Below are 144,179 nucleotides of genomic sequence, written 5' to 3' on the forward strand. Positions count from 1 at the left end.
GAGTCTCAGAGGGATCTGGACAGGCTGGATCGATGGGCTGAGGCCAACTGTATGAAGCTCAACAAAGCCAAGTGCCAGGTCCTGCACTTTGCTCACAACCCCATGTCCCTAATAGTTATAACCTGATAGTTGTAGAGAGCGATAATGCCAGCTCCCTCAGCTGCTCCTCATAAGGTCTGTGCTCCAGCCCCTTCGCCAGCTTCGTTGCCCTTCTTTGGACACGCTCTAGCGCCTCCATGTCTTTCTTGTAGTGCAGAGCCCAAAACTGAACACAGTATTCAAGGTGCAGCCTCACCAGTGCTGAGTACAGGAGAAGATAGTACAGGGTATATTGTAATTAGTTCTAGGAAATAGAATGAATATGTATGATCATTCCAGGAATTTAACGTATATGTAGATCATAGAGAAATAAAAGCTTTGGTAAATGCAACTTAGGTTATGCACTATAGGTGGCGCTATCCTCCATGCATCCAGGGCTGCAGTAAAGTGAATGACTGCTTCATAATACTACATTGATGTTAAGAGGTTTATTCCCATTTTCAGTGACATGTGGAGGATATGTGTGGAAATGTGTGTGTGAGTGTGGTAGAGGTGGTGAGGGGTGGGTGTGTGTCTATGGGAGGGGGTGTGGAGATGTGTGTGCATGTGTAAATGTGTGTGTGGTGTGGGGTGTGTGCTGGGTGGTATCTGGGGTTTGTGTGTATAAGGAGTGGCTGAGGGAGCTGGGGTTATTTAGGCTGGAGAAGAGGAGGATCAGGGGAGACCTTATTGCTCTCTACAACTACCTGAAAGGAGGTTGTAGTGAGGCAGAGGTCGATCTCTTCTCCAGAATAACTACTGATAGGACAGGAGGAAATGGTCTCAAGTTGCGCCAGGAGAGGTTCAGGTTAGACATTAGGAAGAATTTCTACACGGAAAGAGTAGTGAAGCATTGGAACAGGCTGCCCAGGGAAGTGGTGGAGTCACCGTCCCTGGCAGTGTTCAAGAAACATGTAGATAAGGCGCTTATGGACATGGTTTAGCAGATGTAGTGTTGAACGGTTTACGGTTGGACTTGATGATCTTGAAGGTCTTTTCCAACCATAATGATTCTATACCCCACCTTTGCATGCATGCGCCCTCTGTCCCTTTGAAGATACAGTGGTTCTTATCTTCGTCTTCAACCTGTGTTTGCTGTTTTGTCCGTACTCTCTCATGATGTACCAGCAACAGCAATGAAAATTATGTCCTTGGGTGCAATTCTTGTCTGGAGCTTCTCATAACGCACACACCCTCACACATTCCCCCACCACCACCACAGCCACACACAGGCCCATACACATTCCCCCCCCCCCATACACTCCCCCAAAACACACACCACACCCCAACAAACATATAATACACATGTGCACACACATATACCAGACACCACCACCCACACATACGACACCCCCCCACATACATATACAGCCATCCACACTCCCCCACATCCCCACCCCACACCCCCTCTCACACACAAGCCACCCCCTTCCACACATATCCCATACCCCACACACACCATGTTTGCTAATTATTGTGAATGAAAATTATGAGTGTCCTACTTGCTTTCAGTTGTTCTATTGATATAAGGCATGCAAGTCTAGGTCTTAATGACTAACAAAATATCCGCTCCCTTGTTTAATAAGGACAAATAACCTGTTTAGCTCTTAGAGGTAAACTATAAGTACAGGTGAGCTATACATTTGCTAACTGGAAAATTGTTATATTAACCTCAAGTTTATTAGCTTAAATTCATCTCCTCTTAAAGGTAATTCATCAGCTATGTTCGGTGCCCTATGAAGTCAAATATACTTTCAATAAGCAACTGTTATCACAGGAGGCTGCCCTATGCAGCCCTGCCACTGATGCATACCAGCAGTGCAACCTAATCCCCAATACGAAGTTCAGAAATAAAACCCCCAGAGTTGCTAAACTGGATTCAACCTGAAACAGGGAAGAAAGAAAAAAAATCAGTCTCCTTACCCAGGCTTTAAAATATGATAGAAATATTATTCTGGGTTCCCTAAATGAAACACTGGAAGCTCTCCCTCTTTTCAGAGTTGAAATCCAGGCTGCTACGTGCTCACAACTCCTTTAAGCAAGTTATAGGAAAACAGTTAAGGCAGATGCACCCTTCTCCAGTGCAGCCTTGCCTTGCATGAAGGCTGAGCAGGTACAGCTGCCATGGCCACATCAACACTAGTAACTTGTCTATGGAGTTACAGCTGTTAAAACAGGGATGGAGGTGTTCCTGCAAAAAGCTGTTGTAGGGTAGTAAGCTGAGTTTGCTGAACTGCATAAATCTGCAGTTCAGATGCAAGACTGATGTTTCAAGTTGGATTTTGGCTCAGCTTTGGCTGTAAAAGCGCAAATGGACATGTGATCCAATAACTATTTGACAACAGTACGTAGCAGACGATGATAATACAGAGCGGGCTCTGAGGGATGATTGTGACTCCCTCCCTAGAAATCAATATAATTGTATGATTGCATGTGCATAGTTGACCACTACATCAAAAAGGCATTCTAGAAACAACCAAATCCATAACTAATAAGTTATAATATTCTTTATTCATGTTAGAATTCCTATCAGTGTTTGAACATTAATATTTAGAGAGTTTGTACAATTTTCATTCAGGGTTTAAAATGAGAACCACACTAAATCACAAAGGGTAACTAAAACATAGACCAAAATTGGATGAATATTCACACTCTCTTTCTCTTTTAACACTGTTAAACACTTTATTTTCTGCCGGGGGTTTACAAGGAAACATGTGCACTGTAATCACATCTCAGCAGTGTTCCAAAGCATAATGGTGTCATCATTACATATAAACTCTTTAAAAATAAACTTCTGTCAAAAGACTTGATGACTACTATGTATACTACAAAAATAAATTTTCATATAAATAAATTATATGACATAATTTTATCTTTGTAACTGAAATGACACAAACTCACTCCTAGCAAAATAGGCAGGCAATGAGACCCAGTTTGAATATGTTTTTTCCTTTTAACTCCTTATGCTAAAAGCTATGACGAGTAATGCAAATGTTATATACTCTTTCCTATTTAACATTAGTAAACACTCTATACAAATAAAAATTCATCAAAAAGTAAAAACATAGATGTAATAGTGTTTCTAATAGAAATTAAATCCCTGCATTTTGTTTGTTATAAACTGGCATGACAAATACTGTAAGAAAACATTCTTATGATACAAAGATAAATATCACCCATGATTAAAAATAATAACAACAATAATAAAGAAAAGTTGCCAGCCACTGAGTTCTCCCTTTGCCAATGTGACTATTGCAGAAGGTCTACATGGTGTACAAAGCAGCAGGCAGCTCAGACACACACAGACACACAGAGCAAGGGAGGGGGCTAGAGCAGCCAGGGGGCCTCATGGCTCTTCTTTTCCCATGCTGCCAGCTGCTGTCTCTGAGGAAGAGGAGGGAGTGAGCACAGTGCTGGCGGTGTTGGTGGGAGCCCTGCCATCCCCTGACTCAAGAGCACACATACTTGGCAGTTGAAGGTAGCTTCTAATTAGGATCATACAGTTTTGTTGCAGAGCTTTTCTGATCTGAGGTCAGTGCTAAATTGGGGTCCCTCATCATTAAGAAATGTCATGTTAAGACAGTGAACTGGACCAGTAGGCAGTCGCAACATTAACCCTTAGTGTGCTTTGAAACAATAGCTTATGTATCACAGGAACAATGTCAGGCTCTTACCTGCTTTGTGAGTGTTCACGCTGGAGATCTTTAAACAAGTGCCTTGTATCAAAGTGTTTTCAAGTGAGGGAAAAAAAAAGCACAAGAATTTGTGAATTCTAGTTATTCACTGTGCTGGGAAGGTCTGTGGACAGAGAGACTCCCTGCAGTCACTGGAGAAAAATGCTTTACCTTTAAAAAAAAAAAAAATCATCTGCTGCTGTTCAGATGTCATATTTAAAGAAAAATTCCACCAGTGTTGTGCTTAGAAACTGAGTATTGGTTGTTTTTGTTTGGCTCTGAATACATACTTGAACATTCACACGCTCTGAAAAACATCTTGGAGAAGGGCAGAAAAAAGATGGAGAGAGATATAATGAGAACTTTTGTTCTAGGTATTTTCAATTAAGGTATTCTTATGATCTGATTCCAACTGGAACATAGAGATTGTATTTTTTTCAGGCCCTTTACCTGCAACAATCCATCTTTAGTTTAATAATAATATTAATAATTTAGTTTCTCAAAGGGATCCCAGTTTAGCTGTTTTATTTAAAAGTGCCAATGCAGCATTGCAAGAAAAAAAAAAGAGGGTTAAAAAAACCCACTCCAGGCCTTATGTGTCATTCATTACAGTTCTGGAACCAACAGAAATTCATTTATATTTAATCAGTGAAAAATGGAAGATTTTTACATATTTTTCATCCTTTCATTTGATTTTTATCACTTACTATTAACTTCCTTCCTGCCATGAAAATAAGGTGACAGAGGATACTATTTTGAATGATATAGGGACACAGATGAGCTGTGGTTCACCATGAAACAAGTGGATTATTCAGCTTGTAATGCCACTCATAATTAACAGAATAAACATCAAAATAAGGCATATGCTCACTGAATTTCTATAACCACCAGCACCTCTCAATATCCAGCACCTTTTGAAGGGGAAAAAAAGAATGGTTATAGTGTTTGCACTTACCTGGCACCTTTTACAGAAAATATCAAAGCACTTCACAAACGATAATTAAGCCTCACAACTCTTCTGGGAGGTAGATATTATATCAATTTTACAGATTGAGAAACTGAGGCACAGGGCAGTTAAGTGACTTGACCAAAGTCAATGTATACCAAGTTATTAATAGAACAGGAAACTGAACCACAACCCCTATCTTGTCTTAGCCCTGTGATGATGGCAGTCTATGGTATGTATTGACAGTCACCAATGCAGTTTTCACTAGTGCCTACTAACAGGGAAAGCCAGACTTGCACCAACATCAGCAGGTTTCTAAGCCCGCTAAGAGTTACCATACAGTAAAAGAGATAAACTACAGTACAGCGGGAACATACGCACACAAACATGCACACTTCCAGATACACACATGGATACACACAGCAAAACAAAACCTACACATAGCTAAACTTATTTAAGCCTCCAAGATTAATGTGCTTTTCTTCATATCTGCTTATTTAAAAAAAAAATTATCACGCATAGTGTGTTCGAAAGTTAACAGTAACATTTCATACTATCACAGGGTTGTGATATGCAAATTTAAAATATTTTAAACAGACATGTACCTTTACAAAACCAAAAATTCTATTATATAAGCAATATTTGCATAGAATTATACAAGTAAATTATACAACATTTAAGCAGCGGCAATTTATGCTGAAATTTAGAACTAGATTAAGCTTAGCTGTGGCACAGATCATTGTACAATAAGTACAGAGCACAAAAAATATTGTCCCCACTCTAACTGGAGGCAAATGACTCCAGATTATACTACTTTACATTGTTTTTTTGTATATTACATGTGTGTACATCTTTTAAATATGTATAGAAATATTTAACAAAATAATACAATAGGTTACAGTAACAATGAACTGTTGTCCTGATGCACCATGTCCTTTTCCACAACTTCAAGCAGTTTTGGAAATAGAGTTTTCCATCTTTGGCCTCTTATTTACTTCAGTTATTACCCTTTATAAATTAAAATAAAAACAATCATTCATTGAAGTTCAAGAAAAACAAATCAAACTAATTCAAAACTCTTTTCATGATTATTATGGTTACAGTTAGCAGTCAGGAAATGTGGGCTCTTTTTCCATCTCAGTCATGGACTTCCTGATAAAGAGATCTTGTCACCAATTAAAAAAAAAAAAGCATAGAAGCCTTGATTTCTAAATGCCCAGCTTTAGATACTTGCCACAAAATTAATCAAATCCAATGGGCCCTTCAAAGAGAAAGAAGCTGCATGGCACAGTTAAGAGCCTGCTGTTCAGTTTGGAAATTCTGAGTCTGAATATTTCCTTATTCTGAGGATATTATTACTTACCATATTCCTAGACTGAAAGAATAAATGCATTCATATGTATTTGCACTTTGAGATATTTGCAGAGAAGTTTTATAAATCAGAAGGTGATTTTTATCAGGAGTTATTAAAAAAGTTTCCATCAAAAATCTGTGCATGTGTGTGTGCATATGTATAATACAAAATATTTCTACAACCAAAATAAAATGGTTTTCTTTGGTCAAACTAGTGTCTGTCACTGAAAAGCAAAGTAAAGTAAAGAAAGAAAACAGGGACCAAGAGCTCAAGTAAGGATTTAATACTTTTTTTTTCTTTAAAACATTGTTTTTACTTTTTTTCTTCCCCCAAATGAGGAAGAAAAAAAAAAAAGAGCTAAACTGGTGAGAAGTTGTTTTCCAACTACAACCCTCCAAAAGTTTTGGGGGTAAAACCTCAGTTTGTTCCTCCCCTTCAAAGTAATCCCTATAAACTTAATAGAAATGTTGAAGAAAATAAAGAGCTTTATTGATCCCCAAACATCTTCTAAAGTATCCTGTCTGTTCTGAACAATGCTACTTCCTGCAACTCTCTCTTGCTAGCCCAAGGATAGATCATGATTTACGTTTCAAGTCACACAAATTCTTGGGTGAACCAGCAGAATATTATTTCACAGGAACAGATCAGGTGTCCTGCTAGACCAGCTCAGACCCAGACAAATCTGTGGTGGCCACTGCAGCTTCTCCTGACAAAACAGAGGGCTTGGCCCAAGGATCCCTCCACCCTGGGAGCTCCCTGGGTGGGTTGCTGGGGCGGTGCCACACCGCCAAAGTTCATGTTTGTACAGTAGTACAGTAGGAAGATATTGTGGGTCAAGTACTATCTTATCCAATCTAATTTCTAATGCAAACTGCCAGCAGATTTCAGATGATCAGGGACTGAAAAGTAAGCCGACCTGAAGAAAAGGCACTTCAGAGAGTTCTCATTTTTCCTCTTTCTTTTGATCACACCACAAACATCCTGTGATTCTGTGATACCATTGCCTGAGATGGCCAAAGCTACTGACTGCAGGAGACAGACCTACCTTACTCTGAGCTGTTGCCAGGTATCCTTTCTTCACATTCAACATCTTGCAGTTCTATAACTTCTATTTTAGAATTTCTTCTTTCATACCACACCTTAAAAGGCATGTGGGGGTCCTCAAATGGCCCATGGTCAGCTTCATGGTACCTTTCGTAGGATAGGAAGCTCCCTCCCTGAGAGCTGTGGCTGTGCATGGCAGGGCAGACAGAAACAGTCACTGAAGCTGAGGCAGTCACAGTAGTGATAAGCTGACTGCTTGCCAGTTCTGAGGCATCCACAGCACCTAACACTGGGTTTCTCACATTGTGAGAACAAGCCCAGTGGCCCAAGTGATCCCTATTGTTAGGTCCTGAATGCCCTTCAGTGGAAATTTCAAAATCATCCTTTTGAGGGCCATATGGAGGTGGTCGATGTACTTCCCTGGATTCCTGTTTGGGGTGTCTGCCCTGAAGCCAGGCCTGATGGGTGCCACCCTCTGGATTTGATTGCAGTCTAGAACTCAACTGGTGCCTTGTCTCTCTCTCAACCATCTGAAAGGGAGATGCAGGGTCATGCCTCTGACAAAGCAGAGCAAATAATATTATGCTCTTCTATATTTTATGCCAAGAATAACATTTATAGTGGTACTGTCATGGTTCTAATGCTATAAAGCTAGTGTTCTGGAGTCTTAAACCTGTTCTTTTTCCAGACAGTTTCTGTCTTAGGTTGTTATAACCTAGAAAGCATAACTTCAGATAAACACAGGACTATAGCTGAAAATATTATATATGCTTCCTGCAGAGTGCTCCATCTTGAAAGAGATGGAAAGCAAGCAGTTGATCTTAACTGGTTCAACAAGCAGAAATGCAGGCATTTGCAAAGCCTCTACTCCATACAGGATGTTAGCAGGGTAGTTCATGTAGACTGTAGGAATGTTTTCTGTATTTCTATAAAAAGCATGAAACACAGCAGGCACATCAGTCAATAAACTGTGACCAACTTCAAATGTGGCTGTGTTTGTACCTATTTTTAGGCCTCTGCTGAACAAAAACAGATCTGCATTGCAGCTTAGCATGTAGCATCACAGAAGGTAGGGGAGGCTTTTTCACTTTCCTTTGAAATCACAGTTACACCAACCCAGTAGCAAGATGCAACAGACCCCAAAATAGGTACAACCCTGAAATTCTAACCCTGAATCTTCTTTTTGTCTGGGCTCTATCAATCTTTCTCCCCAACAATGTGCTGCCAGAGAAGAGATACAGGGAGGAGGTGACCCACAGGTGCTGCATGGAAGAGGATGGAACTTTTAATCTCTCCCTCCTCTCTTTCCACCAGGTTTCCCAGAATAGTAATGAAGCAGACTGAGAGCTCTCTCTTGTGGCTGGTGCCAATATGATAAAATAGCAATTACACATGCTAAAGACCTCTGCTTTGGTACCATCTTTTTATCCACAACTTGATTCCAGAGGAGACAGTGATGAAAGCCTTTGTGCTTTATGAGTACTTGAAATTTTAGCTACTTGTATTAGAGAGTTATAAAACATAATCAGACAGAAACATAAAAGAAATATTACAGCTTTCCCACAGAAATAGATGTAAATAGAAATCCCCACTTTTCTCACCCTCTCTCCAGACAATATGTGAGCTACTTACAGTGGATCTTGGAAAGACAGGATTCTCAGTGGCTTCCACTATTACTTGATGGACTGGTGCCCCAGGACCTTGGGTGGCCTCATACTGATGGAGCTCTTCACTGATGCCTGACACTGTGGTTTGAGAGCTGTATTCTGAATCAGAGGAATCTGACCCGTTGTTTGTATGCCTAGGTGGAAGTACAAACCTGATGATGTCTGGGGGCAGCTCAGGAGATGGCATGAGTAATCTGTTTTGTCCACTAGCTCGAGAAATCTGATAAGAGCAAATACAATTAGAAGTATTAGCATTCAACAGCATTCAGTTAGTATTACCCTTATAATTATTAGCACTTGATACAAGTATTCTTCTGTCAAATACACCTTTCTGAGCCATGGGAGCTTTAGCACTGGTTTTCTGATCAAGATTAGTATTACACTGAAAAATGTATGAAAGAAAAAGAGATATTATCTCCATCTGTGGAGGTATGTGTAAATACAGCTTCCTCTATGTATCATTGTCTCAGCAAGCACATGTATGTGTGTGCATATGTGCAATTGTGCTTATAAATATACAGATAATTCCTGGGTTTGCCTCTCCCTATGCAAAGAGAGATGGATATGCACATAATGGAAACATACATAATAATTAAATAGGAACATATATATTGTTCAAATAAGCAACAACCATGTACACTGTTAGAAACATGACAGTTAATGCACTGTTGTCAAAACTGCTTTACTAATGCTATAAAAACAAAATAATACATCTCAAATATTAATAGCACTGTAGACATACCCTGTGTTTTATTTTTTATATATATATGCACATATAGACAGATGCAGCATACCATTACTGCATTACTGCCTTCTCATAAAGCAGAATAAAGATATCCCTACATAAGAATAATCATATTAACTATAGGGCAGATAATGAACAATCAAATACAAATTTGATTGATAGTTATGAATCCTTTTTTTACTGGACTTGGGCTTTGTAATGACATGTCCTCAACATCCAAGTGGAGCCCTCTTCCCACTAAGATCTTTACTTGAGCCAAAAGGGTGTTGCAGGGAGGGGTGCCAGGACCAAGAACCCTCGGGCAGACCCATGGTCCTGGTTATCCAGGTGTGGTCCATGGACCACCACTGGTGTATGTTGGTCCACACAGGCCTCCCTGGCAGTCTGCTGAGTTAAATATTTTAAGGAAAGCAATAGAGGCAGTGGGGTGGGAGACGAGAAGGTGTGTGTGTGTCTGTGTCTGTATACAAAAGAAACCGTCTTTTGCAAAATGTCAGGGAAAAGCCTGATTTTACAGACTAGTATGTATATCACGTTTTTCTTTTAAAAGCTTACCTAATCCTACATTTGTATCTAGCTTGCTGATTGCAAATTTTAAAACAGTTTTAAAACATGTTTTAAGTAAGTACTACTAAAAACATATTTTCAGTTGTTAAAAAATCTGAATAAAGAGCATCACATTATGTAATAAAGTTTTAAAATAAAAACAGAGCAAGAAGCTTAAAAAATAAAAAAATACAGAGAGAATTTAAAAAACATTTCTAGAAAAAGGGCTGTAGGGAGAGAATATTATTTCCTCTGTTCACCATTAGTTTTACTGACCTCAGGGTATGGTCCAAAGAGTGAAAGAAGAACAGGAAGCAGTACCAGGCCATTGAGAACTCCCAAAATGGTTAAAATTGCCAAAACAGCAAAGAAATACCTGAAGTAGGGTTTAAGGGTAGGGGAGAAAGAAGAGCAGCCACAAATATTGTTAGAAATAAGGGATTACCTACTGTTGCTAAATATGTTAATATTAAAATAGTACATACACTAAATTAAATCTCAAATATTACTAATATTGTACTAAACAATATCACTTTCTATATATAGATATAGCTTTTTACCTTTTGGATTAGAGAAACTACATTCCACAACCCAAAATGTTAAGTTGATAAAGGAAAGAAAAAAAATGTTTGTTAATCTACCTTAATCTGGCAGCATGTAATGTTATTTATGAATGTATTAAACAGAAAAAATATGGAATATGCAGTGAATGGATGAATGGATTGAAAGCACAAATACAATGAACAAGGGCCCCCATTAATGAAAACCCATCAGACAAAAAACAAATGAAGGGTGTAGAATTTGAACAATTTAGCCTAGAAGGAAAGAAGCTGACTTCTCCCAGCAGCTAATCCACTGTGAAATGCTTCTGCATCTTACAGCATAATCTCTAATTAAATCTCTAGTGTATCAGGAAGGCTTTCCCTTGCTGAATCACAACTTTGTGCCTAGAATTCTGAGAGCTCCAGTTTTACCAAAGAGCTCCAATTGTGATCTTTTTACAACACAGGAACCAGCTTTCCACAAAGAAAATGCTGTCCATTCTATAGCAAGTTTCAGCTTTGTACTGGGTAAGCGTGCTCCACAATGGCAGAGCTACCTTGCAGGCTAACCTTTTGTTGAACAATTTAGCATCTCTGAATACTCTTGTTTTGCATCAGCTAATTCAAACATAAAGGCTGAAGGACTATGGAAGAAGAGGAAAGTGCATAAGTGGGTATCCTTTCCCACCATATAGGGCTAAGGTCTGGGATCCTTCATGAATAACAAGGTAAACCCGTCAATAAAGGAAAGCCTTGGACTTGGTCTTGGGTAAATTCCTAGCAGAGAAGGGGCAGGAGAACTGAGGGCAAGTTTGCTGATAATGGCTCTACTGATTACATTGTCTATCTGGCAGCAAAATTTACTGCCTCTGTGGTTCCCCATCTGATCAAATATGTCAGCCTCCTGTAAAACTACAAATATCCTACTAGTGTAAACATTTTGGGATTTCTGATCTGCAGCAGCAAAAATCAGGTAACCAATCTACTCGACTAACATAAACCTGCAGAACTTTATACTGTGACAGAGAACAACAGGTATTAAAAACATTTTCATCTCATCCATCTAACACCGGGATAAATAGGAGGATTATAGCTCTGACTACTTGGTGCATACAATGCGTGCTAATTTACTTAATCTTCCACATTGTTGGACTAATCTATTCCTTTCTGGAAGTTTGGGGTCTCTTCACCCACTTGGGCTCTGAAAGTTTGTTTTATTTGATTTTATAAACAAAGCAAACTAAAGTCACCTTGTGCTAGAAAACCAAGAAAAGAAAGTAAAATAACAGAAGTTGAAAGGCTCATTTTATATAATATGTGAACATCCAATTCAAATTTGCAAAGGACTTCTACAGACTTCCATTTGCTATGACACAAAAATATGATTGCCAAAAATCTCATCTGTTAAATAGGAAAGTACCACAGCAAATATATCCCTTTAAATTTGTGTTAAATCTACAGCTAATCTATCGAGAACCTACACATCACCTAAAAGAATAATTCCAGCTCGCTTCTTTACCACCAATAAAATAAGATATACTGACCTTAAAAAGAAATACAAATTCTATTTCAGGGCACACAAAGCATTGTAAAGTATAGTAATAATCCTCATGCAGGTTTAATGTATTTAGGCCTAACTGCAAATGTTTCTACTCCCTGCCTTCTGCAAGTCTCAGACAGAAACAAAAAAATCCTGATGAGATTTAGCAGCCATTCTCTCAGTTCCTGCCTCTGACATTTTATTGTTTTTATCAAATGGATGTCATCTAAGCCTGGTCATCTACCCAGCTTATGTCTATTTAAGTACTTAATTTACTTAAGTAATCACTTCTGAAATTCCTCTCAAAATAAAAACTTGCTCTCCTCTCACACTTGACATTTACATTCTTAATTAAATTCATTTTGCTTTACAAAATTTTAATACAAAATTCTGTGTTCATACTTATGGCTCCCTATCCCCAAAAAGTGTTTTTTTCCTCGCCCACTTATAAATTGCTCATTAAAAAAGCCTCATATAGATAGCAGAAGGAGGCCCAGAGGGTGTCAGTTGTAGCATATTTGTAGCTCCCTGTGTTCTTTCCTTGCAAAATGTTGTGCATATAAGAAAGAAAGACCTTAAAGTTAAAGGTCAATCCAGCCAATATTGGACAATGCCAGCTGCTTCAAGCTGACTTAAATCCAGAATTAGTAAACCTCTCTAAATAGACCTGCTTTTGTTTCCTTCCATGCTAGGGGCGAAATTTTCCTGGAACAGATTTTAAGGCCAGCAATGGAAACACTAATAAGTCTATCACGTAACAAGTAGTCAATAAAAAAGATGGAAAGCAGGACCATGATGTAAGCATGCTTGACATACCATACATAGTAATAAAATGACAGATACACTGAAATTACTAAATATTAAAAGTATAGTTATTTTTATTCTAAAAAAGAAAGTCAAGACACTCAAATGCTTTACCTGACAATAAAATCAAACTCCGATCCTGCAAGCATGAGCACTCCAAGCAGAGTTGACACAGCTCCATCCAACACTGGTGCAAACATATGCTCCAGTGCAAGGATAGCCCTTAGGTTCTTGTCTCCTACGGCAGTTAAAAATGCCTATAAAACAATGAAAAACATGTAATTAGATACACACAGCCTTTCAAACAGAATCTCTCATAACATAAACATTTTTAATTAGTTAATTACTCCAATTTACATTTTATTAAAGTATCCATACAGCTAGCTAGATTTAAACACAAGACAATCATAGAATCATTATGGTTGGAAAAGACCTTTAAGAGCATCAAGTCCAACTGTAAACCAATCACCACCATGCCTACTAAATCATGTCCATAAGCGCCTCATCTACACGTTTCTTGAACACTGCCAGGGATGGTGACTCCACCACTTCCTTGGGCAACCTGTTCCAATGCTTCACTACTCTTTCCATGTAGAAATTCTTCCTAATGTCTAACGTGAACATCCCCTGGTGCAACTTGAGGCCATTTCCTCTTGTCCTATCTGTAGATATTCTGGAGAAGAGATCAACCCCTGCCTCACTACAACCTTCTTCCAGGTAGTTGTAGAGAGTAATAAGGTCTCCCCTGAGCCTCCTCTTCTCCAGCCTAAATAACCCCAGCTCCCTCAGCTGCTCCTCATAAGGTCTGTGCTTCAGCCCCTTCACCAGCTTCGTTGCCCTTCTTCGGACACGCTCCAGCACCTCCATGTCCTTCTTGTAGTGAGGGGCCCAAAACTGAACACAAGTATTCGAGGTGCGGCCTCACCAGGGCCGAGTACAGGGGGATGATCACTTCCCTGGTCCTGCTGGCTACACTGTTCCTGATACAAGCCAGGAGGCCATTGGCCTTCTTGGCCACCTGGGCACACTGCTGGCTCATGTTCGGCCGGCTGTTAACCAACATTCCCAGATCCTTCTCTGCCGTGCAGCTCTCCAGCCACGCTGCCCCAAGCCTGTAGCATTGCACAGGGTTGTTTTTCGAGGATGCACTCAATGTACTCATGCAGATTATTGATGAAGATATTAGAGTACTGGCCCCAACACTAACCCCTGGGGAACACAGCTTCTGATCGGTCGCCAGCTGGATTTACCTCCATTCACCACCACTCTCCAGGCCAAGCCATCCAGTCAGTTCTTCACCCAGTGAAGAGTACACCTGTCTAAGCCATAAGCTGCCAGCTTCTCCAAGAGAACGCAGTGGGAGACTGTCAAAGGCCTTACTGAAGTCCAAGTAGACCACGTCTGCAGCCTTTCCCGCATCCACTAGGCGGGTCACCTGGTCATAGAAGGAGATCAGTTTGGTCAGGCAAGACCTGCCTTTCATGATCCCATGTTGACTGTGCCTGGTCCCCTGGTTGTCACGCACATGCTGTGTGATCGCCCTCAAGATGATCTGCTCCATAGCTTTCCCCGATACAGAGGTCAGACTGACAGGCCTGTAGTTCCCCGGATCCTCCATTTAACCCTTCTTGTACATGGGCGTCACATTGGCTGGTCTCCAGTCATATGGGACCTCCCCTGTTGACCAGGACCGCTGATAGATGATGGAACATGGCTTGGTGAGCACTTCCGCCAGCTCCCTCACAACCCTCGGGGGATCCCATCTGGCCCCATAGACTTGTGGGTGTCCAAGTGGAGTAGCAGGTCACTGACTGTTTCCTCCTGGATTTAGGGGGAGGTTATTCTGCATTCTATAAGTGTCTTCCATCTGTGGGGGCCAAGTACCTTGAGGATAACTGTTCTGGGTGTTCAAGACTGAGGCAAAGGAGGCATTAAGTACCTCAGCCTTAACCTCATCCTTGGTGGCAATATTCACTGTTGCATCCAATAAAGGATGGAGATTCTCCTTGGCCCTCTTCTTCTTGTTAATGTATTTGTAGAAACATTTTTTGTTGTCTTTTACAGCGGCAGCCAGATTGAGTTCCATCCAAACTCATACAGTTGGCTTCAGCCCATCGATCCAGCCTGTCCAGATCCCTTTGAGACTCTCTTTTTATCCCGGAGTCTCAGTGATAGTTCCCTATTCAGCCAGGCCGGTCTTCTTCCCCTCCAGTTCGTCTTTTGGCACACGGGCACGGCCTGCTCCTGTGCCTTTGAGATTTCCTTCTTGAGAAAAGTCCCACCTTCCTGGACCTCTTTGCCCTTCAGGTATTGTACCTAGTAAGCACCCAGTTGATGGAAAGTTGCAGTGAATTCAACAGGATCAGTATAAAGTAACACTACCAGATTGTGCTGCGTTTTTTTTAATGTTTCTATTTCAGTCAACATGCATTTTTTTGTAACTTTTCGTACTTAAAAGCTAGCAGCCCTATATATAAAATTGCCTTAGGTATAGTGCTGAACACAATACTGCCTGAGCATCAATACAATTTGTGAAATGTCTGTCTCTCCCCATAACTCCTTAGTCAACAAACTGTATCAACACTCAAAGTGCTGATTCTTATGAATTTGTCTTCTCCTTGTCCAACTATATGAAAGAATATGAAAGATCGGCATGACCATTGTCAAATGTGAACACAGAAAAATAGCCCTTTATTCCATTTTTGCCATCAAATAAAGCAGAATGAGCTGTGCATGTCTTGAGAACCTCCTTGCAAGAGAAGTGCCATTGCTCCACACTTCTGTACATCAGGTTGACTAAGCTGGGTGATTTGGTGCACACTAGATTTGGATATCTAACTCTGACAAGGTTGAAAACTTTTACATAGAACATTCAAAGATATTCCCCACCCCAAACGCTCCTCTCAAGATTTATGACCAATTCTCTTCTGAGAATCCTGTCACTGACTTAGGAATTTAAGTGAGGATTCACGATCATACCTTTAGTCTTCATTTTATTTTAAAATACTTTTGAAATACTTTGGAAATGCTTCCTAGTTTTACATACCAAAGCAACATGAACAGTGAATTCAACACCAATGCCGACAGAAGCAATCAGGATAACCACAGGCACTGCACTCAGCTTTATTCCAATTAGACCCATCATGCCAAACAGCTCCACAGTCATCAGAGCCAGCACCACCACCTAGATGATTTTAAACAGCTGTTAGTAACTTCGCATACTCTAGATAAATGAAGAGGAAAGATATTTCAAAACAACATGGGGCTATAAAACATATCCTTCAAATTAGTCACTCTCATATCTCCAAAGACAAACCTTTTTTCCTTAATCCATTGTGCCCAACAGAAATGACCCTCTAAAGAGCCAGTTTAAGTTATTCTCCCAATAACCAGTTAAGAGATTAAACATCAATTTTTCTGTTGGTTACAATTTATCAATGTAATCTAAAAAATAATTTATTCCTCCTTCTTCTGGATATCCACTGGAACATAAATTTCCTCTTTTTCACCAGTTTTTCTGACAATCCTTCTAGAAAAACTAACTTTCAAATAATATATAGAAATTCATTTTTTGGTACTCAAAATTAAGCAAGGATGACTCCAGAGCAGGATTAAAACCCAGAAGAAAGTTAATGCTATAATCAGATGATGAGTCTTAGGTTACAGAGGGCTTTTTAGTTTTAAAGAGACTTGGAGGAATTGACATGGACAAAGAACAGTTAAATCTAAGGGAAAGGTTTTATTTTGCTTTCATCTACTCTGCAAAAAAAAAAAAAAAAAAAAAGAGGAAAGAGGAAAGAGGAAAGAGGAGGGAAAGTCGTCTGTGGAATCAAGTTAACTTAACTTAAAAGTTAAAGTTTCTAAAGCCAAGCAGGAAAATGATAGACATACTTGTAAAAGTGATGGCAGACCCTGAAAATAAATCCCTTTTCCAAATGAAAAAAATATGCACTACAATAAATGATTTTATAAATTAATGAACCAAGAATGATAACATAAATTGTTTAGTCTAAAATATTTTTCATAGCACTTAAGCATTTTACCTTTTAACAAACCTGTCATAAATGTACATTACAAAAACTATCAACTGTTTCACTCTTTTCGACTTCTGGCATATGATAGTTTATGGAATTTAAACATAGAAACACCATCATTCAATTTAACTTGAATGTTTACTGTGAGGCTTATGGTGCCTTGCAGAAAGCACAGAGAAGTATTCTCTTCAATTTATATTTTTATTACTCTCTCCTCAATAGCCCAGTTAGTTAGTCTTCACAGTGTGTAATGTGCAAACACTTCAATCTTTTCAAAAAGCTCACATTCAGAATCAGTGGGCAAATTTACGTTAGTCACAAGCAATTGCCTTTGAAAAAGGCATTCGTGTACCATTACAAGAAACTTTCAAAGCTACAAAAAGGTGGCCAAAGGATTAAGGTTATTAAGGTTTGTACCTTTATCATGAACCCTACCCCCTTAAGTTGAATAAATATATAATGAATAATGCAATATACATACTCCACCAGAGGCCCAGACATTAACAAAACCTTCCCAATTGCAGCAAAAGCTATGCTGAAAGGAATTTGACTTCAACAAAGACCCTTATAATAAACTTACAATGATCCCAGCCGTCCAGGGGTTCAGGAGGAAGAGGGCACACACTAGAAACGTACAAGCCAAAACCACACTAATGGATAAGAGGAGCCAGTGACGAAGTCCAATATACTGCTCCCAAAATAGAAATGGGTAACCGTTTGGGTAGCTGGCAATCCCCAAGCTGGTGTAGTTATTACAGATAGCTCTCACTTTCTCAATAGCTTCCACGAAGTCAGAAGTTTCACGCAATCCATTGAGGTAGAAAGGAAACTGAGCGTATTCTATGGGCTCAGCTGCTGGAACTAGGAAAAGGCAGCAACGTTTAAATGTGTGTTTGGAAAGAAGGAGATCCACAAAGAGTGCAATTAACAGGACACTTTGTTCTCCATAGCAAAAATGCTTAAAGGCAGTGAATTTAAATTTTACATATTTGGAACAACTAACATGCTAAAAACTTTCAGTACAGGACATGACTATATTTTATCATGCAGTGCAATGAGATGAACACACTCTATATGAAGTCCCCAAACAATTTTATGTAATTTAACAACTAGATATATTCCAATAACTAGATTTATTCCAATGTGTAGAAAATCTTCATCTGTGCTGTAAGTGCTTTTTATTAAATATCTGGTTGAAAGTTCCTATCTGCAATATAAAAGAGAAATCTTCTTAAACGTTTTATCCAAATAAATGGCAATGAACAATTATCCAATTGTCTTTGGTTTATGCAAGTGTAGTTACTTTGAAATCAAAGGTCATTTCCCTGAGATCAATCATGTTTCACTGATATAAAACTAGAGAAAAATTATGTTGAATTGGGACTGTTGGTTAAAATTTCTACTAAATATTTTTAAAGCTAGATTCACAAATGCATGTTCTATTATTCAAGCAAAAAGAGGGGAAAATATAAAAGTAATGGTTTACTAAGAAAATACATAACTTTTATCCTTTAATAATGTAAATTCTTCATGCTTCTTTTTGAGTGTAATGCTAAGTCTACTGTACCATGAGAGAGAAACAAGAGAGAGAGAGAAACAAGAGAGAGAGAGAAACAAGAGAGAGAGAGAAACAAGAGAGAGAGAGAGAAAAAAGCTTTCACAACAAGCATTTTGTTACTGCCACTGTGTATTCCAGACCCTGCAGGGTCATTCAGTTGACTTGCTAAACATGATTTGCCCTATTTTGATCTCAGCTATAAATTTTCATTAGACTGCCACACAGCTCTAGGGTTTGGATACACTGAAACACAACTAGCTTTTTATCCAATTACACTTCCAAGAGCACAAGTCCTCCCTCACATCCCCTCTCCCCTTCCTCACCAATGTCCAACTAGCAATCCTCCCAATAAATCCAGAGCCAAAGCAGAGCACAGCAACTGGCATTACTGCTCAGGATGCAAAACAGTGAATGGCACAGAGTAGGAGGGACAGAGGGAGAATACCCACTTACACAGGCTGCTCCCCTACCTAAATAGCTCTTGCCACCATATCAGAAGTGGTGCATATATGTATAAGATAACTTTATTAAACTTCCTTGCATATTACAAATTGAGGATAAACATGATATAGTCTCAGTGATGAAGTTCCAAAATGACATAGGCAAGAATTCATGCAATCTCCAGGTTTCTCTCACATACAGAACCAACAGGTGATATAAAAAAACCCAATGTCTAGTACAAATTTTTATAGTTTTGCTAGAAACAGTTACAAAACTCATTTTTCAACATGAGAAAAGCCTGCAATGGTGACACATTACACTGTATTCCACAAAAACATCTTATCTCCTGAGTTTACAGAGTAACACAATATATTGTTCTGTTTATGCTTCAGAGCCCTGTGCAGCATCAACCAACTATAGAGTTACTGGGTCTTGAAGAAAGGAGTGAGGGCACTTATATAAATTGTAAAACATTAAGATGAAATGTTACTTACTTCTCAGCCTTGTTTCTAGCATATATTCTGCTTTGTCATGGACCCATTCGGGGCAGTGAGGCCGGATGCTGGCTTGTGAGGCAGCATAAGCCACAGGATCATTGCTAACCCAGGCTGTCAGGTAGATGTAGAAAGCATTTGGGTTAATGATTCCATCTGCATCCACCAGACGCTGTTTAGTCACCTGCAAAATCAAAAGATTAGAAGCCTTTCAGTATGAGCTTTGCTTTCAGGGCCCTTGCTGCAAAGCTTACAACAAAAAGCCTTGTTGCAGCTTGGAGCGGGTCAGGAATGCCAGACATCACTTCATAGAAGCTGGAACTGACTTCGTTTTCTAGCTTTTCATGCAGTACATTTATATGATTCTTAACAATTAGTGATGTAATTACACAGGCTCCTAATTGGTAGACAATGATCTAACTCAGACCCTTACAGCCCCCCTTACTTGTTTAGCTCATCTTTTAGTTCAACAGCTCTTTTATTCCTCTGACCTTGGTCTACTTTCTTATCTCCTAGTTAGCACTCCCTTTGTTCTTTCACTGAAACCTGAAGGCTGGAATTGAGCAGGCCTGCTGGGCAGCCATGTACGCGGCTCTCTAGCCATCCCTCTACAATTCCCCCTTTTTCTTTTGTACCCAGCAAGGCCTGCTTAGTAGTACAGGACACTTCTTCCTCTCATGATGTTCTGCAGGCTCACACTTCCCACCGCTAGGGTACCAGCTGTTTGCCTGCTACATCTGATGTATGCAAGTTTGCTTCCAGCCAGGGTTTCACCCATTTTGCTGGCACCCACCTGGTTCCAGCATCTGTAATGATACAAGCATACCCTTTTCCCCAGGTTATCAAGTCCAAAGGTCCCGTCCATTTTCCTGTGTTCCAGTCTCTCAGCATCGCCTTACACGGACCCAACTTTACTTCTGTCAGGGCTCCCTTTAGCCCAGCCCTGTGTTTGACCATCAGAGGGACTAGGCTGTCCTGGGGTAATCTCAAAATTTTAAAACATATTCTGCTCTTGCCAATTTTTCTGCAGGCATAATTCCCAATTCTCCTCTCTTTTTTTTTTTTTCTTTTTTTTCCCTTTTTTTCCCTTTTTTCTTTTCTTTCTTTTTTTTCTTTTTTTTTCTTTTTTTTTCTTTTTCTTTTTTTTTTCTCTTTTTCTTTTCCTTTTTTTTTTCTCTTTCTTTTTTTTTTTCTTTTTTTTTTTTTTTTTTTTTTTCTTATAGCTGGCATTTCAGCGTTTGGTTCATACGTTCCACTATGTCATGGTCCTCAGGATGCAATAGTATGGTGAAAAAACAATCTTTCAAATCGATTATTAAGATGTCCCAATCATTTTGAAAGGTTCACGATTTCCATTTCTATTTATGTTTGCATAGCTTCAATTTGGTTTCCTCCCCAGAAATTGCTTGGGATTTCTATATATTAAGAAGGCCCCCGCTCCAGTAGCATTGAGGCTTTTACAATTTGTAAGGACTGTTGCAGGTCCTTCCGTGCCAAGTTGCACTGGAGCTTGGCCGTCGCTTTCATTCTTGTTTCCCATGCTGAAGTACTTCCCTAGTCTCTTTCCAAGGATACAAGTCAGAGTACGGCTCCCAGTCCTCCACTGGTTGGGGGGGTGGGACGCCGTAGTCTGAGTTATTCCTGGCTTTCCCGCTTTCAAATTCTGCACTTTCTTGTTGTGCTTATTCAGCCCTCTCTGCTGATATATATTACACAATAAAGATCTAAAGACCACGCACACAAACAGCACAAACACAATTTCTATCCAGTGGCACGACCTCACGTAGCTGTGCACTCCACTAGTGAGTTCCACTGTCTCAATTGCCTAATCCCATCCTCGTTGCCAATTAGGTTGCGAATGGGTTTGGGATTCGGCAATAATCACACAGAACAAAGTGGCTACAGCTATTCAGGTGAAAGCACGTTAAAAAAGCAAAGTATGCCTAATTACTCGTGAGGTAATACTTGTCGGCAGGACACTGAGACTGAACATTCTCTCAAGGTGGCAGATTAGAGGGTTGCTGACAGGCTCCTAACTCGGCGGGCGTCCCCGCAGAGACAACGTGGGCCTCAGTGTTAGGAGTCTCACCCCCCCTCTTTCTGCACTGTCTGTTTATGCCCGGTGCATCCTGCCATGTAGGGCCAGTACGTGCCAGCAGGCAGACCAGGGGAGCGGACAAACTCCACCTTCAGTCACATAACCTTCCCTCCTGGTCGTGCAGGTGCGCATACCAGTAAGTGGTCCCAGCCGTCAGTCTGAGGCTCCTGCCTTTCTCATCTCCCTCCCTCTCGGGTGTTTTACCCTCAAATTAATTTAGAGGATGTTTGCCATTAAGTTGGCTACAAGCCTGGTCGAGCAGCCGCCTTCAACTGCTTTCGGAGGAGTCAGCTATGAGCCTGGCTGAGCAGCCGCCTCCATGCTCCTTATCACTCAGCCTGGGCAGGCAAACATCTTCTTTCTCAAGGTCTTGGATTCTACTTCGCACAACAATTTTATGACTCTACAGATCATACAAATTTCCACCTTTCAACCATACCTCGTTTCAGCATCAATATACAAAGGATACAACACATAATAGGGATGAACATAGCAAACAGAAATAATAGCCCTAATAACGGTTTCTGTCCTCACTTAAAGCATTACAGTTCTTCAACCCCCACTTTAAAAGACGGATCAAATCCCCCTGCACCTCCCTCCTGGCTGTTGTCAAGCCCTCAGCAACATAAGTCTCCTTGATCTCATTCACCTTTTCTTCCCTGGCCCCCCTTCTCCTTTTTTCAAGGTGATCTAACAAGTCCTGGACCCAGCCGGGCCGTTCTTAGGCACGACGGGGCGGTCCGGGAGTGGGGGCACAGACAGTGCAGGCACCACAGGCACAGATGAGGACGCATGTGGGGGGGGGGGGGTTGGCAATGGATCTCCAGACACCAGCGGTTTTCGGTGGCGTGGCGGTCCTGGTCCTGAAGTGCTTGCAAAGGCCCTTACAGGTACACTGCTCGCAGCTTCGGGAGGCTCAGGATCCAGCGGTGGCCCTGTGATGTCCTTTGGGCGACGGTGGGGCTCAGAACCCCCTCGCTTCAGCTTGGGTCTTTGCAAGTGTCCCTTGTCTCTAGCCCATTTATACAGCTCATACAGCTTCTTCATGCTCACTGCTGCCTCCCTCTTTGCTAATAAGTCCAGCAGCAATTGTACAGCAGCTTCTTGCTCCATTTTCGTACTCACTGCTGCTTCTCTTTTCGCCTGCAGCAGCTGTACCACAGCTTCTCGCTCTATTCTTGCACGTGCAACCTGGGTCCCGGCTTCTCGCCCCGCAACGCTGACTTTTCGTCCCGGGTCCCGGCTTCTCGCCCCCCAACGTCGCCTTTTCCGTGTGCGCAATCACGGCCGGCTTACCCGCTCCGGTCCACCTTCTTGGTCGGATCACTCGGCTGCACCCGTATGTCGTCCTCCGGAATCCCGCACCGTTGTGCCAGGTCCCTGTTCGGAATCTTGTCCCTGTTCGGAATCTTGTCCCTTTTGGAATCTTGTCCCTGTTCGGAATCTGGTCCCTGTTCGGGGCGCCACTTGTTGCAGCTTGGAGCGGGTCAGGAATGCCAGACATCAACTTCATAGAAGCTGGAACTGACTTCGTTTTCTAGCTTTTCATGCAGTACATTTATATGATTCTTAACAATTAGTGATGTAATTACACAGGCTCCTAATTGGTAGACAATGATCTAACTCAGACCCTTACAGCCCCCCTTACTTGTTTAGCTCATCCTTTTAGTTCAACAGCTCTTTTATTCCCTCTGACCTTGGTCTACTTTCTTATCTCCTAGTTAGCACTCCCTTTGTTCTTTCACTGAAACCTGAAGGCTGGAATTGAGCAGGCCTGCTGGGCAGCCATGTACGCGGCTCTCTAGCCATCCCTCTACAAAGCCTGTGACACATATAGGAGGAAAAAAAAATAGTATGAACTTCCACTTGAAATGACTTATCAGAAAACTATTTTTTGACAATGAAGAAAAATCTAAACTACAGTGACAGTGGAAAATGTTTATTTATAAATAAATATTAATAAATAAAACAACTAAATCAGCAGATGGTTCCAGAATAGACTGAACCAATTAAATGTGAATTCTGAAAGACTGTCTGCAGGCAAGAGTGAACAACAATCAAGGTGGAGAAACATATTTAAAGAAAGGGGAAAAAACACTGGCAAGACTCCCTATACATACTTGTGTGCAGTTAACCTCTCATTAACACTGAAGAAAATGCCACACAGTAAATGGAGGAGCTATAAAAACAAAATAACATCTATAAATTTTGCTAATGCTTGCCTCCTATAACCTATGTATTCTGAAAATGTCCAGTGCCAAGAAAGAAGATGAATGTACTCTGTTCCTTGGGTCACCATGGGCAAACACATCTGTGAGGTAAACAACAATGATGCACTTGAAGGGTTCTGTAGCCAAATACTGCACAGCTAAAGTCCTAACAGAGGACTCCGGGGATGAAAAGTGTTACCGATTTTGTTTTGTGTATTTAAAATTCTGGCTTGTCTCCAGTTTCAGGTCTTTTTAATGAAATGAAAAACAGTGACAACAGTTGGGGAAAAATATTCCAAGGATCTAGATTCAATTAATCCACAGGATACACAATAACTATATGTCTTCAAGTTGTCTTTCGAATTGCTTACTACAGTGCTCACTCAGGCTCTGTGGCTGCACTACACTTTTATCCCTCCCAGGCACAGGAAATTATATCAACAGTTGTAGCCCAATCACATTTGTTCCACAGTGTACCTGGTACATACTGCTAAACAAAACCTCACTGAAGTTTTTTTTTGTTTTGTTTTTGTTTTTGTTTTTTTTTTTGCTTTGCCCCCCTTCTTTTGCTTAATTCATAACTAAAGCTTCATTCAGACCTGAAAGCATGTTGTATGTTGCCATATAGCAATGTGATTTACATATCATAGTAACTTTGAACAATGTAATCCATAAGTGTGTCACCTTTAATGTCAGCAAAAAAAAAGAAAGACAATAACAGATCTACTGAGAAGCTCATTAGAGAGACTATTTTTTTGCCTGAAAGCACAGTCATTGATGATTCTAGGAGAGGATAAGTTAGGTTATTGTAGAACTTTTCTTAGAGGTTTAAAATGTCTTTACTGCTTACTGCTATCTTTACTTGTCATGAGCTAAGGCTAGTCCCCATGAACTACAGAGCCTGGAGACAAGAGAGAGAACCAAGAGAGAGGAGGACTTTCCGCTGGTCGAGGAGGACTGGATTAGGGATAATTTAGGCAAACTGGACACCCACAAATCTATGGGCCCGGATGGGATGCACCCAAGAGTGCTGAGGGAACTGGCAGGGGTCATTGCTCAGCTGCTCTCCATCATCTTCGAGAGGTCATGGAGGGTGGGGGAGGTGCCGGAGGACTGGAAGAAACCAACGTCACTCAAGTCTTCAAAAAGGGCAAGAGGGAGGAGCTGGGAAACTACAGGCTGGTCAGCCTCACCTCTATCCCTGGAAAGGTGATGGAGCAGCTCATCCTAGAGACCATCTCTAGGCATGTGAAGGAAAAGAAGGTGATCAGGAGTAGCCAGCATGGATTCACCAGGGGAAAGTTGTGTTTGACCAACCTGATAGCCTTCTATGATGAGGTGACCGGCTGGATGGACGATGGGAGAGCCATGAATGTTGTCTACCTTGACTTCAGCAAAGCTTTCAACACTATCTCCCATAACATCCTCATAGGAAAGCTCAGGAAGTGTGGACGGGATGAGTGAACAGTGAGGTGGATTGAGGACTGGCTGGATGGCAGAGCCCAGAGGGTGGCGATAAATAGGGCCAAGTCTGGTTGGAGGCCTGTGGCCAGTGGTGTCCCGCAGAGGTCAGTACTGGGCCCGGTGCTCTTCAACTTGTTCATCAATAAACTTGGACAAGGGCACAGAGTGCACCCTCAGCAAGTTTGCTGATGACACCAAACTCGGAGGAGTGGCCGACACTCCAGAGGGCTGTGCTGCCATTCAGAAGAACCTAGACAGGATGGAGAGTTGGGCAGAGAGGAACCTCATGAGGTTCAACAAGGACAAGTGCAGGGTCCTGCACCTGGGGAGGAATAACCCCAGGCAGCAGTACAGATTAGGGGTTGACCTGCTGGAAAGTAGCTCCGAGGAGAGGGACTTGGGACAAGTTAACCATGAGTCAGCAATATGCCCTCGTGGCCAAGAAGGCCAATGGGATCCTGGCCTGCATCAGGAGGAGTGTTGCCAGCAGGTCGAGGGAGGGGATCCTGCCCCTCTACTCAGCTCTGGTGAGGCCACACCTGGAGTATTGGGTGCAGTTCTGGGCTCCCCAGTACAAGAAGGACATTGAGCTTCTAGAGAGGGATCAGCGTAGAGCCACAAAAATGATTAAGGGACTGGAGCATCTATCTTATGAGGAAAGACTAAACAAGCTGGGCCTATTTAGCCTAGAGAAGATTGAGAGGGGATCTGATCAACATGTTCAAATACCTGAGGGGTGAATGTAGGGAGAATGGAGCCAAACTCTTCTCCGTGGTGGCCAGTGACAGGACAAGGGGTAATGGGTAAATACTGAAACACATGAAATTTGATCTCCATATGAGGAAGAACAACTTTCCTGTGAGGGTGACAGGGCACTGGAACAGGCTGCCCAGAGAGGTTGTGGTGTCTCCTTCTCTGGAGATCTTCAAAACCCGCCTGGACGCCACCCTGTGCCACGTGCTCTAGGTGTCCCTGCATGTGCAGGGGGGTTGGACTAGATGATCTCTAGAGGTCCCTTCCAACCTTAATCATTTTGTGATTCTGTGAAAATCTAATTCTAGCATAAGAAGTGAAAAATTGTGTATTTCACCTTTCAACATGATAATAAAAAGTAGCAAATACAGTCACATGATGCAATAAACTTATGAAAGAAGCTCAGATCTATTTTGTTTAGGCAGTTCAACCAACCACCATTCTCAGTTCTACTACAGTATATCCATATTCAATAATGATAATATAAGAATATCACAAAGCATATAATTACTTCGGCCCGCTTCTATTCACTATCATTCATAAACACCTTTCTAAAAAAATGTGCGTTTGAAATAAATTGATAGGAACTAACCAAAGAATTGCAAATGTGAAGTCATTGCAGAAGGATGAGCTAAGGTGAAACTCATAAGCAAATTTCATTCAAGTAAGAAGCGATGCCACTTACAGCAACAAGGCTAACACTAGCTGCATGTCTGGCATGGGATCAGGTTCCATCTACCTGTGGATGCAGAGAAGCATCTTTCACATAAGTTTCAATGGAAATTGAGTGTGTATAGGACAGAAGCAGCATTTAACACATGCCAGTCAGTAATGACCACAGACAAGCATCCCCAGTGCTGATTTTGAACACTTAGCAACACAGCCCAGACTGCGGCTAATGTATAGCTCTAGTGAGGCCCATGAGGCCATGCTGTCAGGTATAACTTAGACATTTCAAGATGAAAACAAAAAGATGCTGCCGTGCTCTTTTGCATCTCCCCCCACTCCTGATGGATTGTGCATTCCTGTATAAACCAGTATGAACTCCAATACAATACCTGTCTGATGTCAATGGGCTTTGCTTGGTTGCCAGTTTGCACCAAGAGTTTGTAAGCCAGAACAGCATCTTCAGATCCATTTTTATAATTATTGTAAGTGATTTTTCCAGTTATCCAGTCACTGTCAAATGCATCCTGAAGCCCTGAAGAGAGGCATGGGGAAGATAAAACATGTAGATAAGAAACCAATCTTTAAAACAATTTTCAGTAGAAAGAAACAATAATAATGATTCTTTTTAATATAAACTGTCACCTTCTACAGCTGAAGCATGGAGAAAACTATGTACCCTACATTTGGGCTCCTCACCTCACAGTCAAGTGTACTGGAAGATAAAATTATCAGTTGCATGTCCAGTACTTCCCCCAGAAGAAGGCAGATAAAGCAAGGTGCAAGGGAGGAGAGTCAAGACTCTTCCCATGTTATGCTGACCAGGAAAGGACAGCTATCAAAGGACAGATGCACTGGAATAACAAGTTTTTTCTCACAGCAAAGGAAACAGTGCAGATGAGATTAGGGTTCTCAGGTCCCCTGTCCTTCTCCAAGTCTTTCCTGAGTTGTCATAGCCACGTCACTGCCTCAGAACAAGGCCGAATATGAGAAAGCAACCAAGCACTCTGCTTGTAGACTTATGCGAGGAAGCGTCAAGGATGTCTAAATGAAAAAAAAAGTGTTTTTTTCTCACAAACCACAAATCCAGAATGATCATACTCAAAATCTAACGTCATATTTGCATTTATCACCTCCTCCATATATATACTTCCCAAATGAAAGCTGAAGTCTCACACTGACATGGATGATGCAAAACAGAAGGGGCTAAGTTCAGCCCTGATTTAACTTCATTGCCTGCTATGGAGTTAAAAATGGGGAGAGATTTAGTCCATTACCAGAAGAGAATCACTCCTCATACTTACCCTCAAAAAAAAAAAAAAAAAAAAAAAAAAAAAAAAAAAAAGGCCAAGCACATTAAGCTGCAGCAGGTGAGGACACACACTGCTCTCATTTCTCATTAACTGTCTTGGGGCTACAGAGTCAACAGCATCTATGATATAACCAGCAATTTCACTACAAGTAGGGAAAAAGAACACACTCCAACTTCAAACAGCAACTCAGCTACTTCTTGAGCACAGTGTGAGTGAACTCAATTTTGTCAATTTGTTCCAATTGTTTAACTTGCACAGCTAATGCAAGTCATGGGATCTGCTGCCAGCATGTGTATAGATCCCAGCCAATACCTATTCACTCTCAACTATTATTTTCCTCTTTGCCATCCTTTAAGGGGAAGGAAATACTTCTTCACAGCACAAATTTGGATCAGAATTAGCACAGGAAGCTAAAGCCCAGCACAAGGAGGCTCTGTGTGAACAGATGACAAACTGCTTGTCCAGGGAAGGAAAGAAAAAGGCCAGGGGGTAGTGGTAGTAAAAATCACCAACCCATCTCACAGCTGCATTGAGCAGCTGTAATGAAAAACACAGAGCTGATAGGTTAGCTACAGCTGCAAGGATATAATAGTATTGGAAGAGAAAACATGGCCTAACTGATACTGCCTCAGGGCCTGAGCATTCATTCCCATTTATAAACTCTTCCCTCCCCACCATTAGAAAACTGCCTGCTATATCATTCTAAATTTATATATATATATCAATTATACCCACTTGGAAAGCCAGCAGGTTTGGAACAAAGCAGTGAAATAAGCCAGACCAACCTGTCACGTGCAGCCTGCCAGTACCTGCCCAGAAAGAGGATGATTATTTTGACAACCTTGCAGGAAGTTCAAAGCCCCCTTTAAGAAAGTGCTGTTTGTTGGTTTGTTGGAGCCCTTGGTGTGGGGAAAACAACTGAGGAAGTGCAAAAATACAAATCTGTCCTTTCTGAAGATGTTTTTATTCTGTTTCAGCCTCTTCAAAAGTGGCTACATGAGAGCATTTTTGCTATTGTAATAGTCACATAAAAGATGACTTTGGGAGTTAAGAGGAAGCTGTTGAAGAAGAATGTGAGAAAGAATGAGAGACCACCAAAGAACAGTTTAACTTTTAAGTCACAATAAAAGCAGCTTTCTTTAGTAAGAGTAGCACACAAGTTGCTATGTTAGACCATATTCAGGGGCAGAACTTTCAGTCTAATAACCAACTCCTGTCTCAAGGCTAACCAGACCAAATACCGAATACCAAATATATGCATTTGCAGGCAAAATTACCAATTTATGTTTGCAATCTACATTTAAAAAAGGGTGCATACATTTTACATTACTACAAAAGGTAGTAACTCAGTTCTTTCACTGCCCCCACCCCAATGTATGCTCCAGTTCTTACAACTTCGATCATCTCTCAAATCCAGCTCCCCTTTCTATCTTTATTTCTCAGCTGGTTTAAAATGACCTAAAGTGTAACGTGGTTATTACTGAGCTTGTACATTGCTGAAGCTGAAAGATTGGAAAGAATACCAAGAAACCACCATCAGTTGTGCTTAAATTGTAGAGACTTTCAACATTTCAGTAACAAAAGTTTCCTATAACACTTTGAAATTAATAGCAGAGCTACTGATATAAAGTAGATACTATTTTTGTTATAAATTGTTCACACCAATGACTTTAAGGCATTTAATCTATTTTAAAGATAACTGAAATTAATGAATGTTTCTGGTCAGAAAAAGTAACTTGTCCACCCCTTTCTACACAAAAGTTATATAAATGAAGACAAATTAAATTTAAAAAGCACTATATATGGGACTTCCTTTCATATCAGCAGTGACTTTTGCTTGATACTTCAGAAGAAATTGAAATCCTCCAAAGTTATGTGGGATGCTGGGTTGAGGGTGAGGAAGGAATTCCTCCTGACCCATCTGAACAGCTGGTACCATGAAACTTGAGATAAGATTACAGAATCACAGAATCACAGAATGCTTAAGGTTGAAAGGGACCTCTAGAGATCATCTGGTCCAACCCCCCTGCTCCAGCAGGGACACCTAGAGCACGTGGCACAGGGTGACATCCAGTCTTGTAAAATCAGTAAAAAACTCTGTAAAGATGGTCTTGGGTCTTTAGAAAGTAGCTCTTTTGTATTAATTGTGCCACTCTTGAGGGGGGGGGCTGTCATAGACAGACCTAAATATTTAGTACTGAACATTATTAATTCTGAACCTGAGGGTAATCAACAGGTGTGTGTGTGTGGGGGGGGGGCTGCCAGGGGAACGACACACAAACAGCCCACCGTCTGCTGCATTTCTTCCTATTGTTTTGGTTAAAATATCCCCCCTCCAAAAAAAGAAAAAAAAATAAACAAGACACTAGAGTTACAAGAGAAATTGGACAAGTCTTGTAGAATGCATGAAGATGCTTGCTTAGAGATCTAGAAAGTGTAGAAAGATTCCAATGAAGTAAAACATCTAAGCTATGATGCAATTTCTTCCTGTCATATTGCCTTCTCTTACAGTCGAATATGCTTATGTGAGCAAAATATTTTAAGTAAACCTTCCAGTAAGAAGACTTTAACGAATGGATCCAATATATTTGAAAACCATAAAAGAACGAATAACTAAAATCCTGCTCTGCTTGATTTATGAGTATATTAAATACACATGAAACTTGATCATTTTGTTTATTATGCATGTCACTTTCTGGCCTCAGCTTTCCTAATATTGCCCAACATATTTTCAGAAGAAGAAAATACCCCAAATACTAACAGTTATGTACATGTTTTCTAAGCATCATTGGCTGCATTAGCCTTCTGTAAACAGTTAATGTTAAAATTTACATTCTCAATAGGTCAGCACGATTTTTTCTTCTGTTGCCAAAGCTTTCTAGAGATTCTTCTAACAGAAAGACAGAGGTAGGACTGAAATATCTCTGGGCAGAAAGTGTTTCACAATAGAGAACTGCTAAATTTCCTGAGATGTAACATTATTATTTATTTGAAATACAAAACAATTATTTGCCTCAATATGAATAATTATAATAGCATAACGTTAATAAGCCCACTTTATCATCATACTACCTATAACGTCCCCTCCCCACACCCAGTTATAGTTCAGCACAGATAAAACAGCACCACAGAAAGTGTGAGGATACTTGATTGGAAATCTAGAATGTATAGTAAACTCCCAATCCAATAAAAAGCCAAAGCCACACTGAACTTTCTTCATACCAGCAGTCACAGCTAAAGCCAACAGGATCACTCATGCTGAAAGTTAAGCCTGTGCCAAAATACATTGCTGGACTGGGGCTTCACATTTACTGTTCTCAAAACACTCAGTATTATTGTTATTTTCCTAAGAAATTGGGCCATATTTGGCCATTAATTATAAAGCAGAACTCCTCATTAGCAGTGTAGAAATTAATGACATGAAATGGCCTCTCATGGATATAATCTTTTAAAACTTCAAAACTGTTTTATTGGGGACTAAACTTAGCCACAAAGAATTTAAGTGAACTGATGGAGAAACAGGGAGTTGATGTCGGTTTGGATCAGTACCTGGGCATTCTCCCTGCTGCTAGCAGACTTTCATCATGTGGCTGTATCAGAAGAGGAGATCATTACTACAGTGAACAAGTGGTTCCTACTGTAGAATTAAAATAAGAAAAGGTCATGCAATCCTCCCTTACCTTGCAGCCAGTCTCGAAAGTAGTGCAACCACATTTTGGGAAGCTGCTTATCCTCTTCCAACAAAACATGTGTCACATTGCTGAAACTTTCATGAAGTTCATAAAGTAAGTGCTGGACATTGGGATAGTCTGCTTTCTGCGTCACTATATACATGTTGTAGAAAGAGAAGTACTTGAACTGTGCAGCAATAAAATCATATTCCCAGGTTTCCCGTGGTATAATGTCTGTGAGATCCAGTCCATCTCTCACTCGAGTAGTTCCATAAAGACTGAGCCCAAGTAAACCAGAAAAAGAAAAATAACCACAACCTGCAACAGAAATGGAAATGCATTTGGTTTTATGTTTCTAACTAACTAAAACTAGCAACTCATAATGGCACACTACAGTACCAGGTTCAAAACAAGCACTCAACACTATAATTTTTAAGCTTTTTTTATTTATACATACACATACATATAGGCATGTGTGTGTGCATACGCACACACTCTACAAGCCCAAACTAATTTGAGTTTTAGTGAAGGGGCACTAGATCATGGACAGGAAATGTATATGGTAATAAAGTTAAAAAGCTTTAGCTTCACATTTCATGAGCTTATGTTACTGAAAGTCACTGAACTCCTCTCACTTGTAACTTACATTTGAGAACTATGTCACTACAGCACTAGCATGATCGAACTTTTAAATTAAGAAATTAACTGTAAAAATATTAAGAATTGTTATTACAAATGTGTTCTATTTATTCCTTATATTTAATACTATCATCAGGATAACGTTCCTATTGGGCAAGGAAGAAGTCTATTTCTGAAAAACGGGTAAATAGTTTTTCTGGTTACCTTAGCTTTTGGTTTTAGCAGGAATGGAGCATAATGCTTTTCTGCAAAAGACGAGAGTCCACTGAGTATAGGGTGGTTCAAGGCAATGCATACTGGAGTCTGAGAACTGGGAAAGCAAATCCCTTGTTGAGCTTGTGCTTTCTGGGCTTTGACAGCTGAGATTATCTTGTGTTACTGTCACTGGCTGCACAGATATTTCTGAGCAAGGCTCTGCTGTGGTGTAGTACACCTGCGCGTGAGGATTGTATTCTGTGTGCAACTGCACTGTAGATTGCATTGTAATCTGAGTTTCATGTGCAAAACTGTGACTGCTGTATGGGGGTGGAGAACTGTAGCAAGTATTATCGTTGTTTTCTGCATGTGCTTGAGGCTCAATCTGAATCACTCTAGTGGCACACGGACTGTAAGAGGAGAGAAAAACATCCATTCATAGATAGGCCTTTTTTTAAAAAAAAAAAAATCAGGCTAGAAGATAGAATAATCTGCTTCTATTTGAGTCTGCTTCTACTACTATTAGATGGTTTATATTAATTAAGCATAATGTTTTGATGTGGACTTCCTTCTGCACTTTTAGGAAATATTTCTTAGACATGGTTAAAAGTGAAAGTCTTTGAGAACATACACGTTTCTTGTGACCAAGAAAGAAGGAAGCAGCATGTGCCTGAAGACACTGGTATCCACCTCATATGGCTCCATTAATTACACACACTAATCAAGTCAATAGCCAGATAATTACACAGTCTGAATGCACAAGAGGTGTGCAAGTTTGCATTTACATGACCATGCTGAGGATTAAACTACTTAGAAGATGAAAATGTAAACATATGACATGCTGAGTTCTTCTGTTTAGAATTATTAAAATAACTGTTAAATAATATTTGGGCCTTCTGGATACCATCTATGGCTTTTGGGATGCAGGCTGAAATTACTTGCCATACACTGACTACATGTTTAAAAAATGAAATAAACATATGCAAGGATTAATTCCCAGGAAGGACAGGCAACATGGAGATAAAATTATAGAAGTATTTATTTGAAGCATTCCCTTTATTGTAGTCTATTCCAAAGCATAACAGATACTCATTTTTTTTTAAAAACAAGTTAAGAGACAAGCCCCCTTCTGTAAATAAGAAATAACAAAGTGATGATAGAGAATGGTATCAGAGATTTTCCACCAAGTGGAAAAATGCTACAAATAAAGAGAAATTCAGAATGCTGCCTACTTAAACAAAGAAAGCTCTAATTCTGATTCACGTTTGTTGTGACTTAAGACAGGGGAAAGGTCTGACTGCCCTGTACTTCTGATAATCAGGGCTCCAAAGAATCAAGCACATTAAGACCAGCCAGTGAAACTATGGCTGAATCAGAAATAGAAAGCAGTCCTGGCTTGTGATCAATCTCCTGCTGTAACCACCCCCTCAAAAGAAAAAAGAGAGAGAGAGAGAGAGAGAGAGAGAGAGAGAGAGAGAGAGAGAGAGAGAGCGTGGTAGCTCCACTGATGATAACAGTCTCCTCCTAGCACAACCCTGTGCTCAGATCTGGCCTAATACATGGCTGTATTAAGTAAGAGTGTGCATATTACAACTATCAACAACTATCAACAACTACAACTATCAGGGAAGTTGTTTTTATATTATTTTTATGTATTTAATTTTCAAAGCTTAAAAAGCATAACAAATTAACATGGTGATTAAGTATAAGTAAGGCTTCTGGGTATCCCAAGTTATTTACAGTCTTCCATAAGAGACTGGAATCGGGTCTTCCAAGGTTTCTCAATACCAGCACTGGACACCTTGCAGTACACCATAAAACTCTAAGAATACTTATAGACATTACTAAAGCATGGATATCATATGTGCTTCCAGAAAGTTGTCTTAAAATGGTTAAAATAAAGTGCATAAGAATGAGGGGAAAAGGGTATGGGCAGATGAGAGAGAAATGCTTTAAATTTTCCCCTCAGGCAGGCAAAAAAACAAGGTAGCAAACGTAATTCAGTCTCTAGCAATAAAACTATGACACTAACATACTGACCCTGCTGCCCTCTTGCTGCAATGAAGACCTACCATGCCTGAGAAGGGGTGGTAGCGCTGCTGGTGACCATGAAAATGATGTACCTCGTATACTGCAATTCTATCACACATTCTTACCTTGTAAAACAGCAGAATATATCCAACCTCTTGTCTTCCCGACGATAAAGGTCCATGCTCAGGATAGCAGGAAAAATCAGCAGAACCATAGCAAAGTTGAATACCACCACAACTGCTGCCTAGAAGTCAACCACAAGAGAAGAAATGTCATTACTAAGCTTCACTTAGGGCATCAGCTTTACCAAGCCTAAAACCTCCTTTTAATTCTCACCCACTCACCCATTTATCATGTTGAGTCATGAGATGATTTCAAGCTGCTTCCTGAGGGAAGTGGGAGGTATATTTTTACATTCCAGGTTCATGGTAGGCCTTTTTTAGTTAATTCATTTCTTCTAATATTAAACTTCATATTATTTTAATACCTTTGTATCTATAGATGTGGTGGCACCAAATTTTTTTAAGTGGAAAAGATATTCAGTAAATTACATTTTTGTATGAGATTCTGCCCTACTGGAGAGTCTCACAGTACAAAAAGATGGAAGCAAAATCGAACCTAGAACTAGGAGTTAAGTTCTCATATTTAAGGGATCTGAAGTAACCTAAGGACCACAATAACATTAAAGGTCATTATTAAATAAATAACGAAATAAATGTTTAATTAAATTTTAATGAAGGATAATAAAAAGGATAATAAAAAGACTAGCTATTGTTTTTATTTTTCTTGAATTGCAGAATCATTTATGTTAATATTTTGTAGCTATTTCAATCATAATATCATACATTTTGTACACAAAAGTGGTTCTCTTCTTGTCTCCAGCCTGTTTAGTCCTGTTGATTAATTAGAGACATAACCATTAAAATAGTTTATTTAGTGTTTCAAGACTAATTATCATTTAACCATCACTATAATCTTTGAGAGAAAAGATCCAATGACCATTTCATGATTTATAAATATTTCTAAATATAGAAAGGCATGTAAGGTCAAAGCCAAGACTTCAAAATTAAGTGATTTCCTTTTCATCCTCTCTAGAATGGATTGAATCTGTCAGGAAAACAAATGTCTGCTGTTGCAAGCAAGATGTTTGCTGGACCTAGTGCATATAACTGCTCTATTTATTGCTGCCAAATTAGTGAAAGTTGAATCGTGCATAAAACATGAGTAATTAGCTATGTCTAACCAAAAGCTTCTATCAAGAATCAGCTAAGGACTGTTGTGAAAAAGAAATCAGCCGAGGCCTGGTCCAAGAATTTGCATTCTTCCCAGCATGCAATGAAAAAAAATAACTGAAGTCCTTTATTTCTGCTCACTTTTATAAACACCTCCTGCCTTATCAGTTCTCTTTTTAGAGCCCCAAAACCTTTAATTCCAAATACTGTTAAACCTGAGAATACTTAAATGTGTGTCAGAGAAGCCATTAAAGTTAGTTGCATTCACACTTGTTGAAGAATTTTTAAAGAATGTTGTGAACTATCCCAGCAACACATAGTAAATCTACTTAATAACATTGCATGTCTTCTTAAAACAACTTTGTGCCATACTGGTGTTGATGTACTGACCCTAGATGTGGAGGCCCACCTTGGAGACGGTAGTGCTGAATGCCTTGGTAGTGGACGGTTGACCGCAAGGACGAATGTCTTATCAGCAAGGAGCAAAGCAGGAAAAGGAGGAGGACTACAACCGCATGTGGAATGTCTTGTCAGCAGATGAGGAACAAAGCAAGGAAAAGAAGATAAACACAACTGCACGGCTGGCAGGATGCTGATTGATTGTAATTTTAGCAACACTTGTGTTAAGAGAGTATAAAAGAAGTTGGTTTGAGAATAAAGTTGTCTCACTCTGCATCCCAGACTGAGTCCGTTCTTTTGCAAGGTGCAACAAATGGCACCCAACATGGGGCTCGAAGACTAGCTGCCTCTCTGGTTGCACCGCCCAGCTGAACTCCCGGGATTCACGCTGAAAGGAAGCGTCCTTTGCGCGCACACCAACACCTCTTGAAAGCAAAGAGGTAAGCAGCTGGGGACTATGGGGTTACACTTAACGAAGGAACAAAAAGATGTTTTAGAAGTCTTTCTTAAGATCTTAAAACAACAGGGCAAGAAATTAGATGAGGAAGATCTGCAAAAGGTTCTTGCATGGGCTTCTAAAAACAATCCCTCCGTGAACAGTAAGAACGTATTTGATATGGAGAAGTGGGACCAAATTGGGGTCCGATTATGGGACTGTGCCACTCGCGGTGATAAGGCTGCTGCTGGCCTGTTGCCACAATGGCGAGTTGTATTCGAAACGCTGAAATCTCACAGTGGGTCACAGTTGAACACAAATGACGGAGTCGGGGCCCCTGCCATCCCCTCCGCGCCTCCTTTACCTCAATCATGTCCTGATGAGAATCAGAAAAGAAAAACGTCCTGCAAAAGCCTTCACGGTACAGACACCTGATGACCAGGACGATGATCCTTTTGACCCGGGTCCTATTAACCCTGAGAAGGAGCCAGACCTATACTCCCTGGATCTGCATGATAAATGGGCCTCAGTAAAACAAGGAGCAAAACAGGCAGGGGATGTGGGCATGCTGAAAGCCTTCCCCGTTATCTATGCGCCAGACCAGAATGTGCGCTGGGAAGGATTGCCATACAATCTTATTAAGGACGTGTGGCGCACGGTGACAGATCATGGCCTTGGCGCACCATATACCACCCACCTTATGCAATCTCTTTGTGATACTTTGGTTTTTACTCCTCACAATTTTAAAACTTTGTTTCGCCTGATTATGACTGATATGCAATATACGATGTGGGAGTCAAAAATGAGACAGCTTGCTCAAGCACAGGGGGAGGAAAACCAGCGGCTGTCAAAAAAAGGTCCATTACGGGCTGTTACTGTAGACGTGCTAATGGGGGAGGGTGACCACAGTGCCACAACAGCACAAGCAGGAATTCCCCCGAGGGCCTGCAGCGTTAAGGCACTTGCTCTCCGCGCCCTTAAGGCTGTCCCAGAGGCTGGTAAACAAGGACAGCCTTTTGTTAGCATAAGACAAGATGCAAATGAGCCTTACATGAAGCTTAATGAGGTTCTGGAGAAACAAATTGATAACGAACAAGCACGAAGCTACATTTTTAAACAACTAGCAATTGAGAATGCTAACCCTGATTGCCAGAGAGTTTTGCGGCCCCCAAAGGATCCTACTATTGATGACATGCTGAAGGCGTGCATTAATGTCGGCTCTAAACTGTATGAACGCTCCCTGATGGCCGAGGCGTTTGCAACAATGTCTATGAAAAATCCATGCTTTGCTTGTGGCCAATTTGGTCATATCCGTAAATACTGTCCAGAAACGCAAGGAAACAGAGGAGCGCCTGGAATATGTCCGCGCTGTCACAAAGGACGACACTATGCTAATCAGTGTCGATCAAAATTTGATAAGGAAGGTCAACCATTAGCCCTTTCGGGAAACTTCAAGCGCAGCGCGGCAAGGGGTTGCGCCATGACAACAAATCACCCTTCAGAGTGGCCTCACCGGGAAGCAGCCGCTGCTTGTGCGCCCGCACAAGGGGCAGCGCCGGGGTGGACCTGGCCACCACAATAGAAGTGCTAATTACTGATACATCAGTTGTGCTAATTCCAACTGGTGTCCATGGCCCCCTGGGGCAAGGAATGGCAGTATTATTGATTGGGCGATCTTCAACAACGAGACAAGGGCTGTTTGTGTTACCTGCAGTTATCAATGCAGATTTCAAAGGAGAAATAAAGATAATGGTATGGACTCCGATACCCCCCTGTACTGTGCCAGCAGGGAGCCGAATAGCACAATTAGTATACTTTTTACCACAAACACCAAATGCTGCAAAAACTAAACGCGGCATAGGCTCTTTTGGGTCCACGGGACAACCAGAGATTTTCTGGACTCAACAGATAACTCTGAATTGCCCACAGATATCCTGTACACTACAATCAGGAGTGATAAAGTTTAATGCACAAGGAATTTTAGATCGCGGAGCGGACGTTACAATCATCACTGCCTCGCAATGGCCAAACAGTTTACCCCTAGTGAATGCGCATACATCGCTTTCGGGAATTGGTGGGCAGAGTACCCCAATGCAAAGCGAAAGCCTGATAAATATTATTCGTCCGGAAGGAAGAACCGCAACCATTAGACCATTTATATTGCCTGGATCCGTTACCCTGTGGGGGAGAAACTGTTTGAGTCAATGGGGCATGCAGATAAGTACGGATTTTTCTTAAGAGCTACTATCCAGCAGCAGGTCCAACCCTTGATCTGGAAAACAGACAAGCCGGTATGGGTGGATCAGTGGCCCCTTCCACGAAATAAACTGCTGCAGTTACACAAGTTAGTAGAGGAACAATTGCAAGCTGGACATATAGTTCCTACTACAAGCCCCTGGAATACACCAGTTTTTGTAATTCAAAAGAAAAATAATGCCTGGAGATTGTTACATGACCTTAGAAAAATCAATGAGGTCATTGAAGATATGGGAGCCTTACAGCCTGGACTCCCTTCTCCAGCGATGTTACCTCAAACATGGACTTTGATCGTAATTGATTTGAAAGACTGTTTCTTTACCATTCCACTTGCACCACAGGATGCACCTCGGTTTGCATTTTCTATACCTTCCATCAATGCTATGGAACCCCATAACAGATATCATTGGAAAATTTTGCCACAAGGCATGAAAAATAGTCCTACATTATGTCAACAATTTGTGGCAGCAGTCTTAAGTCCAGTATGGAAGTATTTCGACAACGTCCTCATCTATCACTATATGGATGACATATTGATTGCTGCAGAGCAAAAGGAAACGGCACAAGAGGCTCTGCGTCAGATTACGCGAGCAGCATCGGCTGCAGGATTAAAAATTGCAGAAGATAAAGTACAGGAAACTCCGCCTTGGCGATATTTAGGATGGAGAATTTCTGATCATCAAATTCGACCACAATTATTGACTCTAAAGACAGACATAAAGACTTTAAATGGTCTTCAAAAACTTTTGGGAACTATTAACTGGATCCGTCCCTCCCTAGGGATTTCCACAGAGGAATTACATCCTCTATTTAAGCTTTTAGAAGGAGCAATATTTTTGGGAATCTTTTGGGGAATTTAGGATTAGCTGCGTGGATTAAGGGATCATTGCAAGTAGGTTTGATGTGCCTGATAATCTTTGTTTGCCTTTTAATTTGTATCCCATGTTTGTTAAAAACAATTCAGTGTTTAATAGACCGTGCCTTGAAACAAGCATTCTTCATAAATAAAGAAGGGGGAGATCTGGGGATCTCAAGGACAGACTCGAGAGTGTTGATGGAGAGACCTTGGGAAAAGGACACTGTTATGCTTGTTGGAATCAAACCATGGGAGTAAATGCAACAAACTAAACAATCTTTTGCTTAGCCATATTAACGTAAAGTTTCTAATTATTGTATTAACTGTATTTTGTTCATTTGTACTACCTGTATTTTGTACTAACTGTATTTTGCTTATTGTTAGTGTATCATCTGCCTTGTTTCTTATTATGTGTTCAACGATTGATTGATTGATCCTTTAACCAAGTTATGGCTGTTCAGCTAAAAACAGCTTTGGCAATACAACAAACAAATAAAGAAGGGGGAGATGTGGAGGCCCGCCTTGGAGACGGTAGTGCTGAATGCCTTGGTAGTGGACGGTTGACCGCAAGGACGAATGTCTTATCAGCAAGGAGCAAAGCAGGAAAAGGACTACAACCGCATGTGGAATGTCTTGTCAGCAGATGAGGAACAAAGCAAGGAAAAGAAGATAAACACAACTGCACGGCTGGCAGGATGCTGATTGATTGTAATTTTAGCAACACTTGTGTTAAGAGAGTATAAAAGAAGTTGGTTTGAGAATAAAGTTGTCTCACTCTGCATCCCAGACTGAGTCCGTTCTTTCACAAGGTGCAACACCTAGAAGTCAAACATTTCTAAACAATCCTCACTATCTGGACTTGCATTTTAATAGATTCCTACAGACACAATGAACTGATAAAGTGCAGCATGCCTCTCTGAGATCTCAGTTCCTGCTTTACAACCCCAACTCTAGGGGTACCTGGAAGTGAACCAGACAGGGGAAGGAGAAGTAGGTTGAGATTCAGATCAGCAGAGAGAGAAGGAAGAGCTGCTGTGGAGCAACTGAGTCTCTGAACTGACTCAACAGCCAATGCTTCCCCTCCCAACACTATGTGGAAGTCTAGTGGCTGCAAATGGGAATTTATGAAAGAATGTGATCTTAATCTTGCAACATCCACAATCTGTAACAATTATATTGATTGGAAAAGCACCAACAAAAGTATGTGGTAGTGCTAGCAAACCTCATGCTGAGGTTTTTTGGGAACAGGCAGGGCATCAGAAGAATGTCAGACTGTGCTGGAAGCAGCAAGGGAGAAGCAAGCCAGGCTGGCAGCCTGGGGCCCTGCCAAAGGTATGTGCTGCTAGTTGCCATTCCTGGAAGCCCACCCAAGGAGAATGGGTATGTTGTATAGCCGGAGGTGATGAACAGATGAGGAGGTCTGTCAGGGGAACTTCCACTCTGCTGCTGCCTATCTGCAGCTCCCTCTTGACAGCACACAGACTCAGATTTCTACCCTCTCCTTAGGCTTTAATTTTGCTTATTAAGTTTTCATGTCAGGAACGGGGAAAACAAAAAGACTTGGCTAAGAGGAGGGGGACAAACTGCTTCAGTGCTGTAAGATAATCAATCAGCTTAAAAACTTAAATTCTTTCCACAAACCTACCACCACCTTCCACAAACTCGTCATCCATACTGTGTGTTACTGCTAAGATTTATTGAGCAAAGTTCCACCCTTACTCATTAGTGAATCTATAACACTACTCTTGTTAAAGGAGGAAACTTCTGGTGCAAGCAAGAAGAGTTAGGTTAATTTTTACGAAGCTGTGCCTTCTCCTTTCAGGGCAGAATATATTCCATAAGGGGGAATGAATATTCTGTCTGCAGTACTTTTATACTCTGCTATTCCTCCTTCACTTATTCTCAAAAAAAAAAAGTGCTATATTTAAGACACTCCTACAGCAAACTTCAAAAACTTTCAGGGTATTTCTTCAACACCCCCTCTCCAGATTTTAAGAAATGTAACACATCTGAAAGCTCAGGACCTACTCCTTCAAAGTCCTGAGCACTCCCTTGCAGGTGATTCTTATAACTGAGTACTTGGGAAACATTCAGCATCTCAAAGCCTAAACCCCCTCAAATAAGGGGCTAATAAGATCAACAACTGATGGGAAAAATTGCAAACAGCTAAAAAGCTAAAACAGTCCGTATCTCCATAAGGGAAATAATTTTAAAATTGTCACTTTAAAACCCACTAATTTCCTCTGGTTTAACTTAGCAAGAGCTAACCCTAACAAATACCTGAGACAACAGCAAACTTGTACTGTTTACGCAGAATCACAGAATGGTTAAGGTTGAAAGGGACCTCTAGAGATCATCTAGTCCAACCCCCCCGCTCAAGCAGGGACACCTAGAGCACGTGGCACAGGGTGGCATCCAGGCAGGTTTTGAAGATCTCCAGAGAAGGAGACTCCACAACCTCTCTGGGCAGCCTGTTCCAGGGATCTGTCACCCTCACAGGAAAGAAGTTCTTCCTCATATGCAGATGAAACTTCCTGTGTTTCAACTTACACCCATTACCCCTCGTCCTGTCACCGGCCACCACGGAGAAGAGCCTGGCCCCATCCTCCCTACAATCACCCCTCAGGTACTTGAACATATTAATCAAAACTCCTCTCAGCCTTCTCTTCTCCAGACTAAACAGGCCCAGCTCGCTCAGTCTTTCCTCATACAACAAATGCTCCAGTCCCTTAATCGTCTTTGTCGCTCTTTGCTGGACCCTCTCTAGAAGCTCCCCATCCCTCTTGTGCTGGGGAGCCCAGAACTGAACCCAATACTCGAGGTGCGGCCTCACCAGAGCTGAGTAGAGGGGGAGGATCCCCTCCCTCAACCTGCTGGCAACACTCCTCCTGATGCAGGCCAGGATCCCATTGGCCTTCTTGGCCACGAAGGCACATTGCTGCCTCATGGTTAACCTGTTGTCAACCAGGACTCCCATATCCCTCTCCCATATCCCTCTCCTTCAAATCGCTCTCTGTGGAGCTGCTTTCCAGCAGGTCAACCCCTAATCTGTACTGCTGCCTGGGGTTATTCCTCCCCAGGTGCAGGACCCTGCACTTGTCCTTGTTGAACCTCATGAGGTTCCTCTCTGCCCAACTCTCCATCCTGTCTAGGTCCCTCTGAATGGCAGCGCAGCCCTCGGGAGTGTCAGCAACTCTTCCAGTTTGGTGTCATCTGCAAACTTGCTGAGGGTACACTCTGTGCTCTCATCCAAGTCATTGATGGACAAGTTGAAGAGCACCAGGCCCAGTACTGACCTCTGCGGGACACCACTGACCACAGGCCTCCAACCAGACTCGGCCCCATTTATCGCCACCCTCTGGGGTCTGCCATCCAGCCAGTCCTCAATCCACCTCACTGTCCACACAGCCAGTCTACACTACCTAAGCTTTCCTATGAAGATGTTATGGGAGACTGTGTCGAATGCTTTGCTGAAGTCAAGGTAGACAACTGTCGGGGATTGCGGCGGGTCTGCCGGTGGGCTCGGGGACTGGCGCCCCCGGAGGCGGCCATGACCTCTGCGGGGCGGAGCGCATGCCCGGACCCCTGCGCAGACCGCCCCCTCTCTCGGGGTGGGTACATAAGATGGCGGCAGGCAGCCGGCAGCGGCGGCCGGGCCTCCCCCCACGGCAGCCTGGCGGTACCAGCGGCAGAGGCAGGGGCTGGCCAGGGGCAGGGGCTGGCCAGGGCAGCAACCATCTACTGCATGACCGAGGCAGAGCTGGTGGACGTGGCACTGGGGGTTCTGGCCGAGGTCAGAAGCTGCAGCGCGAGGAAGCGCAGGAGAAGACCTGCAGCATAGCTAGCATAGAGGAGCGCAGCAACTGCGACAGACAACATTCATGGCTCTCCCATCGTCCATCCAGCCGGTCACCTCATCATAGAAGGCTATCAGGTTGGTCAAACACGATTTCCCCTTGGTGAATCCATGCTGACTACTCCTGATCACCTTCTTTTCCTTCACATACCTAGAGATGGTCTCTAGGATGAGCTGCTCCATCACCTTTCCAGGGACGGAGGTGAGGCTGACCAGCCTGTAGTTTCCCAGCTCCTCCCTCTTGCCCTTTTTGAAGACTCGAGTGATGTTGGGTTCTTCCAGTCCTCCGGCACCTCCCCCACCCTCCATGACCTCTCAAAGATGATGGAGAGCGGCTGAGCAATGACCCCTGCCAATTCCTTCAGCACTCTTGGGTGCATCCCATCCGGGCCCATAGATTTGTGGGTGTCCAGTTTGCCTAAATAATCCCTAACCCAGTCCTCCTCAACCAGCGGAAAGTCCTCCTCTCTCCTGGTTCTCTCTCGTCTCTGGGTTCAGTACATTGGGACTGGCCCTAGCAGTAAAGACTGAGGCAAAGAAGGCATTTAGTAACTCTGCCTTCTCTGCGTCCTCCGCCACCAAGGCATCCTTCCCATTCAGCAGCGGACTAACATTTTCTGTAGTCTTCCTCTTGCTGCTGATGTATTTGTAGAAGCCCTTCCTGTTGCCCCTGACATCTCTTGCTAACTCTAATTCCAGACGGGCCTTGGCCTTCCTCATTGCATCCCTGCATTCTTTGACAATGTTCCTATATTCTTCCCATGTGGCCTGGCCCTTCTTCCACATTACGTATGTGCTCTTTTTCTCATTAAATTTACCCAACAGCTCCTTGCCCATCCACACAGGTCTCCTGCCCACCTTGCTCAACTTCTTTCTTATAGGAATGCACTGATCCAGAGCTTGGAGGAAGTGGTGCTTGAATAGTAGACAACTCTCCTGGACGCCCTTTCCTTCTAGGACCCTTGCCCAGGGGATTCCTCCAAGGAGCTCCCTAAAGAGGTCAAAGTTAGCTCTCTTAAAGTCCAGGGTTGCAATTCTACTTCTTGCCCAGCTTCCTCCTCGCAGGATCGTGAATTCCATCATCTCGTGGTCATTTAAATTCCATAAAGTAAATAAGCAACTCACAGGTATTGATGAACTGCATTATCTGACAGAAAAGAAGCTGAGAAAGAAGAAAGCACTGATACACAAAACATGGGTTTCTAAATAAAAGTTGGTTTTCCACATGCAGGACTAGAAGCTATTCTCCCTCAGCAGATCGGTTATTTTAAAGATACTGGGCCTCAAAAGTTATGGAAACTTTGACAGCTATCTTGCAATGTTGTAAGAAAAGTGAATGAAGAGCAAAATAAGGTTAAGAGTAATTTTTTTTCAGCCTATCTATTCAAAATTTACTATCTAGATGAGAAGAAGTCAGCATCCGTAAAAAGTAAAACTGCAGTATTTTACCACTTTCTAAACTTAAGAAGCTATCAAAGACAGCAAGTTCTTGTTTAAACAAGCTTGAGTGAGGAGAAGAGGGAGGGAGAAGACTTTAAATAAAGAAATCCATATAGAAATACAGACCACCTACCCAAATCTGCCATGGTTAGCTGATTCTGAATGCTATGATTAAATGGATTGCCTGATTTTGATTATACCCAGTGAAGCTGAACAAAGCAAGTAACAGATGGTCTTTTCTAACAATAAGGACTGTCATTTTAGTGGTCCCTAAATTTATATACACATATTGTTCTACTACCAATAAATCCTCAGTACAGGTCTCCAGTTGCCCTTTTTGTGCATTTTTTCAGTACTTATATACATGGGGTTACTATGTGCAAGCAAAAGCAGACTACGGATGCATGTGAGAAAAGACTGAGCAAATCAAACATTAATTTCTGGACACTCCAACATTCCTACACATATTTCATATTAATCACTGCCTTAAAAAGAACTTTGAGTATTATGCTGTCATTTTGAATAATATCAACATGCTCATGCATGGTCATGTTGAAATCTCATCAGAAACTTTTTGTGTTTATCATTTTGTTTTTTGAAAGCACCATGCATTTGACAACAGGGGCTTCTTTTTCTGAACTTCTGTTGACTGAGTTTATAGCAAGTCATAAGACATGGTAGCAGTCAAAAAGTAAAGACTTTAGGGAAAAAAAAAAGTAAATTTAATTTATAGGTAAATTACAGTGAAAATTACAGCTATTGTCTCCACACATGTTCCAAAGGCAACCTGCCATGTTCTAATGTGAAAAGCGAGAACAGAGATAGGCTGAGCAAAATTTGATTGGAGAAGAAAGAATTCATTTTGATGCCTCCACTTAACTGAGCAGTGCAATTAGAACAAAGTGACTCATCTCTGTTACGTTCTTATGAGAGATACATCTAGGCTGAAATAGCATCTATAAAGCAGCCACTCCAAAAACAGACAATATGAAAATAGGACTTCTCTCCTGATTCCTAATGAATATCTCCAGTATCCTTTTTTCTCCTTAAGGTACGTGCAGGATGCCTGAATTTAGGTCACAGAATTAGATGACATAAATCACTTATTTCAAAAGAAGAGTTAGACTTCAAAAATATACCACACACTCAAACTGTTTCTTTTCCCTAACATAAAACAATTCACCATCATATTCCCTGTAAGAAGAGAAATTTAGGTTTTGGCAAGGTAGTTGAGGTAGGTAGGGTAGGGCTTGCTTAATATGGTTAGTTCAGGGGCTCAAGGAGAATCATAGAATCATAGAATTGTTATGGTTGGAAAAGAGCATCAAAATCATCGAGTCCAACTGTAAACCCATCACTACCATGCCTACTAAACCATGTCCATAAGCGCCTCATCTACACGTTTCTTGAACACTGCCAGGGACGGTGACTCCACCACTTCCTTGGGCAACCTGTTCCAATGCTTCACCACTCTTTCCATGTAGAAATTCTTCCTAATGTATAACCTGGACCTCTCCTGGCGCAACTTGAGGCCATTTCCTCTTGTCCTATTGGTAGACATTCTGGAGAAGAGACTGACTCCTGCCTCACTACAACCTCCTTCCAGGTAGTTGTAGAGAGCAATAAGGTCTCCCCTGAGCCTCCTCTTCTCCAGACTACGTAACCCCAGCTCCCTCAGCCGCTCCTCATAAGGTCTGTGCTCCAGCCCCTTCACCAGCTTCGTTGCCCTTCTTTGGACACGGTCCAGTGCCTCCATGTCCTTCTTGTAGTGAGGGGCCCAAAACCGAACAAAATATTCGAGGAGCGGCATCACCAGCGCCGAGCACAGGGGGATGATCACTTCCCTGGTCCTGCTGGCTACACTGTTCCTGATACAAGCCAGGAGGCCATTGGCCTTCTTGGCCACCTGGGCACACTGCTGGCTCATGTTTGGCCGGCTGTCGACTAACCTCCAGATCCTTTCCTGCCGTGCAGCTCTCCAGCCACTCTGCCCCAAGCCTGTAGCGTTGCATGGAGTTGTTGTGACCAAAGTGCAGGACCCGGCCTTACTAAACCTCATACAGGTTCTCAGCCCATCGATCCAGCCTGTCCAGATTCCTCTGTAGAGCCTTCCTACCCTCAAGCAGATCAACTCTTCCTCCCAGCTTGGTGTCGTCTGCAAATTTGCTGAGGGGGCACTCAATCCCCTCATCCAGATCATTGATAAAGATATCAAAGAGGACGGGCCCCAACACCGACCTCTGGGGAACACTGCTTGTGATTGGTCGCCAGCTGGATTTAACTCCATTCACCACCACTCTCTGGGCCCGGCCATCCAGCCAGTTCTTCACCCAGCGAAGAGTACACCTGTCTAAGCCATGAGCTGCCAGCTTCTCCAAGAGAAGGCAGTGGGAGACAGTGTCAAAGGCCTTACTGAAGTCCAAGTAGACCACGTCCACAGCCTTTCCTGCATTGACTAGGCAGGTCACCTGGTCATAGAAGGAGATCAGGTTTATCAAGCAGGACCTGCCTTTCATGAAGCCATGTTGGCTGGACCTGGTCCCCTGGTTGTCACGCACATGCTGTGTGATTGCCCTCAAGATGATCTGCTCCATAACTTTCCCCGATACAGAGGTCAGGCTGACAGGCCTGTAGTTCCCCGAATCCTCCATCTAACCCTTCTTGTAGATGGGCGTCACATTGGCAAGTCTCCAGTCGTCTGGGACCTCCCATCAAAAATGTTCGAAAAGTCAGGCTATAACAGAAGAAAAATGACTACTGAAAAAGTACCGTACAGTTTTCCTGCTCTGCACCCATGTCAGACACTGCTATAAATTGCTTGTGTGTTAAAGCTGTGTCAGAGGAGAACATCCCAGAGCTTTCTTCAAAGTGCCCTTTTTTTTTAAAGAAACTTTCTTCAGCATCCTTTAATATTTCATCTTCCTGAAGATGTATTATCACAAATATGAGAAGACAATGAGAAGGAGAGAGAAAGGGAGAGTGAGTGAAACACGGTTCAGCGCATAGAATTCACATTTTCTCTCAAAGCAGTTGGAACATAAAATTCTTGATGAAGTTTTCTCCAATGGTTTGCTAAATCTACTTTCAGAATAAGGCAGTACAAAATGCTGCAGTAATAATTAACATGCCAAATGCATTCTCACTGCTGTCATTGCACTTTGGTTGTGGTTTGTAACAGCAGCAAATTGGACAAGTCTCAATGAAAGGATTGAATTCCTGTTCAGGAAATGTGATGGTATTATAAACTAAAATACAATCTACTGATCTTGGCTGTTTTAAGAATGCAAATCTTGCTGGAGACTTGTTTCTGCTTAGTTGCATACATCCTGTTTTTTGTACTCAACCCAATGGAATGAGGTAGGATATTCACCCACCAATAGGATATGAGAGACTCAAGGTGTGTGAAACAGGAGGAGCAGAATCAAGGGGGATCATGTTAGTTCAGTGAACTGCAAAAGCACTGAACACAGACTTTGACACTACCACTAATAGTTATAATTTGCCTCCCATGATGAGACCATCTATAAGTGCTATCAAAATAGCATATAAACTTACTTGGAGTGAAAATGCTCGTAAAGCAGGAATAGGGATTAAGGCAGCCATAAAGAAAGCAGTAACATTGCTGATAGATGTAAGGGCTACACTTGCTCCTGTTCGCTTCAAACATTCACCTGTTCTGTCCTGCAAAACAAATGGTGCATCTTAAATGTCAAGTGAATAAGGTGATGTCCTGCAAATGAAAGGATCATCCTACAGATATAGTATGGTAACAGTGAAAACTATTACAAGGAATTTCTGAATACAAATGTGCATTTGAAAGAATCTGACAATATACTAATTATGGTGCCCGGGAGAAAGGTAGATTACATATGAAGCACTAACATTTTTGAAGGTAGAAAGCATTATCAAAGCTACAGGAATATTTACATTAGATATCAAATACATCTGTAGGATGTATTTTGTATCAGTGCAGTCTCTTTGTGTTCTCATCATTTTCAGATAAAATAAGCATGCATTAACAACATAGATACATAATGTATCTACATAAAGTATGCAAAAAAACAAACAAACAAAAACAAGGATCACACGCACACAAAAAAGAAACAAGCATATATACACAGGACCCTTTCGCAACCCAGTAGGCTATTTTGAAGCATATAGAGGTTATAGTAGAATACATTTGTAGTGCCCTGCATGATGAACCATCTGAAAAGTGTACATCAAAGACATTGCTTGTACAAAACAAAATGGGCAAATATACATTGCTTTTAAATGGTTTGTACATTAGATATGAAACTTTGGACTGAAAACAAAAAAGTCAATAAAAGGAAAAGATCATAAAAGTGAGGAGATTTCAGATTTCATAACATAAAGATGCTGTGCTTTGGAATGTCATGGTCAATTATAAATAACATGAAAGAGAAATAGGGAAAATATGTAAAAGATCACATTTAAGGACATAACACAAACAAAGGTAACTGAATACAAGTAAAAACGTTTCTTCACTAAATTGAGCTGCACATCTTCCTTTTCACTTTAAGATTTTTGTGTTCTTACATTAAAATATTTTATCATTTTAACATCAGACTTGTATTCCAGGTTGCTCCAAATTTTGCCTCAACTTTCACTGAAGTTTTGAGCACACATGGAATTTGCATTATCTAAACGAGCTTTTATATCACAGCTATAAATTAAACTTTCAAAATAAAATAATCTAGGATGCTATTATGTAGGGGGAAAGAAAGAATGTCCCAAAATATTCTAGGATCACGTGCATTGCATTTGCCATCAAATAAAAAATAAACAAAATTCACACGTCCCAGAAACACCTTACTATACAATTTTAGGTACAATATATTTTCCCACATTAAGTTTTTTCTTTTGTTTTCTCCCAACTCCCCATTTTGTCATTACCTCAAATGGAATTCTCTTATTCTGCCCTGTTTCACTAAATGCATGTGCTAGAAGGAAAACATCATCTACACCAACTCCAAGAGCAAGAAAAGGTAAAACCTTGGGGAAAGAACAAACAAACAAAAGAACAAGAATTTTAATATATTACTTCTATGACCTACCATGCAGCTAGTTATTAGATGGGTAATTAAAATGACTTTCACACTATATTTGTACTCAAATCCAAAAATAAAATGAAAATCAAAAGGATGCAATACAGCTCTTTTATTTTGAAACACTGCTGAAACACTTGAGGTATACCATGTATGGTCACAAAATCTCACTAAAAATAATTCAAGGCTTGAATAGGCAAAGAATATTAGATTACATTTCAAAATATTTTTACGATCCTTGCAGAATTCAATCATCTTGATATATTCAGATGCAAGGCAGCAGCTTATGCTCAACTGGATGCCTACATTCACACTGGGACACAGAGAAACAAATATTCCAGAATATACCTAATGAAACAAACTGCAAGATATTTGTCCTTTCTTTTTAATATCATAGAACAGCACTCTCTCTTGATTTCTTACAGCATGATCTATGAGATAGAAGGCACAATTAAAATGTTTTTAATTAAAAAATTTAAAATGATTGACTCAGATATGTTCATTTACTAGCAAAGTACTTGTAATTTAGCAGCAGACTTGTGGCTCCTTGATACCTGAGTTGTGGCAGCATTAAAGGAAATTCCAATCAATGAGCACAGGCCCAATCCTGCAGCTACTGAGAGTGCAACCAACAAGACTCCTGCCAGCCCCACGGCACCCTGAGACTTGGCACAGTCCCACCGCAACATTGTTAAACAGGCATAGACAAGCTGAAAGTAGAGTAGGGAGAAAAAAAAAAGAGACATAAGCAAAATATTAGGATGGATCTTTCTCTAACAGCTATATCCCCCCAAGAACATACACGACTTATAAGCATTTCTAAACAGAATAGACACATTAGCGATGTTACATAGAATGTTTACAAACTGCCAGTTTTAAGTATTCTGAAAATGTTCTGGACCGCTGACTGGTAACAATAAAAAAAGCTGTTAAGGCCTGCTATGCTATCAGAGACGGTTAAATATATATATATATATATATATATATATATTACCATTAGCAAGTAGCCACTAGCTACTCTGATAACACTGACATCAGAAAATGACTTTAGGATGTCATCCAGGGTAGTTGCAGTAAAGGAAAGCACCTTCTGAGTAGAGTTTTGTGCAACACTTTGATGAACAACCTATGAAAAGGAAAATAAAACTTAGTGTGGCTTAAAAAAAAAGCATATTATCTTCCACAGCACACATTTGAAATCAACTACTTATGATTTGAAATCAACTACTTTTATGCCTAAATTTTTCCTGTTAAGACACACACCCTACACAATAGATTTCACTGATGCTGCATGAAATAAATATTTTTTATAGTTATTCTGTACAAGCTACTGATTATCCAAGTAGAATTTTCATCCTTCAGGATAGGCCACTGCACTTATAGCTCATTCAAAACATTTAATTTAAATCCTGAAATGTAAAGAGGGCACCGATTTGCTGTTGTACGAATTTTGCCTTTAATCCAAGGCTAGAGTGCTTGTCAGGGTGCTCCATTGCCTGGCAGTTTCACAGAGGTCAGAAACAGCGTGGCAGAGGTAAGGACTTGGGACACAAAGGCACTGTCACATGGCCTCATTTTCCAGACATCTTTAGAGCAATCACCCCAAACAAATGCTTTTAAATTTAGCGTAGTTCTTCTGTTCCTTTTAAGTCTCAGGAAAGAAAAAAATGTTCTAGAGCTTTAGACAGCAAACAGCAAACCCTTCCTGGCTTCTCTTGTGTGTATAAGCAAGTGCCTTCTTAATTATAAAGGGAAGAAATCAACCTTTTAAAATAGCCTGTTACAGCTAAATCCAAGAGACAACCACTCACATGTAAAGCCATGACAGAAGGCAGTGGATCTTAGTAAGACTTTATAGCACAGTTTCAATTTTACCTCAACATACATCCTCTGCCAGGCTTCCAGAATTTCTGCTGCCTTATCCTCATTCCAGTTAATGTGTGAAACATATTCATACCCCTTGAAGTGCTCATACATTTGCTTTGGCGTCATTAACTGAAACATGGTTTGCAAAGCCTGTGCACTGTAGCAGGGAGAGAAGAGGGAGAAGGAAGAGGCATAAAATAACCATTTGAAAAGCCTGATAGAAGATTGCATGAGTTTTTGATTTTATAGGGCACATGTTCACATTAAAATTGAACAGAGTATAATTATTCTACTATGTATCTGGTGCAGCTATACTGGTAATACTGGCTAAACTGGTAATAACTGGTAATAAGGCTAAATCTGGTTTCACTGAAGTTAATGAGAGTTTTGCCATTATTTTCAATAGGATGAGATTCAGGAATAGAGAACACAACCCTACAAATCAGGTATAAAGATCATAATTAAGAGACATATTACTATGAGGAGGACACAGGACTAGTTTAGTTCTATGAGATGCTGTAAATGCAGTAAGTTGTTGGCAATTTGTAATTTGAAGACCTTGGTCTATTTCTTGGAGAGAAATACCAGACTAAGCTCCTAATACCTGACAAGCAACAAGGAATATCCAAAAGGCAATAATTATTCATCATAAATTTCCATAGTAGGCAACTGTATTCAACGATTTTAATTAAGGAACTATTTTTAAGGAACTGTTTAAGGAACTATTTTGTTTTTCACCAATAATATATTCTTTGGCTACTTGATAGAAGACACTTCAGAGACCTTTTTCACAATAAATCAAAATTAGTTTAAAAAAAGCTTCAATATTTAGTACCAATGTAAAAAAAAACCTTCAGAATCCATAGCAAAATTTCTAGTAAAATTATTTGTATTAAATATGCAAACATTATACTACTTTTATTTTAATATAAATTTGGATTCATCTTATCCATTTAAGTCTTTAATGATTTTGTGTCTTATATTTTTCAGAACAAATCTACTTCAAAGGGGCTTCCCTCCAAAGTCCAGTATTTCATGACTTATTGAATAAGCCTGAAAAAAAACGGTTTTGTAAAAACGCTATTTGAGTTACAGTGACAAATAATAGACTTTTCTCTTTTTCTCTGTATTGATCTTAAACAGTTCAATGGAGGTGTTGGAATTCTAAGAAAAATCAAGTGAGCAGGCACTTTACACAGGTTATTTTTTTCCCTTTTTCCTTTGATCATATTTCAAAACATGATCAAAGTTGTTCAATGCTTTAAACACTGTTCAGTGCTTTATACATACATTCTGAACACAAAATTGCTAGGAAAAAAAATCTTTATGAGCAATATATACTATTATTCTTAGGTTAGAAGCAGGAAGCAATGACATCTCTTTTAAACATCTGTCTAATCACACTTAAATTATGTCCTTATTGGGGATTTCTTCCTAGACCAGCGATAACAATATGCATCATTCACAGATTCTGAAATGTAACTAATTTTGCATGATCACCTGCACCTCCCCAAAAGCCCTAACAAATAAAAGCTTTAAAGTTTTCTTTAAACATTTATTTGCTTACCTGACAAGTTTACCAGAATTGTTCTTGACTGTACCACCTATAATCAACTCCTCCTGCCAATGCATGTATTTTCTTGACAGTCCATAGCATCCACCACTCAAAACAAGGGCCACATCAAGAGGCTAGAATAACATTATGAAAAAGCAATTCATCAGTTGTACAACTTCAAACAAACTCAAATTCTAAATGAACATCTAGTGTACTGGAATAACAGTTATTATAAATAGTCTAGGAAGTCTACAAAAAGAAATGTGCTCAACAAATGGAATAGTCAAACCAGCTGAATACTCGTTCACCAGGCAGCAGCTTTTCCAAAGCCTAGTGTGAATGAGATAGGGATAGATGAAGTTGGAGCCCACAGCTTCCTATTCTTCACAAAGGTCGGTAAAACTGTCCCTACTTGAAGGAAGCCTTAGTGCATGGTGTCAGTGTACAATGGCAGCCATATTCCAGAAGCTGCATCCCCCTGAGGCATGTTGGCTGCTGAAATGGTGCATCACCACATTGTCACACCTAGTTGGTAGCTGAGAACTGTAACCTCACTTGAAACATGTAGGATTAAGTATTGCATCACAGACTGAGGGAATGTTAGTGACTCGACTAATGGTATATAGTAGGAGCAGAGTAATGAAATTGCTGAAGAACATGAAATATATATTGCTTGGAAGAAAATGGTGCCATCTCCTCTCCCCACATACACAGCCTCCCTTGAAAAGATCTACACAAGGATAAGCAGACTTACTTTAGTGGAATTTTTGTTAGGAGCCGTGATTGGGCAATCGGGATCGGCAGGATTCAGGCAAGGTCGATCCATATAACCATGACCAACCTCTGCTTTATTCAGCATTTCTTCCCAGCTCTCCACTTGGTAGTTTATTTTCTTTAACTCTTCCAAGAATTCTAAGGGGTCAAAGTTGATCCACTGCAAAGGTGGTTTCCCTCTGTAAAGGAAATCAGGGGAAAATGACAAAGAAAATAACAAAATAAGTACTGAAACAAAAAATTATTTAATTCATATTCACAAAAATGACCAAGTTGTTTTCTGTTACAAGCTAAACTCTTTCTGGTAAGGTTGTTTCATAAAATGAAATGCATGTTTTAATTATATTAGTGTATGTGTAATTTTCCTGTAGTCACATTAATTTTAACAAAAACACTCAGTACTTACAGAACAAGTTACTCTATGAAAGGGAATATTCACATGTTAAATATACTTCCATTTACAAACAAAGTAAAACAAACCATCAAGCACCAAAAAAGCAGCCAACTGCTGCTTCAGATAATTTGCTGGAAGGGGAGAGAGAAAGAAGAGAGGGAGCTGAGGAAAGAAAGCCTTTCACATAGTATCAGAACACCTCTTGCTAATCTAAAAATCATCTTGAAAATGTAATCAATCAAAATAGCTGATCTTTAGCTGATACTGTGCTCTTTCAAACAAATTGGCAGGTTGACTATCAATCATCAAGCTTTCCTGCTACCATGGCTATCACCACTATCCCTGTCACATCTCCCACTCCCCACTTTTGAATCTGTGATGTTGACAGATCAAAAAGGCTTTCAGCTGCCTTATGCTGTGGCTCAAACCACACTGTATCTGCTTAATCAGGTTTAAGTCAGGTTAGATATTAGGAAAAAATTATACACGGAAAGAGTGGTGAAGCATTGGAACAGGCTGCCCAAGGAAGTGGCAGAGTCACCATCCCTGGCAGTGTTCAAGAAACGTGTGGATGAGGCGATTATGGACATGGTTTAGTAGGCATGGTGGTGAAGGGCTTACAGTTGGACTTGGTGATCTTGAAGGTCTTTTCCAACCATAATGATTCTATGGTTCTATAAGTCATTGTTCCAAAACTCCCAACAAGAAAACACAAACCCATTTATTTCCCCATTTAAACATGCAGAAAATGACTGTACAGATTAATAATTAATTCTTTGAAGGACCCAGTGCGTATAATATCACATCTGTAAATTGTGAGAAATCACCCATAAAAGACACTATATTTGGTTTCTTTAATGATCTCATAAACAAAGGATCTTTTTAAATTCCTTAGGGGGACTTGAGATTTTACTCGACGGCTACATTTTTTAGAACTACAATGACTTCCCAGACAATCATTATTTTTGTAGTTTATGAAAATAAACTTTTCTGTTTTTATTTTAAAAAGGCAAAAAAAGTTTAAAAGCATGATTTCATAACTTATATTTTCTTTTACATGTCAACAAGAAAAGTAACAACATAGCACTTCCAATTGATGCCTACAAATCCTCTTTTAGAAACAAAATCTTTGTTTGATTAAAAATGCAGCTTCTGAAGTGATACCACAATTTATTTTTTATTTTTGGTTAAACCAGAATCTGAATAAACAATGGGAACACAACTCAAAAACATGCATAGTTTTACAATTAAAAACAGTCAGACTAGAAAGCTATAAAAACAGCATACTTACAACAAATAGGCAGTTCCTGATTGAAGCTTTGCTCCCTCCCAGAAGCAGTCCAAAGGAGTGATAATTAAACAAGGATAAAGAAATTCTATAATCTGTCAAAATCAAAAAGGAGGGGGAAAAATTCAGTTAGAGTAAAACATAACCAAACAGCACAAGCTGAATCATGAGAATATAAAATGCTTATACCCAAATGCTTATTATGCCTACCTGGTCCATGTAACCTGCTTCTGTGATGAGTTCTCCTGATTTATAACATAAGTGTTCCAATTTCCATTGTCTGTAATAAATATAAAGAACAACAAATATTTTTTTTCTTCACAAATACTGAAGAGGTATTTTTAAAAGGCAATATACATGTAAAATGGTAATTCATATACACAAGTAACGATTTAATGAGAAAGGCAAGTTTTATTCAGTGTAGGTATACCACATCTCACAAAGGCAAAGGCCTATCTTTTTGTAGTTATAGACTAGAAATATTTGTTTCAGTTATGATAAACAGTCTCTGCAAAATTAATTAAAAATAATGAAGCTACTTTGGGATTATCAGGCTATTCAACACAACTAAAAGGGACAGAAATCTGGCTCTATATAAATGAGATCACTCGTGACTTAAGATATCACTCTGTGACACAAGTGAGAAAAGGGTCAGCTTTGGGCTCAGAGGGCTAGAATACTCCTAGCCCTAACTCATGCATGCAGGAGAAAAGAAACAGTTAGGTTTTCTGCCTTCTTTGTTCAGCTGTATTACAGCTACCACTGTTGTGGCTTCTAGCACCCTAGACAAGGCTGACTAAAAGACAGTTGGAGCCATGACCCTAGTTCTCTTAGGCATCATCTGGATGTGCTGAAAGACAGTGGACTTTCTGCCTCACAGACTGCATCCCTAGGCACATTTCCATCCTGAAAGGGGCAATCTTGGAGGAATTGCTTCTCAGGGAGAGATCCCACTAGCCCAAAGCTGATGACTTGTTAAGACACATCTTTAATATTTGCATTTTTGGACAACTCTTAGGTCCTGCTCTCCAGAACACTCCCAATCTTCAGCTTTGGCACACTGACACTCTGAAAGCTAATTCTGACGTGACTGCTTCTATGTTGTTAAATATCCTAGTTATTCTACCCGCTGCCGTTTCTCTTTATACATTTTGCATTTCTCTTTATGCCCACACTACTGGAAGGATGGTAACCTATACTAGTGCTCACTGCCATTGCATGTCTCCTGTAAGTATCAGCAAGCGAGTTCAGCTACAATATGTAAAGCTTTTTACTGTTACGAATCCCATCAATAAGGTCCTATGTTTAACAGCATAGTTATAGCTCCTTTACCAAGAAAAAAGTTGGATACTGTAGCACTGGTCATGGGGGTACATTTTCAGAATCTCATCCAACCCCTCTTACACCATTTAATTTGTTAAAAGCCAGTTGGTCATTGCTCTCATATCACACTTTCAAGCATCAGTAACCAATGACATTCAAATCAAGAGAGTCCCAAAGGGTAGGGCTCTGAGGTGCTACAAATTTAAAAATATATGCAAAGGAGCATGTGTCCACTTTTTAGTTGTCTACAGATGACCAAGTAAACCTTTGCTTTTCCCCTTACCTGTTGTACATATAAACATGTACTCTGCTGGCCTGAAGTGCAGAGTCAAGGTGCTGCTTGAGTGCTTCTGTTGTTAGTACATTAGCAGCATCTTCCTGTGGCATTTGAATCATGAGCTGGGGGTTAAACATTGCCTCTTCTCCAATCTTCTGCCGTGTGTAATTTAACTCCCGACTCACTCGTCCACCAACTGATGGATAAATATTAACAGATAAAAAGAAGAAGAAATCTTTTCCTTACAGACCAGACCAAATATTCCTATGTTACAATTTCTTACACTCGTATACACTCTGGTCCAATAGCACATTTCAAGATAAATGGCTTCAATTTACATTCTTCTCCTAAATAATTTGGCAAAGGCTGAAGGGGAATGTTTCTCTTCATTTTTTTTTTTTTAAAAAAAAGGAGTGAAAGAGTAAGTGAGCATGTGTACTTCTCTGAAAAATGAAAAAAAAATATTGAGTTCACATAAAGAGGTACACTTTTGAGCGTAGCAGAACAGACAATTTGCAGTCAAACAATTTGCCTCAGTGGTCTGGTACCCACATAACGTGGTGGGACACAGCAAATAATTCATACTCAACATTGCATGTACATGCATTGAACAGTTTCCTGCATATCAAAACATGGTTAAAAAGTAGGGCAGGAGTTTGCAAAGCAGACAGGCTCTAGAGGAAGCAATATTCAATTTGCCTTGCTGGAGAAAATTACATAAAAATGGAAAGACATCTTCCAGCTTACAAAAAAAAAGCATTCAGCTAGAGTTCACATACTTTACACAACCTCCCCTGTAGTCTCTCTAGAAAATGCATGTGGGAAGGAGTTCAATTAATTCAGTATATTACCTGAATCAAGACCATATCCAGATGAGGAGAACAAGACCACCAACAAACTGTTTCCATCTCTTACAATTTATTACCTTTATTGCTCTGCTAAGTCCAAGCCTAGAGACCTGGTCTAATTTGTTACATTTTCATCAGTTGTAGTCACCTTGTCACTGATCTGAATTACCGTCAAAGTTTAGAAGTTGTGTGGCAGTGTGAATAGAAGTTAGGCACATACATCTATCTATCTTTTCTTAGGCCTCGTAACTGAAGACTGATCTGTAACTAGTTGGCAGCATGGTAGATAACATCGTCAAGTCTATGAACAAGCCTGGGACGTACTTTTTCAGTCAGTTGAACCCTCCTCAGTCTACCTGTAATCCCATTGGGGATGACAGGACGTCCAGGCAAAAAGTTGGGCCTCAGCATGGGCAAAGCTGTCAGAATCAGTTTATCAATAATTAAGTCATATATTTATTCTGTCACAAAACATCACTTAATATCTAGTTCAAGAATTCTTTGAAGAAATAAGTATTTCCAAAACACACACTAACCATTTTCTCAGTCTGTCACACATGTTATTACCTCCTTCACATCATGTAACAGCAATCAGATCACAATTACAACAAATAGAAAGCAAAGTACAAATTTCACACCTGGATTCCCCTTATGACAGTGACAGAAAATATAAACATTCAGACTGTACATGCATAATTACAAAAAAAGAATGTTAAGTCATATGAAATATTAATACCCCACCAGGCAGAACTCTATGATATGCTACATTTTGCTTCATCTTACAGGGATGTGACAAGGGAGCACATGTATCCTAATCTATAGGTCTTGGAACAAAACCTTACTTTTGCAGTCCTTTACATGACAAGTAGTTCAGAACACAAAATACTCGCCTTCCTCTGTGTTTCAATGCCACCCAAGACAATAAAGCCCCAATTTAATCAGGACTGTGGAGTCTACATAAGCATCTCTTCCTGGTACTATAGTCTCCCTTTCCACTCGCACTTTACTTCTGCATTTAACTAGGACTTGAACTGAGAGAGTAAATTTGGAGCATGACAAAGGAGGCATTCCCATCTCTGCTGCAAGTGACCAACTGTTTACTATCAACAGAAATGATTGCTTCCTAATCAAGTTCTTGTCAAACTATATTAACTTCACTGAATGATTTAGCTAATCAAAACTTCATTGCACAAGTCAGTCATCAGAGGAGACACTGTTTTTCACCTTCTACATTCAAAACAAGAATAACAAAAACATCCAAGAAAGTGGGCACATGTTCCAGATCTCAACAATAGAGCTGCTGTACATTTTTCTTGAGGCATTACAGCACTTCATTATTACTCTGATGGGTCCATTATGTACATTTCTTCTGCTAAAACCAAAAAAAAAAAAAAAGAAGATAATTCCACAGGCTAAACTTAGATACTTTATACAACATAACACTCATATATATATATATATATATATATATAAACTTAGATTGCAGAGGAAAATTTTGACTGACTGCCAAAGACAGATTGTGAAACCATGTGAAAACATATGGATGGAACAGAAGCAAGTGGATACATCAGCGACCTTTCAATATATCAGAAGCAATAAAGAACAAGAAGGAAGACAAAAAAAAACACAAAAAAAACATAAATACAAAATTACAAAAAGCTTATACCAGTTATATGTTTCACTTATTTTAACTGAAAGTTTACAAAAAAAATCATTCATTGGGGACTGCCATGCTCAAGGATCTTAAGCCTCTACAATCAACTGCATAAGCACTTTTATTATGCAGGCACTCTTGTTGTGATTTTATTTATTTTAAGGTGTCCACAAGTGGTGCCAAACCCTAGGAATGACCCCTAAAAACATCACTGAAATGTACCTTTTGGCTCATTGTATACTGAAGATAAACAATACCAGGCTCAACACACACATTCCACAGAATGTCATTCCTTACACTTATAAGAAAAACAATATATACATATTATATTCATCAGAAGATTCCCACACTACGGGGCAACTGATGCAATAGAAACTATTATCAACCAAAGAGATGGTCTTTTGTGTTTTTTCTTTCTGCACTCTGTTTTTGTATATTTGGAGACAATATTTTTACAATTAAAATGCTACTGAATTTTAGATTGTATGTATGGCATAGAGTACTAGTACTTCCCATTTCCTTCCACACTGAAGACACACAGAGCTATTTCATGTCAATCTTCTAGTGACAAAGTCTGCACTACACTCTCCTGATATATCAAAAGCCACTTGATGGCATTCTATCCCTGTATTACGATTCCTTACGATTCAGTGCCTAGATAGCTGAGTTGATGGCACTCCTGTCCACAAGCCAGAATGTTTATGCAAATAACAGATCTGTACATGGACTCATGGCCAGTGGTAATATAACACAGCAGTTTGTACACTACCCTTTTAGTGGTGTCATCAGATTTTGGGTGGCTGATTTTGGTAGTGGAAAGAAGATACTATGCCCCCTGTAAAATTAAGCTAACAAGAAAAAATAAATCAAGTCAAAGTAATAACATCAGTGTCCCCCAGCACCATTCATAGAATCATAGAATCATAGAATGCTTAGGGTTGGAAGGGACCTCTAGAGATCATCTAGTCCAACCCCCCTGCATATGCAGGGAAACCTAGAGCACGTGGCACAGGACTGCATCCAAGCGGGTTTTGAAGATCTCCAGAGAAGTAGACTCTACAGCCTCTCTGGGCAGCCTGTTCCAGTGCTCTGTCACCCTCACTGTTAAGAAATTTTTCCTTAAGTTCCTATGGAATTTTTGATGTTTCAGTTTCCGGCCATTTCCTCTAGTCCTATCAGTGGCCACCACTGAAAAGAGACCATCCCCGTCCTCTGCACTCCCTCCCTTGAGGTATTTATATACACTGATTAGATCCCCTCTCAGCCTTCTCTTCTCCAGGCTGAACAGGCCCAGCTCCCTCAGCCTCTCCTCATAGGGCAGATGTTCCAGGCCCCTGATCATCCTCGTAGCCCTGCGCTGGACTCTCTCCAGCAGCTCCACATCCCTCTTGTACTGTGGAGCCCAGAACTGGACACAATACTCCAGATGTGGCCTCACCAGGGCGGAGTAGAGGGGCAGGATCACCTCCCTCGACCTGCTGGAGACACTCTTCTTAATGCAGCCCAGGATTCCATTGGCCTTCTTGGCCACGAGGGCACACTGCTGCCTCATGGTCAACTTATCATCCACCATGACACCCAGGTCTTTCTCTGCAGAGCTGCTCTCCACAAGGTCGGTCCCCAGCCTGTACTGGTGTCTGGGGTTATTCCTCCCCAGGTGCAGGACCTTGCACTTGGCCTTGTTGAATTGCATGAGGTTTTTCACCGCCCAGTTGTCCAGTCTGTCCAGGTCCCTCTGGATGGCAGCACAGCCCTCTGGGGTATCGGCTACTCCTCCCAGTTTCGTGTCATCAGCAAACTTGCTGAGGGAGCACTCTGTGCCTTCATCCAGGTCATTGATGAATAAATTGAACAGGACTGGACCAAGGACTGACCCCTGGGGGACCCCACTAGCCACAGGCCTCCAACTAGACTCTGCACCGCTGATCACCACTCTCTGGGCCCTGCCATCCAGCCAGTTCCTAATCCATCTCACTGTGCACTCATCTATCCCACACTTCCGGAGCTTGCCCAGGAGGATGTTGTGAGGGACGGTGTCAAAAGCCTTGGTGAAGTCGAGATAGACGACATCCACCGCTCTCCCCTCATCTATCCAGCCGGTCATTTCATCATAGAAGGCTATCAGGTTAGTCAGGCAAGATTTCCCCTTGGTGAATCCATGCTGACTACTCTTGAGCACCTTCTTATCCTCCATGTGCCTGGAGACAACGGCCAGTATGAGCCGTTCCATCACTTTTCCGGGGACGGAGGCGAGGCTCACTGGCCTGTAGTTGCCTGGGTCCTCCTTCTTGCCTTTTTTGAAGACTGGCGTGACATTGGCCTTCTTCCAGTCTTCCGGCACCTCCCCCGTTCTCCAGGATCTTTCAAAGATGATGGAGAGCGGCTTAGCTATGGCATCTGCCAGCTCCCGCAGCACTCTGGGGTGCATCCCATCAGGGCCCATGGATTTGTGGGTATCGAGGTTCCTTAGGTGCTCTCTGACCCAATCTTCCTCTACCCAGGGCAAGTCTTCCTCTCCACCAGCTTCTTCTCTTGTCTCTAGGGCCTGGGGCTCTAAAGGGCTGCCCTTGGTAAACACCGAAGCAAAGAAGGCATTGAGCAACTCTGCTTTTTCTGTGTTATTTGTAACCAAGGTGCCCATCCCGTCCTCCAGCGGACCCACGTTTTCCCTTATCTTCCTTTTGCTGTTAATGTATTTGAAGAAATTTTTTTTGTTATTTTTAACGTCCTTTGCCAGCTTGCCTTCCAGACGTGCCTTAGCTTTCCTTGTCGCATCTCTGCACTCCCTGACTACGTTCCTGTATTTCTCCCAGGGGACCTGTCCTTTTTTCCACCTTTTGTATACCGCTGCCTTCTGCTTGAGCATTGCCACAAGCTCCCGGCTCATCCACGCAGGTCGCCTGCCCCCTCTGCCTGCCTTCCTACACACAGGGATGCACTGTTGCTGGGCGTGGAGGAAGTGCCGCTTGAAAACTAACCAGCTCTCTTGGGCCCCCCTTCCTTCTAGAGCACTAGCCCATGGGATTCTACCGAGGAGGTCTCTGAAGAGGCTAAAGTTGGCCCTCCTGAAGTCCATCGTCGCAAGGCTACTTACAGCCCTGCCTCCTCCTCGCTGAATCGTGAACTCCACCAACTCATGGTCACTGCAGCCAAGGCTACCCCCCACCTTAACATCTCCTACTAGGCCCTCCCTATTTGATAGCACGAGGTCCAGTAGCCCACCTCTCCTCGTCGGCTCCTCCACAACCTGCGTCAAAAAGTTATCGTCGACGCTCTGCAGGAACCTCCAGGACTGCTTATGCCTGGCTGTGTTGTCCTCCCAGTTGATGTCGGGGTAGTTGAAGTCCCCCATGAGAACCAGGGCCTGTGACCGTGAGGCAACATCCAGCTGCCTATAGAAGGCCTCATCAACCTCCTCGTCTTGGTCAGGTGGCCTGTAGCAGACACCCACCACAGTGTCTCCCACATTAGCCTGCCCTCTAATCCTTACCCACAAGCTCTCAACTCGCTCATCCTCCACTCCCAGGTTGAGCTCCATGCATTCCAGTTGCTCTCTCACATAAAGAGCAACTCCACCACCTCGCCTTCCCAGCCTGTCCTTCCTAAAGAGCACATAGCCTTCCATGGCAGCGCTCCAGTCATGCGAGCTATCCCACCACGTCTCTGTGATTCCGATGAGATCATGACGCTGGGACCGCACACAGATCTCCAGTTCATCCTGCTTATTCCCCATGCTTCGCGCATTGGTGTACAGGCATTTCACCAATTCCTCACTTAATATATCAGTTTCAAATGATCAAAAATGTGTATGAAGGCTCGTGTTCAACATAAGACAGTTTTACTGCCAGCATTTTTGTTGATGAATATTAGTTCTTGTTAAAAGCCCCTGAGTGGCTTTTAGAGAGAAAAGGGGAGTCCTTTATCCCTCAATGCAGGACAACCACAGCTCCCCTCTCGGTTCTTTGCCAGCACACAGGAGAGCCAACATGAGTCAGTGAGTCTCCAAACACATCACTGTACCTCCTGAACTTCACTTCTGGGTGAAATGGAAGCTGATCAACATACTAAATCTTTTGCCCTTCTCAAGGGCCTGCAGAAAGGGTCTAAATGTCAATACAGACACCAGGTTATTAAGAACTATCTGTGAACGAGCATGTCTCTCCCACATGCAATGAACAGCTGTCAGGTTGTAAGAAGTTTTAGTCGTCCTTAACTTGAGGAAGACCTGAACCCATGACCTAAAGGTGAAAGGCTCTATATCCCATTACCAAGCATTTGTGTCTCAGTCCCAGAATCTCAGTCATCACATGATAAAATCCTTTGGCGCATCTTAAGTGAGAAGCACTCAGAAAACCAAAACTTCTCACCTCTAGTATAAATTTTCACAACACTGGTGCACCTTCCCCAATAACGAAAGTGTGAAACTTGCTTTATTTTCATTGGCACAACTTCTGACTCAGATTCCACTGACTTGGTAACAATTTTGAAGTCATTGGATCATTCTGTTCATGCACTCATTTCTACCTTAAATTTCACTCTTATCTGTACAAATTTTCTCAAAATTAGCATTCAATATTTGCATGCTATTACATTAACATGCTTATAAAGAACTCTGGAACCTGCTACTAGAAACTACAGTCCTTTCTGTAAAGGATAATTTTAGGAATATGTTTGACCTTCACTACACTAGAAGATCCTGATCCCAAATCAGGCAATGAATGATAGCCAAAAATCACAGCTCGACAATTTTCTGTCCAGTTATTCAAAAGGCAGGAAGCATTTCTTTTTCTGGATATCTTAAAATGTTCCATTGAAAATTGCTGGAATTGCAGCATATAGCCTGAGATTTTGTTATTGTTCCAGATATAAACGCTCTCTTTATTAACCATCCAATAGCTACCTTTTATGTGATTGCATAACAAATAGCTTTGTAGAGAGCAAGCCTCTCTCTTAAAAAAAAAAAAAATCCTGAGTCAAACAGAAGGAAAAATCCCGATTTCTCTAGTAAGTGATGATGGGCTAGATAGATGAGGGGAGAGCCCTGGATATTGTCTACCTTGACTTCAGCAAGGCTTTTGACGCTCTCTCCCATAACATCCTCATCGGGAAGCTCCGGAAGTGTGGACTGGACAAGCGGACAGTGAAGTGGATTGAGGACTGGATGGATGGCAGACCCCAGAGGGTGGCGATAAATGGGGCCAAGTCTGGTTAGAGGCCTGTGGCCAGTGGTGTCCCGCAGAGGTCAGTACTGGGCCCGGTGCTCTTCAACTTGTTCATCAATAAACTTGGACGAGGGCACAGAGTGCACCCTCAGCAAGTTTGCTGAGGCACAGAGTGCACCCTCAGCAAGTTTGCTGATGACACCAAACTGGGAGGAGTGGCCGACACTCCAGAGGGCTGTGCTGCCATTCAGAGGGACCTAGACAGGATGGAGAGTTGGGCAGAGAGGAACCTCATGAGGTTCAACAAGGACAAGTGCAGGGTCCTGCACCTGGGGAGGAATAACCCCAGGCAGCAGTACAGATTAGGGGTTGACCTGCTGGAAAGCAGCTCCACAGAGAGCGATTTGAAGGAGAGGGATATGGGAGAGGGATATGGGAGTCCTGGTTGACAACAGGTTAACCATGAGGCAGCAATGTGCCTTCGTGGCCAAGAAGGCCAATGGGATCCTGGCCTGCATCAGGAGGAGTGTTGCCAGCAGGTCGAGGGAGGGGATCCTGCCCCTCTACTCAGCTCTGATGAGGCCGCACCTGGAGTACTGGGTTCAGTTCTGGGCTCCCCAGTACAAGGGGGATGTGGAACTTCTAGAGAGGGTCCAATGTTGAGCGACAAAGATGATTAAGGGACTGGAGCATCTCCCTGAGGAAAGACAACGCGAGCTGGGCCTGTTTAGCCTGGAGAAGATTGAGAGGGGATCTTATCAACATGTACAAATACCTGAGGGGAGAATGTAAAGAGGTTGGGGCCTAACTCTTCTCAGTGGTGGCCAGTGACAGGACAAGGGATAATGGGTACAGATTGAAACACATTAAGTTCCGCCTCCATATGAGGAAGAACTTCTTTACTGTGAGGGTGACAGAGCCCTGGCACAGGCTGCCCGGAAAGGCTGTGGAGTCTCCTTCTCTGGAGATCTTCAAAACCCGCCTGGATGCAGTCCTGTGCCACGTGCTCTAGGTGTCCCTGCTGGAGCAGGGGGGTTGGACTAGATGATCTCTAGAGGTCCCTTCCAACCTTAACCATTCTGTGATTCTATGGAGGACAGACCTTAAGAAATTAAAAACAAGCTTCCATAAGTACCTACTGGTTTTGGAGCTTCAATTTTTTAATGAACAGTTTGAACTGCATGAATGGAACAAAGTGTTCAGGAAAACCTCCCTCCATTGGAGGGAGGTTTCCATTTGAGCACTTGAGGAAGAATAAGTAAATAAATAAAATCAACAAGCATACTTCCACTTTGTTTGAAAGACATTACATTTTTCATTTTTACAGTACTGTAAACACGCATCATTAGAGCATTATGGTTCAACATTTTGATATGAGCAACTCAAAGCACTGAAGTCATACTTCTAATAGTCATGGACAGCTCACACTTCACAATATGAAGGGGGAGGGGGAAAAAAACAGAATTACTAGGAATGAGCCTAGGGGTGCCATGCCAGGGTTGAGGGAGAGCTTAGCAGCCCAGCTGAAGTGCATCTATATAAATGCAGGCAGCATGGGCATCAGGAAAACTATGACATTGCTGCCATTGCTGAAATGTGGTGGGACCACTGTCATAACTGGAGTGCTGCAGTGGACGGCTACAGCCTCTTCAGAAGGGACAGGCAAGGAAGGAAAGGAAGTGGAGCAGTGATGTATGAGTAGTATGTATATGTAATAGCCACAAACTGAAGCACCAAAAGTTCCACAGGAACTGAAGGAAAAATTTCTTAAGAGTGAGGGTGACGGAGCACTGGAACAGGCTGCCCAGAGAGGTTGTGGAGTCTCCTTCTCTGGAGATCTTCAAAACCCGCTTGGATGCAATCCCGTGCCACGTGTTCTAGGTGACCCTGCGTGTGCAGGGGGGTTGGACTAGATGACCTCTAGAGGTCCCTTCCAACCTTAAGCATTCTATGATTCTATGATTAACTTTACGCTAGTATTGTTTGGAACAACAAGAAAGTATTGGAACAGATCTCTATGGATTTGTTGTTTCAAAGGGACAAATATATGCGAGCATTCTATGATTCTATGATTCTATGTACTAGATACACAGATGTATATGTAGTATATGTACATGTAGTAGTAGGTGGGGAGTGCTTCGATTGCATGGAGCTCCAAGTGGCTGATGGGAGTGTTTATGGGTCAGGATCAGAGGGAAGGCCAAAAAGGCTCATGTCCCAGTGGGAGTCTGCTATAGGCCACCCAACCAGGATGAAGAGACAGACAAGGCATTCTATAAGCAGCTGGCAGAAATCTCACGACTGGCATCCCTTGCTGTGGTGGGAGACTTCAAACTACCAGATGATTTTTGGAAATACAATATAGCAATATAGGACACAATCTAGCAGGTTTGTGGAGTGTGTGGAAGATATCACAGAATCATGATGAATGGTTAAGGTTGGAAGGGACCTCTAGAGATCATCTGGTCCAACTGCCCTGCACACGCAGGGTCACCTAGAACACGTGGCACGGGATTGCATCCAAGCGGGATTTGAAGATCTCCAGAGAAGGAGACTCCACAACCTCTCTGGGCAGCCTGTTCCAGCGCTCTGTCACTCTCACTGTTAAGAAATTTTTCCTTAAGTTCCTGTGGAACTTTTGATGCTTTAGTTTCTGGCCGTTTGCTCTAGTTCTGTCGGTGGCCACCACCGAAAAGAGGCCAGCACCATCCTCCTCACGACCTCCCTTGAGGTACTTATAGACACTGATTAGATCCCCTCTCAGCCTTCTCTTCTCCAGGCTGAACGGGCCCAGCTCCCTCAGCCTCTCCTCAGAGGACAGATGTTCCAGGCCCCTGATCATCCTTGTAGTCCTGCGCTGGACTCTCTCCAGAAGCTCCACATCCCTCCTGTACTGTGGGGCCCAGAACTGGACACAATACTCCAGATGCGGCCTCACCAGGGCTGAGTAGAGGGGCAGGATCACCTCCCTCGACCTGCTGGAGACGCTCTTCTTAACGCACCCCAGGATCCCATTGCCTCCTTGACTACGAGGGCACACTGCTGCCTCATGGTCAACTTGCTGTCCACTGTGACGCCCAGGTCCTTCTTTGCAGAGCTGCTCTCCAGAAGGTCAGTCCCCAGCCTGTACTGGTGTCTGGGGTTATTCCTCCCCAGGTGCAGAACCTTGCACTTGGCCTTGATGAATTTCATAAGGTTTCTCACCGCCCAGTTGTCCAGTCTGTCCAGGTCCCTCTGGATGGCAGCGCAGCCCTCTGGGGTATCAGCTACTCCTCCCAGTTTGGTATCATCAGCGAACTTGCTGAGGGAGCACGCTGTGCCTTCATCCAGACCACTGATGACTAAATTGAACATGACTGGACCAAGGACTGACCCCTGGGGGACCCCGCTAGCTACAGGCCTCCAACTAGACTCTGCACCGCTGATCACCACCCTCTGGGCTCTGCCATTCAGCCAGTTGTTAATCCATCTCAGAGTCCACTCTTCCAACCCACACTTCCCGAGCTTGCCCAGGAGGATGCTGTGAGGGACAGTGTCAAAAGCCTTGCTGAAATCCAGATATATGACATCCACCGCTCTCCCCTCATCTACCCAGCCTGTCGTTCCATCATAGAAGGCTATCAGGTTAGTCAAGCATGATTTCCCCTTGGTGAATCCATGCTGACTACTCTTGAGCACCTTCTTGTCCTCCACATGTTTGGAGACAACAGCCAGGATGAGCTGTTCCATGACTTTTCCAGGGATGGAGGCGAGGCTCACTGGCCTGCAGTTGCCTGGGTCCTCCTTCTGGCCATTTTTGAAGACTGGCGTGTCATTGGCTTTTTTCCAGTCCTCTGGCACCTCCTCCATTCTCCAGGACCTTTCGAAGATGATGGAGAGTGGCTCAGCAATAACATGTTTTCCCTAATCTTCCTTTTGCCATTGATATATTTGAAAAAGCTCTTCTTGTTATTTTTAACATTTCTTGCCAGATTTAATTCCAATTGTGCCTTGGCTTTCCTTGTCGCATCCCTGCATTCCCTGACAACATTCCTATATTCCTCCCAAGGAGCCTGTCCTTTTTTCCACTTTCTGTATAGTGCCTTTTTCTGTTTGAGTTTTGCCAGCAGCTCCTTGCTCATCCACGCAGGTCTCTTGCCCCTCCTGCCTGACTTCTTACTCAAAGGGACGCACCGCTCCTGAGTGTGGAGGTAGTGCTGCTTGAATACTAACCAGCTCTCTTGGGCCCCTCTCCCTTCCAGACCTCTAGCCCATGGGATTCTTCCGAGGAGGTCTCTGAAGAGGCCAAAGTTGGCCCTCCTGAAGTCCATGGTTGCAAGGCTACTTACAGCCCTGCCTCCTCCTCGTTGGATCCTAAACTCAACCAACTCATGGTCACTGCAGCCGAGGCTACTCCCCACCTTCACATCTCCAACAAGTCCCTCTCTATTTGTTAGTATGAGGTCCAGTATCCCACCTCTCCTCGTTGGCTCCTCCACAGTCTGTGTTAAAAAAGCTATCATCAATGCTCTGCAGAAACCTCCAGGACTGTTTGTGCCTGGCTGTGTTGTCTTTCCAGTTGATGTCAGGGTGGTTGAAGTCCCCCATGAGAACCAGGGCCTGAGACCGTGAGGCTACTTCCAGCTGTCTGTAGAAGGCCTCATCACCTTCCTCGTCCTGATCAGGTGGCCTGTAGCAGACACCCACCACAGTGTCTCCCACATTAGCCTGCCCTCTAATCCTTACCCACAAGCTCTCAACTCGCTCATCCTCCACTCCCAGGTTGAGCTCCATGCATTCCAGTTGCTCTCTCACATAAAGAGTGACTCCACCACCTCGCCTTCCCAGCCTGTCCTTCCTAAAGAGCACATAGCCTTCCATGGCAGCGCTCCAGTCATGTGAGCTGTCCCACCATGTCTCTGTAGTTGCGAGGAGATCATGATGCTGGGACCGCACACAGACCTCCAGTTCCTCCTGTTTATTCCCCATGCTACGTGCATTGGTGTACAGGCATTTAAGGGAAGTAATCGAGCCTGCAGTTTTCTGGGGAGGGGTGAAAGAGGACCCTCTATAATCATCTCCTATACTCACTTCCCCACTACCATACTCCTTTTGGACACCTTCTGGCTTTGGCTGCCTGTCCCTGATTGCTCTGTCCATGTAACATTCCCATTTCCCCTTCTTGCTTAAAGCCCTCCTAACCAGGCTGGCCAACCTTTTGGCAAAGACACACGTGCTCCTCTTGCTGAGGTGTTTCTCATCGTTCCCCACAAGCTGATGATCCTCAGAGTCCCATGGTCATAGAAACCAAAGCCCTGTTGCCAAGACCAGCGGTGCAGCCACTTGTTCACCTGTAATATCCACCTTTTCCTCCTCATATCCATTCCCCTCATTGGCAGGATAGAGGAGAACACAACCTGGACACCCAGACCTTTGATTGCCATCCCTAGGGCTCTGAAATCTCGCTTAATGTTACTCAGTTTCCCCATGGCATCGTTAGCACCCACATGAAACACTAACAGGGGATAATAGTCAGACGCTTGGACAAGTCTTGGTAGTCTCTCTGCAACATCCCTTATTCGAGCCCCTGGCAGGCAACAGACCTCTCTGGACAAGGGGTCGGGTCTACAGATCGGTGCCTCTGTGCCCTGCAACAGGGAGTCACCCACGACAATCACACGCTGATTCTTCCGGGTGCTCCTTTTCTCCTTAGTGGGGGTAGTCTTAAGGTCTGGACTTGACTGCTTCACCCTAGACAACCCCCTAGATGGGCCTTGGTCCTTGACCTCATCTGTCTGGCCCTCAAGTTCCAGGGCCTCATACCTGTTGGATGTGGTCACTTACGGGGGCGAGGTGGGCTGGGAAAGGGCCCTCCTGCCACCTCGAACAGGGATATGTTCCCATTCTTGTTCTTGGCTTGATAATGCTAATTCTGTCCCCTCCACTCTATGGCAAGGGGGTAGTGGAATCTCAGACCAAACTGGGGGTTTCTCTGGGTGCACTACCTGGGACGACTACAGAGAGTGGCTCTACCATTCTATTTCTTTCTCACGCTCTCTGATGGTCCTTAGCCTTTCCATCTCCTTCTTCAGCTCCACCACCAGGCTAAGCAGGTCATCCACCTGCTCACACCTAACGCAGGTGTTATTTTTGTTACTGCTCAGTAACATGAAGAGGCTCAGACACTCTCCATAGCCAGAGATCTGGACTGCCGCATGTTTCTGTGGTGGTTCAGTCTGCATCCCCACAGTCTTTCTGGTGGAGATTTGCTGCCGAGTAGACACCATGGCTTCGCCTGAATTCCCACTGACGTAAGAGGCCATAGGGAGAGCTCTCTTCCTGAGCCGGGAGGAGACTCCCTGCACCCTGCCTGCGCAAACTGCCCCTCCGTGCTCCAGGTCGCTCGCACTCCCTGGGGGCGGTTTTTGAGTTGCCGCCTTCCCTGCTGGCTCTGCCCCCGCTGAGTCAGAGCCGCCTCTGGCCCGGAGCTCAGCACTGCCTGTACGAGGGTCGCTGCTGGGGCTGCCTCTCACTCCCTGCAGCTTTCTTGCTCAGCAGCTTTTGCCGCGGTTGTGTTCCTCTAGGCAAGGTGCTCCGACGCGAGCGTCCGCTCCGGAGCCCTTCCCTTCGAGATCTTGGAGATCGAGATCGCAGCTAGTAAGTGAGCCTATGAGGGAAGGAGCCCCTTTGGACCTGCTCTTTGCCAACAGAGAAAGATCGGTGGGAGATGTGGTCTGGGACCATCTTGAGCATAGAGGTTTTTTTAGATAGAGTTTTCAGTTCTCGGAGAAGTCAGGAGGAGTATCAGCAAAACCGCTACCTTGGATTTCCGAAGGGCAGACTTCGGACTATTTAGGACATCGGTTGGGAGAGTCCCTTGGGAGACAGTCCTGAAGAGCAAAGGGGTCCAGGAAGGCTGGACTTTTCTCAAGACGGAAATCTCAAAGGCGCAGGAGCAGGCCGTGCCCGTGTGCCGAAAGACGAGCTGGAGGGTAAGAAGACTGGGCTGCCTGAATAGGGAACTATCGCTGAGACTCCGGGATAAAAGGAGGGTGTATCATCTTTGGAAGAAGGGGCAGGCAACTCAGGAAGAGTACAAGGACGTCGCTAGGAAGGAAATTAGAAAGGCAAAAGCTCGGACGGAACTCAATCTGGCCACTGCTGTAAAATACAACAAAAAATGTTTCTACAAATACATTAACAAGAAGAGGAGGGCCAAGGAGAATCTCCATCTTTCATTGGATGCAGCAGGGAACATTGTCACCAAGGATGAGGATAAGGCTGAAGTACTTAATGCCTTCTTTGCCTCAGTCTTTAACACCCAGATCAGTTATCTTCAAGGTATTTGGCCCTCTGACATGGAGGGCACCTATGGAGAGCAGAAGAAACCCCCCATAATCCAGGAGGAAACAGTCAGTGACCTGCTACTCCACTTGGACAACCACAAGTCTATGGGGCCAGATGGGATCCCCCAAGGGTTGTGAGGGAGCTGGCGGAAGTGCTCACCAAGCCATGTTCCATCATCTATCAGTGGGCCTGGTCAACAGGGGAGGTCCCAGACGACTGGAGACTGGCCAATGTGATGCCCATCGACAAGAAGGGTTAAATGGAGGATCCAGAGAACTACAGGCCTGTCAGCCTGACCTCTGTATCGGGGAAAGTTATGGAGCAGATCATCTTGAGGGCGATCACACAGCATGTGCGTGACAACCAGGGGACCAGGTCCAGCCAACACGGCTTCATGAAAGGCAAGTCCTGCTTGATAAACCTGATCTCCTTCTATGAACAGGTAACCTGCCTAGTGGGTGAGGGAAAGGCTGCAGACGTGGTCTACTTGGACTTAGTAAGGCCTTTGACACTGTCTCCCACTGCCTTCTCCTGGAGAAGCTGGCAGCTCATGGCTTAGGCAGGTGTACTCTTCGCTGGGTGAAGAACTGGCTGGATGGCTGGGCCTGGAGAGTGGTGGTGAATGGAGTTAAATCCAGCTGGTGACCGGTCACAAGCAGTGTTCCCCAGGGGTCAGTGTTGGGGCCCGTCTCTTTATCCGTCTCTCTTTTTGGGGCCCGTATCTTTATCAATGATCTGGATGAGGGGATTGAAGGCACCCTCAGCACATTTGCAGATGACACCAAGCTGGGAGGAAGAGTTGATCTGCTTGAGGGTAGGAAAGCTCTGCAGAGGGATCTGGACAGGCTGGATAGATGGGCTGAGGCCAACTGTATGAGGTTCAACAAGGCCAAGTGCCAGGCCCTGCACTTTGGTCACAACAACCCCATGCAACACTACAGGCTTGGGGCAGTGTGGCTGGAGAGCTGCATGGCAGAAAAGGATCTAGGGGTTTGGTTCGACAGCTGGCTGCACGAGCCAGCAGTGTGCCCAGGTGGCCAAGAAGGCCAATGGCCTCCTGGCTTGTATCAGGAACAGTGTAGCCAGCAGGACCAGGGAAGTGATCATCCCCCTGTACTCGGCCCTGGTGAGGCCGCACCTCGAATACTTGTGTTCAGTTTTGGGCCCCTCACTACAAGAAGGACATGGAGGCGCTGGAGCATGTCCAAAGAAGGGCAGTGAAGCTGGCGAAGGGGCTGGAGTACAGACCTTATGAGGAGCGGCTGAGGGAGTTGGGGTTACGTAGTCTGGAGAAGAGGAGGCTCTGGGGAGACCTTATTACTCTCTACAACTACCTGGAAGGAGGTTGTAGTGAGGCAGGAGTCAGTCTCTTCTCCAGAATATCTACAGACAGGACAAGAGGAAATGGCCTCAAGTTGTGCCAGAGGAGGTCCAGGTTAGACATTAGGAAGAATTTCTACACAGAAAGAGTGGTGAAGCATTGGAACAGGTTGCCCAAGGAAGTGGTGTAGTCACCATCCCTGGCAGTGTTCAAGAAACGTGTAGATGACTCGATTATGGACATGGTTTAATAGGCATGGTGGTGATGGGTTTACGGTTGGACTCTAGTCTTTTCCAACCGTAATGATTCTATGATTTTCTTTTCACCGTTCCAAAAGATACCTTTTTCATAAACCTGGCATGCAGATCAGGTCCCTTGCAATACTTCCATTACTGCTTGAGCAGTATCTAGTAAGGACAACATCTGCAATATGTGTTAGCACCAGAATGGGAGTAGAGAGGAATTAAAAAACCCTCCATGACTTGATTAACATATAAAAGTAGAGTATCACACACCAATAGGATCACCTGAGACTTTACTAACCCATCAAAAAAAAAAAAAAAAAAAAAAGGCAGCAATGTGCAGAGAAAGACAAACACAACCCAGACTTGCGAGGAGACTACCCAGGCTCCTCTCGTATGCCACATCACCTACAGCATCCCACATTGGGTGAGTGCTTGGGGGAAGCTGCGGGCTGCTTACCTCCTCTTCATCACCTTCTCCCTGCTGGGCCTGTAACCAGGGTTTCCCTTGTTCAATCTCTCTACAGCCTCCCATATAGTGCATCTCCCTCAATTTTGACTGCTCCTAAGGGCTTGCTTCTACTTCTCTTTCTCACTTAGTCTCTCTTTGTGCTGTTCCCATGTCATTTCTATTGCATGTGTACATTGATGAAACCAAGTTCAGTCCATTACAGTGGTATGTGAATAAGGCATCCAGCCATAGCTTTAGCTCCCTGTCTTAAGTGTGCACCAGGACAAGAAAAATGTGACCTGCCACATAGCAGAAGGCAGTCTCTAAGGCCACCAGTGATAATTTACATTTTTATTAATAAAGGAGCACACATCTCATGACAACAAAACATAGCAGTGAAGTACTAATCATACAAGATTGAAACCGCATTAAAAAAAAATAGAAGAACTGAAGTTCTCTGGCAGGTATGAAGATTAGCCTGCTTCTTGTTGGACATCAGAAAATAATGGCCTTTTGATTTAAACCTTCCCTTCGTTATCATGGAAGTTCTGGATTTGCGTTCTCTTGGATGTCTGAGCTCGAGTATGCTGCTCATCATGTTCTTTATCAGCAACAGATACAGCTTTTCTGCACACACACAGTGTGCCCTGATTCTTCCTAACAGGGGAACAGGTAAGACAGAAACTTCCTCAGAATTATTTTAAACAATGCTCTCTCTAGCACTGCTGGCAGGGTACAGAGGTAAAACTGTTACTCTGGAAAACTTGCAAAACACTTTTTGATTGAAATTTAAGGTTATTCAGTACAAGAAATGGGACTAGTTGGCATATCTATTTCTTAAAGCTTTTAAAATATTGTTACTTGTAGAGTCATCAGAGCTGGTTTTGGTTTACACGGGCAGTGTCTGAATGTTAACTATTGATTGCAATACATCATCACATGTATTCTGATTTTCTAACAATGCTAAGGATAGATCTCTGAATTCCCTCAGGGTTATGCTATAAATAAAGTTTTTGCTACCTGCACCGATTTTTCTGCTCATTGATTTCATTAGACTTAATAAGGTGTGTCAGAAACGGAGCTATCAAAGAAAAAAAAAGTCAGAAATTATGCGCTACAGGACTCGGAACATAATAGTATGCAATCAGTGTCATTCAAAGGGCTGTGCAACAACTCAATGATAAATAATTGGAGCCTAACTATAGAATATAGAACTATAGAACTATAATAATAGGAGCCTAACTATAGAATTTTCTGGCTGAAGCATCAAAGAAATAAAGGACTTTAGACTCCTCTTCTTCCTAGAAATTAGGAAGAATACCTACAGCTAGTGTAGACTGTTGTAAACTCTCTAACAGCTCATTGTTCTATGACAATTTACACCAGCTGAGGAACAAAGCTGAAATTTTTACTTTTCAATAATTTAAGAAAACATTCACATATTCTTAACAGGTCTAAACCTTCAATCATACTAAAAATGACAGAGGCTTCCAGGAGTTCTGCTGAGAAGAGTATATAAAGGGCTTCCAGGTCTAAACCTGATGTTTTTAAAACAGTTGAATATAACTGTTTTCAGTTACTTTAACTTGATTAAGAGCTTCTGTGGGGTAATATGTTGAAAACAATTTGCTGTGTTGTTCCACAGCAGTCAGCTTTCCTCTAGACCCAACTTTTTGTTTAACCTCTCAGTGCCCTTTCCTCAAATATGTATTTTTTTTTTCCCCTGTGTGGTTAAAAGCCACATTTTTAAGTCTTTTCACCTGTACTCCTAGGATAGTACAAATATAATCTGTACATGAAGTAGCACAAAATTTGAATACACTTTTTTTTTTAAAATAAACAGAAAACAGTCAGAATGAACTCTTCATCCAGAACCTTTTAGGGGATACCATTTCCTGAACTGAGCTTTTAGGAGGCAGCAAAACTAACATATAGAAAAAAAAATGAAAGGAATGAACATGTTATGTAACAGTGTACAATTTCTTTCAAGTGTTCCCTACCAGCTGCTTGCTGTATCATCTGTTGTTGCCTAAGCAGCTTCCTTCTGAATGGCTTTGCACTGAAGCAGAACTGTTCTCACTGTTGGCCACAATCAGGTCAGGTCAACACCCCCACCTCTCTTCCCCAACACCAAACCTGCTGCCTGTTGCAACTCCCTCCATCTCAATATTTCTTACTGGCCACCATCTCCCAAGACAGTGCTTTGCCTGTCAAGAGGCCCATTATTCATAGTTTGCTCACTAATTGCACCAAGCGGTAATGAGCACATTTGGCTTTGTGCAGAATGCACTCAGAAATTTCTGTCAGATGCACCAAGCGTGTGACCACATGGCCAAGTTTATTCTAAAACACAAAGGACTGGAAAAGAAAGTTAAACGAATGAACAAACCAATCCCACAAAACAATCATTTCTTTCTGATTACAGTAGCTTGACCATTTAGACAGTTTTACTTTTCCACAAATACTCCCACTTTGCAAAAACAGTCTGTTCTCCCTTTAAACACAGAACACACTAAGCTGGAGGAAGAGGAGATGTGCTGCTGGTGGAGAGCACACACAAGCTGCCATCGACTTTATTAACCCGAGTTCCCTGCAATTGGCAGAGACCACCTGAAGCCCCCCAAGACAAGGGCTGACAGTGCAGTGCTCTAACAGAGCGGAGCATTTGGCCTGCTGCATAACATTAACCTGGGCTCCCTCACCAGCATTCTGCAGGGCTGCTGGCCCCACTTGCACGCAGCCCAGCTGCCTTTCACTGGCTTCCCACTTGAGGCCGCATGGGGCTGAACACAATGGATAGCCCCGGCTTCACATGGAGGGTCCCCCAGCCTGTGAGGAGCATCATGCGGCACTGATTTATTTCCAGCACTGTTCCTTCTCGCTGCATCTGTGTGGGGAAACACACATCACTGGAAACCACTTTCATGATTTTGTTGCAATCAGGATTAGCTGGATTAGGGGTTGTTTCATAAAGACCCCCTGTGGCTGTGAGGAAGTTTCATCACAAGTTCAGTGTGGTGTGAACTATAGTCTGTCAACACCACCACTTCTTATAGCTGACTACAAAAAATACAAAAGAAAAAAGTTGCAAATGTGAAATATATAAATGAACACTTGACAGCAACAGAGATTTACAGATTTCCCCATCAGCTGTTGGAAAAATATGTGTACACTTCAACACTGTGTTCCGTTAAAACAAGAAACCTGTATTAGTCATTTTTAATTTATAAAGAACTTAGTAGTTTAAGAGATAGGAGGAACCTGGGAAATAAGTGTAGCAACCCACACAAAACTACAGAGGAACTTTTGACACTTATTCTAAAACTGGTCATGCAGTTTAAAGATTGTTGCACTGTTGAGATTTTATAACATTCAATTCTGTCACCTTCAAGACTTTTTAATTCCCAGTCCTCTTAAGTGCAATAAGTAACAGAGATGTTAAAATAAAATAGGGGTTGGAATACAGTAAGGAGAAGCTGAATTCAAGTTCGGTTTTGTTCCTTAAAGCACACTTAGCAAACTCTTTACCTTTCCTCTCAAAGATTCCCCTCCCCTAGTCATAATAACAAAGCTCAGAGACAGCAACACATTTGTAGGCTGTGATGCAAAACAACATCTATAGTGAAAGAGGAGGACTTTTGTGTGTGTGTGTGTGTGTGTAGTTTGAGTGATTTTTTCCCCTCTCTCTCTGAGAGCTGTCCCTCTTGCACAGAACCAGGCTGTTCAATCAAAACCTTATCTGTTATATTTCTGTTTTTCTCTTCTGCTTAGCACATTCACCAACAAGAGAAAAGGGAGTAAAAGCAATGGAGACTGACCTGCAGCTGTAACACAATACTTTCACACAGCCCTGTCGACCCTGACATAAATTTTATACCGCAGCTGGCATTTACACACTTAACATTACCATATGTATAGCCTACACTGTGCTAATTATGCCTATCACCTGTCTAACTGCTGGGAAAAAAATGGTTGTGTTTAGCAGTCCACTGCCTACCAATACAGCTTACTGTGTGGCTGAAATGTACATTCAGACACCTCTGAATGGCAAGATTTTTCCACATTGCTGGCTTCATTCAGACCACAGAAAAGTTTATTCAAGTCAACTGGTTTCCATACGCAACAAAAAAGTTACGAGAAAAGAGTGTGTCCCTGCCCTAACATTCTAAGTCTGCTTGCAAGCAAAATGATAAATCAATTGGCCTGGGAAACAAAAAGGGAGAAAGATTTCTTTTGCAAGCCATGTGAAACTGTAGCCTACTTAAAATAGGTCATCCTATTTTCCCAAATCTCTAGAAAGAACAGTTAATAGATGTTTAGGCCTGATCACAATTATCTCAAGTAGCTAGCTTTTATCTACAGTTAGAAGTCATAGTAAACTTTTTTGTTTTGTTTCTCAAACTTAATAACTGGCACCAGAATATCATATTTTCTATTATTTGCCTCTTAAAGAGCATTGGTTTCTAAACAGCAAGAGCTTCTTTTATAACTTCCCCTCAAAAAGTCAGTAGAGTAACATGATTTTAAGTGAAATCAAAATCATGCTCAAGTGGACAGTCAGAACAAATGCAGAAGAAACACCATCCAGGAAAACATATATTTTTAGTAAACTCTACACTTTTTTGCCATTATAGAAGAAGAATTTAAAGTTGCAATGGGTGGATTTTATTATATTATCATACTGTCAGTGGGAACGGAGAGGTTAAGAGAGTTCCTAAAGCTTATTTTTCTTAAAGCTATCTCACTGAGGAGACTACACCAAGATCTGCATTTGGACTGCATTCCTTATAGGAATTTGTACATAATAAACTGTATTTAAATAGCTATAACTTCTTTCCCCTCTATACACACCTAAAGAAGCTACAGCTTCTCAGAGATTTGTCAGAGATACATTTGATTACTACATCACCTTTGACAATTTCCTTTTAGTTCAAATTTGTGGAATCTCCTTTCAACTACTTTACATGTTATTAAATTACATGTTCATATACAAGACTGAAAAATGTGCAAATAAGCCTCCTATATCCCCTACTGACTCTGACAAAGATAAACACATTGGAAGGTAATTCATTCTTAATATACACCAAAAGATATTTAATTAAAACAAGAACATCTCTGCAGTGTTTATATCCAGAAGGTGCAGTAACATATCAAGTTTTTCCATTACAATGTGAGGTCAAGGAGAGCCCTATGCCTCTGCCATCCTACTTCCCATTCTGTGTCCATGTGCACGAGACTGCTGCTCACAATAAAGTGAAAAGTTTTGTTTTTCTCTAATATTTTGCATATTGCATTCTTGTTTGACTAAATTAAGCAGCCTCAGCCAAGCCACATCTTGCTCTCTAGTATCTCAGTTTCAGTTATTATTTGCCAGTCCAAAGTATTAATTTATCTGTGCTTTCAGCTCCAAAATACTGTCTGTGCGGCCAAAAAAAAAAAAAAAAAACAGTACAACTACTGTGCTTATTTCAGAGCGCATGGATTTCTCCCACCCCCACACACAGTAGTTTTTTTTTGGTTTTTTTTTTGTTGTTGTTGTTTTTTTCCTTCTCTTTAAATAGCAGATGGACCACCCTGCTCTCATGGCACAGAACATGATTTACATTGCAACACTTGACTGTGTAATACATCTAGCATTTGTGGGCAGGATCCCTGAGCTAAGGGCTAGAAGCCTTTAGGATTTTTTTTTTTTGGGGGGGGGGGGAATCATACAAGTTGACTTAACAGTGCTCATTTTAGTTTGTTGCTCTTACCTTTTGGTTACTGACTGAAAAGCAGAAACAAAAGAAGGCTGTTTGGCTGTTTTTTAATTTATCTTACTGATAATAAATGAAGACTATATTCCAGTTCAAGGGCTCAATTCCAACTTCAGGTATATGGGTGTTAAACACTGTACATGTGTCTTAAAATATCAGCTTTTTCTTGCATGTAAGCAATATACAGATGCTTCAAATATGCAATGATAACTTGTGTATTTGAAGCTGGAATGGAGTTCTCTAAAGGAGCAACACCTTTGTAGGAGTCAGGTTATGGTTTTCCTCATTCCCTTGCCTCTTACATATTTTTCTCAAGGACTGAAATAACTAAGCTTTCACAAAATCAAACAGAAGTTAAAGTCAAGACATTCATTTAAAAAAAAAAAAAACAAAATTAAAATCATCTACACATCAATACGTATTACATGGTCAGCAGTTTCTATAAAGGCCTTTTATCTCAAAAAAATACTACTCCCAAATTCAGGACATTTACAGCAACTGAAGTGATGCTGGGGAAAAAATAACAGAAAAAAACAATAGCAGTAAATTGTATTTATGGATATTAAACTTCCTATAAGAGGAAAAAAAATAAGTTTATAGAATTAACAAACCTGTATAATAGGTTTATACGAGAGAAATATATGATATTTGGAAATTCTAAATTCAGCATTTTTCCTTGCTTTTCCTACTCCTCCTATTTCTAGTCAAACCCTGCAATACACAATGGGCCAACATCATTCCAAATCAATATCACTAGATGAACATCAAGGATGAACATAGCTTATTCTGTCCTTCATCAGTCATATTTAGCATATTTCAATTGGAACAATAAAATAACATAGATCATGCAAAACAGGAGCAAAACATTTTTCCCATTCTTCTTCTTGATGCATAGACAGAGAAATAAAATGGCTATTTTAAGATATTACACATTTTCAGTGCAGAGAAATTATACTTCATATCACTGGGCTGTCCTGTGAGGCACCATCTCAGGAACCTGCTCCAAAGTAAAGCATCAACAGTAGAAACTTATGTAGTATCTATCAGTAATCGTGAAAGCTGTGCATCTTTCTGAACTTTGACTGGAGACTACACTTCTTACTGCAGAACTGTCACTTAGCCATTAAGCAGGTTTACTGTTTTCTTATGGTTTTCTTCTGGTTTCCCAGATAGTTACCAACACACAGGAGGAAAGACCTCCTGCACAGTACAAGACTGGAGAGATTAGAGAAAAAGGGAACAAAAGATGTATTAAAGATAAAAAGGAAGATTAAGAAATATATATGCACAGCTATAATCACACAAGGTAGACAAAGAATAATGGACTGCTCAGTAGAATTCCACACTTGAGCTCCTGCTGAACTCCCAAAAGATCAGCCAGCACCATGTATATCCACATCTTTATCTAGAGAGAGAAAACACACTACGCAACGGCTGGAAGATTGAACATTATTCTACACGCGGGAGAAAAAAAGCCAGACAAGCAACAATAGTGCAATGTCTATAACCAAAACAGTACTTTAACAAATCAGAATAATCTAATATAGCTAGCTGTGGAGCATAAAACTTTACAAGCAGTTTTACCTGAGTGATCATAGACTGAAGTGCATAATTCACTGTTATGTTAACAGGAGTCATGCATAAAAGTCAATGAGCGTCAAGATGAGAGCATATTTCATTAAACACCAGAAGGAAAGTACTTGCATAGAATCATAGAATCATTACGGTTGGAAAGGACCTTCAAGACCATAGAGTCCAAACGTAAACTGTTCAACACCACACCTGCTAAACCAGGTACCTAAGTGCCTCATCTACATGTTTCTTGAACACTGCCAGGGACAGTGACTCCACCACTTCCCTGGGCAGCCTGTTCCAATGCTTCACCACTCTTTCTGTGTAGAAATTCTTCCTAATGTCTAACGTGAACCTCCCTGGCGCAACTTGAGGCCATTTCCTCCTGTCCTATCAGTAGTTATTCTGGAGAAGAGATGAACCCCCGCCTCACTACAGCTTCCTTTCACATAGTTGTAGAGAGCAATAAGATCTCCCCAGAGCCTTCTCTTCTCCAGACTACGTAACCACAGCTCCCTCAGCTGCTCCTCATAAGGTTTGTGCTCCAGCCCCTTCGCCAGCTTTGCTGCCCTTCTTTGGACACGGTCCAGTGCCTCCATGTCCTTCTTGCAGTGAGGGGCCCAAAACTGAACACAGTATTCGAGGTGCGGCCTCACCAGGGCCGAGTACAGGGGGATGATCACTTCCCTGGTCCTGCTGGCTACACTGTTCCTGATACAAGCCAGGATGCCCTTGGTCTTCTTGGCCACCTGGGCACACTGCTGGCTCGTGCAGCCGGCTGTCGAACCAAACCCCCAGATCCTTTTCTGCCATGCAGCTCTCCAGCCACTCTGCCCCAACCCTGTAGCGTTGCATGGAGTTGTTGTGACCAAAGTGCAGGGCCTGGCACTTGGCCTTGTTGAACCTCATACAGTTGGCCTCAGCCCATCGATCCAGCCTGCCCAAATCCCTCTGCAGAGCTTTCCCACCCTCAAGCAGATCAACTCTTCCTCCCAGCTTGGTGTCATCTGCAAACTTGCTGAGGGGGCACTCAATCCTCTCATCTAGATCGTCAATAAAGATATTAAAGAGGACAGGCCCTAACACTGACCCCTGGGGAAGGGTAGAAACATTAAAACTAGCATCCTAGTGGACACAGCTCTAACAGCTTATAGGGAGATCAGCTTTAAAGGATAAATTCAAATGAAACACAAACATAGCATTGTGGAAACCAGACAAATCTCCCATCGCTTTGCTCTGTCAGCACTCTAGACATCAGCTGTGGTGCATAACCTAAACAAAGGGATTGGTTCATATATCTGGAAGCTGTCATATTTGATGTCTCCTAACAGTTATGTGTAAAACATCTACTTGCGTGTAATATTCTTTAAATCTGTTGAGTGGTCAAGAACCATTATGTGCATACACTGTATAGTATTACTACTTTCTGGGGAGCCACCACAAATACTATTTAATAACAAGGCTTAGACCATCTTTTCCCACAGAAAAAAAACAAATCATGAAAATAGAGCCGGGGTGAGGAGTTAGCGCTTTCCTTAATGTACTCTGTTGAAAACAATTTTGAACTACCATTGCTTTCAGAGTTAATTCTTGTCTGAGCCTGGTGACTGCTGAGGAATAATGAGAAAGACTGACCCAATCTGGTTAAAAAAAAAAAAAAAAAAAAAAAAAAAACACCACTTAACAGGTAACAGGAGCCAGTAACAGACCTCAGTACTCACTAGCATCTTTACATGGCACCACTACTCCAGCAGGAGCCATACATACTGCTGAGTGGACCTTACCTACATTCCCTCTGTACCTCCTCAGCAGCAGTGGCATAGAGGGACCAACAGGAAAATAATGTGGCTTTCAACCATACTATTTTACTCCTGGATTCCTACACAGAAATCTCCAAGCTCTCCAGTGCTGCAAAAACACCCTCTCACCTTGTTTATGACTAGCAAAAGTATATATAAGGCACGGTCTGGCACAGAGAGTAGCCACAGGGCGTTAAGTTTGGAGATAATAATAAAGATTAATTTACTTGAAGTCCCAGAAAATTAAACTTCTCTGAATTTTGAAAGGAAAACAGGAATCATGCTACTATGCATTTAGAGCACAGGAGGGGTGCCAGTTTTGTGGAATGAGGTCTTCCTCTTACCAATCCCAAAATCAGTACAAGGTGGGAACCTAGCCTGTATTGCCTGGCATGGTTTTGTACAAATGCTGGGCAAAGGCCTGGCTATGCTAATGTCATTCCAAGTTATGCCATTGTCTTCTATGACTTCAGAATTTCACCCTTTAACTTCTCAATGACCAAAGAATGGTCACATGTAATACCTTCATTGTGTAAAAACTCAAAGACGAATGAGGAATTTTAAATTGTTGTAAAGTTCATACATTGGAAAATATATATCAACCTTGTCATGAGCAGGCTGTATCTAAACAGAGCTGGTGGTTTGTTCTCCATACTCACTGGACCATTGGCTTCTCTTCTCTGAAAAGAAGTTCTGAAAAAAAATTACTTCTAGTAATTTTAGTGATGTGGATAACTGTCAAGATGAAAATTGACAGTTTGATCCCCAATAATTTTCAATTTAATAGCTGGCCTTTAAGAGATGACTATTATGTGTCCATATAAGTAAAAATCCTTTACACATCTTTTCTTAGCATATGTGGAAACAAAGGGAGTTCAGCTTCAATGGATTACCATTCTTTGGCTGTCATATGGGAACACCACTGCTACTATGTTGTCTCATGAATGGGAAAGTAAGTCACAATTTATTCAAATAAAACAGTGGACTTGGAAGTTTTCCAGATAAACAAAACCTTTCAATGAACCCTTAAACGCATGTTGAGGGACACAATATGGTATATCAGCTCTCATGTCACCTGATCCCTACAATATAATGGATTTGGTGTCATCTACCACTTGCAATTCAATTACATCAACTTCAATATTTGTAAAAGGCAGTATTATAAACCAGCTGCTAGCCATTTATCAATGCTAAAAAAGCTTTTTTTTAAAAAAAAAAAAAAGCTTTTTGCATTCCTTTGGAGCTAAATCCCTCTTCCCTCCTCTGCTCCCTAGCAGGGCCAGTAGTCACAAAATGCAGAGACAGACTTTGCCAGATTCCCCAGACTGTCACACAGCCCACTGACATGCCACCTCCGTTCAATTCATCAGCAGAGTAATTTCTGCTCTTCTGCCATATACTCTGCGTTAATGTAGTGATGCAAAGACAAGAACACCTTAAATAGTACAACTCTGCTACTGCGAACAAACTTGGGGAAAGGGTATGGAAAGAACCAAATTATTACCAGCTGGGACAATTCTTGCTAACTGTATTGAAACCAAACATGCTACTCTAGCCCACTCGCATATATTTGTCCCTTTGAAACAACAAATCCATAGAGATCTGTTCCACTACTTTCTTGTTGTTCCAAACAATACTAGCGTAAAGTTAATCATAGAATCATAGAATGCTTAAGGTTGGAAGGGACCTCTAGAGGTCATCTAGTCCAACCCCCCTGCACACGCAGGGTCACCTAGAGCACGTGGCACAGGACTGCATCCAAGCGGGTTTTGAAGATCTCCAGAGAAGGAGACTCCACAACCTCTCTGGGCAGTCTGTTCCAGTGCTCTGTCACCCTCTGTCACCCTTAACTGAAAGCATTAGGCAGAACTTGCAAGCGCTTTTACCTTCCACTTGCACTTAATCTTGACGGGTTATGCCAACTGAGAATCTATGGAAATAACACTGTTTCCTGAAACATTTGCACACTTTCCTCATCTTCATCTGATTCATATGTTGCACAGGTAGATTAATAAATTTTAATACAGGTTAACAACAACAGTAGGGGTACTGAACTTCTGCTCCTCTATTAATAGCTAAACTTAATGTTGTTACCAAGACATTTTCCTTTCCTCCAGTCTGTCCTGTCCCTACCCGTATCATCCACCTTTACCTTTTTGCTTCAAATTGAATTAAAGAAGAGGCTCTGCATATTAAGACCTTGGTTAGCTTTGTGAAGGAAGCTGGTACGAGGAAAGATTCAACTGAGCTGTAGCTGGTGCAAAAACTGCAGAAGGCAAGAAAGGAAGTAGGAAGCAACATGACCTTTAACCTCTTATAGAAAAAGGAAGAACAGAGTGAGAGAGAGGAGAGAAAAAAAAAAGAAAAAAGACAATGGTGGTGTTGCAGGATTAGGATGATTCACATTGTTTAAACCTAAGTAGAACAGATCTCCCCTGTATCTTGGTAGGACACGAGGACACTTAGCAGCAGACCAGACAGAGCAGGCAGTTAGCATCCTTTAACCAAGGGCAACTTGAAGTTGCTCATTAAAATTAGAATATTTTTTCACACATTGTAAGCTTGGCAGGAAAACCCAAGGTTTCTATGTATCCTTAAGTGAACTGCCTTCATTATAATACTAAAAAACACACCCATGGGTTAAAAAGACCCTTGCCCAGGTGAAGATCCTCCCCCTGAGCATGTACAATAGTGGACAAAATGAGTAAGAAAAAATATAATTGTATGCAAATTACTAACCAATCAGTGCAAGAGGGATGTGCTTGGGATGATTACTGAGTATGCAAATACGGTTTGGAAAGTCAGGAGCGTGTGCTTGATTTGTGGGAAAGCTCCGAGCACCCGGCCTTGCACAACTCCAAAATAAAGGAGCAAATCTCTCTCCTGCATGTGTAATTATTGGCTCATTGCACACCAGACAGCGAAGCCGCTTTTCAGACAACAGCGACATGAAATGAAGTAACAAGGAACAAGACTGAAGCATCTCTGCCTTTATGATCTGCTCCAATCAATGCCGTTCAAGCAGTCAAATCTCAACTTCCACATTCCAACAGAATCCTCTCTGGAGCCACAAAATTATCTTCTTTGAGCAGCAGTTTGTTGTGCCATCTTGTTAAAGGAGACAGTAAAATAATCTAGAGGGCAACAACCACTGGGCTTCAGCTAGTTTCTTTTACTCACCAGTGCAAGATCTGTGTGATAACAACATCCACCATTACCTGGCACAATTGTTATAAGGATGGGCTTATCAATTAGTAATTAACAGTTGGCAATTAGCACAACTAAGTGGAATACACTGCTTGTTCTGGAAAATGGTATAGCATTTCTTCACCCTGAGTGTACAGGAGGCTCTCAACCTTGCAAGGAGTTACCTTAGCCTAGCATCCCAGTTAAGGGGAGGGGAGAGATACTCATGGTCCAGCTGGAGGAGTTGGTCAGGTGTTGCTTCCGATCCCTGCTCAACTCAGTGCTAGACTCTGTCTTTTATACCCTTAGGGAAGGAGTATGTGACTGCACTGTGGTCATCCACACAATGTGGTCACCCCAGCATCTTCAGGTAAGTTTTTGTCCATTATCAAATGTTTTGCAAGTGTCTCAATTCTTTAGTGAGTTGGGTATTTGATTTTAAGGAAGCGAGACCCCCCTGCCTCCACAAGACTTCCCACTTCCCTTTGTTGGTGAGGAAGAGTAGAGAGTACCCAAAGTCTCTCCATCACTTTTCTGCCACCTTGGCAGAGTTCCTGCACTTCAATGGTTTCAGTTGTTAACTCATTACTTGCCCATCACTCTACCCCATGACCATAACACAGTCACATAGTCCTTCCCTAAGGGTATAAAGCACAGAGTCTAGCATTGATGAGTTGAGCAGGGATCAGGAATGACACCTGAACAACTCCATCTGGACCATGAATATCTCTCACCTCTCTCTACCTGGGACACTGGGCTAAGGCAACTCCTTGCAAGGTTGAGAGGTGAAGCTTTGGAGATCTGTTTTTTTCTTGCTTTCAAGGTTTAGCTACCAGACCCAGCGCAAAGTGGGAAGAGGTCTGAACTTCTTGTGTAAATATTTTAGCCATAATAGCTTCAGGCCCAAACTACTACTCATTTATCTTGGAATGTGGATGGTCTTAAAACTCATTCAACCTTCACTATTTTTAATTACTTTTGTTATGGTTTTAGTGCGATCGTTTACTTCTAGAAAACTTCAGTGCTATATTATGCTCCACGGTATTTAAAAATACACCATATAAAACCAGTCTCTTTATATAAATATTGACAATTTATTCAGCAGTAATCATTGTAAAAAGCTTTAGTAATAAAGCAAAACTCATTTTATTGCAACCGTTACTTGAAATACATTTCAAGTTAGTTACCATATTTGGCCAATATTGCTTAGTCCAGTCAAACTCTTAGCTTGAACAAAATATAAAAACAAAATAAGAGATCTAGTCTAATAGACAGTGCAATTTAGTCACTGCTTATATTAAATGAAAGTTTGATCTAAAGGGTTCCTTAGTATAACAGCTTTGAAAGTGTATACTTAAAATAATAAGCTTATGAGTTAGGCATATACATGCACAGAAAAATAAAAATTTGGTCACTGCTTTCTACTTATGCATAGGAAGAACAGCATTTTCCATACCACCTCTTTCTATGCTTTTTCCATCTCAAATTCTCACTTTGCACCTCTTCTGCCTATACTTTAGCCAGAGAAGTATGCGATTGCTCTATATTAGGTTTAAACCACTTATTCATGACCAGAATATTTACATAGTTACCACTGAGAAAATACAAATTAGCAAGCCCTTTTGTGTTTATGGTTACATAGTGCTAGTCTGGGAAGACCAGAAATTAAAATAGTTTCAGAATATTTTCTTTCATCTTCATTTGCTAAACATTTTTTTGCAGTCTAGACATAGAAGTTTCTAAATGCAGAGTTTAAATATTTACATTATTTAACTTTTGTTATAAAAACTAAACTCAATGAATGTGAAATTAGATAGGTCAACTCTGACAACTAACTGCATTATGAGTTAGTCTTGGCCATAAGAACTCATTTCAACTAGGGTCTATACTAGGAAATTCCCCCCTGCCCCCATGAAGCAATAATGACATGAGGGGTATGCTGTAACTGAACTAAATAGCTATTTTTGCAAAGCATAATTTTCCTTAAGAAATGCATTTTTATTGCTGGGCCAGTCACACATGAGTTGCCAACACATTAATCAAGCAGTTTATGTGTATGTCTGGACATACACATAAACATCAGGGAAGAGTGCCAAATTAAACTGCAATAAAATATTGTTTACCAAACACTTTAAAAAAAAAGGGGGGGGGCAAATATTGACAAAAGAATCTTTGCTACAAGGAAACCTCACAAAAAAAGGGGGGGGGTGGAAAGAAGTGAAGAAAAAAAATATTCACAGTTGTTTGCATTAGTAATTAAGGTACATAACACCTAATGGCAGGTGGTTTCTGAACACACATCTCTTGACTATGGATGAGCTCCTACAGTCCTTGCCGTTTCCCTGGACTGGGGGGGGGGGGGGGCATTCTCATTGTATTTAGGTTCCAGAACTACACGTACTGAAAAATCTAGTTAGTAACACATCATTCATCTTTTTCTAAAACAGAAAGAAAAAAAAATACTCACTAAATGACCCTTGAACTTCATATGAACCCAAATATGGCTGGCATCTACAAGGATGAAATTTGGTCCTATATGCTACAACCCATCCAGGGGAGGGGTTGAACCCTCCCACCAATATCCTATGAGCCATGCCACAAGCACTGTGCTGCTCTGATGCATGTTTTGGGGCAGCTATTTCGGAAGGAAACATGCACCCCCTCAACCTCTACGTACAATCACCTTTCCTTTACCCAACAGCTGGTCTGGAGAACGCTTCCTTCCCCCAACCCAGGCCGGTGCCCACGGCCACCCGCTGCACCACCGCAGCCCACCAAACGGCTGGGTCGGGTCAGGCCAGGCTTCACCTCACCACGCTCATTCTCTCTCTCGGTCTCTCTCTCTTTTTGAAAGACAAAAGGACCACACACCACAGACGCATACCCCACCCTCTCCTCCCGCCGCGGGAGCGCGCATACTCCCAAAATGGCGGAGAGAGGTGGCGCCGGCGGCACCACGCCCGCCCGCAGAAGGGCAAAGTACTGTGGCTGGGAGCGCCGGACCAGGCACACCGCACGCCCCCGCCACACGGGCGGGGAGGTAGTAGCTGCCGGCCACCTCGCCCTAATATACACACGGTGTCTGCCGCTGTGGGGGCCTTCCCCCTCCCCTGCACGGAGAACCGCTTTTATACACACATATACACCTATATACGCACTCACACATTGAGGCCCCCAACGCTCAGCCTCTCTCACCAGGCACCGGAGGCAGAAGAGGTGATGGAGGGAAAGGGGGGCGGCCTGGACTTACCTTCTACCCACAGTTCCTCCATGTTGGTCTCCAGGTTAGCTGCCCTTAATCCTACAGCAAAAGCCCCAAATATCAGGAGGCCGACCACCAAAATTTTTCCACAGTTTTTTTGAATATAACAGCCCAGTTTAAATAATAGTCTCTGAAACTTTGCTCGCAGCCACAGTGATACTTTCTTTCCCGTTGCTTTCCCCTACAAAGGAAGGAGAGGTTAATAGTCAAAAGACTGGGGCAGGCACAAACACAGGTGAGATGCATATTAACTATTTTGAGGGGGGCATATGGGAAAAGCCCTTCCCCAAAAGCACTAGCACAAGCAGAACTGATATTTACATGTAAATGCAGATCTCACAGGCCCCCCTGGAGTAAGGGCTATAATGCAACAAACTTGGAGGTTTAAAGTATATTCTTGGTGAATTGCCTTTACACCACAGCTCTATCAGGCACCTTGCAACTACCATAAATGCTGCCCTAGGCTAAGACATGTGAATCTGCTGGTGACCATCCTATTCCCAGATCTGCACATGGGCCTGGGTTTACATCACTCCCTGAAAGCAGTGTATGAGGCAGGCAGCATGTGCTCCTGCCTAAGCCAACTGATAACTGTCCCCTTGTGCCCAGGTCCCCACTGCCAGGATGGGTTGTCCTGTCCCCTTTCCTGTTCTTGTTAGCCCTCTAAAGGACTGATTGAGGGTGTCAGTAGCGAAGGAAAGCTACTTTGTAGCAATTTGTTACTGTTTCCCCCTTTCCCAGCTCTTAGCACCATCTTTGTAGTGAACGCAGAATCCACGTGGTGAGCAGTGCTGTAGGATCTTAAGTAATTCATTTCCATAGAGTTCTGGAGATGCTATGTGATCTGAATTAGGAAGTAGAGCAGCCATCTGTAAGTTACAACACTATTTGTGAACGGAAGAGGGCAGCCACATAGATTTTTTTTTTGCCTTTCCCCTTCTTACAAGGCCTAGAAGCTTGCTCCCTGAAATGCAATGATCTCCGAAGAAAGGCAACGTCTCGACGTTGTTTACTTTGAGCATTTTTTGACTGGCGGGGCCGCCCCGCACAGCCGGCAGCTCCCTGCTACCAATAACGGCAGCGGCGGCACTACCTGCATCGTGATTGAAGGTGGCAATTTGTTTACAGCTTTCACTTTTTCTCCGGCTGCTGTGAGTAAACGTTACAGATTCTCTCTGTTCTGGGACATACACCCTCCTCCTTAGGGAGTCGTATTTTCGGCACTCGGTGGAGAGCTTCAAAAAAAAGCACAACTTTTGCCAAGAAAGCAGCCGCTCGTTTTCACCCCTTTTCTGCAGAGAGCGGCGTTAATGAAGCCGCGAGGCACTACGTGGGGATGGAGGGAAACAGAGGAATAAGGAAAACGAGAACACGAGCTTCAAATGCCTCCCCCTCGGGGGGAAAGTAAGGGAGATTGTCTCAGGGCGATTTAACGAGAAAACTACTCTCCCACAGCACAAACACACGCCAGGGAAAGCATATGCAAGGAAGTGAAGGAGGGCACTCTCTCCTGCACGAAAAAAAGTCACAGACATCCCTCTCTTTTTTTTTCCCTCTCTCCTCTCCCAGCATTTTATTGGTGGCTGTTTCGTTTCCATCTCCTCTGTCTACTTTCATGATAAAACCACCCTGTCCCACTGAAAGAATAATAATAATAGTAATAGCACATATCTATATCTCCAGAAGAGGGAGAGAGAATGCACCTTTGAGATTTGCTCCAAAGCGAAAGCCGCATCGCAGTAGCTTGGCCGCTGCAGATACTCCCGATCGGGCACTACGGCGCGCCGGTCCCCGCCGGTCCATCTCTGCCTCCCGCCGCCGCTCCTCGCCGTCCGACCGGGGCGGCTACCGCCTCTCGCACCACTGCTGGTCTCCGGCTCCGAGGCGTTAACGGCCGAGGCCATGTTGCCACCGGGCCGGGGGATCTGCCGCTGGTGCTGCCGCCGCCGCGGCGGGGCCTGGGGAGCCGGGAGCGTGGCGAGAGACCGCGGGCCGCAGTAGGGGGCTGCCGGCGCTGCTGGCCGCCGCGGGCTGTGGCTGCTGCTGCAGAGTCTGCTGTGCGGTCGGCTCACGCGGGGCCCAGGGCGGCGGCTGCCGCGGCGGCCGATCCGGCCGAGTGGCGCTTCGCGCCTCGCATTGCCACATCGCGCGCGGACCCCGCCGTGCTGGCGGCCGCTCCCCACATCCAGCGAGGGCGGGAGTGACGGGGAGGGGGGGAGGGCAGGCGCGGGCTGCGAGCGGCAGCGGCTTGCCACCCCTCCAGCTGCTGTCGCTCTCTCCTTGCCGCCCGCCGAAGTCGTCTCCTGCGGCCGCGGCTGCCTCTGAGAAGCGGTGGCGCCGGTGTCCGCGGCGGCGCTCAACGGCGGCGGCACAGCGGCGGCCCGGCGGGCCACTGCTGCCCTGTCTGGCCGCGTTGAACCATCCTGCCTCAGCGTCGAGGTGTTGCCCACAGGCCGCGGGATTCTGGACTCTGCCTCGCGGCAGTGGCAAAAGGACGGCTACCTAGTACTCTCCCCTGGCGTATGCTCGGCGACACCGAACTGCAGCATCTCAGCTCCAGAGATGAGATGAAGAAAAAAAGGTCTCTCTCCATTTAGATGAGGGGCAGGAGGATGGGGAGGGGGAGGGGAGAGTAAAAGAGGAGAGAGCGACTGAGGGAGAGAAGAGGGAAAAAAAAAAAAAAAGGCATCTGAAAGCCCACCCCCGGGGGTTGTCAGATGGCTTGGGTTTCTGCGTGGCGATTGGCTCTAGCCGGGCAGAAATTACTCAGCAAACATGACTATTAGTAGCTGCTTAGCAACAGCTCACCAAAGTAGAGAGACCACCCAGACAGGCAGCCCTACCCCATCTCCCACTTCAGGGGAAGCCTTAAAGAGAGACAGCCTTCTTTGCATGCAGTACTTCCATTAAGGAATCCCCCCCTTTTTCTTCTTTGTTTTCTTTTAAATATTTTTTTTTTCTTCCGTGATACTTTTAAACAAATGCTCTTTTTTGGTGATCGACGTGATCGACATACGGAAACTTTTTTTTTTTTCCTTTTTAAAAAAGAGGGGGAAAGGTGTCTGTCTGAGCCGAATTCCCAGGCTTGTAAAAATACACAAACTTGTGTGTTCTGATCAGTTTCTTGCAAGAAAATAATTGTCTAGTTAGAAAAACACAATGAAAACTTAACACTTGAGGGATTTAAAGCCACACAGTAGCTAGCCTGTTTCAACTTAGGGTTCATTATTTAACTGAAACCCGAGGAAAGCCAATTTTAATGTTTTAGTGTAAAAAATAATGAAACACAGACTGCCTGGCCATGCTAAACATTTCTTAAACTATACGTGATTGTTTACATTTTTGGCACTGCTCCTCCCTGCCTCTGTTCATTGAGAACCAGCCATTAATTGCTGCCCTTACAGCCGGGCGTCCCTGGCCCAGCAAACCTCTCCTCACTGCCACAGAGGGCAGTGCAGAAACCGCTCGGCCTGTGGTTTGAGAGGCGGTGCCGCCCCAGAATGGGGAGCTGCTGGCCAGTAGTGGAGGAGCACAGCTGGATGCGTGCATGGTGTGTGTTCATTGAAAAAAAAAAAAGGAAGCAAAGACACAGTGTGCAAGCAGGAGCTGGGCTGGGCCTGAGGAGGTCTCAAGGTCTCTCCATCTCTCCCTGGCACTGGCTCCTCTCCCAAGCCAGTGGGGACTGGATATGATTCCACCAGCCTGCAGGGGATTTTTTCCAGGCCTGCGGTGGGTGCACACCGGGCTCAGGTGGGTCTGCCCCTGGTCCTAAGCCTGGAACCCCTCCAGCAGGAGCTGGCTATGTGCCACAGGTGCAGAAGCTCTGTCAAAGAAAAGTACATAGAGGCACCCATTGACAGAGGATTTCCAGGGGCAGACACACCCATGTGGGATCCTCTTTGCTTTCCTCTTCCAACACACCATTTTCTCCATGCTTCCTTCTAGTCTCTTGATTGCCAGGAAACCTGCATCTTTGAGAGCCAGGCCCTACACTCCTTAAGGGGCTGTCTCCTGGGGCAGTGGACTGTCACACACATGCACATACATACATCGACATGAGAGAAAGAAAACTGGAGAGGGTGGAAATGGAGGCTAGTTTCAGTGGGAGGCTGAAACCCATACCTAAGCTGCACTCAACCACCTTGAGCGGAATGCTCAAGTTTGTGTATTCGCCAATAAGGGGATTCCCCCACAGTCTGGCTGAAGAGCAGGACAAAGGCAGGGGGGAGACTGAGCGGAGCCATGAGTGAGTGGGACAAAAGAGCATCTTCCAAGAGGTGGGGGCCTTTACAAATAAGGGAAATAAGGGAATTCCCCCACATTCTTCAGCAAGGAGGACAAAGGAGTCAGGTGACCTTAGGTGAGAACAGATGGAGGGAGGCAGGGAGTTTGGTATAGGTGGGCTGGGAAGGCTGTAACTTCTGAGTACCTTGGCCAATGGGGAAAAGGAGAGGGCTTCCCTCGGTTGGGAAATTAGGATAAAAGGGGGGCTGCGTCCTCCAGCAGTTTGAGAGACCCCACAGGGATATGCCCGGTGGACTCTCCCTTTATTCAAATAAAGTTTTAGGACTCCTCTGTCTCCTTTTGGACATTCAGTTCTTGACAGCGAGATTTTCCGCACAACCTCTTACTCAAGTTTCAGCTTGGGAAAATGGCCTTGCGTCTTGTTGGGAAGTGATGCACCACTGCTCTTGCTCCCATTCATTGTGACTTAATGATGTGGCAAGGCTGAGAGGTGGGGAAGGAAGGGGCTGACGGCCAATCTCAGCCTCCCATCACTCTCCCAAACTGGGGAAGACTGTGCCTTCAAGTACCTGGAGCCATCAGAGGTGCCGTGCCTGCCTTCTGGGCTTACTTCTCAGGGCTTCACACATTTGCCCAGCGTCCATCAGTTCTTGCTCTGGCTTCCAAAACTTAATATGAAGACTCAAATTTAACAAGCACTATCTTAATCTCTTCTCTCTTCCTGAGGTCTGGAGATATTTTTGATTATTTTTTTTAACATACACAAGAAATGAATTACTGCAGGGATCTAATTGTCCTTGTTTCTTCTTCTCTCTCTCTCTCTCTCTTTTTTTTTTTTCTTCTTCCTTGAGGAAGAAGTATCAGTGTAAAAGTCTCCACTTGGATGGTCAGAGCAGTGGCTGCCCCCCATTTGCCTCATAGCTGATGCATGCATGCTACATTCCTGGCGATAATGTTGTTCCTAATCAACCTGCCTTTATTTACATTTGTAAGCACTATTGGCTGTGATATGCATGCCCTGTGCGCACAACTTTTCTTGGACACCAAGGGGCTTTTTCTACCTTCAACAACTTGCAAGGATCACACAGATTTCCTATCATCTCAGACTTGCTCTGTGGGTGCAGGCCAGGGACAGTGTCTTGTTGGGTAAACTGTCTGCAGCCTGAACTCTTTCATACCTGGTCCTCTCGAAGACAGGGTTGGCGTCTGGAGCTGGCCACCTGCACTGTGGGGCGGCTGCGGCGTTGCGCGGCGGCCCCAGTGCACCATGAAAGGAGGCGGTGGCACAGAGCAAGCCCTCAGTCCTGCAAGAAAGGGACTTACTCAAGCCAATTTGTCAAAATAATGCGGCTAATTACCCCTGATCGCCTTTAATGGAAAGCTGCTCTGCACACCACAAAAGAGTAAATGAGGGATCGGTGGCACGGACGCAGCAGCGCAGGCATTTTCCTGCGTGGAGGGCTGGGGAGAAATGTGTTTCCTGGGTCGCTGAGCTCTCTGCACTCCTCCAGCAGTCCCTCTGGGGTGGGCAACTCAGGCACCCGCCCAGCTGCACACAGCAGAGAGGTGGCAGCAGCCTTTGCACTCACAAACCTGGAGGACACCCCAGCTTCGTTATACACTGCAAGGGGCTTTAGCTTTATAAACCAAAGTCATCTTCAAAACAGATTTTTTTTTTCCTGTCAAAATGCCCTGCCACTTGCAGTTCTTTAATGTGCACAGACGGGGAAATTTACACTGAACAATTTTTAACCAGTCTGGACAACACCGAGTCAGTGTAATGATATAGCTCAAATTGAGCGACACGATCTCTTTGACCCACTACTGGAGCAACAAATTTATTAAAGATATAGGTGTGAGAAATGAAAAGGAAGTAAAACAATTCAGGCTCATCGTGTTCTTTCATACTGTTAATCCGGTTTACATATCACGCCTACATGTCTCAATAAGACTTTATACACTGTGGCAAAGGCAGAAGAAAATAAAAGGTGTGAGTGTGTGCGTGTGTGTGCATGTGTGTGTGAAGTAAGGATTAAAAACAGGCACTTAAGACATTTTAATTCAGAGAGAGCTGCCAGTTTTATATCTACTGGCTCTTGAAAGCAAACCAATTTAAAAGGATTCCGCACAATGACTCTAATAGCCCTAACCAGAAATTAGATACACCTATCAGCCTGGTGATGAAAGGATGCAAAAGACCCACCAACAGAAACTGATAATTGCTATCTGGTTAGGAACTGGCAGATACACACGTTGACTCCAACATTTTTTTTTTTAACTACTCTGCAACATCTGACCCCACTTCCCCACCCCTGTGGCCCCCCAGCTCTACCTCCCATGCTTAGACAGAGGCATGTGGCCAGAGGGAGTTATGTCATTGAACACTCTCCATCCCTCACTCAGATCCTGAGTGCAGTGGGAACAGCAGGGGCGAGACTGCTCACAGCAGCGCTAGCCCAGCCTCCAGGTGTATCCTCAGTGTTATCTTGGAGCTAGAGACTGAGGCTGGTATTCATCTTATTTTCATCTATTTAAACCCATCGACTTCTACTGTTCTTGGCAAGGAATTGTCACCTCAGTCTAAGGAACACCTCTGATCTCACTGCTGTAGCTACAAAGTGACTATCACCCCTTTTCTCTATACCTATATGTTTTCAACAGCTTCCATTCACTGTGGACATTACTCAGAGCTGCAGAGTAAAAGGGCTCATTGGTGCACCTCGTTTAAGATCCCCTATTTGTCTTTCCCTAAGAGAAAGAACTGCAAACTGCACCTTCCCTTTCAACCTTGCCCTGCAGAGCTTGGCCCTGGGAAGACTCTGCTTTCAGCACGGCAGGTTGTTTGAGCCACATCTCACACAGGTGCCAAGATGCTGAGACAGGGGCCCATTTACAGCCCTCCGCAGGACTGCAGAGGGTCACCACAGGAGCCACTTCCTATTGGTGGAATTTCCCCCAAGCATCTTTCCTTGCAGGTCAAAGCGTGAGAGACAGCTGGCCGGGCGACAGGGCCAGTGCCGGCCTCCGGAGGAGCCCCACCGCCCCATTCCCAGGCCGTGCCTGGCTCTCAGAGCTGGGCCTGCACGGAGCCCTCACAGGCCCAGCTCCTAGGCCCCGGGCACAGTGGAGGCCCCCAGCCCCACACGAGGTGTGCCGGACCATGGCCGCTGGCAGGGAGGCTCCTCCGCCCTCTCCACCTTAGCCCTGGGGCCTTCCTGCCTGCCTGGCCCTGCCGACGCCCAGGCTGCACCTACCATCACTGTCCTCACTGCAGCTGCTTGGGGGGAGCCGTGCCGAGGGGCTGCATGCAACTTCATTCAGTGCCAGTGATGGCTTTGATAGGATATCAATTTCTTCTTTTCCCTTTTCCTTCCTTTCCCTTTCCCCTCTCTCCTCTCCTTCGCTCTCTCTCTCTTTTTTTTTTTTCTCCCACTCTGAAGGAATTAAAAATGTAAAAAAATAGCCCTCCTAGGTTGCAGCCATTCTGCAAAGTGCTGGAAAGGTTCACAATTACATGCCTATTTCTATTAGGCAGCTTCATTGTTCTCCATGTGGGTGGTCTGGATCTCAATAGGCAGGACCTGTCAAGGTCACACGATGCAGCCACAAACATCACCCCTTTACAAGAAGCCAATGCTAAAGAGCTGGAAGAACAGGGGAAAAGACATTTTACAGGATTTTTTAAAAGTGTATGAAAAACATACATCACTATTATAGCCTCACTGATCAGTCACAGAGTTAGATTACTGAAGCAAGAGACAGATTGCAGGGGCAGGGAGTGCATAAATGTCATGGTTGTAATCCTCTAATCTGTCCTCCCACCCAGCACACTCTAGTTGAACACTGTGGGAGTCATCGAAAGGAGCAGGGGCTCAAGGTTTAGGACCAGAAGCCATTTTATTGAGCATCAGACCAAACATATATTCTCCGAGTATGTGAGCATACACTGTCCACGCGCTCCCTCCCCCTGCCTTCAGCCAATTCCTTGACTCTATTGCTATCTGGGTCCAATCCTGCTAACGGACAACAGGTAACCAACCAGAGACCGGTGCGTCCAGCCTGTGTTTTAGGTTTCTCTATCTGCTAATCTGTTATTCCTAACTTTCACAGTTTCTCACTCCTAACTTTCACTGTTCCCACAGCTTCCCACAGTTTCTCACGGTTTCTCAGTTTCCCACAGAACACTACGTTCAAACTTAATTTAAAATTTCCAGAGAAATTCATCAGAACTTCTGACAATAAATTCCAATGGTTTCCAACTCTACATATCTGACATGACAGCATTCACATTGCCTAGCCTAGCCATGCCATGTAGCCACAGCAATGTTATTTAAACTGTTAGGAGGCAGAACAGTAGAAAAATCACATAAAAACTGCCAACTCTCCTGCTAGGGAAGAAGACCAGGGTGCACAGTATGTGCATGTGCATGTTACAAAGAGGCATGTAATATAGACCAAGAATTAGAAGCAATAAAAGAAGTGAGATGGTGCAAATTAGGAAGTTTCAGAGAAAATAACATCAGAAATATGTTATAAAAATCCTCACTTGTTCAATATCAAACAATTCATCATCTCTTTTTTTGCCAGTTTAATTTCACTAATTTCTCCTGCCCTACCCAGCAAACCTGAGTCCTCTGAACTCCATGTCATTAAAGTGCCTGATGTGTTCAGAAAGTGTAGCATAATTAGACATGAGCTGTCCAGAAACATGACACAAAGTAAAGAAAAAACAGACATAGATGAGGTTTGCCTAGAATATTTCAGAAAAGGAGGGCAGTGGTAAGAGTGCCGGGTTCTGCATTCTTTAATGCAGCTATTTAGACAAAAACACTTAATCATGTAAAATATAAATACTTATGTATAGCTGGAAGAATAAACCAGAGAAGAATCACAGTATAATCATCCTGTTTTCTATATTATTCTATATTATTTCCCTAAGCACCTTGTTGCAGTCAGCCTGGGGCCGGTGAGGGGCAGTGTCTCCTCGGCAGATGGGGGAGCTGAGCAGGAGAGGCGGGAGGTGCAGCCACGCGGCCAGCGCGTGACCAGGCAGCTCATTGGGCGGCCTCGCGTGTGGTCGGCGCGTGATCACCTGCCTGATTGGCTGGTTGGGTTGCTGGGCTCCGCGCTCTGCCCAGGCAGGGCAGGGGCTGCTCCGGCATCGGAAACTATATAAGTTGTGTTTAACCCTAAATAAAGGTCTTTGGCTCACCCTCACAGAGACCCTGCTCCTCCATACGCCCACAGCATCTTCTACTGGACACTGTTGGAGATGGCATGTTGGTCATAGTGGGGTTTGACATGACGCACAATGTTTTTATTTATGGTTTTATATAGCAAAAAGTTTGGTGTTTTGACCGTTATTTCACTAAATTATTATTATTTACTTGTAGTAGCTATTGCTAAATAGTGAGTGGCTATCTACATCTGTCTATGTATGCATAATGGAACTCTTGGAAAACTTGGGGAAAAAATATGAAACCTATATTCTTAAATGAATAAAGATTATAATCCATCAACAATCACCTTTGCAAATGATGGGGAACACAACTCATAGCTAGGTAAACATAAATAAACCATCATGCTGTCCCCAATGAGTGGAAATGACTGTGATAGCCCCCACTGGCAGATTTAATTGTTAGGAGGTGGTTACCTGAGTGTGAAAGTTCAGAGGTTTCTGGCGGATAGTTTCCAGTGGCATCTTCCTCACAGCTTCCCCCTTTCAGGTAACCTTACACTGGCCAATGCTTCAGCATTTACTCTACTGATAATTACAAATCAATCATAGAATCATTATGGTTGGAAAAGACCTTCAAGATCATCGAGTCCAACCAATAATCTAGAAGTTCATTCTGTTTGTGCTTGGATCTCAGTGCTTCACAAGGGAAAGGAAGGACCCTTATTCCATGTTAAAAGTGAAACAAAGCTAAGTCAAAACAGATTTCTTTTCTAAGGTTTTGCTGTTTAAAACCAGGTATCTTTTCTGTAAACAGTATCCCACTGCACAATCTCATCCTGTTTTAGTTACTTTTTTCTTCTGTGCAACTGAATTTCAATCTAGCTCTGCTCAACTGTTCTTTTCTTCTGAGGCCACTTTTATGGATCTTAGGTTTGTCTTGATTGTAATGATAGATAGTGCTGCCAAGGAAACTATTCTAAAAATGTGAAAAAGTAATCACATTTATTATTTATCACGTCACATAGGGTCGTGATAAATGGGGCTGAGTCTAGTTGGAGGCCTGTGGCCAGTGGTGTCCCACAAGGGACAGTACTTGGCCCAGTGCTGTTCAACTTGTTCATCAATGACTTGGACAAGGGCACAGAGCGTGCCCTCAGCAAGTTTGCGGACGATACCAAACTGGGTGGAGTGGCCGACACTCCTGAGGGCTGTGCTGCCATTCAGAGAGACCTAGACAGGATGGAGAGTTGGGCAGAGAAGAACCTCATGAGGTATAACCCCAGGCACCAGTACAGATAAGGGGTTGACCTGCTGGAAAGCAGCTCTGTAGAGAGGGATTTGGGAGTCCTGGTTGACAATAAGCTAAGCATGAGTCAGCAATGTGCCCTCATGGCCAAGAAGGCCAATGGGATCCTGGCCTTCATCAGGAGGAGTGTTGCCAGCAGGTTGAGGGAGGGGATCCTCCCCCTCTACTCAGCTCTGGTGAGGCCGCACCTGGAGTACTGTGTGCAGTTCTGGGCTCCCCAGTACAAGAAGGACATTGAGCTTCTAGAGAGGGTCCAGTGTAGAGCGACGAAGATGATTAAGGGACTGGAGCATCTATCGTATGAGGAAAGACTAAAAGTGAGCTGGGCCTGTTTAGCCTGGAGAAGAGAAGGCTGAGAGGTGACCTGATTAATATGTATAAGTACCTGAGGGGAGAATGTAGGATCGATGGGGCCAAACTCTTCTCCATGGTGGCCAGTGACAATTCAAGGGGTAATGGGTACAAACAGAAACACAGGAAGTTCCCCCTCCATGTGAGGAAGAACTTTCCTGTGAGGGTGACAGAGCTCTGGAACGGGCTGCCCAGAGAGGTTGTGGAGTGTTCTTCTCTGGAGATCTTCAAAACCCGCCTGGATGTGATCCTGTGCCATGTGCTCTAGGTGTCCCTGCTTGAGCAGGGGGGCTGGACTAGATGATCTCTAGAGGTACCTTCCAACCTCAGCCATTATGTGATTCTGTGATTCTCTAATGTCACCATGTCAATTACTATGTGTCACACCTCCATTAGGGATGCAACGCTGTTAAGGGGTCAGAAAAGTCCTATGATTTTCAGCCCCAAGTGTGTTTATCTCTGGAGCAGAAAAAGGAGAAAAGGAAGACACTTATCCCTTCGTTTTCATTTGGCATGGAGAACAAATACAGCTGTGGATCTAAACCTGCTTGTCGTTTGTAACCTGATATTGTGAGGATCTTGTGGACAGATGGCAATTCAAGAAATCCTAGGAAAAGATTTGTTCACATGGCAAAAATCTCCAAATAAGGCTTCTAGAAGTCATAGAAACACTAGTAAACAGGGCCGGCTATGTTATCTAGTCCATCCTTCTGCCTGAAGACAGGATCAGTTCTTATATTCCTGCTTGTTCGGTCTGACCCTTTCACAGTCTTCCTGCTCATCTGCTAGGGAGACTGGTTCAGACTCCTAGATTTTTTTTCCCCAGTGTCTAACCTAAATTTCTTTTTCTATAGTTTAGAAAACTGTCTGTCCCAACAACTGGTGACCCTGACGTGATCTTGTAAATATTGTAAATAAGGGCTGAGGGGAGTTTGGCAGGGATGGAGCCCGGTAGCTGAGTTTCCGCGAGGAGAGCCGAAGGATTCTGGTGGGAAGTGCCGAAGAACCCCGGGGGAGTCGCAGCTGGACTGTGACTAGGTGAGCTACCGGGGACTATAAAAGATGGGAGCAAACCCATCTACGGAGGAAAAGGCTATAGTGAACATTTGGGATCGCATGCTGCTGAAAAGAGGGATCAGGTATGATAAAACTGCTTTAAGAACATTATTACTGTGGTGCTAATTGAAAGGCTTGTGGGGGGATACACAGACTGCTTTTGATCCGAAAGAATGGGAAGCTGCAGGCAAAGTGCTTTTTGACTCTGCCTCTAAGGGTGATTTAACAGCCACCGGGGCGCTGACCACCTGCTGCTTGCTGGTAGACACTCTGGAGCACTTCAAGGCCGTACAAGAGGCACAAGCGGCTACGGACACGGCCACACGGCCTGCGGCTCCACCCCCAGTTGAACCCACTGCCCCCCTGGACCCTACAGAAGACCCTGGGGGAGGAACAGCAGTGCCTTTACCACCATCCCCGACAGTACAGCCTAAGGAAGAGACAGGGGAGGATGTGCCCCAGTTGCCAGAAGATCCGGACTGGGACTTGCAGGGCACGTGCCCCAAAGGGAGTGAGCCGCGGTCAGCAGGTGGGACAGTCACATTCTCACCTGCTTTGGTCATGGGCTCGGTCGGGGGAGATTGTGTGGTGGAGCAAGCTTGACAGGACGGACAGGAGAGAACGTCTTGCGCACAACCAGTAACTTTAGAAGCTCTATCTATGGGCAGAGAAATCTGCAGGGTAGGAGCCAGGCTGTCGAGAACCGTGGGAGGGTCCATGACCAAAGAGCATGAAAGGGAGCTGCAGGTTATGCAGCATATCCTGGATAAATCCAGGAGGGGTAAGGATATCCAGCCTGGGGATTTGATCCGTCTTTTAAAGTGGGGGTTGGAGAATGGTAACGCTTTAAGTGAGGACAGAAACCATTATTAGGGCTATTATTTCTATTCACTATGTTCGTCTGTATTATGTGTTGTATCCCTTGTATAATGATGCTGACACGAGGTATGGTTGAAACTGCTATGAAAACGTTATCTGTTCGGGTCCTTCGCTACAATAGATTGACCTCTACAAATCACAGGGTGGCATGTATTGGAGGTGGCAATTTGTATGATGTGTAGAGTCATAAAACTATTGTGCGAAACAGACTCCAGACCTTGAGAAAGAAGATGTTTCCCCGCCTGGGCTGAGCGATAAGGAGCATGGAGGCGGCTGCTCAGCCAGGTTCATAGCCGACCTCCTCCAAAAGCAGTTGCAGGCGGCTGCTCGACCGGGCTTGTAGCCAACTTAACCGCAGACATGCTCTAAACTAGTTTGAAGGTCAAACACCCGAGAGGGAGGAAGAAGATGAGGAAGGCAGGACCCTCAGACTGACAGCTGGGACCCCTTACTGGTATGTGCACCTGTGCACCCAGGAGGGAAGGTTATGTGACTGAAGGTAGAGTTTGTCCGCCCCCGCCCCCCGGTCTGCCTGCTGGCACGTACTGGCCCTACATGGCAGGATGAACCGGGCATAAAAAGACAGTGTGGAGGGGGGGGGGGCAAGACTCCTAACACCGAGGCCTATGTTGTCTCCGCGGGGACGCCCGCCGAGTTAGGAGCCGGTCAGCAACCCTCTAATCCGCCAACTCGAGAGAATGTTCAGTCTCAGTATCCTGCCGACAAGTATTACCCCAGAGTAATTATTCATACTTTGCTTCTTTAATGTGCTTTCACCTGAATAAAGGCTCGCTTTCCACCTCGTTTTGTGTGATTATTGCCGAATCCCGAGCCCATTCGCAACCTAATTGGCAACAAGGATGGGATTCGGCAGTTGAGACAGTGGAACTCACTAGTGGAGTGCACAGCTACGTGAGGTCGTGCCACTGGATAGAAACTGTGTTTGTGCTGTTTGTGTCTGTGGTCTTTAGGTCTTTCTTGTGTAAAATATATCAGCAGAGAGGGCTGAATAAGCACAACAAGAAAGTGCAGAATTCAAAACCGGGAAAGCCAGGAATAACTCAGACTGCGGTCCCCCCCTTTTTCTCACCATCCCCACCAGTGGAGGACTGGGAGCCGTACTCTGACTTGTATCTTTGAAAAGAGATTAGGAAAATATTTCAGCATAGGAAACAAGAATGAAGCAACGGTCAAGCTCCAGTGCGAATGGCACGGAAGGACTGGCAACGGTCCTCACAAATTCTAAAAGCCTCAATTGCTACTGGAGCGGAGGCCTCCTTTATATATATAAATCCCAAGAAATTTAAAGGACAGCCTGTAATTATTACTGGTTTGGGGGGAAACAAATTGAAGCTGTGAAAACACAAATAGAAATGAAAATAGGGAACCTCCCAAAATGATTGTATTCAGTTATGATTATGCCTGTCGCTGAATATATAATTGGAATTGCTATTTTAAAGGGACTGCCTTGAACCTTTCTGACAGTTTGTACCAATTTGGAACAAAGAACTATATTAGTGCCCATACAATTTTAGTCAGAAAAGTAAAAATGCCCTCTGTGCAGATTCTTGCCGCAACTAAATTGACGGCCATGAAACAGTACAAGATTCTGGGGGGGCATGAAGACATTTCGCAGACAATTAAAGACCTAGTGGATGCAGAAGTTTAAAAACCTACTACCACAACTTGGAATAACCCTGTCTGGCCCGTCGAAAAGAGTGACAAGTCATGGAGAATGACTGTGGATTTCAGAGAATTAAATTAACACACCCCACCTCTTACAACAGCTGTACCAGATATTGTCACCTTGATAGAAAAAATCCAGAAGCATTCTGGAACTTGATATGCAGTAATTGATTTGGCTAAAGCTTTCTTTACCATACCTGTTGCTGAGGAGCATTGGGATCAGTTTGCCTTTACTTGGCTGGGGCGACAATTTACGTTCACCAGGTTGCCCCAGGGATGGTTGCACAATCCAAATATCTGTCATCAAACAGGGGAACAAAATAACATGTCCCATGCTCTTAGTTGCACCCAGGCCCAGACATGGGTGCAGAGTGTCGTTGCAGGTATATGGAGAGACAGAGACAATGGAGGCCTCCCCACCAAGATCCGAAAAATTACGGGGGACGTGGCCACGGAGAAAGAATGACAAGTGTGGTGGAGACCTGTGAACTTCACCCACGACCAGTTCCTCAGTGCTGTCATCACCTACATACTGACCGTGGCAGATGTCACCATGGAGCAGGTTTACCCCATTGCAGCCCTGGGAATTAACACCAACGAATCTGTGCTCTACCCGCCCCCACCACCACCTCGCCTCGACCACCGAATGTGGGCAAGAGTGTCTGATAAAAAATGGCACTCGGAAGATCTAGAAGCCTGTATTTTAGAACGGGGGGTGGGGTTCATATGCGAAGGTGATGCCCTTAAAGTGAGCAATGTTTGCTTTGATACCAAGGAGGGCATGTGCCATTTTGAGATCAATCCACAGTGTAATACAAAAAACCGCATTACCTTATGTAGGGAAAGGATGCGTGTGTTTTAGAACAATGTGTAAACACATGCTAATTAGAACAATGTGTAAACACATGCTAATTAATGAAATTTATAACCAGACTGCCTTTACTGACTCTCATACGTGTGCTTGCAATGTAGTTGTTATTAGAGGCTGAGATTTTGTGTATGTCAGTCAATTGTTAATTAGAAACTGTACCCTATATCATGGCATAAACCCAACCCCACTCGGTATGGTTTTGTCGCTTGTAAAAGAGATGTTAGAGCATGCAAAGTTACAACAGCTGCTAGAAAACGCTAAGGCAGAGGCAAAAAAGATCTTCAGAACTGTGCATTATGCGTTACATTATACTGTAACTGTGCGTTACAGCACTCTATTTATCTACTACATTTCTGCTAAGTCATCTAGCCACACGTACGCTTACATTGCAGTTGGTTACATACTACTGTCCACGCATCTTCTACCGTACTAGGTTGGCTGTAGATATCGGGGCACACGTTTACTTGATTGGCCCACACACAGTCCTCTATCCTGCACTGATAAGCTTGTTTACAGGTTCTTCCTCTCCTACTTCTGTGTTCTTGCAGCTGGTGACTTTCCCACGATCTTTTCGCCTTGGTCTTAGTCCGGCTCATCGTATCCGTCTTCTATTGGGAAGCCTCCGTTACTTAGATATGCTCCCACAATTCCCCCTTTTTGTTCTTGAACCAGCCAAACCTTCTTTATAGCATTCTCAATCATATTGGATACACATTTCAATAAACAAGGCACAACTAGCAGAATGCAACATAGAATCAACAACACCATCCCAACACTTCTAAATAACGAGCGAAACCATCCCAAAATTCCCCATCCACTTAATAAATTGTCCAACCATGACAGACCCTCATCCTCTGTGACTTTATGCAAGATTTTTGTGTGATCCCAAATGTCTTGGACATCCATGAGTATTTTGCCGGACTGATCAATATTAGATATGTATTAGTGGTGTCTCTTCCCCATAAATAGTCAGCCCAGTGTTGGTCTCCTACTCCCACAGAATAGCTACTTGCAGAATTTATATCCCCGCTATGGTTCAATTTAAGCTTTATAGTCGTCCAATGGCCTGTTTTGTTTTGAAAGGTGCCTAGATTCGGGCCTGATAAGTTATAATATATATAAGGCACCGTGTTACTAATCAATTGAAGTGTAAAAGGCATTTCTTCCATTGCGACATTCTCTTGTGTACACTGATATGATGTATTGAGTAAGCTGTATGGATTCAGGTCTGGCCAGTTGCTCAAAGGAATACCTAACACCAGTGCATCAAATTGATCTGCTGTCCCACAAAGCCAACAACTCTTGATTTGGGTATAATTAACAATCCGCTTAAGAAGCATAACATATCCATTAGTGTTAAAAGCAACATCAGCTCCTATAATAGCGTTAAAAGCAACATTACCTCTTAAAAGCCACAATATACAGCTAATAATAACGGTAACACCTCTTCCTCCCGTGTTTTTCTTCTGCAGGCTCACACTTTCCACAGCTAGGGTACCGGTCGCTTGCCTGATACGTCTGATGTATGCGAGTCTGCTTCCAGCCAAGGTCTCACCCACTTCGCTGGCACCCACCTGGTTCCAGTATCTGTAACGACACAAGCATACCCTTTTCCCCAGGTTATCTAATCCAAAGGCCCTGTTCTCTATTTCCATTTCTATTTATGTTTGCACAGCTTCAATTTGGTTTCCTCCCCAGAAATTGCTTGGGATTTCCATATATTAAGGAGGCCTCCACTCCGATAGCAACTGAGGCTTTTACAATCTGTAAGGACCATTGCTGGTCCTTCCGTGTCCGTCGCACTGGAGCTTGGCCGTTGCTTCATTCTTGTTTCCCATGCTGAAGTTTTCCCTAGTCTCTTTCCAAGGATACAAGTCAGAGTACGGCTCCCAGTCCTCCACTGGTGGGGGGGGGGGTGCGCAGGGCTGGTGGCGGGGGGCGCCGCAGTCTGAGTTATTCCTGGCTTTCCTGCTTTCAAATTCTGCACTTTCTTGTTGTGCTTATTCAGCCCTCTCTGCTGATATATATTACACAATAAAGATCTAAAGACCACAGACACAAACAGCACAAACACAATTTCCATCCAGTGGCACGACCTCACGTAGCTGTGCACTCCACTAGTGAGTTCCACTGTCTCAATTGCCGAATCCCATCCTCGTTGCCAATTAGGTTGCGAATGGGCTTGGGATTCGGCAATAATCACACAAAACAAGGTGGCTAGGCTATTCAGGTGAAAGCACATTAAAGAAGCAAAATATGAATAACTACTCTGGGGTAATACTTGTCGGCAGGATACTGAGACTGAACATTCTCTCGAGTTGATAGATTAGAAGGTTGCTGACAGGCTCCCAACTTGGCGGGCGTCCCCACGGAGACAACGTAGGCCTCGATGTTTAGGAGCCTCGCCCCCTCGTCTCTCCGCACTTTTTATGCCTGGTGCGTCCTGCCACGTAGGGCCAGTACGTGCCAGCAGGCAGACCGGGAGGGGGGCGGGGGGGCGGACAAACTCCACCTTCAGTCACATAACCTTCCCTCCTGGGTGCACAGGTGCGCATACCAGTAAGGGGTCCCAGCCGTCAGTCTGAGGGTCCTGCCTTCCTCATCTTCTTCCTCCCTCTCGGGTGTTTGACCTTCAAACTAGTTTAGAGCATGTCTGCGGTTAAGTTGGCTACAAGCCCGGTCGAGCAGCCGCCTGCAACTGCTTTTGGAGGAGGTCGGCTGAGCAGCTGCCTCCGTGCTCCTTATCGCTCAGCCCAGGCAGGCAAATATCTTCTTTCTCAAGGTCTGGAGTCTGTTTCGCACAATAGTTTTATGACTCTACACATCATACAAATTTCCATCTCCAATACATGCCACCATGCCACCCTGTGATCTATAAAGGTCAATCTATTGTAGCGAAGGACCCGAACAGATAACCTTTTCACAGCAGGTTCAACCATACCTCGTGTCAGCATCATTATACAAAGGATACAACACATAATACAGACGAACATAGTGAATAGAAATAATAGCCCTAATAATGGTTTCTGTCCTCACTTAAAGCGTTACCATTCTCCAACCCCCACTTTAAAAGACGGATCAAATCTCTTTCTCAGTATCGGATTCACAGTCTGTGGACTGTGTAAGCTGTACTGCTGTACCGATTTACGTGCCTCTCACTAAATGAAACGGCAAAGGTGTCCACTGATTTGGCTGTCCTGGAGGGCCTGCTATCACAGGAAATGCCGACAACGCTCCTTGCTCCGCTAGTGATAGTTTTATCTCCTTCCAGTGAATTTGGGGATCGCAATCCGCTTTTCCCTGCACCACCCCTCTGGGTTTTGTCTCATTCGCCTTTCCTTCCCTGGCCCCCTTCTCTCAGTTTTCAAGGCGATCCAACAAGTCCTGGACCCATCCGGGCCATTTCTCAGGCTCGACGGGGGGGTCCGGAAGCGGGGGCACAGACGTCGTAGATGCCGGCGGGGGGGTTGATGATGGATCTCCAAACACCAGCTGTTTTCGGTGACGTGGCGGTGCCGTTCCTGAAGTGCTCGCAAAGGCTGCCATGGCTCCAGCGGCTACTTGCTTTTCTGTTTTCATATCGGATAAGGCAGACAGGAGCAGCTTCCATGTAGTAGCAAGGTCCCTGGCCTGCTTATCCCCATCAGCAATATGATCCCAGAGCTGTCGCCCTACATCCTCCCACGTCTCCACATCAAATGCTAGGTGGGGCTCAGTTTTGAACCCATTCTCTCTGCACCAGATCAAAAGCTTGCAGAGGGTCTATTCATCATACTTAATTCCTCTCTTAGAGAGAATATGCAGGAGGAGCTTAACCCCAGGGGTCAGTCCTCGGTCCAGTCCTGTTCAATTTATTCATCAATGACCTGGATGAAGGCACAGAGTGCTCCCTCAGCAAGTTTGCTGATGACACGAAACTGGGAGGAGTAGCTGATACCCCAGAGGGCTGCGCTGACATCCAGAGGGACCTGGACAGACTGGACAACTGGGCGGTGAAAAACCTCATGCAATTCATCAAAGCCAAGTGCAAGGTTCTGCACCTGGGGCAGAATAACCCCAGACACCAGTACAGGCTTGGGACTGACCTTCTGGAGAGCAGCTCTGCAGAGAGGGACCTGGGTGTCATGGTGGACGACAAGTTGTCCATGAGGCAGCAGTGTGCCCTCGTGGACAAGAAGGCCAATGGGATCCTGGGGTGCGTTAAGAAGAGCATCTCCAGCAGGTCAAGGGAGGTGATCCTGCCCCTCTACTCAGCCCTGGTGAGGCCACATCTGGAGTATTGTGTACAGTTCTGGGCCCCACAGTACAGGAGGGATGTGGAGATGCTGGAGACAGGGGCCTGGAACATCTGCCCTATGAGGAGAGGCTGAGGGAGCTGGGCCTTTTCAGCCTGGAGAAGAGAAGGCTGAGAGGGGACCTGATCAGTGTCTTTAAGTACCTCAAGGGAGGGAGTGAGGAGGATGGTGCTGGCCTCTTTTCAGGGGTGGCCACCGACAGAACTAGAGGTAATGGCCACAAACTGAAACACCAAAAGTTCCACAGGAACTTAAGGAAAAAATTCTTAACAGTGAGGGTGCCAGAGCACTGGAACAGGCTGCCCAGAGAGGTTGTGGAGTCTCCTTCTCTGGAGATCTTCAAAACCCGCTTGGACGCAGTCCTGTGCCACGTGCTCTAGGTGACCCTGCGTGTGCAGGGGTGTTGGACTAGATGACCTCTAGAGGTCCCTTCCAACCTTAAGCATTCTATGATTCTATGTATTGCACTTTCTTCCTTAGTTACCGACTGCCCCATCTCCTGCCCCGGCTGCTCACTTCCACCAGGTGACCGTTGCAATGAATCTTCAAATCTTCACGGATTGCCACCCAATCCGTCCCGGACCTCGGTCCCACCGAGCTGTTCCCCAGCCAGGTGCTCCCGTCGGGGTGTCCCTCTTGAAATGCGCTGAAATTGCATCACGTTGGGGTCACCATCTGCGGGAGCCCAGACACAACTCCTGAAGGCTTCAATATGAGTCTAACAGAAATCACTTTATTTGCATTACAGCACTCTCTTTATCTACTACATTTCTGCTAAGTCATCTAGCCACGCGTACGCTTACATTGCGATTGGTTGCATACTACTGTCCACACATCTTCTACCGTACTAGGTTGGCTGTAGATATCGGGGCACGCGTTTACATGATTGGCCCGCACACAGTCCTCTATCCTGCACTGATAAGCTTGTTTACAGGCTCTTCCTCTCCTACTTCTGTGTTCTTGCAGCTGGTGACTTTCCCACGATCTTTTCGCCTTGGTCTTAGTCCGGCTCATCGTATCTGTCTTCTATCGGGAAGCCTCCGTTACTTAGATATCCTTCCACAAGCACCTTGCTACTGCATGAGGCAAGTGAGACACTGCCTTGATAACCAGCTGACAAGTCTATGTGCCTTCTACCATGGTCAAGGGCAAGACTGAGTTGGCCTCTGTGTTTGCCACCAAGAAACTTGAGCTCCGCTATTGGCTGCAACCCATTTGACGTTGAGCGGTGGGGACACATGCCATGCCAGACCTTGCTGAGAGTGATGGTCACCTCTCTCTGAGGGCCATCTAGGAGGCGAGAGTAGGCCACGCGGCCTGCTGTTGACATGAGTGACTGGTGATTGAACATCTCACCCCCAAATAATCATAAGATGCTGCTGCTCTTGTGTGATTTAAGATTCCTTAAGCAGAGCAGAAAGCGCCTAAGAAAAGCCAAGGACTGTGTCTCTGGATGGAAATAGGAAGGAATTTAACGCCATCTTGATCATGAAACCCGAGCAAGAATATGTCCCCACAACAAAATGTTTTTAGTGAGAATAACTAGATGGTAAAAAAAAAAAAAATCATACGAAGTGCATTATTGAATGCTTAGCCATGGTAGAAGATTTTGTCTTGTAGTTCTACCTATTTACTGCCACAACTCCTTCAGAAAAGGATATTATCCACTACACCTGGTCTGACGAATCAACTTTTGTGAATGGACTTTATGTTTGTTTTTAGACTGTTGGACCCTCAGTTGTCCTCCTTATGATTGTTATTCCTTGTTTAGTTCCTTGAGGTGTACAATTAATTAAGAGTGCAATACAGGGAATGCGGGTGGCAGTCATGTTTGAAGAAACGGGTCAACCAACAATATATGCCACACTTGTGGAACAGCCGTGATTCACCTGTCAGTCAAAGGAAGAGTTGACTTACAGCTGAATACAGCTCTGCTTTTGTAGCTATTCTTAATCATTTTCGGGATTATGCTTTGCATTCCATACTTATTACAGCTAATGTAATTTGTTGTTAAACGTGCTCTGAAGCAAGTATTGCCAGTGCAAATGCAAACCAAAAAATGGAGGGATATGGGAGAAGATGCTAAAACGGCCAGTCTATTAACCCTGACACTGCATAGGCCCTGGTCCAGCGAGCAAGGCCTGATAACCAAGAAGCCGTGGGAGTAGACACGACAAACTAAATGACCTTTTTCTTAGCCATGTCAACGCAAGTTGCAAGGTTTCTAATTATTGAACTAACTGTATTTTGTTTATTGCTAGTGTGTCTGCTTTGCTTCTTGTTATGTGTTCAGTGATTGATTGATTGATCATGTAAAACTAGTTATGGCAGTACAGTAGTTAAATAAAGAAGGGGGAGATGTGGAGGCCTGCTTCAAGGACAGCAGTACAGGATGCCTCATTAGTAGGTAACCAACCTCAAGGACGGCAGTGCAGGTGTTCTTCAGCATACAAGGAGAAGAAGCAACTGTACGGCTGCTGCTCATAAAAAGCTTGCAAAACTAGGATGTTGACTTGCTAAACAAACAAACGCGACAACGCTTGCTTTAGTGGGCTTACTAGCTGATGTAGATTCGGTTCTACATGCCACACTACAAAATAGGGCTGCCATAGATTTTTGCTGTTAGTGCAAGGGCATGGGTGCAAAGACTTTGATGGGATGTGCTGTATGAATTTCAGTGAGCATTCAGTATCTATACATAGGAGGCTTCAGCAAATAAGGGACCGGATGGTTCAACGATTAGCTGGGTAATTGGGGGGTTCCAGGATGGATGATGGCAAGGATTAAAATAGGAATGCCTGTGACAGGAATGGTGTTAGTGGTATTAGCGATGCTGCCTTGTTTGCTATCCTGTCTGCAAAGAGCCCTGCAGCATATGGTAAACGCGGCATTCATCGTAGAAAAACAAAAAGGGGGAGATGTGGGGACTGAGAGCTGGTCGGACGGCCTTCAGCTTGTCTGATAGCCGGGATCTTCTCAAGTTACCATGTCCTTGAACAAGATTGAAAAAAACACGGACTGCAGCAAGTAAACAACTTAAAGGAAGTGAAGATGTGGAAGTTGCCAATGAAGAGGAAGTGAAGACGTGGAAGTTGCCAACAAAGAGGAACTAAGCGGAACAGCCAATCACGAATCAACATGCAGCCATGATGAGGATGAAGGATATAAAAGAAGGACTTGGGGGGGGGGAGCAGCACACACATGTGCATGTGCGAGTGTGGAGTCTGAAGTACTGTACCTGCTTGATCAATAAAGGCTTACGTATAGCATGCATCCCTGTCCGTCCCAACAGAGGGAGGACCTGGGAAACTACAAGCCGGTCAGCCTCACCTCTGTCCCTGGAAAGGTGATGGAGCAGCTCATCCTAGTGACCATCTCCAGGTATGTGAAGGAAAAGAAGGTGATCAGGAGTAGTCAGCATGGATTCACCAGGGGAAAGCTGTGTTTGACCAACCTGATAGCCTTCTACAATGGGGTGACTGGCTGGATGGACGATGGGAGAGTCGTGAATGTTGTCTACCTTGACTTCAGCAAGGCTTTCGACACTCTCTCCCATAACATCCTCATAGGGAAGCTCAGGAAGTATGGACTGGACTAGTGCACAGTGAGGTGGAATGAGGACTGGCTGGATGGCAGAGCCCAGAGGGTGGTGATAAATGGGACTGAGTCTGGTTAGAGGCCTGTGGCCAGTGGTGTCCCACAAGGGACAGTACTGGGCCCAGTGCTGTTCAACTTGTTCATCAATGACTTGGACAAGAGCATAGAGTGCACCCTCAGCAAGTTTGCAGATGACACCAAACTGGGAGGAGTGGCCGACACTCCCGAGGGCTGTGCTGCCATTCAGAGAGACCTAGACAGGATGGAGAGTTGGGCAGAGAGGAACCTCATGAGGTTCAACAAGGACAAGTGCAGGGTCCTGCACCTGGGCATGAATAACCCCAGGCACCAGTACAGATAAGGGGTTGACCTGCTGGAAAGCAGCTCCATGGAGAGGGATATGGGAGTCCTGGTTGACAACAGGTTAACCATGAGTCAGCAATGTGCCCTCATGGCCAAGAAGGCCAATGAGATCCTGGCCTGCATCAGGAGGAGTGTTGCCAGCAGGTTGAGGGAGGGGATCCTGCTCCTCTACTCAGCTCTGGTGAGCCCGCACCTGGAGTACTGTGTGCAGTTCTGGCCTCCCCAGTACAAGAAGGACATTGAGCTTCTAGAGAGGGATCAGTGTAGAGCGACGAAGATGATTAAGGGACTGGAGCATCTATCGTATGAGGAAAGACTAAGCGAGCTGGACCTGTTTAGTCTGGAGAAAAGAAGACTGAGAGGAGATTTGATGAATATATTCAAGTACCTGAGGGGTGATTGTAGGGAGGATGGGGCCAGGCTCTTCTCTGTGGTGGCTGGTGACAGGACAAGGGGTAATGGGTGTAAGTTGAAACATAGGAAGTTTAATCTGCATGTGAGGGAGAACTTCTTTACTGTGAGGGTGACAGAGCACTGGAACGGGCTGCCCAGAGAGGTTGTGGAGTCTCCTTCTCTGGAGATCTTCAAAACCTGCCTGGACACCACCCTGTGCCACGTGCTCTAGGTGTCTCTGCTTGAGCAGGGGGGTTGGACTAGATGTTCTCTAGAGGTCCCTTCCAACCTTAACCATAATGTGATTCTGTGAGTATAGTCATGGGGTGGATAATGTGGAAGAATTGCCTGAAAAGGGGAAACTAGGAAAAACTAGGGCATAATAGAAGTTATGGCATTACAGAAGCTTGCTTGGGGTGATACACAGTTGACACTTCCAGGATGGTTGGTATGCACGGACTCTGCTTCTCCACGGTTCCCTAGGCAGCGCATTCTGCCCTCCTAGCATCTGCAAAGAGGAGTAATGGAGGGTGGAGTGAGGTGAAGACACCGTGGTCGAACTCTGTTGTACTCCTTGTGCCGTGCCCCTGATAAGCTGCACAGTGGCTGTCCAATGGGAGATATATGATAAGATGTCCAGTGCTGAGCCAGCAAGGGTGGCAAATCACTCCTTTTGGATGAACTTTGCTTGATCTTTGCTCATTATAAGTCCATTATAATGCCAACGCACACCTCCATCCCGAAAGTTACCTGCCTCCAAGGTACGACCACTGCTCACTGAGCATGTGCTCTAGATTTTCGATTGACTGTACCTTTAAATGAAAGTGAGAAACTTTTTCTCCAATCAATAACAATAGTAAGCATCATTATAGTCACTCAAGCTCTACCTGAATGTAAAGAAAAGTATAAAAGGTGAACTAAGGATGAAGAGGAGGAGGGAAGAAACCATCGTAACTCTTGGGTCAGTTGACGGGCTGAACCCCTTTCCTCCCCTCCAGTTGCGATGCTGCCTGAAAAGACTCCTTGAGACTGAGAGCCCTCTCCCATCTTCTGGGGTAAATGATGATTGCACATTTGTACAGCAGAGCTAGCTAAAAACCCCACGCTGTAGTTTAGAATTTCCTGTACTGACATCCGAAATATGCTTTGTAAATGTTGCATTTGAATAAATCATGCTATTCGTGAACTCAACTACTTGTTTTGAAGGTGATCGGGCCTACAGTCGACAGACTGTTCGTGAATCCAATAGTGCCAGAGTCGGGCTTATAGCTAACACACTATTTGATATCTCCTGCCCCCCCCCCCCCGCCCCACTGCTTTCAAGCTGCAACAATTTCTGAACCAGTTTCAATTATCTTCAATTATCTTCATTCTCTGGTGCAATTAATGTCACCTTTATCTATGCTGAATTCACCACCACAAAACAAAAATGAAAGGAATGTATTCATCACATAATTACAATTAAAGATTCAGATTTAGACAAGCTGCCACAGGGAGATGTAATTTACACTTCCTAACATCAGTCACCCCTTCTATACAAGAGGGGGCAATTCATCACTGTGGTGTGGTATATGTTTCCTCATGAGAGCTCTGCTGGCAGGAGACACCAAGTCAACACTCCTCTTTACCATTCCCCCCATGCCCCCTTCTGGGCAATGCTACCCACTCCTTCAGCTCAGGGCTTTCACAGCTGAAATCTTGGAGTACCTAGCACCCTATATTCACATTATTTAAATTGTACCAACAATTTGTAGCTGCAGCTTCCGCATGCACATTACAATGAAGGGAAAGGAAATTCACGAGCATTAGAAACAAGATTTCAAGGTACAAATATAACCTTGCATACACTTTTTTTTTTAATTATTCCTAAATCTCTGAATATATGAAGACAAGGAAGAAAAGTTCTTAATGAAAAAAGGAACATAAAGGCAAGACTGCGTTTAAAACAGAAGTTGGAGTGCTACCTATTTCAGATCTTGGATCTTCTTCTTGAATCAGTCTTTTATGTTTCCATAGTGTTTATTAACTTTTCCTTTTTTCTAGTTCCTTTTCGCATCATAAATTTAATGATTAAAAATTTTATCTTCTATATGTTATTAGGGCCTTATTCTGTAGTATTTATTTAAGTTTCAGTTAACCAAAGTTTTGTATTTCTTACCTGATGTTTGACTTTTTTAATGGAGTATGTGGCAAACCTTTGTGTTCATTATTAGATGAAATAGTCCTAGTCACATCAAGCTCTGTAATGTGCAAAATGTTTTCAAAATAGAATCACAGAATTTAGATGTTCAGTGTTAGAGAATTTTAAAACACATCTAAGAAGTACCTTTTTATGGAGTTAAGACTAACCTTAACTTCCTCTTTTTGAAGACTCTGGGCAGCATCTGATGTAAGGAGTTATTTTTCAAATAAAGAAAGCCTACTGTGACCTTTACATCATCTGTGATACAAAGATCTACCATAACAGAAAGCAATGTCAGATTTAATTTAAGCCCTTGCAATTTGAATTGGGATCACTGATAAATTCTTTCTCATCAGCAATAGGGAAAAAACATTTTCAGTTCTTGAGAAAAGTTTGAAAACCCTTCATGTTAATTAAAAAAAGTTGAATATTGATTTCCAGGTTAAAGTTTTGTTTGTATAAACTGAAGATGACTAAGTAAGATTTTAACAGTGTAATAATATCTGATGATGGACTTCAGAACAAAAAAACTTTAACCAGTAATTTCATGGTGCTAATGCAGAGCAGTATAATGAATTTCCATTGGAGATGATAGATAAACTGAATGACGTTCAGATTCTCATTTTTAGAACAGTTGCTAAATGACATTGTTTGTGAACATGTAATTTGGAATTAAGAATTTGAAAAAAAGTTCTGAAAAAGAGGGCCTGAATGCCTCATGTGAGTGTTAACAGATACTTAAACCAAAATCTACTGGAATGACTTCAGCCTCTGACAATAATTTCATCTCCATTCCTGAGATTCCTCCTTTACCTTCTCAAGCATTTGTGGCTAGGGAGTTCAGAAGATCATTATTTACAAAATTCCTCATAGTGTTATGACTATATTGTCTCCAATTGAGTTATATAAACATTCATTTTACCATTCCCTTTTCACCATTGAGCAGAGAAACGGAATATAAGGGTTTTGATCTTTTCCCTGTTCAGAAACTAGAGTATATATACTACTTACAAATAAAGGTTCAACTTTTATAATCACACACTTCATTAAAGCATAGTCATTGTAACTGTATACTATCTTTTCTCTTTCTTCTCTTTTTTAAATCGACTCAGTATACAAAGTAAATACTAGTCATGGAATAAATGGATGTGTAATCCTAACTCTAAAAGAAAGAAAATAATTTATATGCACATTACTGTTTAAATAACACTAGATTTAATATAAAGTACAGAATAAGCTTTGCTTCTTACCAGTTTTTAGTATTTGTATAGCACATATTTCAACAATATTTGTTTCTGACAATATTGAGTCTTGTTCAGGATAGCCAACTGATTTTTGCATGAACAGTAAAAATAATCATAAGACATCATTCTGGAAGTCTGAATTACGACCCAGGGTATATCTTATTTTTCGATATCATTATGCATGCATTTACATTTTTAAACAGGTTTTTGGCTTTACTTTCAACTTTATGAATGGTCTCTGCTCCTCAGACCTCAGTTCTTCTAGGGTGGAGAGGTGAGACTTTTATAGGCAATATACCCTCCCTGTAGCACTGAACAGTTGGTAGCTATTGAGAGCAATTGTCCAACTCTCTCCCAGAGAAACTGTACCACTGTTAAAAAAAAAAAACTTTTTAATGCCTTTTGAATTTTGTGTGATATCACAGTTTGAGGAAGACAGAACAAAAGCAATGGTGATCGGTTCAATTCAGCATCATTGCTCATCACTGTAACAGAAAACAGAATTGACATTGGTTTCCTTTTAAGTGACAAGAGATCTGAAATGAGGACAGTGTAGATATACTTTATTACAGTATTAGGCATTAGGATTAATACCAAGAGACAAGGCTTAATAATGATTTAAAGCATTAAAAAAAACACAACTTGGAAGCACAGGACAAGTCACTATTCTTGATCAACACAAAGCATAAATATTTTTATGGTATATCAAGTTAACAATGGTGATTCTTAATTCTCCAAAATGTCTAAAAACAATTCTTTTTATTTCCCATTGTATGATTTTTAATAGGTTATCATAGAATCATAGAATCATAGAATGCTTAGGGTTGGAAGGGACCTCTAGAGATCATCTAGTCCAACCCCCCTGCACACGCAGGGACACCTAGAGCACGTGGCACAGGACTGCATCCAAGCGGGTTTTGAAGATCTCCAGAGAAGGAGACTCCACAACCTCTCTGGGCAGCCTGTTCCAGTGCTCTGTCACCCTCACTGTTAAGAATTTTTTCCTTAAGTTCCTATGGAATTTTTGATGTTTCAGTTTCCGGCCATTTCCTCTAGTCCTATCAGTGGCCACCACTGAAAAGAGACCATCCCCGTCCTCTGCACTCCCTCCCTTGCGGTATTTATATACACTGATTAGATCTCCTCTCATCCTTCTCTTCTCCAGGCTGAACAGGCCCAGCTCCCTCAGCCTCTCCTCATAGGGCAGATGTTCCAGGCCCCTGATCATCCTTGTGGCCCTGCGCTGGACTCTCTCCAGCAGCTCCACATCCCTCTTGTACTGTGGAGCCCAGAACTGGACACAATACTCCAGATGTGGCCTCACCAGGGCTGAGTAGAGGGGCAGGATCACCTCCCTCGACCTGCTGGAGATGCTCTTCTTAATGCACCCCAGGATTCCATTGGCCTTCATGGCCACGTGGGCACACTGCTGCCTCATGGTCAACTTATCATCCACCATGACACCCAGGTCTTTCTCCGCAGAGCTGCTCTCCAGAAGGTCAGTCCCCAGCCTGTACTGGTGTCTGGGGTTATTCCTCCCCAGGTGCAGAACCTTGCACTTGGCCTTGTTGAATTGCATGAGGTTTTTCACCGCCCAGTTGTCCAGTCTGTCCAGGTCCCTCTGGATGGCAGCGCAGCCCTCTGGGGTATCGGCTACTCCTCCCAGTTTCGTGTCATCAGCAAACTTGCTGAGGGAGCACTCCGTGCCTTCATCCAGGTCATTGATGAATAAATTGAACAGGACTGGACCAAGGACTGACCCCTGGGGGACCCCGCTAGCTACAGGCCTCCAACTAGACTCTGCACCGCTGATCACCACTCTCTGGGCCCTGCCATCCAGCCAGTTCCTAATCCACCTCACTGTCCACTCATCTATCCCACACTTCCGGAGCTTGCCCAGGAGGATGTTGTGAGGGATGGTGTCAAAAGCCTTGGTGAAGTCGAGATAGACGACATCCACCGCTCTCCCCTCATCTATCCAGACGGTCATTTCATCATAGAAGGCTATCAGGTTAGTCAGGCAAGATTTCCCCTTGGTGAATCCATGCTGACTACTCTTGAGCACCTTCTTGTCCTCCATGTGCTTGGAGACAACGGCCAGTATGAGCCGTTCCATCACTTTTCCGGGGACGGAGGTGAGGCTGACTGGCCTGTAGTTGCCTGGGTCCTCCTTCTTGCCTTTTTTGAAGACTGGCGTGACATTGGCCTTCTTCCAGTCTTCCGGCACCTCCCCCGTTCTCCGGGATCTTTCAAAGATGATGCAGAGCGGCTTCGCTATGGCATCTGCCAGCTCACGCAGCACTCTGGGGTGCATCCCATCAGGGCCCATGGATTTGTGGGTATCGAGTTTCCTTAGGTGCTCTCTGACCCAATCTTCCTCTACCCAGGGCAAGTCTTCCTCTCCACCCGCTTCTTCTCTTGTCTCTAGGGCCTGGGGCTCTAAAGGGCTGCCCTTGGTAAACACCGAAGCAAAGAAGGCATTGAGCAACTCTGCTTTTTCTGTGTTATTTGTAACCAGGGTGCCCATCCCGTCCACCAGCGGACCCACGTTTTCCCTGATCTTCCTTTTGCTGTTAATGTATTTGAAGAAATTTTTTTGTTATTTTTAACGTCCCTTGCCAGCTTGCCTTCCAGACGTGCCTTAGCTTTCCTTGTCGCATCTCTGCATTCCCTGACTACGTTCCTGTATTTCTCCCATGGGACCTGTCCTTTTTTCCACATTCTGTATACCGCTGCCTTCTGCTTGAGCATTGCCACAAGCTCCCGGCTCATCCACGCAGGTCTCCTGCCCTCTCTGCCTGACTTCCTACACACAGGGATGCACTGCTGCTGGGCGTGGAGGAAGTGCCGCTTGAAAACTAACCAGCTCTCTTGGGCCCCCCTGCCTTCTAGAGCACTAGCCCATGGGATTCTACCGAGGAGGTCTCTGAAGAGGCTAAAGTTGGCCCTCCTGAAGTCCATCGTTGCAAGGCTACTTACAGCCCTGCCACCTCCTCGTTGAATCCTGAACTCCACCAACTCATGGTCACTGCAGCCAAGGCTACCCCCCACCTTCACATCTCCTACAAGTCCCTCCCTATTTGATAGCACGAGGTCCAGTAGCCCACCTCTCCTTGTCGGCTCCTCCACAACCTGCGTCAAAAAGTTATCGTCGACGCTCTGCAGGAACCTCCAGGACTGCTTATGCCTGGCTGTGTTGTCCTCCCAGTTGATGTCGGGGTAGTTGAAGTCCCCCATGAGAACCAGGGCCTGAGACCGTGAGGCTAATTCCAGCTGCCTATAGAAGGCCTCATCAACCTCCTCGTCTTGGTCAGGTGGCCTGTAGCAGACACCCACCACAGTGTCTCCCACATTAGCCTGCCCTCTAATCCTTACCCACAAGCTCTCAACTCGCTCATCCTCGACTCCCAGGTTGAGCTCCATGCATTCCAGTTGCTCTCTCACATAAAGAGTGACTCCACCACCTCGCCTTCCCAGCCTGTCCTTCCTAAAGAGCACATAGCCTTCCATGGCAGCGCTCCAGTCGTGCGAGCTATCCCACCACGTCTCTGTGATTCCGATGAGATCATGATGCTGGGACCGCACACAGATCTCCAGTTCATCCTGCTTATTCCCCATGCTTCGCGCATTGGTGTACAGGCATTTCAGGGAAGCAACAGAGGCCACAGGTTTCCCAGGAGGGGTGAAAGAGGACCCTCCGTGATCATTTCCTATCCTCACTTCCCCACTAGCATACTCCCGCTGGACGCCATCTGACCTGGGCTGTGCGGTACTGCTTGCCGTTATAGTGTGAATAATCATGGAATTTGTTTTGGTCCTGCTGGATGACCAAATAGGTATAAAATCTATACTTTGCAAAGAAAAAATAATTTGGATATATGTGTTTGGGCAAATGGTTGCATACACAGCATATACAACACTAACATTCTTCATGTCATATTTTTGTACCCAAGTGTTTATCAGATCCATGTAGTAAAAAGAAAAAAGAAATCATCCTGATGATCCTTTTTATTAAATGTCACTCAAGTTTAGCTGGGACAGGTATGAACAGCACTCTGAAACGACACTGAAAAACAATACAAAGTTTTTGTTTGTACTCTCCCAGGCCAGTCACTCTTGGCAGGGCACTGTGTATGCCGCTTTATTTTCAGCTAATTCATCAGGCCTGTAGAGCAGCTCTCTTATAGGGTCATATTAAGCTCTGTACCTTCTAGGATATTCCAAGTCCAAAATAAGTACAAAGAAACAAACTCTTTCACCAGTTCTGGGCCCAGTTTAGAAAGAGAACAGTATCTTTTCAAGCATTTTAGTAATCTGCTTAAGGTCCATAGAAAAAAAAGATTAAGACAAACGTATACAGTGAATGAACAGTTTTGGAAATTTCTAACCAAAGAATGATTTCTTTCAGATCAAAGAAGGTCCTCACCAGTTCTTGGAGTGTAAAGAAAAGTGCAAGTTTGCTGGAGGTTGGTAGATCAGCATAATCCTGATTCATGCTCTCCTTTCACAGTTATGCACTCCTCCTTGAAACAGATCCTGCCTTCAGTCTATCATTCTTTCCATGGCTAACAATGCTATTTTTACAGTGCAAATGCCATAGAACTACTTTACAAATGTGCCTAACTTACCTTACTGTACTTAATGATCCAGACTTTTTTTCTTCCATAGCATTAATGGTTACAAATCCAAAAAAGAAGAGACTATAGTTAGGGATGAACAATATGTTCAATTTTTATTCTGTAGTTTGTGGAGGGCATCTCAAATCAGTAAACATTTTAGAAGTGGATGTTCCCCCTTAGAAGCAGACAGGAACAGGAAATGTCAGAAGAAAACACTGAAATGGAAACTGTTCCTTGTGGCAAAGATAGGAGGTATATCCAGAGAAGGACAAAAAGAAAAATGGAACTGAATTATGCAATTGTTGATCTTCATTCTTCTGCTTTGGTTCATGGTTTAAAATATTGTGAATATAAACATTTACCTTTTATTTCTGTATCAGACTAAAAGCAATGTAAGATTGAAGTAACATTTGTGACTGAGTGATCTATACATCTTCCATTGCCTGTAGCTTCTATTTCTATACTTTGGTTCTCTTTTTCAACAATTTTCATGGTTTGCTTATCATCTCATACCTTTCACAAGATTAATGTGGCATGGATCTTTTGGATGATTGCTTTTAAGCCTCTTTTCTTTATCTCCCTGCACTTGGATGCTCTCCATGCTAATTCATTGAGGATAGGAAGGCTTTCTTCTTCAACTTATGCTGATGCTTTAGCACTCCACCTTCCAAATGGGAATTGTTTATTAACTAAAAGGAGTAGACATTTCAAGCCAAAATAATTGAGAACTTGCTTGACAAAAAGCAGAAAAGAGGTGTAAAATTGAATGGTGCACTCTAGCTAAAAGGGATGTTGTCATTTCCTCTCACTCAACAGTTAGCCTGCCCTCCCAGATGTTGGTGCTATATATCAGGTAAGCGTAGAGTGATTTTGCTGCTGAGCAGGATTCTTCTGGAGGCTATATGTCACAAAATTTGAAATATGAGTTCCTTGATGCAAAAAATAAACTATATGGCTTAAGTTTCTAGTCTGAAACTAAATCATTACCTGCAATACTTGAATGCACATCTTTATAAAGTTGTATAGCCATAGGGATTGTAACAGCATGTATAAACCTCAGGTTTAGGGTCCGATAAGATTTCTGATGATATTAGAGGGATCTCAGGAAATGAAACATATCTAATGGAAATCAGTAGGAGTGGCCCAATGACTTTCATTAAACTCTAGATAAGAATCTGCCTTAGCTACTGAAGAAGACTTGAAGAACTGGAACAATGCTGACACCAAATGTTTAATAATTATGTGGTCTTCTCAGGATGCTTTTAATTTTGCATTTTAATAGCACAGAGCAGCTCCAAGTCCTCTGTACTAGGACCTGTATACATAGAGCTAAGTTGTTAGACTGAAATAGTTTAGGGAAGGAACAAAGTGCAAACTAAGAGACAAAAGAATATAGAGATTGGAATTGCAAAAGGTAATAGAGATTATGATATGTTGGACAAATGACAATATACAACATGTCAGATTCCTTAGTAAAATAGAACACATACTCTTCAATAGATTTCAGGCACCACAGATATACTAAGTTTTAGAGAGGCTAGTATGGGGGAAAATAATTCAACCTTGGGGCTGAATCTGGTATAGAACCTCTGCCTCTCTAGGTCTCTTCTGGCAGCTTCTTCAGTTTTGTGGCAGTTTACTTCTGCATGGGACTCCACCTTCCAACTAGGTCTAAACCAGTATAAACTTTACAAATAGCAACCATAAGAGGCTTGCACAGCAGTGTCAGGATCGTGGTGAAGGCTGTAGTCCTTTTCTTCTCCCCCCCGCCCCAAAAAAAAAAAAAAAGATTAAAAAGTAAATAGAAGCTACATTTAACCTGTTCCTCTTGTTTCAACTTTTACATTTCCTAGTTTAGTATCCTCTCTTTGGATAGCCTGCCGCCACTGATGCAGCAGCTTACAATTTTTAATGCACTTCTTACAGGCATTCAAAAATGAACTGTCCACAACTGTGGAATAATTGTGAAGTGAAGACACCGCGGCCAAACTCTGTTGCACTCCCTGTGCTGGGCTGCTGATAAGCCGCACAGTGGCTGTCTAATGGGAGATATACGATAACATGTCCGGTGCTGAGCCAGCAAAGGTGGCAAATCACTCCTTTCAGATGAACTTTGCTCATTATAATGTCAAAACCACACCTCCATCCCAAAAGTTACCCGCCTCCGAGGTACGACCGCTCCTCACTGAGCATGCGCTCTAGATTTTCGGTTGACTGTACCTTTAAATGAAAGTGAGAAACTTTTTCTCCAATCAATAACAATATTAAGTAGGACTCTAGTCACTCAAGCTCCACCTGAATGTAAAGAAAAGTATAAAAGGTGAACTAAGGATGAAAAGGAGGGAGGAAGAATCCATCCTAACTCCTGGGTCAGTCGACGGGCTGAGCCCCCTTCCCTCCCCTCAGGTCGGGACACTGCCTGAGGAGACTAAGGAGGGAGGAGGGAAGAATCCATCGTAACTCTTGGGTCAGTTGACGGGCTGATCCCCCTTTCCTCCCCTCAGACTGGTGCGCCACCTGAGGAGATTCAAGACTGAGAGTCCTCTCCCATCTTCTGGGGTGAGTGATGATTGCACATTTGTACATCAGAGCTAGCTAAAAACCCCACGCTCTAGTAGATAATTTCCTGTACTGACATCCGAAACCTGCTTTGTAAATGTTGCATTTGAATAAATCATACTGTTTGTGAACTCGACTACTTGTTTGGGGGGAGGCAATCGGACCTACAGTTGACAGACTGTTTGTGAATCCGATACTGCCAGAGTCGAGCTTATAGTTGATCACACTATTTGGGAACTCGATTCGCTCCTAGGAAGGCGATCGGACCTACGGTCCACAGACTGTTTGTGAATCCGATACTGATTTGATATCTCCTTCCCCCCCTACCACCACTACCACTACGGCTTTCAAACTGCAACATTTCACAAATACATAGTCCAATGTCAAGACAGAGCTTCCAGTCTCACTGATGAGCCTGATTCAACAGCCCTCACAAGATTGTGCGGCCCACCTATGAACTTAAAAGGTATGATTCTGAAATGATAAATAACAGTGCCTCAGGAAGCAAGGAGGAGAGGTAGAGTGTTTCCTTCATCTCACTCAGGCATTACTCATAACACAGAAAATCTATTCCTTAAATAAACCCCAATAGACTCTAAAGTCAACTTCTCAATTGCATAGTAAGCCTTTTTTTTTTTTCTGATGGCTTTCAGTTGAGCTGGCAGATGGCATCAATCTTTGTTTTCTGAGAAAGGAATGTCCTCAGTCCTACATCAGGAACCTGTGTCTGTGAGATAAAATTTTAGTATTATTCATATTAAAAAGGACCAGTTATCAACATAAGAACCAGTTATCAACTTAAGTTGCCTTTCGAGAGGCAAAGGACTTTACCATCAACCTATCTTTAGTTTGTCTGTATTCTGAAGTTCACACTCATTGACACTACCAGCCAAATATTTTCTGAGGTATTGTAGATAGTATGAACCAAAGAAGTGCCTTATATAATGATATGTGGGATGGAATAGATCAAACATGCTTTGTCTTCCCACAGCCTGAAATTTCCCAAAGTCACTATTATACCAAATTATAATGTCACCTGAACCTCTCAACCAAGGACCACTTGTGATTCAGATCTTTAAGAGTTTATTTTCAGAATAATTTCCATGTTCTGTAATATTTCCCAGAGTTATTCTATTATTTAACTAATAAGCTATTATATTAGTTATGGGTCCAACTGGTTCATACATGGTGCACTTGGAGGGCATTTCTGTTATAGTTAGTCACAGAGGGCACTTTGGGGGCCTAGATCTCTAGACAAGAAGCATTTCCATTGTTTGGAGAGTGCCAGATGTATACAAGCCAGCCAAAAATAGATCATTTTCTATAGTAAGACAGAAGCATTTGCCATAAATCATTTACCATAAAATACAATACAGGGACCACAGCCTGACTGCTGATATTACCACCATTGTGGATCATAAATTCAGCTAAAAATGATTGTCCACACTATTCAGGGGTAGGCCCCATTCCTTGATTCTTGGTCAGCAAGAATCTTCTCTCCCTTCCTGAATCTCATCCCAGTCCTAGTTTTTAGAAGAAACTAGTATTCCCCCCCTGCAATTGACTCTTAGGGCCCCTGGCAGAGAGTCTTTTGCTTGGATTTTGCAATGAAGGCCAAAATAAAACCTCATAGAAGACAACACTAAAAATATGGAGCCCACCTTTATATGTGGCAAGCTTTGGCAAGTGAACAGTGCCTTAGGAAGCAGTGCTCTGTCTCAGGTCTGAAGGATGCCTCATCTCTTGAGAGTCTCCCTGCACAAGTCCCACAAGTGCATCCAATTAGGGCTAGATGTGACCAAGAAGTCCCAGTGCAAAGTAGAGGTTTTTTAACCCCTTCTAACCAGTAAGGGGTTTGCAGCTATAGTGCTGTGTCAAAATGCTGAACATGAAATGCATTATAATAACATTTTGAGGACCCCCCCCCCCCACATGCACACACACATACACAAACCTTTCTTCTTATTTTCAGGTCAGTAGGAATGACTAATTACAACACAGTGCTGAAATTCCAGAAGCTGTGTTTGAATTATGGTGTCCTTTGGGGACAGCAAATATCTTCCAACTCCACTCCATTTCTCATGAGGAAAACAAAAATGCAAGCCTCCATATTCCATGTGGAGTGTGACTAGATTGTGTTCACCTAGGGTTAGAACTGTGTTTATTAGGTGTAGCAATGGTGGTACATAGCAGGGAGCTGAAAGTATAGTTGAGAGGACTATTAACAAAAAGCAATGTTTGCGAGTATCATCCTACAAGCTTGGACTATAGATTCATAATAGTATTTACTATTATTCTCACATTATGTGTTAAGGAATACTACTCCAGATTATTTAATCTATCAGTTGTCTGATAGTTGTCTGATCTCCTTCTCAGGAGAGGAATCATTGATTTTGTCCAGTATTGAGGGAAAAATTATCCACCCTCAAAATCTACCAATGTAGCTAATTCAGTTAATCTAATTAAATTACATAAGTCTATCAGTTATACACATGAGTAAGACTTTTCAGGAATGGATGGACCTTCAACTATAGTCACTTCATAGGCCGTCTCTGTCCATGGTGCCAACTGAGGCAGTTCCTTGTTTGCTGTTAGGTGAGTAGCATGATAGAAGATTAGAAAGGATGAATCCTTAGGAGTACAATATCTGAGGAATCTGAAAGACACAATATGTCTCTTTAAACTTCTGGAAGAGCTCAAGCATAATGAAATTACAGCTATTTGTTCTTTTTCTAAATCAATGGTATTAAAATACATGTAACTACATGTGCAGAAAATGGCTTTGGTCCAAGAAGCATATAATATAGACAGATAAAAGAAAAGACAAAATATCAGCAAACATGAAACAATAGTAAGATGACATAGCAGTGACACTGAGCTTGTGTCTTTGTCAGTTATCTTCAAATATATTTTTCATTTTTTTACTTGTGCATTAGCTGCCATATAATTGAAGGAAATAATAAGCTAAATGCATTAGCATTAAATGAGAAGAAAGCACAACTCAACAACCTCAAAAGCCACTTATCTGCATAAAATAGAACTCGAACTAGCAGAAGCTGTATCTTTTAAACTAACCTTTCCTGAAAAATATTTATTAAAATGAAACTCAAGTAAACTGGAAACACAACAAAAGTCCTCTAAACAAGAAGACCATTTCTGGTGGTGCCATCCCTTTACTTTCTGTGAAAAAAACAGGTTCTTACAAACTGTGTTATAGTTCCAGCTGTATAATTTTGTGAGTTAGCTACTAGACACATGAATCTCATCTTAGACATTTCTTGTATCCTCTTTTTGAAAGTCTCGAGTTCACACATTAGGTCTCTAATTCTAGCTCCCTCTCATCCTAGGACTCCTTCATGAAGTCAGAAGGAAAAAAAAGGGAAAAGGGAAGGCAAGAAAGAAATAAAAGCAAGATCATAATCTATGCTTTCATCCTAGTTAAATGAACTGTGTTATATTATCAGGGGAACATTCTAAACTAAAAAAGCTTTTACTAAAATACAGGACTGTGATGGGACTGGAACATTTTTCAAGATCGGATTGCTTCCTTGTGTCTTTTTCTTTGTCAACTCCAAGGTATTAAAGTCATAGCCAATTATGATTGTTCAGTTAGAATAAATGATTTTCCTCAGGAAAGCATAGGTGTCCTGTAGGAACTAATTCTTGTGGAATTTGTCACACAACCATTTTTCACAATGTCTAAATCATAGAATCATAGAATCATAGAATGCTTAGGGTTGGAAGGGACCTCTAGAGATCATCTAGTCCAACCCCCCTGCACACGCAGGGACACCTAGAGCACGTGGCACAGGACTGCATCCAAGCGGGTTTTGAAGATCTCCAGAGAAGGAGACTCCACAACCTCTCTGGGCAGCCTGTTCCAGTGCTCTGTCACCCTCACTGTTAAGAATTTTTTCCTTAAGTTCCTGTGGAACTTTTGGTGTTTCAGTTTGTGGCCATTACCTCTAGTTCTGTCGGTGGCCACCACTGAAAAGAGGCCAGCACCATCCTCCTCACTCCCTCCCTTGAGGTACTTATAGACACTGATCAGGTCCCCTCTCAGCCTTCTCTTCTCCAGGCTGAAAAGGCCCAGCTCCCTCATAGGGCAGATGTTCCAGGCCCCTGATCATCCTTGTGGCCCTGCGCTGGACTCTCTCCAGCAGCTCCACATCCCTCTTGTACTGTGGAGCCCAGAACTGGACACAATACTCCAGATGTGGCCTCACCAGGGCTGAGTAGAGGGGCAGGATCACCTCCCTCAACCTGCTGGAGATGCTCTTCTTAATGCACCCCAGGATTCCATTGGCCTTCTTGGCCACGAGGGCACACTGCTGCCTCATGGTCAACTTATCATCCACCATGACACCCAGGTCTTTCTCCGCAGAGCTGCTCTCCAGAAGGTCAGTCCCCAGCCTGTACTGGTGTCTGGGGTTATTCCTCCCCAGGTGCAGGACCTTGCACTTGGCCTTGTTGAAATGCATGAGGTTTTTCACCGCCCAGTTGTCCAGTCTGTCCAGGTCCCTCTGGATGGCAGCGCAGCCCTCTGGGGTATCGGCTACTCCTCCCAGTTTTGTGTCATCAGCAAACATGCTGAGGGAGCACTCCGTTCCTTCATCCAGGTCATTGATGAATAAATTGAACAGGACTGGACCAAGGACTGACCCCTGGGGGACCCCGCTAGCTACAGGCCTCCAACTAGACTCTGCACCGCTGATCACCACTCTCTGGGCCCTGCCATCCAGCCAGTTCCTAATCCACCTCACTGTCCACTCATCTATCCCACACTTCCGGAGCTTGCCCAGGAGGATGTTGTGAGGGATGGTGTCAAAAGCCTTGCTGAAGTCGAGATAGACAACATCCACCGCTCTCCCCTCATCTATCCAGACGGTCATTTCATCATAGAAGGCTATCAGGTTAGTCAAGCAAGATTTCCCCTTGGTGAATCCATACTGACTACTCTTGAGCACCTTCTTGTCCTCCATGTGCTTGGAGACAACGGCCAGTATGAGCCGTTCCATCACTTTTCCGGGGACGGAGGTGAGGCTGACTGGTCTGTAGTTGCCTGGGTCCTCCTTCTTGCCTTTTTTTGAAGACTGGGCTTAAATCTTAGATCTTAAAGATCTTAGATCTTAAATGCCTGTGCCTTCACTCATGCTCTGTGGTCACAGCTATAATGTATCTGAAAGTAGATACGCAGCATTGTCAATAAAATACATAGGTGTTAGCATGCTCACCTAACAGTTTCAACTATGATCAGATACTAAATTATCCAAGATACCTTTAAACTGCCTTGCTGCATGCAATTATCCATTTCATTTCAATGACATAGAACACAATGCAGGCTGCAAATCCCACATAAAAAATACAAAAGCCCACTCTGGCTAAGCTCTTTTCTGCTGTGGCTAAACTGCACCTTGTTATCCAAATTAGCTAGTTTAAAGATATGTAAACAAGTTGAAGGACAGATTTTCTGGCACAATTACTTTAATATAGCTACACTCCTGAATTCTTCTAATATAGATACAACTTATACTGGCAAGAGAGTACTTTTCTGGAATATCTTATCCTATTTATGTGAATAAACCAAGCCAGCAATTTGTTGGTATAAATATGTTTCAGATATCATGTCACTTACCTACATTACAATACTGAGAAAAGTTTTCAGTGTACATGCAGATCAGACATTTTCATCACATGAAAATGACTTTGTCAAATGTCAGTGGTTGGTTTTGATGGTGTATTTTCATTGAGAGATATGCAAATTAATATATTTCATTTTCTTATCTTAGAGGCACACCATTGCAAAACAAAGAGTTCAAAGTGAATCACTGAGCAATACAATCTTCTCTGGTTAACAAATGCAAATGGAGACAGGCACTTTGACTGACTGACTTAGAAGAATGACTTCTGCGTTTTTATAAAATTGTTTTTAAATGGTTCTGGCAGGAATGATGCTGTTTTGTTGCATGTCTATATTTTCTTGTACTTCTACAGCTAATTCTATTTGGGGTCCTTTGATTTTGGTGTGAAACTCAGAAATTTTAGTAGAGTACGACATATAATGAGCAAAAGTTGGTTTTAGAATTTGAGTTTAGGAGTGATGATCTAGAGTTTGGAAACAAGAAATTAAGGATCTAAGGATTTTAAATTCCTGATTGCTGTAAATTCTCCCCTTTTTCTCTGCAGCAAATCCTTCACTCAAACTCATTTTATTTGATTGCCTAGCTATAAAATGGTTTGCTACACTCAGTATATGTTATGTTATTGATTAGATTTCAGAGATTTTATGACAGAATATATTGTTAATATTAAATAAAATATTTGAAGAAAAATAGTTTAAAGCTCCATGCAGTTTATGTACTGTTTTTTGGTTATAAGTTTATCCCATCACCTATTTTGAACTAGTTTATTCCAAATATGGTATATACCAAAGTAGAGAATTGGCTAATCACATTGTTGTTTCTGTAATACATGCAGCTTTTTCGACATTTGTGAGATACAGTATCTGACAGCAATTTTAAAATTCCTCTAGTAGGCAATTGTCATAGTGACTAGGTTTGTTCCTGGTGGGAAATCCAAAGGCATAAGATCTGTTTGCAATCTTACTGCAATGTGAACAGCACATTAACATGAACTTTGATCCCTGAGAATACTGTAAAGTAGATTTACCCTACAGGAAATTCCCTCTAGTGAATAAAATGAAAGCAATTCATTTCTCAGGAATTTTCACTCTTAGCCATTTACAAAGTAGGACCATAGTACCAAATATGATGTATGAATCAAAATACAGGCCTGGCGTTTTGGCTGATTTCTCTAGATCAGGACTTTTAAAGGATCTCTGATCACAATGAATTCGGATTGTTCCAGTGAGAGCTGTGTGAGAGCTCCAGTGAGAGCTCATTAAATTAATTAATATTCAGATATATGCACTTGGTACTTCAGATCTTTTCCTTTATATCGCACCATATGTATTGTAATCTTCCATTTGACTGCAAAAAGTGACACAATGTGATTAAAGCATCTACTAGTCTCCTCTAATAATCTTCAAATCTTCTGGCCAATTTCAACTAAAGGGGTGACAGAATCACTGAATCTTAGATAAGATTAGGTCAGAAGTTCGGTGGTTATATAGTTAAACATCTTGTTGAAAACAGGCCTAACTTCAAATTAAATTATGTTGTATTATAAATTATATTACATGTGTACAAATGCAATGAAATTTGCCATCTGGGTAGAGAGGCCAATATGAATGCCATTGTCAAAGGAAAGGCAGATGGGAGGTAGTTGTTTAAAAACATTTTGCTCGACTGCTGCTACCTGGCCAGTCAGCTGATATCTGAGATTATTACAGCCTATGGAAGAACTGGCAAGAAAGAAACTTGTGAACAGTATAAAGGAAAAAACACAAGCTTTGTTAGGTCACGGAATCACAGAATCAAAGAATCACAGAATCACAGAATGGTTAAGGTTGGAAGGGACCTCTAGAGAACATCTAGTCCAACCCCCCTGCTCAAGCAGGGACACCTAGAGCACATGGCACAGGGTGGCGTCCAGGCAGGTTTTGAAGATCTCCAGAGAAGGAGACTCCACAACCTCTCTGGGCAGCCCGTTCCAGTGCTCTGTCACCCTCACAGTAAAGAAGTTCTCCCTCACATGCAGATTAAACTTCCTATGTTTCAACTTACACCTGTCACCTCTCGTGCTGTCACCAGCCACCACAGAGAAGAGCCTGGCCCCATCCTCCCTACAATCACCTCTCAGGTACTTGAACATGTTGATCAAATCTCCTCTCAGCCTTCTCTTCTCCAGACTAAACAAGCCCAGCTCGCTTAGTCTTTCCTCATACGATAGATGCTCCAGTCCCTTAATCATCTTCGTCGCTCTACACTGGACCCTCTCTAGAAACTCAATGTCCTTCTTGTACTGGGGAGCCCAGAACTGCACACAGTATTCCACGTGCGGCCTCACCAGAGCTGAGTAGAGGGGCAGGATCACCTCCCTTAACCTGCTGGCAACACTCCTCCTGATGCAGGCCAGGATCCCATTGGCCTTCTTGGCCATAAGGGCACATTGCTGACTCATGGTTAACTTCTTGTCAACCAGGACTCCCAAATCCCTCTCCATGGAGCTGCTTTCCAGCAGGTCAACCCCTTTATCTGTACTGGTGCCTGGGGTTATACCTCATGAGGTTCTTCTCTGCCCAACTCTCCATCCTGTCTAGGTCTCTCTGAATGGCAGCACAGCCCTCAGGAGTGTCGGCCACTCCACCCAGTTTGGTGTCATCTGCAAACTTGCTGAGGGTGCACTCTGTGCCCTTGTCCAAGTCATTGATGAACAAGTTGAACAGCACTGGGCCCAGTACTGTCCCTTGTGGGACACCACTGGCCACAGGCCTCCAACCAGACTCGGTCCCATTTATCACCACCCTCTGGGCTCTGTCATTCAGCCAGTCCTCAATCCACTTCACTGTCCACTCATCCAGTCCATGCTTCCTGAGCTTCCCTATGAGGATGTTATGGGAGATGGTGTCGAAAGCCTTGCTGAAGTCAAGGTAGACAACATTCACGACTCTCCCATCGTCCATCCAGCCAGTCACCCCATTGTAGAAGGCAATCAGGTTGGTCAAACACGACTTCCCCTTGGTGAATCTGTGCTGACTACTCCTGATCACCTTCTTTTCCTTGACATGCCTAGAGATGGTCTCTAGGATGAGCTGCTCCCTCACCTTTCCAGGGATAGAGGCGGACTGGCCTGCAGTTTCCTCAGTCCTCTCTCTTGCCCTTTTTGAAGACTCGAGTGACGTTGGTTTCTTCCATTCCTCCGGCATCTTCCCTACCCTCCTTGACCTCTCGAAGATGATGGAGCGCGGCTGAGGAATAACCCCCGCCAGTTCCCTCAGCACTCTTGGGTGCATCCCATCTGGGCCCATAGATTTATGGGTGTCCCGTTTTCCTAAATAATCCCTAACCCAGTCCTCCTCGACCAGCGGAAAGTCCTCCTCTCTCTTGGTTCTCTCTCTTGTCTCCAGGCTCTGTAGTTCATGGGGACTAGTCTTAGCAGTAAAGACTGAGGCAAAGAAGGCATTTAGTAACTCTGCCTTCTCTGTGTCCTCCGCCACCAAGGCACTCTCCCCATTCAGCAGCTGACTAACATTTTCTGTAGTCTTCTTCTTCCTGCTGATGTATTTATAGAAGCCCTTCCTGTTGCCCCTGACATCTCTCGCTAAGTCTAATTCCAAACCAGCCTTGGCCTTCCTCATTGCATCCCTGCATTCTCTGACATGCACCAATCCTGATCTTGGAGGAAGTGGTGTTTGAATATTAGCCAACTCTCCTGGACCCCCTTTCCTTCTAGGACCGTTGCCCAGTGGGTTTCCTCCAAGGAGCTCCCTGAAGAGGTCAAAGTTAGCTCTCTTGAAGTCCAGGGTTGCAATCCTTCTTCTTGTCGAGCTTCCTCCTCGCTGGATCGTGAATTCCAACAATTCATGGTCACTGCAGCCAAGACTGCCCCCAACCTTCACATTTCCCACTAGACCATCTCTGTTGGTTAGTATCAGGTCTAGCAGCACCCCTCCCCTTGTTGCCTCATCAACCACCTGCATCAAGAAGCTATCTATCTGCAATGTTCTGCAGGAACTTCCTGGACTGTCTGCTCCTACCTGTGTGGTCATCCCAGCTGATATCAGGGTGGTTGAAGTCCCCCATAAGGACCAGGGCCTGGGATCGTGAGGCTTCTTGCAGCTGCCTGTAGAAGGCCTCATCCACTTCCTCTCCCTGATCAGATGGCCTGTAGTAAACTCCCACGGCAGTGTCGCCCTTGTTGGCCTGCCCTTTAATCCTCAGCCACAGGCTCTCGACCCGTGCTTCGTCCTCCCCTATGGTGAGCTCCATGCATTCCAGTTGCTCTCTCTTGTAAAGAGCAACTCCGCCACCTCGCCTTCCTGGCCTGTCCTTCCTGAAAAGCCTAAAGCCATCCATGGCCACGTTCCAGTCATGAGAGCTGTCCCACCATGTCTCAGTAATTGCAATGAGATCATGGCCCTACAATCCCACATGCCTCTCCAGTTCCCCTTGTTTATTTCCCATGCTGCGTGCGTTTACATAGAGGCATTTGAGTTGGGCTCCCAATGTGCCTCTCTTTCTAGTTGGGGCAGCTGGAACTTGACCATGTGGGCCTTCAGAAATTCTCTTATTTTCCCATCTCGCCTCTTCAGGCTTAGGGCTCCCTATGCAGGCTATGGAGTTAGGCGGCTGTGAGTGGCATGACAGTCCATCGCCTACCCCATAACCTGCTTCCCCGATGATACTCCCCTCCCTCCTTGAAACTAGTTTAAAGCCCTCTTGATGAGCCCTGCTAGCTCATGTCCCAGGGCTCTCTCTCCCCTTTGAGAAAGATGGATCCCATCAGATTCCATCATGCCTGTCACTACGTAAGGCTTTCTGTTACTTGTTGCAGTTCAAACGGCTGCAGCGACCTGGTTCAGGGACGGCACGGCGACCACCCCCAAGCCACTCGGGCCATCAGCTAGTTGACACCAATGTGGTGGACGGCAAATGGCGTTTATTGATGGGTAACAAGGTGTTATATATCTAGGTTTACAACGTCACATCCGTCTGCTTACATCATAGACTAAACACTATTGGCTATTAGGGGCCCTATCTTTCCGTACAGCACGATATCTTCCGGCCGCCGGACCATAACTATCTGCAACAACTTCCCCCCTCCCCATGCATAACAAAACTAGCTAAAATACAACTATCTTATTTTTATTACTATCTTATTCTATTCTTATAGTTTATACCAATCTTAAAATTATATATCATAAACTTGACATAAAACATAAGGCACAAAGAAGAAGGCGCGTAGAAGGTAGGGGATGACAGGTAATACCGGGGGTGTAGGAATAGGGTGTACCTTGGGATAACTTGGGGGTAATACTGAGTGGATATATTCTTAAAGCAGTTGTCGGTGTTCTACTAACGTGATGTTAACCTTCTCTAGCCGATTCTTGACAAACGGCATGAGCTTATTCAATATACAGGGTCCAAAGATTAGGGTCATCATGATCATTGTGATCGGCCTTATCAAGGTGGATATCAGCGTGGTTAACCACGGCGAACCGGTGAACAAATTTTCGTACCAGCTGCGTTTGGAACAGGGTTCAATGGGTGCTGTTTGGCAAGGCATAGCACTGAAAACTGGTGGCCCTGTAGTTATTTTTGTACTAATTGCTCGAGATTGTTCGATCTGTTCAAGTACCCCATTTAAAGGGCTTGTGTGACTCTACCTGTCCTATAATGACAAGCTGCAAAATTAAGATAACGCAAAGGCATCGCGGCCCCCTCTTGCAGAGGCTGTTTTGTTGTTTTCTGGATTCGGTCAGCGTGGAACTCACAGGCTCGGGCGGGACGCTTGTCACCGGGGCGTACGGGTTACGGGGGTGTCCGATGATCCGGTCCTGTGAACAGAAACTCACAATTTTCATTAGTTTTATTTTGAATGTAACAGCCACCTGAATTGCGGTCAGATGCTCTTCCTTTACAACATGCTTAATCATGTCTGCCCCCGCCGGTTTTTCTTTAATTCGGATGTTTACCTTCTTTTTCTCCTTCCTTAAGTTTGAATCAGTTGTGAGCCACTCGTCCTGACTAGTGTCTGATCCGGAGTCGGAACTCGACTGACTGGTCACTTCCGGGCTCCGGTACTTTTTCGCTGGGCTCCGGCGTTTTTTGAAATGTCCGCTCTGATCGGTTCTCGGCCCCTCACTCGGGCTTCCTCTCGGCCCCTCACTCGGGCTTCTCTGATTAGTTCTCGGCCCCTCCCTCGGGCTTGCTCCCGGCCCCTCCCTCGGGCCTCCTCTCCGCCCCTCCCTCGGGCTTTCTCTCCGCCCCTCCCTCGGGCTTGCTCTCGGCCCCTCCCTCGGGCCGCCCTCCGCTGTCCCGTCAGGCTCATTGGTTCTCAGCGCCTCACTCGCGCGTCCCTCACCTGTCTGGTCACTCCCATTGGTTCTCGGCACCTCACTCGCGCCGGGGGCACCCTCGCCCCACCCCACCCCTTGTGTCTCGGCGCCATTTTGAGGGGCATAGGGTGGTGGCCTGGCCCAGACGACCATGCTCTGACTTCTTTTCAATGTTCCTAGCTTCATAGAATCATAGAATCATAGAATGCTTAGGGTTGGAAGGGACCTCTAGAGATCATCTAGTCCAACCCCCCTGCATAAGCAGGGACACCTAGAGCACGTGGCACAGGACTGCATCCAAGCGGGTTTTGAAGATCTCCAGAGAAGGAGACTCTACAACCTCTCTGGGCAGCCTGTTCCAGTGCTCTGTCACCCTCACTGTTAAGAAATTTTTCCTTAAGTTCCTATGGAATTTTTGATGTTTCAGTTTCCGGCCATTTCCTCTAGTCCTATCAGTGGCCACCACTGAAAAGAGACCATCCCCGTCCTCTGCACTCCCTCCCTTGCGGTATTTATATACACTGATTAGATCTCCTCTCAGCCTTCTCTTCTCCAGGCTGAACAGGCCCAGCTCCCTCAGCCTCTCCTCATAGGGCAGATGTTCCAGGCCCCTGATCATCCTTGTGGCCCTGCGCTGGACTCTCTCCAGCAGCTCCACATCCCTCTTGTACTGTGGAGCCCAGAACTGGACACAATACTCCAGATGCGGCCTCACCAGGGCTGAGTAGAGGGGCAGGATCACCTCCCTCGACCTGCTGGAGACACTCTTCTTAATGCAGCCCAGGATTCCATTGGCCTTCTTGGCCACGAGGGCACACTGCTGCCTCATGGTCAACTTATCATCCACCATGACACCCAGGTCTTTCTCCGCAGAGCTGCTCTCCAGAAGGTCAGTCCCCAGCCTGTACTGGTGTCTGGGGTTATTCCTCCCCAGGTGCAGAACCTTGCACTTGGCCTTGTTGAATTGCATGAGGTTTTTCACCGCCCAGTTGTCCAGTCTGTCCAGGTCCCTCTGGATGGCAGCGCAGCCCTCTGGGGTATCGGCTACTCCTCCCAGTTTCGTGTCATCAGCAAACTTGCTGAGGGAGCACTCTGTGCCTTCATCCAGGTCATTGATGAATAAATTGAACAGGACTGGACCAAGGACTGACCCCTGGGGGACCCCACTAGTCACAGGCCTCCAACTAGACTCTGCACCGCTGATCACCACTCTCTGGGCCCTGCCATCCAGCCAGTTCCTAATCCATCTCACTGTCCACTCATCTATCCCACACTTCCGGAGCTTGCCCAGGAGGATGTTGTGAGGGACGGTGTCAAAAGCCTTGGTGAAGTCGAGATAGACGACATCCACCGCTCTCCCCTCGTCTATCCAGCCGGTCATTTCATCATAGAAGGCTTTAAGGTTAGTCAGGCAAGATTTCCCCTTGGTGAATCCATGCTGACTACTCTTGAGCACCTTCTTGTCCTCCATGTGCCTGGAGACAACGGCCAGTAGGAGCCGTTCCATCACTTTTCCGGGGACGGAGGTGAGGCTGACTGGCCTGTAGTTGCCTGGGTCCTCCTTCTTGCCTTTTTTGAAGACTGGCGTGACATTGGCCTTCTTCCAGTCTTCCGGCACCTCCCCCATTCTCCAGGATCTTTCAAAGATGATGGAGAGCGGCTTAGCTATGGCATCTGCCAGCTCCCGCAGCACTCTGGGGCGCATCCCATCAGGGCCCATGGATTTGTGGGTATCGAGGTTCCTTAGGTGCTCTCTGACCCAATCTTCCTCTACCCAGGGCAAGTCTTCCTCTCCACCAGCTTCTTCTCTTGTCTCTAGGGCCTGGGGCTCTAAAGGGCTGCCCTTGGTAAACACCGAAGCAAAGAAGGCATTGAGCAACTCTGCTTTTTCTGTGTTATTTGTAACCAAGGTGCCCATCCCGTCCTCCAGCGGACCCATGTTTTCCCTGATCTTCCTTTTGCTGTTAATGTATTTGAAGAATTTTTTTTTGTTATTTTTAACGTCCCTTGCCAGCTTGCCTTCCAGACGTGCCTTAGCTTTCCTTGTCGCATCTCTGCACTCCCTGACTACGTTCCTGTATTTCTCCCAGGGGGCCTGTCCTTTTTTCCACATTCTGTATACCGCTGCCTTCTGCTTGAGCATTGCCACAAGCGCCCGGCTCATCCACGCAGGTCGCCTGCCCCCTCTGCCTCCCTTCCTACACACAGGGATGCACTGTTGCTGGACGTTGAGGAAGTGCTGCTTGAAAACTAACCAGCTCTCTTGGGCCCCCCTTCCTTCTAGAGCACTAGCCCATGGGATTCTACCGAGGAGGTCTCTGAAGAGGCTAAAGTTGGCCCTCCTGAAGTCCATCGTCGCAAGGCTACTTACAGCCCTGCCTCCTCCTCGCTGAATCGTGAACTCCACCAACTCATGGTCACTGCAGCCAAGGCTACCCCCCACCTTAACATCTCCTACTAGGCCCTCCCTATTTGATAGCACGAGGTCCAGTAGCCCACCTCTCCTCGTCGGCTCCTCCACAACCTGCGTCAAAAAGTTATCGTCGACGCTCTGCAGGAACCTCCAGGACTGCTTATGCCTGGCTGTGTTGTCCTCCCAGTTGATGTCGGGGTAGTTGAAGTCCCCCATGAGAACCAGGGCCTGTGACCGTGAGGCAACATCCAGCTGCCTATAGAAGGCCTCATCAACCTCCTCGTCTTGGTCAGGTGGCCTGTAGCAGACACCCACCACAGTGTCTCCCACATTAGCCTGCCCTCTAATCCTTACCCACAAGCTCTCAACTCGCTCATCCTCGACTCCCAGGTTGAGCTCCATGCATTCCAGTTGCTCTCTCACATAAAGAGCAACTCCACCACCTCGCCTTCCCAGCCTGTCCTTCCTAAAGAGCACATAGCCTTCCATGGCAGCGCTCCAGTCGTGCGAGCTATCCCACCACGTCTCTGTGATTCCGATGAGATCATGACGCTGGGACCGCACACAGATCTCCAGTTCATCCTGCTTATTCCCCATGCTTCGCGCATTGGTATACAGGCATTTCAGGGAAGCAACAGAGGCCACAGGTTTCCCAGGAGGGGTGAAAGAGGACACTCCGGGATCATTTCCTATCCTCACTTCCCCACTACCATACTCCCGCTGGACGCCATCTGACCTGGGCTGTGCGGTACTGCTTGCCGTGTCAGTGTGCCACTCCCCTTCCCCCTTCTTGCCTAGTTTAAAGCCCTCCTAACCAGGTTGGCCAGCCTTTTTGCAAAGAGACGTGTGCCCCTCTTGCTAAGATGAGTCCCATCATTCCCCACTAGCTGTTGGTCATCAAACAGAGTCCCATGGTCACAGAAGCCAAAACCCTGTTGCCAGGCCCAGCGGCGCAGCCAGTTGTTAAGCTGCCATATTCACCTTCTCCTCCTTGAGTCCATTCCCCTCGTTGGCAGAATGGAGGAGAACACCACCTGGGCACCTGTACCTTTGATGGCCATCCCTAGGGCTCTGAAGTCTTGCTTGACGTCCCTCATTTTCCCCATGGCATCATTAGCACCCACATGAATCAACAGTAGAGGATAATAGTCAGACTCATGAACAATTCTTGGGAGCCTTTCTGTGACATCCTTTATTTTGGCCCCAGCTTCCTCGGCTAGCTCGCTCCAAACAGATTTCGGCTGTTTCTGCTCCTCTGTAAGCGGGATGGGGTTCGGGGATGGAGGGGATGTATCACCCTCTTGCTGACCTTTAGGCTCAGCAGAATTGCCATCATCTGGGGGGTGCAAAGTCTGTGCGGCTGCCCCAACTCCCATTTTCGAGGTGGCTAACAAACAGTCCCTTACTGCTACCCCGGTCTCCTGCTCTTTTCTAGCTTTGTGCAGGGCTTGTACAACTTTTCCCCAAGCCTTAAGGTTTTTCCCACACCCTGAAGACATAATCTCCTCAGCCAACGCCTTAGTACATTTGTCCCACACTTCAGGGACACGCTTCAGGGACTTCAGAATATCCACCGGCTGGTCTATAACCTTAATTTTTAAAAGCCTCGCAACAGCGAGAGTAAAATCTTTTGGCTTACAAATCTTTGGCTTACAAATCTTTGGCTTACAATCAATCCCCCAATGCTTATGTAATTGCGATACGACCTTCACGAGGGCTTCCATCCTCCTTGTTGCTCTGATAGCGTCCTCTCTGCCGGGCTGGTTCACTCACTCCGGCTGCCGTTCACCCGTCCAGGCGATGACTTCCCGGGTTTCGGCACCACTTGTTGCAGTTCAAACGGCTGCAGCGACCTGGTTCAGGGACGGCACGGCGACCACCCCCAAGCCACTCGGACCATCAGCTCACTGACACCAATGTGGTGGACGGCAAATGGCGTTTATTGATGGGTAACAAGGTGTTATATATCTAGGTTTACAACGTCACATCCATCTGCTTACATCATAGACTAAACACTATTGGCTATTAGGGGCCCTATCTTTCCGTACAGCACGATATCTTCCGGCCGCCGGACCATAACTATCTGCAACAGTTACTGAAAAAAACAAAGTTGTGGCAATGACACCAGCCACGGAGCCATCTGCTGATGAACTGTATCCTCCTGTTTCTTTCTATATTGCTGCCAGCGCTGGGAAGAACGAAAGAGAATATGACCTGTGCACCTGAGTTCCTAATTGTCTGCCCCAATTCCCTAAAGTCCCTTTTGATCGCCCTCAGGCTGCGTGTTGCCACTTCTTCTCCTCCCACACGTAGGACCAGCAGTGGATAATAGTCAGTGGGTCTAACCAGGCTGGGAAGTTTCCAGGTGACATCCTTAACCCTGGCCCCGAGAAGGCAGCAGACCTCTCTTAGAGGGGTGTTGTGCTTACATATCAGACCCTCCATACTCTGAATTGAGGAATCACCCGCAACTATAACCCACCTTTTCTCCCTCATACCTGTGGTAACAATACGCGGGGTTCGTCTTTTTGATTGTGTTACTATTTTTGGAGGAGAGGGATTCTCGCCTACCCTGTCTACTGATTGTCCTTCCTCCTCCAGGGCGTTGTACCTATTGGCTAGGGGTAACGGACTGGGTAAGATGGGAGAAGGATTTTTCTTTCCACTCCAATCCTGGACTTTTGTCCATCCATTGCGGTGCTGCTTTCTTCCTCCTTGTGTTAGCTGGGGGATGGAGTCTGTGGTCGATTCTTGTGGTGCGCTTCTTGGTGCCTGCCTCTGTTTCACCCTCTCTGATTTACAAATACTTCTTAGCCTTTCAACCTCCTCTCATAGCTCAGCTACCATGCTGAGCAGATCTTCCACCTGCTCGCACCTCACACAGCTGCTCTCCCCCAGGCTGTCCAAAGGAAGTGTCAGGCTATGGCACTCCTTGCAGCCTGACACCTGGACAGCCTCATGCTTTACCAGTCGATCAGTCTGGGTGCCCGTCTCCTTCTTAGTGAGTGCTGACACGGCCCTCCGACGAGTAATTGCCATGGTAGATGCAGCAGGGAGCTCGCTGCTGCACGTCCTGCCTGCGCGAACTGCCGCGCCACACCCTGGCTGGCGCACCACACTCTGTTTGCCTGCTCTGCTCGCCGCGCTCCGTGGGGGCGGCTCTGGTAGGCGCGGGGCTTGGGTCGTCTACCCTGCTGACTCCGCCGTGCTGCGTCAGCGCCACCTGGGGCTAGGGGTGCCTTGCTCTCCCTGCTCTGGTGCTTGCACTTCACTATGCGGCTTGTGGCTGCCGATTTAGCTTCTCTTGGAAGGGTCTCACGGCGCAAGCGTCCGCTATGGAGCCGTTACCTACGAGGAATGAGGTCTCCTGTTTCTAGAATAGTTCATGTTTTTTTTGAGTGCTAAAATTAGTAAACACAAGATGGTAAGCAAAAGCTTAATTTTTCAATTACATTTTCACTCATGAAATGGAGTTCCACTTCATGAAGAGCATTTTCACAGTAGAGATATAGGAAGCATATATACCTAACTGGATCAGATTAAGAAATTTCGCACTGCTTTCAAATAAATATAAACCATCTATATTGATTTTAATTACAATTCAGTTTATTTTTGAAGGTCAAATTCAGATTGGGAGGTCTTTAATTGTTATGAATTTAGTGCCTAGTCCTGCAATTCTCACAAGTCATTCATTGTGTTTGGTGCAGCAGAGTTCAACTGGAAACTTTTCAGAGAAAAAAAAAATTGCTACAGAACAGACTTCAGCTTCCTTGATTAGGCTATAGCACACACAATTTTGTGCATTGATACAGATGGGGACTATTAACATACACTCAACATTGATTTATTTAGACTCTTCTAAGACTAGCTAAGCCTAGATTTATGAGACAGTGTGAGGATTACATGACAGCATCATATTCAAGACTCCAGTGTTCTATTTCAAGTCCAATTTAAATTTATATAAAAATTCTGTGACCTCTACAGATAATAACAATATCTTTCTAATTTTAATATGATGCACAGTGTATCTTATACTACCCTTACATTTTAATGTCTACATATTTGTCCATAAGCAATTTCCTACTGATAAATAAACAAATGTATTAGAGATGTCACTACAGAGATGGAATAGACGTAACTGAAACATTTGAGAAGATACAGAAATGCCTGAGATTTTTCGATATGTACTAAGTTACTGTTAAGATCAGTAAAAACAAACAGAAACAGCATTGTTAAATGGAAAATTGTGTTCATATATTTCTCATGATGGTTTATATAAATCCACAGGAATATCTATTCCATGTGCTGGCAAACTTTAATAAAGAGGCAGAAAATTACTCTTTTCTCTGTTAATGATTTTCATCAGAAATAAAAATACTGTGAATGTAATATATCCTTATTACAGCTTAGAGACTGCCAAATGTGGACCTTTCTTAATGTCCCTTTATAGTAATAAAACATAAAGTTTTATTGAATGTTGTCAGGAAAGGACAACAAAAGACTTTCTAATGTAGTTTTACATGCACATACTATTGCACTCTATCAAACACAACTATCAAAAAAACCTCATTTAAATTGGTTGATATAATTTGGTACACTACATTCAGAAGTATTAACATAGGTAAAAACCTTTCCAAAACAAGAGCTTAGACAAAATTCATTTTCAGCCTCATTTCAGTGCTGTTTAAATTGTTACTTTGCCTTTGAGTATTAAAGAAAAATAGCTTAAAATGAATAAATCTCAGTATAGTGTTAAAGGTTAAATTTGAGTGACTCCAAGAAATCAGCTATACATATGATGGTAACTATGGTTTCTGCATACCAACAATATTTAGCAAAGCAGAACTACATATTCTTGAAAAGGAGAGTGACATCAAA

The 144,179-nt window shown here is 43.7% G+C and overlaps 2 protein-coding genes and 2 pseudogenes across 3 annotated transcripts; 1 reads left to right on the forward strand and 3 right to left on the reverse strand.

The window, feature by feature from the left end:
* Positions 1–4,893: 4,893 nt before the first annotated feature.
* On the reverse strand, positions 4,894–31,933 carry LOC104572409 (protein patched homolog 1). The gene is made up of 10 exons (XM_088529893.1): positions 31,652–31,933; positions 27,051–27,193; positions 19,468–19,651; positions 17,555–17,835; positions 15,987–16,124; positions 13,055–13,197; positions 10,331–10,430; positions 8,729–8,983; positions 7,098–7,626; positions 4,894–5,706 (listed from the first exon to the last, which is right to left on the reverse strand). Exons 1-9 carry the CDS (start codon positions 31,803–31,805, stop codon positions 7,099–7,101), a joined length of 1,926 nt encoding a protein of 641 aa, XP_088386019.1. The 5' UTR covers positions 31,806–31,933; the 3' UTR covers positions 4,894–5,706; position 7,098.
* Positions 31,832–92,678, reverse strand: LOC104569237 (protein patched homolog 1). Of its 2 annotated transcripts, XM_088529894.1 has the most exons (15): positions 91,808–92,678; positions 90,093–90,285; positions 57,532–57,721; positions 56,136–56,205; positions 55,929–56,020; positions 54,224–54,422; positions 53,482–53,603; positions 51,924–52,071; positions 51,043–51,174; positions 50,603–50,758; positions 49,897–49,995; positions 48,538–48,663; positions 34,633–34,751; positions 32,486–32,886; positions 31,832–31,960 (listed from the first exon to the last, which is right to left on the reverse strand). In XM_088529894.1, exons 1-14 carry the CDS (start codon positions 92,006–92,008, stop codon positions 32,487–32,489), a joined length of 2,247 nt encoding a protein of 748 aa, XP_088386020.1. In that variant the 5' UTR covers positions 92,009–92,678; the 3' UTR covers positions 31,832–31,960; position 32,486. The 2 variants fall into 2 exon arrangements, with proteins under 2 accessions (XP_088386020.1, XP_088386021.1); XM_088529895.1 differs by lacking the exon at positions 32,486–32,886 and having other exon boundaries at positions 31,837–31,960; positions 91,808–92,566.
* LOC148593679 (uncharacterized) lies at positions 43,237–47,649 on the forward strand (annotated as a pseudogene).
* Positions 72,696–74,622, reverse strand: LOC148593680 (uncharacterized; annotated as a pseudogene).
* Positions 92,679–144,179: the final 51,501 nt, after the last annotated feature.

This window comes from Tinamus guttatus, unplaced genomic scaffold, assembly GCF_059628265.1.
Source record: "Tinamus guttatus ecotype Peru unplaced genomic scaffold, ASM5962826v1 Tinamus_guttatus_pri_ptg000355l, whole genome shotgun sequence".
Lineage (NCBI taxonomy): Eukaryota > Metazoa > Chordata > Aves > Tinamiformes > Tinamidae > Tinamus > Tinamus guttatus.

Excerpts from the sequence above, each read along its gene's own strand:
- LOC104572409 (XM_088529893.1), bottom strand. The coding sequence starts at position 31,805 with ATGTATATAGTGACGCAGAAAGCAGACTATCCCAATGTCCAGCACTTA. Across the intron at positions 16,125-17,554 it reads CCTGGACGGCTGGGATCATT|GTGGTGGTGCTGGCTCTGAT; the intron begins GTAAGTTTATTA and ends AAAATCATCTAG. Across the intron at positions 10,431-13,054 it reads GAGTTTGATTTTATTGTCAG|GTATTTCTTTGCTGTTTTGG; the intron begins GTAAAGCATTTG and ends ACCCTACTTCAG.
- LOC104569237 (XM_088529894.1), bottom strand. The coding sequence starts at position 92,008 with ATGGCCTCGGCCGTTAACGCCTCGGAGCCGGAGACCAGCAGTGGTGCG. Across the intron at positions 90,286-91,807 it reads CTTTGGAGCAAATCTCAAAG|GGGAAAGCAACGGGAAAGAA; the intron begins GTGCATTCTCTC and ends CTTCCTTTGTAG. Across the intron at positions 54,423-55,928 it reads TCAGGAACTGCCTATTTGTT|AGGGAAACCACCTTTGCAGT; the intron begins GTAAGTATGCTG and ends TTTCCTTTACAG.